At 34.9% G+C, this 144,179-nt stretch overlaps 1 non-coding gene across 1 annotated transcript; it reads left to right on the top strand.

The window, feature by feature from the left end:
* The first annotated feature begins 76,768 nt into the window (after window positions 1-76,768).
* Window positions 76,769-76,909, top strand: LOC116482844 (U4 spliceosomal RNA). Its single transcript, XR_004252095.1, has one exon. It is a non-coding gene; the product is annotated as a U4 spliceosomal RNA (small nuclear RNA).
* The last annotated feature ends 67,270 nt before the right edge of the window (window positions 76,910-144,179 follow it).

The following is a 144,179-nucleotide window of genomic DNA, read 5'->3' as shown; positions in this document are numbered from 1 at the left end:
TAAATGGTTGGATTGAAAATATGACTTTGAATATAGAACTCTCTGATAGGTTAAATACTGGGATTTATACCACAGTATTAGAAGAGAAAGGTGTCATGACAGAATCATAGGTTTTTGGTTTTAGCCACAGGGTCAACTGATGGTATCAGTTGCTGAAATAGAAAATACCAAAGAACAAGACAGATTGGGGAGAAAAGATTCTAAGCCAACAGTTATTGGCATGTTAACTTTGAGATGCTTCTTGACATCTAAACTGAAATTTTGAAGATTTTTAAAGATATTTAAGCTGAATTTATGGAAGAGGTATGCGCACCATTGGCTTTATATTTAAAGACAGGCAGAGATATGGGGTCATATTGAGAGTGAATGTATTTAGGGAAGAGCAAAGGACTGAGTCTTGTGTCGCATTATTTAACCACTCACCAATTGGTTAAAAAATGAGAAGTCACCAAAGGAGAGTGGGGAAGACCTTTAAAGGATACATCATTGACCTTCCCTGAAGGAACGTACATTTATAAAGACAGATATGTGCTTTCATTACTATAATAGGGGGAAGCTTTGATAAGTGTATCAGTTGCTGTATGTATAAATAAAGTCCTACTATATTTCATATAAGAAACATGGCCAGGCAAGATGGCATATGCCTTTAATCTCAGCTGTTTGGGAAGCCAAGTGGAAAGATTGCTTGAGGCCAGGAGTTCAAGACCAACCTGGATAACATAAGAAGACCCTGTCTCTATAAAAAATTAAAAATTGCTGGGCACGGTGGCACATGCCTGTAGTTCTAACCACTCTTGAGGCTCATGTGAGAGGATTATTGGAGCCCAGGAGTTTGAGACTGCAGTGAGCTAGGATTACACTATTACACTCCAGCCTGGTCAACAAAGGAAGACCTTGTCTCTGAAACAACAACCAAAAGAAAACAAAAAGAAAAAAGAAAAGAAAGATAACTTTTAGGCAGGGATAATTTAGAGTTTTCTTGAAATTTCTGCTCTGCTTTTTCTCTTCTTTCAAATAATCTGTTCCTTCAAGAGTTTCAAATGAATGAACAATGTGTCAATGAATGCATCACTGTCCCTCATAATCTCCTTTCTCCATTCAGTGCTGGCTGGTGCAGTGTAGTTACTTCTTACACATGGTCAAGCCAGTCATTGACTAGATAGTGTCCTGTGGCTTTGCATGGAAATAAATTGAGATTTATCTCAGTTAACTGAATCAATAAGTAAAACAGAATGATGAAGAAAAGTAGAGTACAGTCGATTTATGTTAATTTCAGATGCTGGTGTTATATTGTATTGTCTCTTCCTGTTGTTTTCAGGAGTACCCTGCTTCTTACCCTTTCTCTGTCTGGCTTTTCATTTATTTCTGTAATTCTGTGACATCTGTCTGCCTCTCTACGTCTTCTTTTTTTCGTTGGATAATTTGATGTTCTATGCCCCTTATATCAAAATGAATCCAGTCATGAACAGGGATCAAAGCAAGTCTTATTAAAGAGAAAACAATTGAGCTGGGACATAAAGATTGAATAAAATTTTAGCTTGCAAATATCATGCTGTGTAAATGAGTTCATCCTATCTCATGATGACAATTTGAATTTACACAATTTTTTAAACTCTGGCAGAAGATTAGATAATCATTTAAGTCAGATGGTCATATTCTAGTTTGGACACCTAGGTGAAAATAAACCCTCTCTTTTCAGTTGGGTAAGTTAGACTTAAAATGTCAGAATGTATTTTGTTCCTAATCAAGTGTTTCAATCATTACCACTCATCACGTCTACCACTATGTAAATCAACCCATCTCTTTACTTGCATAAGTTCTTTATATGCAAATTATTATTTCATTCATTAAAAAGTTACTTTCGCTCATTCTCTGCATAGAATAGTTTGCACGGTAACCCATATTGATCTACCCTGATTTCTGCAAATATTATATGCATGTATTTCTCTTTCAGACACTCGGCCCTGATGCTTTTTTTGTGAGGGCTTTTCCTTTTTCCTCTTGGATTTCCACTAAAAGTAGTTATAACATTGACTGTGTTCTTATTCCTCTGTGCCATTCCAGATTATCAATCCATGATTCTCTTTCCTTATTAATATTTAAGCTTCATATCTTGTGTCTCACACTCTTTTTTTTTTGAGACAGAGTTTTTCTCTGTCGCCCAGGCTGGAGTGCAGTGGCGCAATCTCGGCTCACTGCAAGCTCCACCTCCCGGGTTCATGCCATTCTCCTGCCTCAGCCTCCCGAGTAGCTGGGACTACAAGTGCCTGCCACCAAGCCCAGCTAATTTTTTGTATCTTTAGTAGAGACAGGGTTTCACCATGTTGGCCAGGATGGTCTCGATCTCTTTACCTCGTGATTGACCCACCTTGGCCCCTCAAAGTGCTGGGATTACAGGCGTGAGCCACCGTGCCCCGCCGTCTCTCACCCTTTTTAATTATCCTAGCCATCTATTGTCTTGTATGACCCTGTCAAGATGTATACATAAAGCTGTATAAGCTTTTTCTTTATACGACCCTGGAAATCATCTTCGGTGATGTTAACATCTATATCGAGGATTCTTCTGAGTCTGATTATAAGATTCTTCAAACTTTTTAAGAAAACAGAATTTTATCTTCCTTCTAGATCATCATTATCTTAACTTTTACATGGCAAATTGTGTCTCTTTCCTCTTTTTTCTACAACATTAATACTATCTGTCATCTCCCTTTTTTCAGCTCCCTCCTATACACTAAACTTGCATTTGTTTCAAAATGATTCACTAATCAATCATATTCTCTGACTTTGCCAATGATTTTAGGTCACTTATTCATTGTGTTTTTTCCTAAGTTGCATAGACATTAAAATATAAATGCTAAGTAAAAGAGTATGAAAAAAACTCTATGGAGAAAAATTGTCCTAATACAACCAAACCTATGCTTTTTCAGTGCAGACAGCCCAGTCCCAAAAAAGCACCTGAAGCTTGTTTTAGTTTTCATTCTTCTTATGGTAAGAATACCTCAAAGAAGATGAAAAAGATCCTCAAAGCAATGAATCCAAGGAAAGAATTTCATAAAGTTGCAAGATATTGTACCCTCTGTACATAATACATCAAAAGTACAAGGTTTTTCTACGGGTAAACTGGAGCTGTCTTCAGAGGCCTCTTTATCAGGGATGCCTGAATATCTCACATGTACAAAGTAGAATACCAAAGGGGCACTTGGTTTTGTGCCTGTAGCAGGTATTTTTTATCGAGCTATACTTTATTCCAAACTCCATATATTCACTCATCTCTCTATCTAGACTTCTGTTGACCAATGGAACTTCTTGTGAGGATAGATACATTTTACATCTTCATTGTGCTATGGTGTCCACCAGGTCAATATGGCTATTAAATGAGGCTAGTGGACTGAACAATTGGATTTTTAGTTTAATTTAGTTTAAACTCAAATAGCCACATGTAGCTAGCAGTTGCAGTAGACAGAAAAGCTCTAGATGTATTCACTTGAAATTTTTTGACATAAACTGAGAACTTTAAAAACACGGTCAGTGCTACCAAATATTATTTTCTCTGACAAGCATCTTACATATTCACCTATATACGCGGCCTTTTGTATTTTCTAACAAGTTCAGATCTTGTCTATCAGAAACAAGCCAACATAATCGGCAATAAAAAAATCAACTTTACCTTGACTCAGCTTTTAGTAGTATTCTTTTTTTTAACTTTTAAGTTCCAGGGTAAAAGTGCAGGTTTGTTACACAGGTAATCACGGGGATTTGTTGCACAGATTACTTCATCACTCGGGTATTAATCCTAGTATTCATTAGTTATTTTTCCTAATCCTCTCCCTCTTCCCATCCTTCACCTTCTTAAAGGCTCCAGCACGTGTTGCTCTCCTTTGTGTGTTCATGTGTTCTCATCATTTAGCCCTGACTTAGAAGTGGGAAAATGTGGTATTTGGTTTTCTGTTCCTGCATTAGTTTGCTAAGGGTAATGACTTCCAGCTCCATCCATGTCTCTGCAAAAGACATAATATCGGCCGGGTGTGGTGGCTCACGCCTGTAATCCCAGCACTTTGGGAGGCCGAGGTGGGCAGATCACCTGAGGTCAGGAATTAGACACTAGCCTGGCCAACGTGGAGAAACCCCATCTCTACTGAAAATACAAAAATTAGCCGGGTGTGGTAGCACACGCCTGTGGTCCCAGCTGCTCAGGAGGCTGAGGCAGGAGAGTCACTTGAACCCAGGGAGGCAGAGGTTGCAGTGAGCCAATATCACTCTGCTGTACTCCAGCCTGGGCGACACAGCGAGACTCCATCTCAAAAAAAAAAAAAAAAAAAGACATAATATCATTCTTTTTATGGCTGCGTAGTATTGCATGGTGTATATATTCTTATTTTCTGGTGCAACCAGAAAATTAAAAAATTTGATTTCTGACCAAATCTTTATCACATTGCAATCTGGATTTTACACTAGTGTATTTCTTATGTCTAAAATATCTTAGAATGTATTTGTATAATATATTGGCAATCTAGATGAATGAGATATTGTTTATGCCTCTGAAAAGGAAAGTGGTGATCTAAAGAGATAAGAGAAATTTCCTTGGGACTCCATACGTTTGATTTTGAGTAGCTGATATTATTACTATTCTGTGAAATCTAAGTCTGTCTCAAATTCTGTGTCAGCTTCTGAGCATTGAACTTTTATTCTTTTTGTTACATATCTTAAAATTACTTTGAAAGATGTTAGATATAAAATATTTACAGTTATGACTTAATTTTGTATTATTAATACTGATTATACATAATTAAAAGGGTGGTATGGAACTTAATATTTTACTTCAAATTCATAATATCATCAAATCTTGAATACAACATGTGAGATAAATGATTTGTTATTTAGTTCTTAATGTATTTTATATGATTACAATAGGCATCCCAACCCATCAATGATAGACTTAATAAAGAAAATGTGATATATATACACCATGGAATACTATGCAGCCATAAAAAGGAATGAGATCATGTTCTTTGCAGGGATATGGATGAAGCTGGAAGACATCATCCTCAGCAAGCTAACACAGAAACAGAAAACCAAACACCACGTGTTCTCACTCATAAGTGGGAGTTGAACATTGAGAACACATGGACACAGAGGGGAACAACACACACCAGGGCCTATGGGGGTTGGGTGGTGAGGGGAGGGGAACTTACAGGATGGGTCAATAGATGCAGCAAACCACCATGGCACACATATACCTGTGTAACACAGCTGCATGTTCTGCACATGTATCCTGGTTTTTAATTTTAGAAGAAATCAAGAAAAAAAATAATAAAAATGAGAATTTAAAAAAAAATCATCCCAAAATTTAAAATTAACCTTGAATAGATAAAGTAAAGCATTCCAAGCCAAGAAAACTACATAGGGACATGAGGATAGGAGAAGTGTGTGTGTATATATATATATATATATATATACGCTCACACGCACACAAACACACACATATATAGTGGAAGTTTATGCATATGAGCAGAATGAAAATTTAGACTTGAAAGATACCTTTGCAAATTTAAGACCCAATTAGTACTTTCTAAATTTCCTAAGCTTAATATGAAAATTAATAAATATGTTATTCTATATGGGATAAGAGGAAGATTTTAAATGAGAAGGACTGGGTCTGGGTCTTGGGTATGTTTTGATTAGTTGTATCACTTCCATTTCCTCATTAGCAAAATATAAACTATACTAATGTCTGGCAAACCCATGTGGCATTATTGCTGCCAGGATCATATTGCTGTGGGGTTGAGGTACAATGTATATCTCCTCCTCTTTGGTGATTTCGCTGATAATGTGGATTTAAACATCTTTAACAAACTGGGAAAGGTAGTAAAGCTTTATATAGATGGTACTTCTCCCCGTACCTCCTAAAATGTTTTCTTGATACTTTTTGGAGAGAGAAATTGGGCCTGATGCTGAAGGAGAACTCTTCTGTCCCCTGCAAGTCCACTTGCATGAACAGCTAAATAAATGAATGGGATTCTGAAGGACTGTATGTGGAGAGCAAGGTTAACCATTTGTGCTTGCTGCATGAGGTCAGAAAATGAGAAAAGAGAATGAGGAAATTTCAGCTGGGTCCTTCCCTTTAATTCAGGGTTTCTTCCCACTCTTCAGTGAATAAGCAATGATGAGTGTTAGGCTGTTTATTCAGATAACCTCATGCCACTGCAGAAGCGAGTAGAGGAAGAATACAAGGAAAAAGGTGTCTCCCAGCCTGTGGAAAGAGGATGGCTATTTCATCCACTAAAGGTATTAAGCAGAAATGTGAGCAAAAGATTCTGTCATTCCCAGAAATGACTAAAATAATATAAAATTCTAGAAATTTAAAATTACTGAGAACTTAATTTATTATTTGATAATACATAAGCAAAAATAATATAATCATAGAACTTATATCATAGCAAGAAGAAATATATATCATATCATAGCAAGAAGAAATATATATCATATCATAGCAAGAAGAAATATATATCATATCATAGAAAGAAATTGTACTTACCTTTTTTTTTTTTTTTTTTTTTTTTGAGACGGAGTTTCACTCTTATTGCCCAGGCTGGAGTGCAATGGTGCAATCTCGGCTCACTGTAACCTTCGCCTCATGGGTTGAAGCAATTCTCCTGTCTCAGCGTCCCGAGTAGCTGGGATTACAGGCATGCACCACCACACCCGGCTAATTTTTGTACTTTTAGTAGAGACGGGGTTTCTCCATGTTGGACAGGCTGGTCTCAAACTCCTGACCTCAGGTGATCCGCCTGCCTCGGCCTCCCAAAGTGCTGGGATTGCAGGCATAAGCCACCGAGCCCGGCCTGTACTTACCTCTTAAAAGAAGGGCTAGAAAATATCTTGAAAAATAGGCAAAGTTATATTGCAGGGACATACATGTGAAAACCCGAATGGAAAGCACTGTCTTGTCAGCATACCAGTTCAAGTACTCACTTTTCCCCAACATATATGGATGACATTTGCGAAGTCAACCAGTGCTCTGAGTTTTAATTTATTGTTAGTAAAATGAGAGTATTTTACATTACTATATCTGAGTATCAATCTCTCTCTCTGTTTCCATTGGAAATCCCTAAGCTTGCAGCTGTTTCGACAGCTGAAAATGTCTCCAAGTACCCTAAATAATGACAAATATTTGATTAAGCGGTAGAGATCACACTGCATATTTATCTTTCTTCTATTTCTGCAATAAGAACATGTTTGTTAATGACTATGGGCAGTCTTGAAGAGAAAAGAAGTTAATAGAAGGAAAACTGCAGAAACATGCAAGAGAGAAAAAAATATAGACAAAATTGATACCACTGGTGACAGTGGGAAAGGGAGTATGGCCTAAAACTTTCTTTATATCACCAATTGACAGCACTGCTTTATGCAACCCACTAAGACTTTAGAAATGACTAAATTAATATCTAGTTAGAGTTAATTTTGATAAATTCTAGGTATTACCTATTTTATGTAGCATAAGAAGAGTCTATACAGCAGGTTCTCAAATATCTCCAAGTAGTTGTGTTTTCTCCCACATCCCAAAGGTGTACCCTTTAAGTGAATTGGTATGTCTACATCATCCCAGTAGGAGTGAATGTCTGTGTGTGTGTACCTGAGATGAGATGATGTCTTGTCCAATGCTGGTTTCCTCCTTGTGCCCTGAGCTGTTGGGATAGGCTCCTGCGACCAGTGACCCTGAAGCAGAATAAGGAATAAGTGGATTGAATAAAGGAATGACAGATATAAATGATTGTAAAATAAAAAATTGTAAAGTAGATTATAATTACACAAGCACACTCTAATAAACAAGGTGGAATCAAAGCACACAGTGAACGCACCATGTTTGTGATTATTTTTGAATTGAGTGCTGACAGGAGATGCTCCTGATAATTTTCATTTTCCAAACATTTATTCTTGGTTTTAACCCACCACCACTAAAACCACAGTCACTGACTGATTCACTGAACACTGGGTAAATAATTATCATACTTGTTTGTATTAATCTTTCTTTTATATATATATATATAGCTCACATTTATTTTACACTTTATATTGGGAAGGCTGGAGGTATTTATTTAGAAGTTTGGCGATGTTTTTGTGACAACAGACATGCTGTAGGATCTTAACTCTTGTTTCTATCTGTTAACTTATGGTACAATTGGTTTTCTTACACATCGTTTTGCTTAAATTTGTGGTTTCCAAAAAACTATGGACGATGTTATGCGAGGACTTAATGCATTTCAACACTGCCTGGGTATAGATGTTGAAGTTGAGTGAGTGGGGATTATAGAAAACTAATACAAAAGCTATAAAATCAGTGTTCAACATAAATTTGGCTGGGTGAGGTGGCTCATGCCTGTAATCCCAGTACTTGGGAGGCCGAGGCAGGAGAATTGCTTTGAGCTCAGGAGTTCAAAAACAGCTTGGCCAAAGTGCCAAAACTCTGTTTATTAATTCATTTTCACACTGCTATAAAGCACTGCCTGAGACTGGATAATTTACAAAGGAAAGAGGTTTAATTGACTCACAGTTCAGCATGGGTCAGGAGGCTCAGGAAACTTAAAATCATGGCAGAAGGCTAAGGGGAAACAAGGCACCTTCTTCATAAGGCAGCAGGAAGGAGCAAAAGGAGAAGAGCCCCTTATAAAACCATCAGAGTTCATGAGAACTCACTTATTATCACAAGGCCAGCATAAGAACAACGTACAGGAAACTGTCCCCATGATTCAGTTACCTTCACCTGGTCTCTCCCTTGACATATGGGGATTATTGGGGATTACAATTCAAGATGAGATTTGTGTGGGGACATAAAGCCTTATCGTATCGCCCTGTCTCTACAAAAATTCAAAAATTAGCCAGGTGTGATGGCAAGAGCCTGTGGTCCCAACTACTAGGGAGGCTGAGGCTAGAGAATCACTTGAACCCAGGAAGTGGAGGTTACAGTAAGCTTAAGTCACACCACTGCACTCCAGCCTTGGTGACAGAGTGAGACCCTGTCTCAAAACAAACAAAACCCACACACATGAAATCACCGGAAAACCTGGATGTATGTAACTTTTCAACTCACTTGCTAATTTTTTCTATAATGTATTTGTTACAAGTGATACAAAATCATCAAAAATATGTTTGCCAGATTTGACTTCCTGGTCATTTTACTGTAAGTATTCCGAAACGATTTCCCTGTTTACTAAATCTCATGCAATCATTCAACTTATTAAAATAGCAAATCTTGAACACATGCAATATTGTAAACATTTGGTATGTTACTAAGGACATACCAAATCTTAAGGCATACAGAGAACAGATTTCATTAGTGGCAGATGTGTCTGGAATTGGTGGCAGATGTGTCTGGAATTGGTGGATTCTTGGTCTCATTGACTTCAAGAATGAAGCCGCGGACCCTCGCGGTGAGCGTTACAGCTATTAAGGTGGCGCGTCTGGAGTTGTTCGTTCTTTCTGATGTTCGGATGTGTTCGCAGTTTCTTCCTTCTGGTGGGTTCGTCGTCTCGCTGGCTCAAGAGTGAAGCTGCAGACCTTCGCAGTGAGTGTTACAGCTCTTAAGGCGGCGCGTCTGGAGTTTTTCTTTCCTCCCGGTGGGCTCATGGTCTCGCTGGCTTCAGGAGGGAAGTTGCAGACCTTCCCCGTGAGCGTTACAGCTCATATAAGCAGCATGGACCCAAAGAGTGAGCAGTAGCAAGATTTACTGCAAACAGCTAAAGAACAAAGAACAAAGCTTCCACCGGAGCAGGTTGCCACTGCTGGCTCGGGCAGCCTGCTTTTATTCTCTTATCTGGCCCCACCCACGTCCTGCTGATTGGTAGAGCCCAGTGGTCTGTTCTGACAGGGCGCGGATTGGTGCGTTTACCATCCCTGAGCTAGACATAAAAGTTCTCCACGTCCCCATCAGATCAGTTAGATAGAGTATGGACACAAAGGTTCTCCAAGGCCCCACCAGAGCAGCCAGATGCAGAGTGTCGATTGGTGCACTCACAAACCCTGAGCTAGACACAGGGTGCTGATTGGTGTATTTACGATCCCTGAGCTAGACATAAAGGTTCTCCACATCTCCACCAGAATCAGAAGCCCAGCTGGCTTCACCCAGTGGATCCTGCACCCGGGCTGCAGGTGGAGCTGCCTGGCAGTCCCGTGCGGTGAGCTCACACTCCTCAGCCCTTGGGTGGTCGATGGGACTGGGCGCCATGGAGCAGGGGGTGGCGCTCGTCGGGGAGGCTCGGGCAGCACAGGAGCCCATGGAGGGGGTGGGAGGCTCAGGCATGGCGGGCTGCAGGTCCCGAGCCCTGCCCTGTGGGAAGGCAGCTAAGGCCCGGTGAGAAATCGAGCGCAGCGCCGGTGGGCTGGCACTGCTGGGGGACCCAGTACACCTTCCGCAGCCGCTGGCCCGGTTGCCAAGCCCCTCATTGCGGGGCCGGCAGGGCCGGCCGGCTGCTCCGAGTGTGGGCCCGCCAAGCCCACGCCCACCCGGAACTCCAGCCGGCCCGCAAGCACCGCGCGCAGCCGCGGTTCCCGCTCGCGCCTCTCCCTCCACACCTCCCTGCAAGCTGAGGGAGCCGGCTCCAGCCTTGGCCAGCCAGGAAGGGGCTCCCACAGTGCAGCGGTGGGCTGAAGGGCTCCTCAAGTGCCACCAAAGTGGGAGCCCAGGCAGAGGAGGTGCCGAGAGCGAGCGAGGGCTGTGAGGACTGCCAGCATGCTGTCACCTCTCAGCAGAGAAAGAAATAGAAAAAAAGTAAGCAAAACTTGATAATGTAGGAAACCCAGATAATATCGTTTATCATTACTAGTCCAAAAATGTCTGAATCTAAAGATTCCATTGAAAATCTTTTATTAATTAGATGTGGAAAATCAGTTAAATGTGTAAAAAATAAAGAATTTTCAGTAAGACCAGTTTATGTTGCTAAACCTATTCTTCTAGGTGAGTTTAGTTCTCCTCGGAGAAATGAGCTGAGGGCCCAAAACTGTAACTCAGTGAATCACAAAATTGTTATTGTTTCCCAAAGTATTATAGTTTCACATTTTCACGTTAAAATTTCTTCTTTTTGAAGATATTTGTTCCCTGTTACCTCTTAAATGTTCTATTTACATCACTCTCTTTTTAAAATTAATCACAGTTCAAAATACTGCACCTGGTTAGATTTATTCGATTAACAAAATATTTTAAGGTGAGAAAATTAGCTCAGAGTCTCTTTTCCAATCTATTCACTGATTGATTGCTTAAATCTAATTACAGAGCTGTGCCTTTATTTGGCATGACCATATAAAAGCTTATCCTGAACCCCTTAACAAACATATTCAATATATAATGACCATAAAATATCACCCATTTCCTGTGACCTTACCTTTTGCATGGCAGATCAGGATGTAGAAATAAATAATATAATGAGACTAGAGTCCTCATTAAGTAAAGGTACAGTTCAGTTTATTCAATTTTCATATGGGTTTCTACAAAGCCATGTGAAAATGAGAACCGCCAAATCTTACTTTCATTGTTTTTGCATACGGCATTTTTGTTCATACATAGAAGGAGTTCCTGATTTTAAAAATACTCCATGTAATTAGCAGGCATTTAATCACACTCATACATAAAGTATGAGTAAGGAATTGAATAAACACCAAAGTTAGGTGTAGTGGGTTGAGATCCCACTTGTCAGCTATAACAGAGAAAGCCTATGATATTTCATGATAAGTTTGCATGTACTGTCTTGTGTTTTGGGGGCCAGGAATCCTTGATCATTACAGGGGTCTGCTGCTTGAAGAATTATCTGTTAGACTGGTGAGCAAAACATATAATATTATAAACCTTAGCTATGTTAGCAGCTTCTAAGATTTCCTTTAAAGGTAAATGGTTTCGCATCTCCGATATAAACTCCCAGAGAACTATCATATTTAAATTTTTATATTTTATAAAATGCTATGTCAAATTTCAATTTAACAAGATTTTTAATACACCTCACAGAATATTTTACACTAGTGATGCCAATAAATAGCAATACGACCATTTGAATGAAGAAGACTGTTTTTCCACTTAAGCTTTCTACTTGTATCTACTTTTTTCATTTTATATTATTTGATCATAAAATTATTTAATAACCCTCAATAGTCTTCAAGGGAAAGTTGAAACTTCTAAATTAGTGCTTATGGTGAATAGTGATGTGACATCTCCCCAATTCTAGTTTAAATTCTACTATTCACTCTCTTTCTTTGGAATAAGTGCACCACTTATTCCAAAGAAATCAATCAAGTTATGTTTACTTGAATGTAAATGGTCATTTACATTTCCCCGTAGCTTAACTTCTATCATAAGTAGCTACTCAGGACATGCCTGGCATATAAAATGTACCAAATTAAAATCAGTTTTTGGGGTGCCGTGGCCCATGCCTGAAATCCTAGCATTTTGGAAGGCCAAGGCAGGAGAATTACTTGAGTCCAGGGGTTTGAGACCAGCCTGGGCAACATAGTGAGATCTCATCTCTATGAAAAAATTTACAAAAACTTCACCTGGTGTGCTGATGAACTCCTGTAGTGCCAGCTACTGAAGAGGCTGAGGTAGGAGAATTGCTTGAGGCATGGAGGTCCAGGCTGCAGTGAGGTGTGATCACGACACTGCACTTAAGCCTGGATGACATAGCGAGACTCTGTCTCAAAAAATAAAAGAGTTTTTGATTCGAGACACTTTTAAATCATTTTGGAAGATGCATAGATATATGTATTATAATTATACATATGTAGAAAGAGATTGATACACCTATAGAGATATGCAGATTAAATAATGTTAATGTATTATTTCCCTATTGCTTTTATATTGTCTGTAACAAATTACTGTGAGAGCCGTGGTTTTTCTCCCGCCCCTCGCGACCACTGGACGTGGCTTTCGCATGCAGTGAACATGCCCAGGTTCCCGAGCTGGGAGGGGACAGGGCATGAATTTGTCAAGTGCCCTGAGTGCCTGTGGCTGTGGGGGTGGAAACAGAAACCACGTTGTTCTGATTTGCACCTTTGATGGCTGAGCCAAATGCTCATTCTATTTAATATTATAGCCGTAATCTGTAGCAAAACGCTTAGCATTATAAAGGAAAGATCAGAACCATTTCAAACCATGAGAGAAGAAAAGACACCAAAGGAAGTCTGGCGTTCTTGGCCAACGGAGCTCAGTCTTGGGGCCTTCCGGCAAAAGATGCCTTGATTTGCCCCGGGGCTTTACTCCCGACCCACGTGGTGGTTAGACCTCCCCGAAAGGAAACAGAGCAGGAAAGAGAGAGGTGGCAGGGTCTTGGAAAAGAGACAGATCCGACAGTTTTGCATTTCAACTCACCCTTCTGATGAATATCCCAGACGGAGCCCCCAGATGAAATGGCCACGGCAATGGCCACGACGGGCAGGGGAAAAACCACAGCTGCCACTGGGAGCCTGCACAGTTGGCTGGCTGGCGCTTGCTGCCCGGTGTGCCAGTGGAACTCTACCTCCTCTGGCCAAGGAATTCAGCTCTGTCTGAACCGGGGAGAAGCATACAATGATTAAAGAGACACATATGCGCTGAGCAAGGGGTTCTTCCCCCAGGACCTTCCCCTTTTGTTCCTTAAACTGTTTTCTCTTTTTTTCCTTTTCTAAGTGAGGTTTGTTCCCCAGCACGCTGCTTCTGTTAGGGAAGTTAATGGAGGAGCGACCCCTACTGGCTGATAACTGCAAATTTAGCCGGGCTCATTTGAGATAGTTTAAACAGATTTGCATGCAGCCACTTGAAATACTTTCTAGTCCCAAACTTGATTACAAGCTTCAGGCTGAGGCCCTAGAAAGGAAAACCAGATCTGAGGGATCCAAAGCCAGGCAATAGGCACAATGTAAATGGGCAGGGCCAATTCCTGCTGACCAAAGCCCCCACCCCACGGAAACAGGCCATGCTCTGTGGCGTAAATGAGACCTAGGAAACTCAAAGGTTGTCAACAGCAGGGAAAGATGGAGGCGTAGGTAAGGGCAGAAAATTCCTATTCTCTACGCTTTCCCTGTTTTATGGGTGCATGCTGCATTGGCACCCATGAGCAGTACCTGCCAAGGTCACCGGGACACAGGGATAAAAAGATGAAAGAGAAAGGCAGGACACTTGTTTTCTCTCTCCACACCCCGAAGTTCGCTGAAAGAAGGAAGGGAAGTGAGGGACGCCTCTATAGTCTATCTTTCGGAATGAGTAACCAGCTCTCTTCACCACCCCCAGCTTGTACTCTTCTGGAATGTATTCTAAACCATTGGGACTGCTTTGACCCTCAGAATCTGGGGGAAAAAATGTCTCATAGTCCTCTGTACAAAGATTTGGTCAAATTATGATTTATAACAAGGACTGGCTTGGCCTCAGGAAGGAACCATTTATTTCAATACCATCCTGCAACTGGACCTTTTCTGTAAACATGAGGACTAGTGGTCTGAGGCCCCGTATGTGCAGGCTTTCTATATCTTGCGGGGCAATCCTGATCTTTGCCGACAGTGTAGGATTGATCCAGTCCTCCTCCAATTTGGGAGAGGCTACCAGGGGCAATCTCAACGAACTAAAGAAAGAAACCCCAGAGGTCCCCCCAGCAGAGGAGCCAGCTCCCTCTAACCCTGCTCCTTCAGGTCCTCCCCAACTTCCCTATCCAGCTTCAGGCTCTCACATTTCCCCTCCAATAAATTATCACCCTAGACAAGCCCCAGTCTTACTCTTGCCTCTGCAACAAGTGCCTGGTGAATTTGGCCCCAGTAAGGTCTAGACCCCTTCTCTTTATAGGACTTAAAGCAAATTAAGGGGGCTATTGACAAGTTTTTAGATGACCCTCACAGATATATAGAGGCTTTCCAGAATTTCACCCAAAGACTTGAACTCTCCTGGAGAGATATGATGTTACTTGTGAATCAGACTCTGATGGATACTGAGAAGCAAGCCACTTTGCAAGTGACAGGGAGATTTGGGGAGGAGCTTTGTATAACATATAGCATCAGGGAAGAGGGTGAACATTATCTAACTGCAAGAGAAGCAGTACCAGTGAATGACCCCGGATGGGATCCCAGTGATGAGACGAGAGACTGGAATAGGAGACACTTCCAGGTGTGCATAATCGGGGTCTTACCTAAGACCAGGATCAAGCCTCCCGATTATACTAAATTGTCCATGATCAATCAGGGATTTGATGAAAATCCCACTGCCTTCTTGGAATGGCTAAAAGAAGGCTTGGTAATGCACACCTCTTTGTCTCCTGATTCCATCGAGGGACAACTAATCTTAAAGAATAAGTTTATTATTCAGGCAGCCCCTGATATCAGGAGGAAGTTGAGGAAACAGGCCCTGGGACCAGATAGTACTTTAGAGAACCTTCTGAAAGTGGTCACCTCGGTCTTTTATAATAGGTCACTGGAATGGATTCTTGAATTTATTATACCCAAGTAAAGGTCTGGGAAATGGATGGAGCCACTTCTGTCAACCCAGAAGAGCACCCAAAGTACCAATGTGAAGAGATCAGGGACCTTGAGCTAAAAATCACAAAAGATAAGTGTTAATAATTAACCTTCCATGGACATCCTCTATATAGTCTTGGCTATGCTTGCTGTTCTTACCTTTGTTCTGTTCTGTATCATGGGGCACAATAGTGTTTTCAGAATAATTAATATATTTCACTTCTTATTTCTGTAATTGTTGGCACTAAATTCTTTCCTTGTCCAATACACATGTTTAACCTATGCATACATAACTTTATAAGAATTTGTTTTGTTTCTTCTCTCACACTGAGAGGCTATCGAACTCCAAACGGTCAGGTAACTGGAGCCTCGGACAATGGCTCCCCTTTGCCAGGAACCCTTAGGTAGACCTCTGGAAGGAATCTGACTTCCATTTTCCCCAAAACAAAGTCCCCTGTCAACAGAAAGTAGCTAAGACCGGTCGTTGTCTATATTCTAACAGCAGTTAGATGTGCCTCTTCAGAGGGAGGAAATGATACGGGAGGAGGGCAGGGAAGTGCTGGGTAGAGAAGGTAAGAGTCTCTGGTGAGAGCGCCACCCTCGGACCTAAGTGAAAACAGGCACTCCTGTTTTCACATCTGAATGTTGCATTTTCCAAGACCACTCTGGCCTGCCAAGCACCCCATACTGTGCCGGTATAAACCTGAGACCTTAGCAGGCATACACACAAGTGACTGAACATCAAGAGGAGCAGAGAAACAGAGCATCAGGGAATGGCAAACAGTGGCAGAGGAAGGAGGGAAGAGGTGTTTGAAGGTTGAGAGAAGTTCAGCCATTCTTGAGGAAGATTATCTCCCCACAACTCCACCTTCCCACTCCAGATCCCTAAAGCCACCTCCACTACTTAATAAAGTCTCCACATTCATCACCTTTCAAACAGTTCATGTGAGCTGAGTCATCCAGGATGATGGACAAAAATCTGGGTGGGAGGTGGCTAATACTTAGCCACCCGCGGGCAGCAAGGCTTGTAACACACACCTATTGGGCTTTGGCATCTGTCCATCTGCATACTCCCCCTTCCCTCAGGGTTTGAGATTCAGGGCAACCCAACAGGTGAGCCACACCCCTGTCACACGTCCTGTGAGGGGAATCAGGGAACTCTACCAGTTCATTATGCATATTTTAAATCAAATAGCTCAGCTATTGAATTAAATTAAATGACACATGTTTGGGGTTGTATTTATTAGCCTTAAATTTTAATTGTATGATCTCAAGGACAATTTGTTATATTTTTTTAATATATTGATTATGGAAATGCTGAATTTGCTGATTTATTTTCAATGTTAATTAATATGATCAATGTCAAACTATCTACTGACGGTCTCCGCCATTTTTGGAGGACAAATCTAACCCTCTAAAACTTAATAGGTAGGTTATTTTAATTACAAAAAAAAATCCATATTACTGTCTAAACAATAGATAGACCACAACTGGATTCTTTTGCTGTACTAGAAGCAATTTCAGTTTATGATCTTACTAAAGAAAAATAACCTATTGCTAGGATTTAAGTTGTAAAAGTGCAACATATAGTTATCTCTATTTAATGATCATTAATTTTATAAATAATATTTAAATTAAAATGTAAGCCATGATGTTTAAATTTAAGTAAAGAAAGAAACTATATTACTGGTATACTAGTTAGGGTTCTCTAGAGGAACAGAACTAATAGGATATATGTATATATGAAAGGGAGTTTATTAAGGAGAATTGACTCACATAACGATAAAGTACAGTCCCATGATATGTCATCTGAAAGTTGAGGAGCAAAAAAGCCAGTGATGGATCAGTCCAAGTCCCAAAACCTTAAAAGCAGGGAAGCCAACAGTGCAGCCTTCAGTCTGCGGCCAAAGGTCCAAGAGTTTCTGGCAAACCACTAGTGTAAGGCAGAGTCCTAAAGCTGAAGAACTTGGAGTCTGATGTTCAAAGGCAAGAAACATCCAGCATGAGAGAAAGATGAAGGCCAGAAGATTCAATAAGCCTGTTCTTTCATCTTCTTCTGCCTGCTTTTTTCTAGCGATGCTGGCAGCTGATTAGATGACACCCACCCAGATTGGAGGTGGGTCTGCCTCTTCCAGTCCATTGACTTAAATGTTAATTTCCGTTGGCAACACTCTCACAGACCCAAGAACAATACTTTGCATCCATCAATCCAATCAAGTTGATGCTCAATATTAACCATCACAACTGGGTTAATGTAATATGTAGAATATTTGATCATTTAGGCTGCTGACAGAATTTGTGCTGTCAGAAACTGTTCCATCAATTAATTGGGAAAAGAAATAACAAATTTTGCAAAAATTTTAAAAATAATAATTCATAATCAAATAAATCATATCCCAATCTTGTTTTTCTTAGAATAATAAAATATATGGCATTCCTGGTATCAGTTTCCTATTTGTGAAATATGGAGGTAGGTTAATTTAGTACTTCGATTTCTTTTATTTTCAATATCCTTATTCCAAAGCGTATAAGGTTATATTTACATAGTAATCATTAAAAATTAAAACAATTTGAAATTGTTATATATAAATATTTAATATATACGACATCACACATTAAATGTAAACTTTAAAATGTATCAATCATTTTATAAATAAAATTATATGTTTCACTATGGCAGAGTACAGGAAGCCTTAGAAGATTTTTCACTAAATTAAAAATACTAGTTTTTTAGATATTTTATTATTCAGTACTAAATTCATATTTCGTGGGTTGCCTTATAGTGAGCAATCATTGTCTAAGTGCATAGCCAATCAGGTTTCCGCCAGCATGAATATCATGAGTGAATGTATACAAGTTAACAATGATTGATGGTTCCCTAAAGCAAGGGTTGACTAACCATGGCTAGTATAAGCCAGATCATGTCTGCGCCCTGGGTTTGTAAATCAAGTTTTATTGAAACTTGATTCAACATGCCCAGTTACATGCCTATTGTCTAAGATGCCTTTCACACTACAATGGCAAAATTGTAGTAGTTGCAACAGACCATATTGCCTGCAAAGCCCATTATATAAAATAGTTGTCAACTCCTTTGAGAATAATCAAGAACTAAAACACAGAAAACAGTAATATTGAACAATAAGCAAAATGCCAGAGTGAGCATGAGTAACAAATAGAAATTGAGAAATGAATGAGAATGTGCATTTTGTACAAAGGGTTTTTCTGAATTGAGTAAATTAAGTAGATTTCACCTGTAGAGTTACATAAACAAAAATTAAATATAAATATGTGTGTAATACCAATTTAATAAACAGTCTGGGTCTGTGATCTTTTTCCCATTGTCCATGAGCTGGAACAAGCTTAGAGTGAAATAGTTGCAGAACTATCCATGAGGCTTGATGGTTAAACAGTATGGCCAACACACAAGTGGTTGTCTACATCAAATGTAGACAAATGAGTTCTAAACCTAAATGACTGACATAGTATCACTGAAATCATTAAATTATTTAAAACAGTGTAATCCCCAAGAACTTTATAACTGTAAATGTCAAGAAAGGTCCCTGGCAATAGTTGTGGGTTCTTTAGGGCTTTTAATGACTTTTCATCAAGGGTAGCTCAAGCTGAACAAGTAAGATCTTCTGTTCCTGAACAGAAGCAAGTTTCTGTTGTTTTAATTAATCCCATTGGTTTTTATTATAGATCCCTTGACAACAGTTTGATTTAGGAGTTGCACAAGGCCTAACCTTGAGGATCCAGCGTCCACACTATTGGCATCCTTTCTTAAGAGGAAGAAATTTGAAGCTAATAGACTCCAATGAGACCTACTGTGAGTTCATTCTGTAATCTATTTGCATTATTTTATTTATATTTATATTATATTATTTATTATTTTTATTATATCTGCATAAATCATATATTATATATAAATTATATATATAATTTATTATTACATTTTAATTATATTATTTCCTTTCTTCTGTATTGGGAATCTAATAACAAATGATATCCTGTAAAGCTACTCTTATTGAAAGGCCACATTAGTTTGGGTTTCTACATTTTTTATTAACTGTCAATTCTATTTGTGAAGTCCAAACTATGAATAACAAAGCATAAATCAGTAGAGAAAAGAGAAAAGGGTTCATTCCTTTCCACAATCCAGTACATACTGTGACCCAGGGAAAGGCAGTGATTATTCTTTAAAAATTTAGTGGTCCTATTAGATGAGACAATAATACTTATTTCATGATTTTTGAATAGTCTTTTGCCTTGACCACCTATAATATATGAGAAAAAAGAAAATAATAAGGAAAAGAATAGGTTAAAACGTGGAAAAAGACTTGCTTTTTAGTGGAATTGACATATCATTTTTATGCAAATGTGTCTTCCCTCTTTCTATTCTGTGAGCTATTTCTCTCAGAAAAAGATTTTTAGACTAATTGTTGTATCTGCCACTTGCTAAATCTGTTTTCTAAATTACAAATTCAGCCTTCGCTGCGGGTGTACTGCCAGCCACTTCTTTCACAAAAGATCTTTGTACTAATTGTTTTATCTGCTGCTTGCTAAATCTGTTTGCTAAATATACCTTTCATTGAAATAACAACAAAACCTACTCAGGAAGCAATTAGCAGGTATGGACATTTTTTTTTTGAAAAAAAGCGGAGCTTATATATTTTAGATTGTGTAGGAGGGCTTGAAAGATAGATGTACAAATAATGTATCAGTCAAGGTATTACAGGACTTTTAGAAGCACATAATGTTACTTCACAAATGCATTTTCCAAGAGTTTATCAAAAGTAGGTCTTGATACTCATGGGCCTAAAACCATGTAAGTATGATATGAGACTTTTTACGTGCTATTATCAAAAATAAATTTTTAAAATATGTGTTCTGAATCTTAAATAATGTTTTGCCAAGGTTTTAAGTTTTCATGGATTTTCTTCTCTAAATCTTAATTAAAATTTGCTGAATATACTATAGTTTTGCCTCAGAAACAGACATATAAAGCACTATGCTTCTAATGGTTAAAAAAGACATAAAATAAACCAAAGGAAAAATTGGCTTTTATTATCATTATTTTATATTACCATGTTGAATTTTAAATTTATGAACTAATATCAATTTTCTCTCTTTAAAAATAACCTGTATAAAATTATTCATTTTTAATTGGCTTAAAATCTCAGGAAAACAATCAATAGCAACAAACTAAAAAAAATTTAGGGGATTGCTGAATATATGTGAAGCGAATTTTATATTGTTTGAAAATGAGTCTCTCATTTCTGCCACAGGCACAGTTGAGGTTGTGAATTAACCATGTGATTTACTCGACTATGTTGATACTTCTGTAGTGTTTCATGTAATGAAATTTACAAATAATGTGAATTTTCTCATTCCAACTGCATTTTACTAATAGCAGAAAATTTTCTAAATTTCAAGATAAAAACAGACTTCTAATGTTCTAGATTCTCTTTCCGAATGGAAATTTGTTCAAAGTGTTGTTTTAAACTTGTTTACAATGTTGTTTTAAACCTGTTTAAAATTTTAAAACCATATGGACAATGGTTTTACTCTTAGACTTTTAAACAATACAGTTTTATCATGGATTCCCAATGTATCGTGACAACTTCTATCACAAAATAGTCTATATCTAAATAGAAATTGATAAAAATGGAATAAAACTTTCTCTATTAGAGTGTGTTTGCTTCTGGCACGTTTGGCAACATAAATGGTAGAAATATAAGTTAATCAGTGAATATTAATTTTAAACTATTTATTGTATATCCGTGTTTTGAGTCATATAAAGAAGAAATATGTCTATTATTTTAGAAACAATATCAACAAATACTTATGGTGGACAGATTAACAATATCTGGCCTTGAATGGTACTAGAAATGTGAATATTTTCTTGATGCTCAAGAAAAGAAAGGCAGTATAAATAACAATGTTAATTTTACTTCTGATGAAATATCTGAAAACAGTAATTATTTAAGTTAGAGCATTCAAAATAAGAATATTGCTTACTCTGCAATATTCTTCATTGCAATTTTAGAAGAACACACAATTACATGTGTATGTGTATATACATAAATATAATTTTCCACCTAATTTGCAATTTATTTTACTAAAATATAAAAAAATTTAAACATGATATTCTATACACAAATGCTAATTTAAAAATAAATTAAATGACAAAATTGAAATGTAGTTTTTACTTGTGAATTAAAATACAAACGGTTTAATATTATTGGTAAAATATTATTGTTCCTCCTTTTTATTGAGCATACAATAACGCAGCTTTATTTAATATTCTATTTTTTTGCTGATTTTTATCCATATATGTTATTGAATTTTTTTTTTTTTGAAACAGAGTCTCACTCTATCCCCAGGCTGGATTACAGTGGCTCAATCTCAGCTCACTGCAACCTACACCTCCTGGGTTCAAGGGATTCTCTTGCCTCTGCCTCCTGAGTAGCTAGGATTACAGGCATGCATCACCACACTTGGCTAATTTTTGTATTTTTAGTAGAGACAGGTTTCACCATATTGTCCAGGCTGATCTCAATCTCCTGACCACAGGTAATCTGCCTACTTTGGCCTCCCAAAGTACTGGGATTGCAGGCATGAGCCACCATGCCTGACCAAGACATTGATTTTTTTATTAAATTACCCTTACAAGGACTTAAGGATGCCATTTTGTCATTTATTCTAAATGACAAGAATAATTGTATGCACAATTTGTTGCTCCTCGGTATTTATTTTTATTGATATAAAATTTTTACTTTTCTTATTAAATTAAAGTGAATTCAATAATTATAAAGAGTATATAGTTATGAACATATTGTCAGCATTTCTGTTATATGTATTTATAATGTATTAAGTTATTAAGTCATAAAATAATAGTCCATAAATATCTTTTTATTCCAAATTTTTATTGTAAAATATATTTTAATTTTGACCTGCTCTACCATCAGTTTAGTAAAACTACTATCTAGAAAAACACAGGGACTCAATGTTTGGCACATCTAATTGCCTTGTATGTTTTTTTATTTTTATTTTTTTAGTTTGGTTTTGTGTTGTCTTCTATTCACGTGCTCTGTTTGAAATTCTTTCCTCCTTTGTAATCTGTAATAGAATCTTTCACTTGATTTTTATTCTAAATTGATAACAAACTGGATTTCAGTTTCATTTGTGAAGTATGCACATCCTAAATATAAATGTTTTTTAAGTTGTCTCATTAAAAAAATCATTTTAAAGCTATCCCCTAGAAATCACATACTCTCTAAGAGTTTTCTATACAGATGCTTATATATTCTAAGTCTTCTGTATTTTTGCTTATGTCTCTGTAATCCAGTCCCATATTAGCAATAGCCTGTAGGTATATTCACATGCTTACTTTAAACTTAATATGCTCAAAATAGAAACTACAGTCATTTCTTCAACAACAGCTCCTATAGACATACTTATTTAAGTCATCACTAGCATTAATGTATAAATCCATCTTTCTATCTGATTGTTGCAGCATTTAGATAATTTCAAGGTCTGGATGTGTTGACTACTTTATCTTTTAACAATGGCTATTTTTTCTAACTTTTTTATATAACACATCTTCTTAGATTTTAGAATGAAAATTATGTGCAAATGAACAGTGGAGAATGAGGTAAACATTTATGTTTTGAAATGGGTCTGTCCTTTCTTTTGTCAAGTCATAATTGTAAAGTCATAATTTTAAAGTATTTAGTCACTGTTGTCAGGAGTTGAGTTCGGTTTGGGTTTTGTTGTGGCTACATTTATTACCTTTATACTGAGATGTGAATTTCCTTTCATCTTGGTCAGCTGGTACCATATACTGGATGTGGGGTCTGGGGTGTTGAATAGATTTTTGTGTTCCTAATCTCTTCCCCGCTTTCCGTAATTTCTGAACAAGCCTGTGCCACAGGGAGTGTTTATATATCATTTCGTCCCTTCCACAATAAACAGTAGACTGTCATTTCTGTTAATGGGTGCAGGTGTCAAAGTGGAGGTAGGGTTGGTTCTGTCTTCCACTTCTTCAGCCTCATTGACTTGGCCTTTAGAAATGGAGCTTTTTCACTGTGACTTATGACAGCCATGATCTGCCTTGTGTCTGAGAAAGTCTTGGGTAGGAAACAGTTTTCACAACTTACCATGACAATACTGGTCTCTCTTTGAATCATTGCTTTGAATCAATCAACCCCAGTAGGCTTCTTGCTCTCCACCAGAGACTGCCATGTTTTGGGTCTATTCCTCCCTCAGAAGCAGTGTACCATTGCCTGGGACTAGTCCAAGATGGCAGTTTCCTGCTTCTTTCCCAGTGATATTGCTTATTAGTTTGTGCAAAACTTGTTGTGACAGCAGAGGTAGTTTGTATCTCTTCCCCCAGAGGTAGATTGCTTCTGCTTCTACCTAGAGGCAGTGGATTTATTCTACAACGCTGGGAACAGAACTGTTTCCTGCCCATAATGGAGCTGTTTATGGTGTTTACTTTTCTATGAGAGAAAAGTTCCAGAACATGGTCAGGGCTTCATGTCACTGTCCACGTTAGTCAGAGTTTTGTGCCTTTGTCCAACCAAAGGTTCCTCTCTCAGCTCTTTGCCCTGCCTGTAGTTTACCTCATGAGTATCTAGAGGTGAAAAAGACCTCACAAGTTAGTGTAAACTCCATTATGTCTGAGGCTCCCACTACACTCTGTTACTTGACAACATTTGACCCTGAAGAATTTGTAAAGTTTTCATTGTTTTCTTCTTTCACATTTCTAGAGCATGAAACTCTAAAGAAAGAAGCACAAAGTCCTTGGTACAATGCTCCATCTTGTGTTTCTTGGAGAGGCTTGGCACCTTGGTTCACCTGGTTACCTTGGAACCACAGCTTCCTGATTGATGCACTTGAGAAATGTTAGGATTCTGTTAACTACCCTGTTGCTTTTTGTTTGTTTGTTTGTTTATTTGTTTGCTTTAGGGTGGAAGCAATGTCTACTTGCAGCTTTCCACCTTCTAAGTGGAAGCAGAACTTGGTTGCAAGTAATTCATTTAGGAGGTAATTCCTGCAAACAATGTTGAGTGAATGGGAAAGTGAGCAGCCGGTGGAAGGCAATACAAATTGCATCAGAGAATAGGTTGTAACTGTATAACTAGAAACCTCTGGGAGACTGTGTAGTGCTTGTCTCAGAGCTTTCTTACCTGAAAATCAAAAAGCTGGGGTACTCATCCACTCAGTATTTCCTCCATCACTTCTCCATCACTTCCATCTTCATCAACTTATTTCTAAGGTTATTATGATAGGCAAGTTATTTATTGGAAATTACGAATTTAGCTTCCTACCATTTATCTGGCTGAGTCTGATTACTTTGTCTTTCTGCTTTTCTTCAAAGCTGTTATGCTTTTCATAATTCTAACCGATTTATATATTTTAACATATTTTAGCATGACAGGAATTTTTGATAAATTAATTTTAATAAGCATATATCAAATTTATTTTGCATTTATATATTATATAATATGAAGTTAATGTTTATTTTGTTTTATAATGAATGATTTATAGAATTCTGGGAGTATGGATAGATTCTCGTGGTAATTTACATATCTCTTTTAATACATCACCTGTGCATATCAGCCCTCAGAATATAAGTAACCCTCTCTGAGCCCAATAGAGTTTATAGTTTCAATTTAATCTACTCTCCACCTACAGTAATTAATGGCCATAACTGGAAATACAGTAATTGGTAAATGTGTACTAGGAAGAAAGGGCTGTATCTGCTGATTGTTTTGTAATTAATCACCTTGGTGAGAAGCTACAATAATGTTATACTCAAATCTTCAGGTATGATCTTCAGCTAAATAATATATGACTCCAAGGATGTTAAATAATTTAATGTTCAAACTCTCTATTTCAATCAGGAGTTATCACAAAAGCCAATAATGAGGAGTGCTTTCAAATCAAGAGCTCAAATGCCAATTAGAAGATATGTAATAAGAGCCCAGAAAAAAGACCATTGCATTTGGTACAGAAATCATGCAAAAGCAGTTTTTATACAGTTATGGGGGGTGAAAGGGCTTCCAGAGAGAATCTGAGACAAGTGATTAAGTGGAAGTACTATTTCCCCTGCCACGAATGGAAAGACAGAAATGGAATGGCAGCCAGAGTGGGGTGTATTTGCGTCTTTGTTTGCTATTTCCTCTGAGAACAACTAGAGCATATTTATATGCTGATGGGAATTTTCCAGTGAAAATGGCCATTGGGAATTAATGACAGTGGGGGGTAGAAATGCTGAAGTCAAGTTTTTGCAAAAGGTATAGCGTGTGGAAAACAAAAAATAATTTAATGAATGTGTTGTCCTTACATAAGAACAATAAGACCATAGTAAACACATCATTTTGTAAAAATATAAAACATATATATTATCACTACAAAAGCCTAGGCTGATGATTTGAAGTGTGATAATGAACAAGATTCTGTTTGACAGCTCCTATTTTCTCATTAAGGTAAGAGGCCTTCGGAAAAATGTATGTGTAGGATTACTGGCATATTTAAAGCACATTTTAAATAAAAATTATATATGTTGCACTAGTTCTTCATATGATGAGAGCTTTAAAAATAGGAAAATATTTAACAAGATAATACTTATTTTTAGTCTGTGAAATCATTTCCTGTAAGCTCTGAAGCAGAGATAATTATGTTCCACTACAAAAGGAGTTGTTTGCTCTCCTATTAATGTGGATAAGAGATTTCCAGGGTTTTTGTAGGTTTCTTATTTTCCTTTAAAAGTGAAAACAAATATATAGCATTTTTTTTCTTAGTCCTCTTACTGATGACTTCTAGCATGCCCTTGGTTATAAAAATAAATAATTGAGACATATAGCAGACACTTCACTTAAACACAGATTGGTTGTAAGCATAAATAATCTGCAGTATTTTTATAAATCCTAAACCAGCAAGCATAGTCATATATTCATAAAAAGTGAAGCAGCTAAGAAAATACGGGCAACAATATTTTCAACTAAAATATCATGCAACACGATGGTTTTTGAGTAATTATCAGAGACTGATACAAGGGAAGTATTCTCTTAATCAGAGAGTTTTGATTAATTTAATCACACTTTCACTGTGCCTATGAAAATAATGTCTCCACTGGTGTTCTAATTTGAAACAACAGGTTCCTTTTATTATTGAATGAAAGGAAGGTAACAGTCATAATGATAGTATTATGGCTGAATATTCACTCCTGAAAAGTAATATGACAGAAATAATAAAGTTGATTACCAAAAAAGGAAAGTGAACATTCATTGACATATATTTACCTGGCAAAATAATAGCCATCACTAGCCAGGGATGGAGAAAGACATTGTCCAATTAAATATACTGTTTTTGGCTCTGAGTCTGTTGAATGCCAATTATTTTTATCCCGTTTGTAGATATATCACACATTCAGAGCATAAATACATTTCTTTAAAATAATTTTATATGTCAGTATTTATACATTGTTACTATTTACTAGATTATCAACTTTATTTCTCTCCCTATTCTCAACTATGGTTATGTTGTTTTCATGTTATGTCATTAACTGTTCACAAAGCTGATTAAAATAAACTGATTCAAAAACAGATTTACGGCTATAGGACTCACTTATTTTTAATCTAGAAAACATAAATATATGCACTCCAGAAGACACGGTATTTTATTGACACAAAGAAATGCCAATGGGATCTTGAAAGTGTATGCAAATCTAAATCCAAGCACATCAAAACCCAGGTGTTGAAATGCTATGATTCCTGGTGCTCCAACTCAAGGCCAGTGGCTGAGTTTTGATGTGGAGGAGGTATTAACTAAAGTCGAGTGGGCATGTAGAAAGCATTAATTTGAATTTGGGATGACGTATGGAGCCAGGAGGCAAAGAAAAGGAAGAATTTACCTTCCAGAATCTCTAGACTGGCACAACACTTACCAAGAAATCACATGATTGATTTTGTCCTGTTATATTTAGCACAGTGAAGGGTAGTGTCCCCAGCACCTGCAATAATGATGCAGCACCCAGAAGTGGCTTCCCACTCCTTATCCACGAATACTCTGGTTCCCTGTCAATGGCTTCTAATTCAAACATCCCTAAAGGTCTATTCTAAACAGTATGTTTTTTTCCCAAGTCAAAGGATCAGAATATTTCCTCATGCATTCTAAGCGCATCTAGCCAGCAATCATGCCAGACACCACGGGAGTTTTGTAGTTTAGGCATTCTCATCAAACTTGTAAGCAGTGACACAGCCAACGGTCTTCTCATCACTGTGATGGTTAATACTGAGTGTCAACTTGATTGCATTGAAGGATGCAAAGTATTGTTCCTGGATATAACTGTGAGGGTGTTGCCAAAGGAGATTAAATTTGAGTCAGTGGACTGGGAAAGGAAACCCATCCTCAATGTGGGTGGCCACAATCTAATCAGCTGCCAGCACAGCCAGAATAAAAGCAGGCAGAAGAACCTGAAAATACTAGACTGGCTTAGCCTCCCAGCCTACATCTTTCTCCCGTGTTGGATGTTTCCTGCCCTCGAACATCACACTCCAAGTTCTTCAGCTTTGGGACTCAGCATGGCTTCCTTGATTTTCAGCTTGCAGACAGCCTATTGTGGGATATCACCCTGTGATTATGTGAGTTAATACTCCTTCATAAATGCCCCTTTATGTATACATCTGTCCTATTAATTCTGTTCCTCTAGAGAATCCTGACTGATATAATCACCTTCAACATTTTCTCATTTCTGGACTTCAGCTTCTTTTTTTATCAAAACATGGAAGTTCCAATCTCTATGTCATTGAAGATATTAAGGAAGGTAAAACCATTCTGCCCCAATAGTTAGGCCATTGCCTTCACCAACAGATTGATAATCAGCTGGCTCCTGTCAGATTTAGCTACACTTACCAGGGCTGCGAAGAAGTGCTCTGGGCTCTTGGAAGACTTCACAAATTCAGCTTCTCCTTTATCAAGAAACAACTTGCTTTCTAGAGCGTGTTCATTCCTACTATGAAACTGTGACTAGGAGAGAAAGTCCATAAACATTTTTTTTTTTTTACATAAAAATCTCTCGTTTGGAAAGTGGGACTAGGTATGCTTCCATTTGGGCAGTCTCAAATTTATTTTTATTTCTGGAGGCATTTTTGACCTGGAAGCATCCTCTGCATGAAAACAGAAGTTCTCAGACAGGATGAAAAGACAGCAGATAAGTCAGCACTGGCTTCCTCCACTTATGCGCCCAACAAATCTTTCAGGAACAGAACATTCTTGCTTAGCAGGTATTTGAGAGCTAGAGTAATGCTTCCTTCAGGCATAGAAATACCATCAACCTGATCCAGTAGGTTCATAGGGACGATTAGCTTGCCTTTATTAACTAAATGAAAACATTTATCTACTAGTTGTTGATTATCACAGTACATTAGAGGAAAATTGAATTTTGCTTTTATGTTGTTCATTCTAAACTTGTTAGAAAATGACAACTAGGCATCGTAGGAAGCTCCATTATTCACCCAGGAAGACAATATAAATCTGCAGGTTCACAAAAGGGCATTTACCCTGATTTGATTATTCTACATTGTATACATGTATGAAAATATCACATGTACTCCAATGTAACCTAAAATTATGTGCAACTGTGGTATTTTAATAAAAATATAAAAATGTCAAAATATCCATAAATATATGCAAGTCTATTATCTACATTATTATTGCTTAAACTATTGGTGATAACGCATTCTGTTTGTGTTTGTAATTTAGTCTTTTATTTGCATTCTGTTATGGCCAAATACTTTTGTAAAATACTAGAAATAATGAATTACTAAAATTAAAACACAAATTCATATAAAAAGGCATTTATGCTGAGAATGTCCAATCATTATTAATGTGCACACATATACAGACACACATACATATGCATTTCAAATAAGCCTTTAATATGCCCATATCTATTATTTTCTTTTTTAACTCAAATGGCATATTTATTTGAAATTGTATTTCGATGCTATACGATTAATGAAGAGAAGAGATTGTGGACTGCCATCTATCCTATCATGTCCCAGAAGGTAGTCATTTGTGACTATTTTCCTGGCATCATCATTATAACGTCAATTTTTACTCTCAGGAGAGTCACAGTTTAGATGATAAATAGATATGGTTCACTGAAGTTAAGGTGATGCAACTTTCTGAAATGTAACACGGGAGAGGTGGGTGAGTTGGAATTGACCAAATTCTAGGATTTTCTTTTTAAAAGTGTTACATTGGCCACATTCATAGAGAAGTGGGATTTAATAAAACTAAAAAGCTTCTGCACAGGAAAAAAAATAGAGTAAAAATGCAGTGCATGAAATGGGAGAAAATATTTGCAAACCATATATCAAAACCATATATCATGTCAGGAGTTACTCTCCAAATATAAATATAATATATATAAATATAAATTGCTACATCACAATAGCAAAACAAAAACAAAACAATAAATAACTCAATTTGAAAATGGGCAAGGAATTTGAACAGACAATTCTCCAAAGAAGAAATACAAATGGGCAACAAGTAAAAAAAAAAAAAAGGTGCTTAACATCACTATTCATCAGGAAAATGCAAATCAAAACCACAAGAACATATCACCTCACAGCTATCAGGATGATTGTTATTACAAAAAAGGAAAAAAAAAAGACAAGTGTTGTTTAGGATGTGGAGAAATTGGAACCCTTATACACTATTGGTGGGAATGTAAAATGGTGCAGCCACTGTGAAAAACCCTGTAAGTTTCTTCAAAAAACTAAAAACAGAATAAACATATAATCCAGCTGTCCCACTTCTGGATATATAGCCGAAGTAATTGAAACCAGGATTTCACAGTTACCCACATTCTCATATTCCTTGCACATTATTCACAATAGTCAAGATACAGAAAAATACCCTGAATATCCATCAGTGGATGAATATAAATAAAATGTGGTAGACATGATATGGAATATCATTCAGCTTTAACAAAGAAGGAAATTCTGCCCTACATGACAGCATGGGTGAACCTGGAGGACACTATGCTAAGTGAAATAAGCCAGTTACAGAAAGACGAATACTGCACGAGTCCAGTTATATGAGGGATCTGAAATAAACTGATAAACACAGAATAAGATTATGGTTGTCAAGGGTTTGTAGGAGGAAAAAATGAGAAGTTGATGTTCAACAGGTATAAAGATTCAGTTATAGAAGATGTGTAAGTTTAAAAGATCTACTGTACAATATTGTGCCTGTCAACAATACTGTTAAAAAAAATTGTTGAGGGTACATCTCATGTTAAGTGTTCTTACCACAATAAAAAAAATTATCTATAAAGATGGTTGAGCCTGGAGTGAATAAATACACAACAATCATATCTGGAAGCATTTAATAAATTAGGGAGTGTCAGAGAGGTATGTTGAGGTAGAGAAGATGACATAGATTTTTTTTTTCTTAATTTGATAATGGAATAATGGTCATGAAATAAGACTAGTGAGAAAGTAAGACAACAAATCTACCTTGCAGTCCTCAGGTGTAAGAGAGAGAGAATAAGGAATACCATTTAGGAAGACTTCAAAAAAAAAGATTTCCTTGGAGAAGAGCTAAGCTTCAGTTAAGGTAAACTGGCAGAACACAGCAGTTTAAAATAACAGCTTAAGACCAGGTGCGGTGGCTCACGTCTGTAATCCCAGGACGTGGCACGAGGGGCAGGGGGTGGGGGGTGGTGGTATCACCTGAGGTCAGGAGTTTGAGACCAGCCTGGTCAACATGTTGAAACCCTCTCTACTAAAATAATACAAAAATTAGCTGGGCGTGGTGGCGGGCGCCTGTAATCCCAGCCACTCAGGAGGATGAGGCAGAAGAATCACTTGAACCTGGGAGGCAGAGGTTGCAGCGAGCGGAGATCATGCCACTGCACTCCAGCCTGGGAGACAGAGCGAGATTGTATCTCAAAAATACATAAATAAATTAAATGACAGTTTAAGATATTACCGTATTTCCTGGATAAGAAGCACCAGTTACAAAGGACACAGTAAAAGAATTCTCGCTGTAGGTAGATGGAGATAAAATGAAGGAACAACTAGAAATGGGAGAAGATAATAAGTGGAAATGCTAATACAGTGGGGCATAGATCTGTATCTCTGCATGTGTGCTTCGTTCTTTGTATTGTACCTTAAGAAGTCACAAATAGTACTCAAGTTGTAAGAATATTAATCATCTTAGCAAAAGAGTCTTGCAGTACTGGGATTTATAGACAACAAAGAAACACATAGAAGGGGTTAATCCAGTTGGTATGTATAAGAATTTTATAAAAATTGAATTCATAATTGTGTAGTTTTGAACACTGTGATAATATAATTTGTACACATATAAGAGAAAATCAGATGCGAATAGAGCCATGACAAGGCTGAATATGTAGCAAACAAGTTGTCTATGGTAACAAACTCTACGTGTATTAAAATAAAATGATTTCAAACAAAATGAACAGATACAGCCCTGGAAACTTCCCTGAGGGGAGTACTGGCGGGAATCTAGAGGAATCTCAAATGAGAACAAAACAGAGAATGATTTATTATTATTTTATCTATTTGAATGACTTTGTAGAACCACATATTTGTGTCTGATAACACCAGAGAAACTGAAAAGCTTCTTCCGAGTTTTCTGGCAATGACCATGAACTTAATAAACTATGTAGTGACATACATTTGTATTTTGAACTATTTCTTACTAGTTAATACCATTTCTTGCAGAATGTTGTGTAATGGTTTAGAGAGAAACAGCCTTTTTGTGGCTTCTGCTAGTTGAGCTTGGATTCAAGTGTTCAAGTCATCCAACCTCTTATTTTCTCTTTCCATGTTACTGCCTATGAAAGATATGTTATTATTTCTTCTGATGCCCGAATAGCAGATCTCTGCATATAGTGCAGTGTTAACTAATTCAGGTAGCTTTCCATCTCAGCATATTAGTATTACTTCAGGGAGTAGGAGAATATGGAGTTCTTTTTGATGGCACACGTGTGTTAAATTGATATTGTTCTGGTAATGGCACACTATAGCTGTGAACTCTGTCCATTTTACCCTCTTCCATCAAGAATGGATGACACTATTCACAGATAAAAGTGAAAGGATCAAAATCATGATATATTTGGACCCAGTAGTCTCTTGAAAAAGGCAGGGTAGAGGTCAGAACACTTACTTCAATTGAACAAAGTCTACATTTTTGGAATGCTGCTATAAACCAGATGTCACATCAGTAACTGTCTTGAAAGAAGTGTGGAAATGTATAACAGCTATGAAAAGAGATATTCGTATTAAAGGAAATATTTAGAAACATATGCCTGAGATACTGTTGTCTTTAGTCTTGAAAAATTGCTTAAGTAAAATTAAAGTAACTAACTACCTCTAAGTGAGCACAATTTTCAAAGAGAGGGGTCTCTATTGTTATGTAATAAATTAAGGGAAAGCACCAAATGGGAACTAGAAGGTAGAAAATGTTATCAATATATTTGAATATTGTAAGTAGAAATAAAAATCAATTAATCATATTTTAACAAACCAATTAAAGTAAGCCTTAAAGAAAAAAAAGCATGTGTTTAAATTTTTAAAGGCAAGTTTCTGACAAAACTCCCTATATAGAAGGTTATAATTTTTTTTAAAAAGCCACAATGTAAAACTACATTGACAACCAAAACACATATATTTTAACATGTAAATAAATCTATTACCCATTTCAACAGTGATATACCAAAGAAAGAACTCATTAGCCATTTTTCATAGAATAGTCGAACATGTTAAAATGCTATCACTCCGTATTTGCAAGTTGGCCTGTAGAAATATACTGAAGATATTTTTAAAAGAAGATTGAATTTAATTCAAATAACTCATTTTAATTTAAATGAAACTAATATAAATCAATCATCATAAAACAGATTGAAATTTCACTGTTAACCATGCTCATAATTCAACTTACATTTAATTTAAAAGAAATAATAGCCAAATTTGTGGTTATTAAAAAAATCTAGAGTTTAATATAGCATAGAATGCATATAATTTTTTTCTTTCACACTAATTGTATGACTAAACAAAATTTATACAGAATATTTCTTTAGTTCTTTATTTTCTTTTCGTGCAATTTTCATATTTGTTTCAGTGATTTGTACTGCATTTACCAAAGGATAAGGTTTTTTTGAAGTACAAACCATTTACCATTAGTTTTGGTATCAAGAAAATTAAATCTCACCCCCTTCACTATACTTGTATTCATTTATCCACAGTTGAAATTGAAGTAAATTTACAATGTTGCAAGCCAGGCATGGCTGTGCATGCCTGTAGATCCAGCTACTCTGGAATCTGAGGCAGGAGACTTAAGCTGAGGAGTTTAGAGCTGTAGCGTCCTATGATTGTGCCTGTAAAAAGCCACTCCACTCCAACCTGGACAATATCACAAGAATCTGTCAAAATAACACAGATAAAATTCCTTAAAAATAATTTACAATATCATGATTTCTCCAAATTTTACATAAGACTTAGAGCTACCTTAAGTTAAAGGTAGCAAACAGTTATAACTCATTTTCATGAAGCTTTACGACTTCATCCTTTTATCACTGCAATAATTTTAATTTATAAGTCATTTTTTGAATAATATAGTATATTTTCTTGTTGATTTTTAAAATGCACGCTACTTGTAGATTCTTCTTGCATTAGAAATGAACGATCTGGTGACCACTGGATGTGGTAAATGAGGAAAACTTCAAAAGTAACCAATAAGTAATAGATTAACATAATAATAATAAAGCCTTCCCCATTTCCAAATTCCAGTGGAAATACTTACAAACACAGACCAAACATAAATGTTTAATTATGTCTATGCATGTGTAAATTTGGAAAAATAATAGTAAAAAATATTGATAAAATATCATATATTCAGAAATTGGAGATGTTTCTACATCTTGATTAAACTAACAGGGGATACTGTTGACTCTTTCAAAAATAATAGTTTTAAAATAAGGAGCCTATATTTCCAGTTTAAGACAATGGACTGATCAAATGGTTCAAAACATCAGTAACAATGATTATATACAAAAAGGAATATTTTTAAAATGTATGGAATAGAGGTGACAGCAATTGTCCAGAGTTTCACAAATTTTTGGAAAACAGGAGAAATATGGCATCCCATGATCAATAAACTCATGCTGAGAGGGCCCCATTTTAGAACATGTAAAGGAGAAGGAACTGTGTTGGAACTGGAGAATAAGGGTTGTAGAAATCAAGGTAATTGACTTATGGACTGTTATAAAATTTGGGTTACCCTAGGTTTAGATTGGAAAATTATTTTGTAAGAACTATTAAGGTATCTAACTTGGATTGGCATATTTCTGCTGGAAAGTCAGTACCCATGCTGTATTCTCCTTATTATGACATGTGTTTATTTGTGACCCAATTTACATCTTTAAAATAATCATTATAACATGCTTTAGGCACATGTACCTGCTGAAAATGAACCATATTAAGGGGGAAGAATTAGCAGAGGAATGGAGTGATAGCCAGTACTGTCAGCCTTCAGTATCCATGGGGGATTGGTTCCAGGAACCTACAGATACCAAAATCCACGGATGCTCAAATCTCTTATATAAAATATTGTAGTAGTTACATTTAACCTATGCACATCATCCTGTATACTTTAAATCATCTCTAGATTACTTATAACAATACAATATAAGTGCCATGTAAATAGTTATTATACTGTATTTTGTATTTTTTATTGTTGTATTTTTATTTTTTTTTTCAAATATGATCTCTCCAGTGTTGGTGGAATCTGCAAATTCAGAAGCCGTGAGTACAGAGAGTCGATTTTACTTCCATGAATCAATAGATTCTTTCAAATATAAATAAAAATAGGCCTAAATGTTGCAAGACATGCTAAGAAAATAAGCAGCAAAATAGGGAAAAGAGAAGAAGAAACAAAAAAAGATTTAAAAATATTGATCTATAATTTACCATTAAGGAGATAAAACTTACTTTTCAAAGTAAATATATAAAATATCAACCAAACTGATTCAAATATATCAAGAGCAGACCTCTTTTCAGCAAGTGTGGATTCTAGAAATTACTACAAGATACTCTCAAAGTTCTAAGGAATATCCATTTACAAATATGAGAACAAAATAAATAAATAAAATAGATATAGCACATTTACTTCCTAAAAAAAAGTATGTAATCCAGCAAATCCCAGAATAAATCTAAGATAGAAGCCATGGGAAGAATTTAAAAAACAGATCTGAAGGAGAAGAAGAAGAAGGAGGAGAAGGAGGAGGAGGAGGAAGAGAAGAGGAGGAGGAAGAGAGGAGGAGGAGGAAGAGAGGAGGAGGAGGGGAAGAAGGAGAAGGAGGAGGAGAGGAGGAGGAGGAAGGAGGAAGAGGAGGAGAAGAAGAGGAAGAAGAAGAAGAGAGAAAGAAAGAAAGAAAGAAAGAGAAAGAAAAGAAAAAAGAAAGAAAAGAAAGAAAGAAAGAAAGAGAAAGAAAATTTCTAACTTGCAAAAGGTCAACATTGTAGTCAACCTGAATTACAGCTTTCAGCAAACACTATGATTCAGCAGCTCTTTAGTAAAGCTGTAAATATTTCTCCTGTAATAATTATAAGGAGATAAGAATTAAGAGTCTGATGTCTGAGGATAGCATAGCAAAACTATAAAATAAACTCAATATACTAACCTATATTGGACAAATAATGATGACTCACAACAAAGAGGCATTCACTTTCCATCTCCACTTTGGGTTCTCTTCACATCTATAAGACTACATGTTTTGGACAGGAATATTATTTAAACAATTACTTACTTGAATTATTATGATTATTATTGTATCTTTCAAAATCAGTGGATCATGCATAACTTAAATTTGCAAAAATATTAATGTAAAACAATGTATAATTAATTTATCTATGAGATAATTTGGTGGGACTGATAAGATGTGAAAAAAACGGTGTGGGACAAATTTCCTCAGTGTGTATGATGGGGTGCCAACATAAGAGACCTAATATTATTGAACTAAGATATAGACATTAAAGGTATTATTTACAAGCACTAAAATTACCACTAGAAGGTACAAATACCTTTGACATCAGGGCTAAAACAGCTGAAGCTTACATTTGAAAAATCAATAAATGCAATAAAATTTATTTGTCATTGTGATACTTAGAAGTATTCATCCAATGTGCTAAACATAAAAAGTCAAAAGTGTTCCTCCGTGTAAGGAAAAGGGTAAAGAATTAAACATTGAAAACAGAGTTTTTGGCCCTCGCTTAAAATAGTTTTTATATTTTACTTCTATTTATTATTTATTAAAATATAGGAAAAACCCAGATATTAAAAGGTACATAAAAATCTATCCAGGTCACTGTGTAGATAAAAGAAGTTAGAAATGTAAAGTTGATACTACTGAGAATGAGATAGAAACAGGAAAATTTTTAAAAACTCATTGTACATTTTGCTGAAGTATATGTGATGTTTTGATACATGTATACAATGTGTAATGATCAAATCAGAGTAATTGGGATATTCATTAACTCAAACTTTTATCTTTTTATTGTATTAGGAATATTCCAAATATCCTCTGGCAAAAAGAGTAGAAATATTAATTTTTGTTTATTACATATATTTTTATACCTTCAAAAATATTTATTAAATAAAATTCCAAATATGATATTAAATTAGATTTAAACATTCAAAATCACCAAAAAAATTTACAATTGTATAACTAAAGGTACTAATTAGTCCTATAATTACAAAAAGTATGGCAAACAATTTTGTAATATTTCCACCCTGATCTAGAATTCCATACCTCCCACATCTCTCATTATCTTTTTCTTAAGGTTGTTTTGGTTTTTCAGACAGCCCATTTAACTTTTTCAGGATTATTTTTTAATTGAATAAACATCTAAAGTGAGAGGAACTTCCAAAAGTATAATGCTGTAACTAGAAAGATAATTTCTATCTCTTTGAAAAATGTTCATGTGTTTAATTATGAAACTTGTAAAACATTCAGAAATATACTAAAAATAACGCAGCATCCAATCATGTAACAATTATGCAGATTTCAGAAAATGTTAATATTAGATTATATTTTCTCTTTCCTTTTAAGGTATATCTACTATCTTGTATTTCTTGAGTACTTATCCATATATAATTTTAAACTTTTATACAAATGTTTTTTCATATGTAACATATAATACTGTAATTTATAAAATCTATTTTGCTGTACATATCATTTTGAAACTTACTTTTTTGTTGTTCATCATGGTTTCCAAAGATTTACCTATTTTTACTTACTAAGAACTAGCTCTCCTCCTCTTGGTTAATTCTGTATGACACGTCATTCTATGAATATATCACAAGTTGTTTATCAATTATTTTCCCAACATAGCTTTAGATTGCTTCTTGTGTTTTGCTGTTTTCAAGCTTACATACTACTCTTACTCTGTGCATCTCTTTGGGCCCATAGTAGAAAATGAGAATTAAAATATTGTAACAAATACCAAGTTTTTTTTCTAAGTTGCTGCAATAATTTACACTTCCACCATCCATAAGACTGCATACTTCCAACATGTATGCTACATGAAGGTAATATCAAATCAGTATGAAATGGAATTCCTTTGTTGTATTTTGCCTTTTTCTAATTTGCATTGATGTACAAATTTTGATACATTATTAGCAACTTGGGTTTTGTCTTAAGAATTTCTAGTCCGAAATATACTTGTCCAACTATGTTTTTTTTTTTTTTTATGGAGTTCTTTGAATGTATATTTATAGGATACTTAATATATTGATGACATTAATAGCTATTGAAATGTTTATGTTGAAAACATTGCCATTTCCGGTGTATCCTTTAATTAGTTCATAATTTCATTATAATATTCTTTTAATATTTTGATATAGCAAGGATTTTTCTTATATGATCACACTGCATTAGAAATACATCAATATCCTGGTATTAAAATATATTTCATCTCAAAATTTTTGCTTTTCATATTTAAGTCTTTATACTATGTGGAATTGATGTCCAGTGTGAATTTTCACTACAATTTTATCATACATATTTGGTAGCTATCCTAGCATTATTCTTTCTATCTTTGTTTTCCTAGCTGTTGTGTAGTGCAAAGTGTATTATCTAAAAATTATGCACATGTGTGCTCATATGTCTAGGTTTTTTATTCTGACTGACCTTTTTGTCTATCAAAAAAATTTTCATCAGTTATAATTACATGGGTGTTGTGAGATTAGTGCACAGTACCTATAAACTTGTTTAACACTGGAGTTTTTTGTGGGTATGTGCATGTATGTGTGTGTGTATACATGTATGTGTAATGTGTATCTATATGTGTGTATATACATATACATACTGTATGTGTATATGTATATACTATATGTATATATGGTCTTTGTCCATTTTGTGTTGCTGTAATAGAATAACCTAAGACTGGGTTATTTATAAGGAAAGAAATTTATTTGGCCCACTATTTTGGTGGCTGAAAAGCTTAAGATTGGGCAGCAGCATCTGGTGAGGGCCTCATGCTGCCTCCACGCATGGAAGGAACCCGAAGGGAAGTGGGTTTGTGCAAAGAGGTAGCATAGTAATGGAGGAAGCAAGAGAGAGAAACCAAGAAAGACAGACTTTTGTTTTTTGAACAACCAGCTCTCTCAGGAGCTAATCCATTCCTATGTAGGTGAGAAATCAGTCCTCTTGAAGTGTTTCTCTAGTAATTCTGTTATCATGTATTATCATTTTATGTTAGTTTTGAGATTCCTACCATTAGTATTTCTTAATAACTGATATTTTTTACATTCGTGTTCAAAATTTGTCTTGAATACCTTGTGTCATTGAGTGCTTTGTCTACGTTTTAAAATTTAAATATTGAGTTACTTTATGATGAGTTACTTTATGACTCAACTCAGAGAACTAGCATTTAGTGTTGTAGATCTTTTCTTCATTTTTATTTTATTAATTTTTCATTACATTCATTGTTTTCATACTTTTGCATTCTTGATTTGGCTAAAACATTTTTTCCTGCTTCCTGAAGTAGTTACTTAACTTATTGATATTAAGTTGTTTAAAACATTTGCATTTACAGAAAAAATACTTACTACTTATGGCTATAGATTCATCCCTTAAGAATAGTATTTTTTTGATTTTTAAAATTTTCGTGGCTGGGCATGGTGACTCACGCCTGTAATCTTAGCACTTTCGGAGGCTGAGGAGGTCAGATCCAGATCACTTGAGGTCAGGAGTTTGAGACCAGCCTGGCCAACATGTTGAAACCCCGTCTCTAAAAATACAAAAATTAGCCAGGTGTATTGGTATGTGCCGGTAATCCCAGCTACTCTGGAGGCTGAGGCAGGAGACTCACTTGAATCATGGAGACAGAGGTTGCAGTGAGTTGAGATTGTGCCACTGCACTCCAGCCTGGGCAACAGAGTAAGACTCTGTCTCAAAATGAATTAAAAAAAAAAGCTTAAACTTTTAATGCTTTTAATTTTAAATAAAACATTAAACTTTTAAAGTTTAGAAGTTAATTTGAAATCGTAAGTTTTTATTGACAACAAAGTGTGCAGATAATTATACAGTTTATTTTGTTACTTTGAGCCTTCTTTTGAGACTTTGTATGTGAGCAAATTGAAGTAGACTCTGTATGCTTATATAAAATTGATATACTTCCATTAGTGAATGATTTGATTTATATTTATCATTTGTTAATATTTTACAAATTATCTATATCCTTATTGCTTTGTGCTTTGATGTGGTTTGGATATGTGTCCCTAACCAAATCTCATGTTGAATTTTAATCTCTAATGTTGGAGGCAGGGGCCTGGCAAAAGCTGATTGGATCATGCGGATGGATTTCCCCTTTTGGTGCTTTTCTGGAGACAGATTTCTCACAAGATCTGGTTGTTTAAAAGTATGTGGCACCTCCACCTTCTCTCTCTTCCTCCTGCTCCCAGGCATGTGAAGTGCCAGCTCCCCACTTCACCCTCCACCACGATTGTAAATTTTCTGAGACCTCCCCAGAAGCTGAGCAGATGCCAGCATCATGCTTCCTGTGCATCCTGTGGAATCATGAGCCAATTAAACCCTGTTTCTTTATAAATGGCCCAGTCTAAGGTATTTCTTTTTAGCAATGCAAAATTGAACTAATACAGAAAATTGGTACCGAGCAGTGGGGCATTGCTATAAAGATACCTGAAAATGTGGAAGTAGCTTTGGAACTGGGTAACAGGCGGAGGTTGGAACAATGTGGAGTGCTCAGAAAAAAAGACAAGAAGATGAGGGAAAGTTTGGAACTTCCTAGAGACTTGTTAATTGTTGTGACTGAAATGCTAATAGTGAGATGGACAGTGAAAGCCAGGCTGAGGAGGTCTCAGGTGAAAATGTGAAACTTATTGGGAACTGGAGTAAAGGTCACTTTTGCTATGCATTAGCAAAGGGGTTGGAGGCATTTTACCCCTGCCCTTGGAATTTGTGGAAGTTTGAACTTAAGAGTGATGATTTAAGGTCTCTTACAGAATAAATTTCTAAGCAGCAAAGAGTTCAAGGTGTGTCCTGGCTGCTTCTAACTGACTATGTTCCTATGAGTGAGCAAAGAAATGACTTGAAACTACAACGTATTTTTTAAAAGTGAAGCAGAGCCTAAAAGTTTGGAACATTTGCAACCTGGCCATATGTTAGAAAAGGAAACTCCATTTTCTGGGGAATAATTCAAACAGGCTTCAGAAATTTGCATAGGTAAAAAGAAGGCAAGTGCTGATAGCCAAGACAATGGGGAAAAAACCTTGAAGGCATCTCAGAGACCTTTGTCGCAGATCTTCCCATCACAGGCCTGGAGGACTATGAAGGAAAAATGGTTTCCTGTACCAGAGCCAGGCCCAGGGCTCTGCTGCCCTGTGCAGCACTGGGACACTTTCCCCTGCCTCCTGGCCACTCCAACTCCAAGACACCAACTGTCTCTAAAAGGAACCCAGATACAGTTTGGGCTGCTGCTTCAAAGGGTGAAAGCTGTCAGCCTTGGTGGCTTTGACATAATTTTAAGCCTGTGTGGTACATGCAGTGCAAGAGTTGAGGTTTGGAAACCTCTTGCTAGATTTCAAAGGATGTATGGAAAGCCTGAATGTCCAGGCAGAAGCCTGCTGCATGGGTGGAGTCCTCATGGAGAACCTTTATTAGGGCAGCACAGAGAAGGAATGTGAGGTTGAAGTCTCCCCACACACAGTATACCCATTGGCACACCGCCTACTGGAGCTGCAAGAAGAGGGTCACCATCGTCGAGACCCCCTGAATAGTTCATTAATAGCAAGTTCTCCCTCAAAAAAGCATTAGAACATGAACACAATTCGACCAAGTTTATTGACATTGTAACAAGGTTGAACTTTCCTTCAGTTTCTTATACCTTGTTCCTTGCTTCCATCTAAGACTTAATCAGAATGGCCTTTAGTTTTCATATTTCTACCAACATTCTGTTCATGATCACTTATTATTTTATTTTATTTTTCGAGACAGAGTCTTACTCTGTCGCCCAGGCTGGAGCGCAGTGGCACAATCTCGGCTCACTGCAAACTCCACCTCCCAGGTTCACGCCATTCTCTTGCCTCAGCCTCCTGAGTAGCTGGGACTACAGGCGCCCACCATCTTGCCTGGCTAATTTTTTGTATTTTTAGTAGAGACGGGGTTTCACCGTGTTAGCCAGGATGGTCTGGATCTCCTGACCTCGTGATCCACCCGCCTCAGCCTCCCAAAGTGCTGGGATTACAGGTGTGAACCACTGCGCCTGACCCCATGATCACATAGATGTCACTAAGAAGACTAAGCCATTTTTAAAAATTAGGACAGAAATCTTTATTGAAATGTGTCTTTCAGGGTATGTTAGCGTACTATATACACACATACATATATACTCTTTAACACAACTCATGGATTGCCACCATTCATTTAACCAATAAATTAAAACTAAAATGATGGGAGGGAAGGGAAGGGGAACTAATGACAAACTTTTCATCTTGTATCTGGTAAGAAATTGTGAATTTCTCAGAATTTCCCTGGAGAAAAGCTGTGACCAGAGAATCTTTGAAATAAAATCTATAAATCCCTGTCCCCTACCAAAAATACTTCCAAAAGATGCAGTTATTACAATAAGTGTGCTTCTCAGAACAGGAGCATTCATTCCACTCCCTGCTCTTGCTTCTGCACCTCTGGCTTCAAGACAGTCTGTCCCTCAGTAGGGCAGTAAGGTTCATATGGGCAAGTAGGCTCAGTGCACCTTGGGCTCTGGGGGTCAAGGAGCAGGCTACAGTATGGGAGCCGAGCGAGCAACACTCCTCTGAGGTTATGTCTGGTACATCATCTGACCGACCATGAGTTTTCCAGGTCCCTGTGGATGCTCTCAGGCTGGGCCAGGCTGATGTCCCAGAGTTTGCTGGCCAGGCAGTCTTTCTGTTCACAGCTTTCGTGTCTGTTGGGGGATCCTCTTCATAACTTCCATCACCACTACCTTCTTCTTTGTCCAGTTTTCTTCTGAGTCTTCACCAAAATCACTCTTAGATGTTCCATTCACAGCAATACATTACAGGCCAAACTCATATCAGGTCAGCATTCACATCAAAATACACCTTATTTCTTGATACCAGTTTCTATCTTAATTGATTTGTGCTGCCCTACCAAAATATAACAGACTGGGTAAGTTATCAATAACAGAAATTATTTCTCCCATTTCTGGAAAGTTCAAGATCAGTACCAGGCATTAGGTGTCTGATGAGGGCCATCTTGATGCATCTGTACATGCCAGAAGGCAGAAAGGCTAGAAGAAGGCCAAACTCTTCCTCAAGCCTTTTTGAGAATACTAAATCTCATTCATGAAGGGAGAGCTTTCATGACTTAACCCTCTCCCAAAAGGCCCCAGAGCTCAATACTGCCACCAGAATTAAGTTCAATATTAACTTCAGAAGCGACAACATCATTCCCATCAGAGCTCTCATTATTGTAGGGCAGAGTTGGAAGATAGGGCTATGACCACAGGCTCTGCCAGAGCAGGAGTATGGGGTAAAAACACCAAACCCAGAAACAACTTTCTCTGACAGGAAAAAGAAAAATAGCAAAGCAATACTTACTGCTACATTTTTCAAGCATGCAAAAATAAAACATCTAGGGACAACTTACAAGTTTGCAGGAAATTATCATTTTTAAGAAAAGTTTCATTTTGTCTTCTTAAAAAGAGAAAATTAAAGCTCCTATGTCAATTCAAACAATACAAACTAACAGGCAGAAAAAGAACACAGATGTGAGAAGGAATGCAAATCACCACACTAAAAAGCTGAGAAATTACTCAGCAGGATCCAAAAATAATTAGGATCTGAGTGAACATATTGGTAAAATATTAAAAGTACTTTGAAAACTTTTAAGTGACGTTGCGTTTAGAAGGAAATTTCTTCTTGGATAGTATGATGAGACTTTTTTGAAAATAGATCACCAGTAGGGGTTGACAGCTGTTGCAACATTTATTTTTCTTTTTTAAAAAAATAAAACAGAGGTAAAAAGTGAGGTTTCTGTAAAGATGAGTCCTAATAAATAGAAGTATTTCATTGTATTGGGGTACTGTCTACACTGGAATTCAAGGACAGAAAAACCAGAAATATATGACACAAACATGCTTCTTTATTCAAATTCTAGACTTATAAAAACCAAATAAACAAAAACAAAGTAAAGCAAACAAACAAAAAAAGACTTCAAAGTATGGGTTCTTCTGGGCAGAGTTCAAGAAATTTGCTGCTGCTTTCAATTTAACAGAAAGCTTTTTTAAAAAAAGACTCTTTTATTTGATGGAGCATTAAAATGAACAATAATTCTTATCTAGGTGTATGAACAACTACAAAGATTTCAGCTATACTAAAATCTTCCAATTTTAGTGCAAGAATGACCTTTCAATTTTGTTAGTGGATTAAAAATCAGAGTGATATTATAACTTGAACTAATATTTTTAAAACGTGTTAACACGTATTTCCTTATTAATGAAGATTTAAAACTATAAGGTTTTTTTTTTTAAATTTTTAGGAGAGGCAAAAATTCAAAAAAATATCAAGTAAGGAACCAGAGGAAAAAAATCAACTGGATAGAGCAGAACTATGTGTCCTAAGCTGGGGGAAAAAAATAATGTGAAGCATTGGCTGGTAAAAATAGTCTACAGATAGCTATTGAAGAACCTAAGAAAACCCATTATTGACCCCAACAGACAACAGACAATGAAATTGCAATGGTGTCAACTGGTATTGAAAAGCTTTGGTGCTCTTCTGAACATTGAAGTTAAAAAATTTAAATACAATATAACCCTTGCATGCTTAACTTTCCTTCCTCCCAGTTCCACTCTGCTTCCTCCACACTTCCAAATCTCCAAATTGTGCAGTCACCTAAAATATTTACCAGGTCAATTTTTCTTTATCTCTTCTCAGGATACCTTTGCTAATATTGCCAGGAAAGCTACATAGAGTGACCTCAACACTGCCTTTCTAAATAATGTTGCTTCTTGTGTCCTCCTGAAGCCTCTACAAACATGTTGCCAGAGGTACTTTACGCTAACACTTCACTACTAAGGTAAGGAGAATCTGGTGTCAACTTGTCTAGTTAAGTGAAAGGAGAGGTGGCCCTAAATTTCAAATATATCTGTGTGAACACTGTTTATATTTCTGTTTGTAAAAGATTGCAATCTGAGACATAGAAAGGGATTCATCTTGGGTATTTGGTGGATCATTGCACAAACTGTCATAACCCCAAATTCATCGCACCTGATATGTCAACATTTTGGCAGGTGCTTCGGCTTCTTCTTGCCAAGGAACCCTTTCTCATTTCCCATGCATCCATATATTCCTGTGTTCTGTAATCAGCTTGTTGACACAAGACTAGTGCGTCATTTCGAACTTTCATTACCTTAGCTTTATTGTCTTTGAAGCTGCCTAATAGCCATTTGTTTTTAAAACCTAAGCTAACACAGAATAAAAATAAAATATCTCATTCTTTTAGGTTATTGCACCCAAAAACTTTGATTATAATTTCTGGATTATGATTAATAGTCAGTATAATTCCACACTGCTTTTATGAGCTGTAACACTCACCACAAAGGTCTGCAGCTTCACTCCTGAAGCCAGTGAGACCATGAGCCCACCGAGAGGAACGAACAACTCCAGACGCGCCGCCTTAAGAGCTGTAACACTCATCACGAAGGTCTGCAGCTTCACTCCTAAGCCAGCGAGACCACGAACCGACCAGAAGGAAGAAACTCCGAACACATCCAAACATCAGAAGGAACAAACTCCAGATGCGCCACCTTAAGAGCTGTAACACTCACTGCAAGGGTCCACGGCTTCATTCTTGAAGTCAGTGAGACCAAGAACCCACCAATTCTGGGCACAAAAGATCAGATTGCCTAAAATGGGAAGCCCATCAGCCTCTTTGCAGAAACCCTACAAGCCAGTAGAGAGTAGGGTCCAATATTCAACATTCTTAAAGAAAATAATTTTCAACTCAGAATTTCATATCCAGCCAAACTAAGCCTCAAAAGTGAAGGAGAAATAAAATCCTTTACAGACAAGCAAATGCTGAGGGATTTTGTCACCACCAGGCCTGCCTTACAAGAGCTCCTGAAGGAAGCACCAGTACCAGCCACTAAAAAAAAAAAAAAAAAAAAAAATACCCAAATACAAAGACCATTGACACTATGAAGAAACAGCATCAACTAACTAATGAAGAAACTACAAAACAACCAACTCGTGTCATGATGACAGGATCAAAATCACACAATATTAACCTTAATGTAAATGGGCTAAATGCCCCAGTGAAAAGACACAGACTGGCAAATTAGATAAAAAGTCAAGACCCACCAGTGTGCTGTATTCAGGAGACCCATCTCATGTGAAAAGACACATATAGGCTCAAAATAAAAGGATGGAGGAATATTTACCAAGCAAATGGAAAGCAAAAACAAACAAACAAACAAAAAACCGGGTTGCAATCATAGTCTCTGATAAAATAGACTTTAAACCAACAAAGATGAAAAAAGAAAAAGAAGGGCATTACATAATGGTAAAGGAATCAATGAAACAAGAAGAGCTAACTATTCTAAATATATATGCACCCAACACAGGAGCACCATCATTCATAAAACAAGTTCTTAGAGACCTCCAAAAAAACTTAGGCCCCACACAATAATAGTAGGAGACTTTAACACCTCACTGTCAATATTAGACGGATCATTGCGACAGAAAATTAACAAGGATATTCAGGACTTGAACCCAGCTCTGGACTAAAAAGACCTAATAGACATCTACAGAATTCTCCACCCCAAATCAACAGAATATACATTCTTCTCAGCACCACATCACACTTATTCTAAAATTGACCACATAATTGGAAGTAAAGCACTCCTCAGCAAATGCAAAAGAACTGAAATCATAACAAAAAGTCTCTCAGACCACAATGCAATCAAATTAGAACACAGGATTAAGAAACTCACTCAAAACTGCACAACTACATGGAAACTGAACATCCTTCTCCTGAATGACTACTGGGTAAATAATGAAATTAAGGCAGAAATCAAAAAGTTATTTGAAACCAATGAGAACAAAGAGACAATGTACCTGAATCTCTGAGGCACAGCTAAAGCAGTGTTTAGAGGGAAATTTATAGTGCTAAATGCCCACATCAGAAAGTGGGAAGGATGTGAAATAGACACTTGACCGTCACAATTAAAAGAGCTAGGGAAGCAAGAGAAAACAAATTCAAAAGCCAGCAGAAGACAAGAAATAACCAGATCAGAGCAAATTGAAGGAGAGACACAAAAAACCCTTCAAAAATCAATGAATCCAGGAGGTAATTTTTTGAAAAAATTAATGAAATAGATAGACTGCTAGCTAGACTAATAAAGAAGAAAAGAGAGAAGAACCAAATAGGCAAAATAAAAAATGGTAACAGAGATATCACCACTGATCCCCCAGAAATACAAACTACTATCAGAGAATACTATGACACCTCTATGCAAATAAACTAGAAAATCTAGAAGAAATGAATAAATTCCTGGACACATACACCCTCCCAAGACTAACCAGGAAGAAGTCAAATCCCTGAAGAGACCAATAACAAGTTCTGAAGTTGAGGCAGTGATTAATAGCCTACCAACCAAAAGAAGCACAGGACCAGAAGGATTCACAGCCAAATTCTACCAGAGGTACAAAGAGGAGCTGGTACCATTTCTTCTGAAAACATTCCAAACAACAGAAAAAGAGATACTCCTCCCTAACTCATTTTATGAAGCAAGCATCATCCCGATATCAAAACCTGGCAGAGACACAACAAAAAAGGAAAATTTCAGGCCAATATTCCTGATGAACATCAATGCAAAAATACTCAATAAAATACTGGCAAACCTTATCTAGCAGCACATCAAAAAGCTTATTCACCACAATCAAGTCAGCTTCATCCCTGGGATGCAAGATTGGTTCAATATATGCAAATCAATAACCGAAATCTATCACATAAACAGAACCAATGACAAAAACCACATGATTATCTCAATAGTTGCAGAAAAAGCCTTCAATAATATTCAACACGACTTTGTGCTAAAAACTCTCAATAAAGTAGGTATTGATGGAACATATCTCAAAATAATAAAAACTATTTATGACAAACCCATAGCCAATCTCATACTGAATGGACAAAACCTGGAAGCATTCGTTTTGAAAACCAGCACAAGACAAGGACGCCGTCTCTCACTCCTCTCACCACTCCTACTCAACATAGTGTTGGAAGTTCTTACCAGGGAAATCAGGCAAGAGAAAGAAATAAAGTGTATTCAAACAGGAAGACAGGAAGTCAAATTGTCTCTGTCTGCAGATGATATGATTGTATATTTAGAAAACTCCATCATATCAGCCCACAAAAATTTCTTAAGCTTATAAGCAACTTCAGCAAAGTCTGAACTCCCATTCACAATTGCTACAAACAGAATAAAATACCTAGAAATACACTTACAAGGAACGTGAAAGACCTCTTCAAGGGAACTACAAACCACTGCTCAAGGAAATAAGAGAAGACACAAACAGATGGAAAAAACAATTGGGCTCATGGATAGGAAGAATCAATATTATGAAAATGGTCATATTGCCCAAAGTAATTTATGAATTCAATGCTATTCCCATCAAGCTACCATTGACATTCTTCACAGAATTAGGAAAAAAATACTTTACATTTCACATGGAACCAAAAAAGAGCCCATATAGCCAAGACAATCCTAAACAAAAAGAATAAAGATGGAGGCATCACACCACCTGACTTCAAACTATACTACAAGGCTACGGTAACCAAAACAGCATTATACTGGTACCAAAACAGATATACAGACTAATGGAACAGAACAGAGGCCTCAGAAATAACACCACACATCCACAACTATCTGATCTTCAACAAACCTGACAAAAACAAGCAATGGGAAAGGAGTCCCTATTTAATAAATAGTGCTGGGAAAACTGGCTAGCCATATGCAGAAAACAAAAACTGAACTCCTTCCTTACACCTAATACAAAAATTAACTCAAGATGTATTAAAGTCTTAAATGTTATACTTAAAACCACAAAAATCCTAGAGGAAAATCTGGGCAATACCATTCAGGACACAGGCATGGGCAAAGACTTCATAACTAAAACACCAAAAGCAATTGCAACAAATGCCAAAATTGACATATTGTATCTAATAAACTAAAGAACTTCTGCACAACAAAATAAGCTGTCATCAGAGTGAACAGGCAACCTACAGAATGGGAGAAAATTTTTGCAGTCTATTCATCTGGACAAAGGTCTAATATCCAGAATCTACAAGAAACTTATACAAATTTACAAGAAAAAAAAACATCAAAAAGTGGGCAAAGGATATGAACAGACACTTCTAAAAAGAAGACATTTATGGATTCAACAAACGTATGAAAAAAGCTCATCATCACTGGTCATTACAGAAATGCCAATCAAAGCCACAATGAGCTCCCATCTCACACCAGTTAGAAGGGCGATCATTAAAAAGTCAGGAAACAACAGGTGCTGGCAAAGATATGGAGAAATAGGAATGCGTTTTCACTGTTGGTGGGAGTGTAAATTAGTTGAAAAATTTCAGAAGACAATGTGGCAATTCCTTAAGAATGTAGAATCAGAAATATCATTTGACCCAGAAATCCTGTTACTGGGTATATACCCAATGATTTATAAATCATTCTACTATAAAGACACATGCACACGTATATTTATTGTAGCACTATTACAATAGCAAAGACTTGGAACCAACCCAAATGCCTATTAGTGATAGACTAGATAAAGAAAATATGGCACATATACACCATGGAATACTATGTAGCCATAAAAAAGAACGAGTTCATGTCCTTTGCAGGGACATGGATGAAGCTGGAAGCCATCGTTCTCAGCAAACAAACGCAGGAACAGAAAACCAAACACCACAAGTTCTCACTCATAAGTGGGAGTTAAACAATGAGAACACATGGACACAGAGAGGGGAACATCACACACTGGGGCCTGTCGCAGGGTGGGGGGCAAGGGGAGGGAGAGCATTAGAACAAATACCTAATGCATGTGGGGCTTAAAACCTAGATGAGGGGTTGATAAGTGCAGCAAACCACCATGGCACAGGTGTACCTATGTAACAAAGCTTCATGTTCTGTTCATGTATCCCAGAACTTAAAATTTAAAAAAATTTTAAAAAGGAAAAAAAAAGAGAGAGAGAGAGAAGTCAGTGTTTGCACTCAAACAATGCAATATGTAAAATACATGACCAACCATTGCTGACTTTGAAGATAGAAGGGCCCCACGAGCCAAGAGATATGTGCAGCCTCTAAAACTAGAAAAGGCAAAAAACAAACAAAAAACACTAATTCTTACATAGAACCTCTAGAAAGAAATGTGACCCTGCTGACACCTTAATTTTTTTTCCCAGCATGACCTGCATCTGATTTCTAATCTATAGAGCTGTGAAATATTTGTGTTATTTTAAGCCACTACATGTGTGGTAATTTGTTACAGAAGCAAAAGAACACTAACACATCTTGGAATCTAGGGATGGTGTATTGCTCCAGAGACATTTTAACAATTATTTTCTCTGTATGCATCATATAACTTTCTAGATTGGTGAAGATATGAATTTTCAATTTTCTTCATCGGGGAATATGTCTTTACTTTCCAGAGTAAAGTGTTCAATTTTCACTCTCTTTCCTAAAGGGAAGAAGGTCTGATGTGACAGTTTAACTATATAAACTTTCATTCTTATAATCTTGGCGCTTCTCTCTTATGCAACCCTGCCATATTCAGAGTGAAACGTCAAGCCTTCATTATATCACTCTTGTACCTTGAGACTCAAGGAACTCCCAGTAGGATACTCTGGAGTAGTAAGTGGTCTATTCTCTGATCCTGAAACCTTATATTTTCTGTCAGGATACAGAAATTTGGGAGGAAGCCAGAAGGTAGGAGAGGAGAGCACAACATCTTTATCTTGAAGATCCCAGGGGAAATAGTTTTTTTACATAACAAGAATGTCAGGTGCTGATGGCCCAAACTTGTGTAGGGACCTCCTGATGCTCTCAAGTTTCTAGGCATCTTCTATTTTCCACTCACAATCCTAAGCATGTGGCTCCTCTCAGTTAGTTGTTCTATACATAACACCTTTCTAAAATTTCAGAGAACACTCAAAGAGAAAGAGAAAGGGCAACATTTTTATGCCAATGAGTTTTGTTTTTTTCATTAGGAATAGATTCGCTTTTTTTTCTTTTTCCCACAAATCCCCACCCAAAATATATACACCTTCTTACATGTCATGGAAGAGAATTGTGTCACATGGTTACTGCTACCTGGAGGGAGGCAGAAAATGAGTTCTTATTCATCTGTTTTTTAAATCTAGAGATTAAAGATCATTTTGGTAATTTAGTAAGGAAATGAAAGAGGAAATGGGTAAGATGTAGAAAACAAGGAGTACTTGCCACACACTGATATGGTGTCTAGTCATCATTTTTAATTTTTTTCTTGCCCACTTTAATATAGATAATTTCTATTTTTTGAGTCATTTTAGACTACAATACATTATTGCCTCATTAGAATATCCTATCGTATAGATTTTAAATGATCTATTGGTAATTTATATAAAAATTTGAGGAGATCCTTCAAACTCAATTTGTTCAAAGTTGACAATAATTCCATTCTTCACCCCATTCTCTTGCCACTGCATATGGCAACCTCATTTTGAAATTCCACATGAATTTCATTGCACCACTGTCTAATCAACTCTGGAAACAAGAACCTTGAGAAGAAATCTGGACCCTATTTTTCTTTTTCTTTTTGTTTTGTTTTGTTTTTTGAGGCAGAGTCTTTGTTGCCCAGGCTGGAGTGCAGTGGCGCGATCTTAGCTCACTGTAACCTCTACCTCCCGGATTCAAGCGATTCTCCTGCCTCAGCCTCCCAAGTAGCTGAGACTATAGGCATCCGCCAGCACGACCAGCTAATTTTTTGTATTTTTAGTGGAGACGGGGTTTCACCTTGTTAGCCAGGATGGTCTCGATCTCCTGACCTCGTGATCCGCTAGCCTCAGCCTCCCAAAGTGCCCACTTTTCTTTTAATCCTTAGCAGGCAAACATAATGTGTATTATTTTTACAAAGAAAACATTTGCTGATTCAGTTGTTTTTGTTCATTTCCTTCTGGCAATGGTTTTAAAATCTTTTAGTGGGATGAAGGCAGCCAACATTTTTCTTGGTGGTTGCTCTGATTCTATATCCTTTTCTCTCTATTGTCCATGAATATTATTCCAGAGTTATTTTTCTACATGATTTCATGTCTTTCCACTATTCAAGTTATCACAGAGGCTCCCATTGTTGGACTTTATAATAATGTCTTACATCCTTAGCAGGAAGAATAAGGCTCATCTTATTTTTGCTCCAGCTTACATTTTTAGTCTTATCTTCTGTCATATGTCATGGACTGAATTTTGTACCCACCAAATCCATATGTTGAAGCCCTAATATCCATGTGACTGTGTTTGGAGATATGGCCTTTAAGGAGGTCGTTAAGTTAAAATTGGGTAATAGGGCAAGGCTTTAATCTATTAGGACTAATATCCTTATAAGAAGAGGAAGAGACATGTGGAGTGTGCAAATAGAGTAAAGGTCTTGTGAGAACGTCTTGAGAAGTCTACTGTCTGTGAGCCAGGAAGAAAAAACAAAAGCCAATCCTGCCTGCATCTTAACCTTGGACTTTCAGCTCCAGAACCATGAGAACATAATTTCTGTTATATAAGCCACCTAGCCTGTGGTATTCTGACAGCATGAGCAGATAAATTCATCATTCTTCTTCCAACCACCATCATATTGTACATACTATATTTTCCACTTTAGCTATGTGGTACTTGCTACTCTTTCCAACACATGTTCTGAGGTTTTGGAACTCTGTTTTTCCAGCACAGTGATCCTGTTTAGCTGGTATTTCATAAAGGTCACCTTTCCTTTAAGCTCTCTGTAGAACATGTTTAGTACTGTTGCAAGCATTTTGTGTTCAATTATATGAGTCATTTCTGCAGGTGTTTGTATTTCTTTTTTCTTTTCTTTTTTTTTTTTTTTTTGAGATGGAGTCTTGCTCTGTCACCCAGGCTGGAGTGCAGTGGCACGATTTCGGCTCACTGCAAGCTCCCCCTCCTGGGTTCTCGCCATTCTCCTTCCTCAGCCTCCCGAGTAGCTGGGACTACAGGCGCCCGCCACCACGCTCAGCTAATTTTTTTGTATTTTTAGTAGAGACGGGGTTTCACCGTGTTAGCCAGGATGGTCTCAATCTCCTGACCTCGTAATCTGCCCGCCTCGGCCTCCCAAAGTGCTGGGATTCTGGGATTACAGGCGTGAGCCACCACGCCCGGCAGGTGTTTGTATGTCTCATAAAACTAGGATCTACTTAGTCAAAGCGAGTCACAGTCAAATTGTCTTCACTTTACTTTCAAAAGTGCCTAAGTAGGTGACCTGGAAAAAATAGATGCTCCACAAAATATCAATTGACATAAAATGATCACAGAAGTACAGATAATGAGTTATCAGAGTTCAGAGGACAGATATTACCTGTTATCAGTGATTAAGAATGTGGCATCATTTTGGAGCTATGATATTAAACATATTTTAACAGATAGAATAGATTCAAATTAAACAAGGTAAAGGCAAAGGATTATGAACTATGCTATATGTCCATAGAGGAAAAAAATACCCATTTTTGCATGATTGAAAATGAATGAAAAATTATACTTTTCCTGTGTCTTTCTCTCTCACTTGCTGTCACACAAACTCATTAGGTTACTCAACTTAGCTATCGTATCCAATATGATAATATGATCAGGAATGTATTTAGGGTAAAAGAAGCCTAAATCTTGAATGAAAAAAATCAAAAATAAGCATATATGAAATTCTGAATTAACAAGAGATGTATATTATTTGACTTTTGTTTATTTCATTGGAAAATCATTTCTTTGGCTAGACTATATGAGCTCTATGTAAGGTTTAGGAGAAAGCATAATTATTTATTTGGGAAACCACATATTTCACTGTATAAGATGCTTTTCACAGAATATTCTTCTTACAGTATACTACTTATGTTATCAGAAATATTTTGAATATTCAATACCATTTCTGCAAAATATGTGGGTTAAGAAGAATGTTGGGTTGAAACAGCCAAGGTCATGTGTGTGACCTCAACCTTTTATTTTACTTTACTTTTCTCTGTCATGGTGGTTAATTGGTATAAAAATGAATAGTATTATTACTCTTAATAATGAAATCAAGGCAGTTTGATAAGAATATGGAAATGCATGACATTTTGTGACAGACATTTTGTCTATGAGCCTTTATTCTTTTTTTTTAGTGAGAGTATTACATTATTTGCATATTTAGTGTAAAGATAATAGGTCTTCTCTACGGTGAAACTCTTTTTGATAATTTATCCATAATTGAATTCGGCTCTTAGTTGGTATCTTGTGTGTATGTAAGTTTGTGTAGTTTAGCATCTTTGTATTATACTGCATGGGTTACTGCTTCAAAAAATTATGCACCAAGGAGATAAATGTCAAGCTCAAAAGTTCAAATTCTTAATTAAATCACCTGCCTTTTTTCTCAGACACAGTGCATAGCAAATGGTCCAAATTTTAAGCAACACTGAGTTACTCTCTTCAATTTGACTAGCTTTGTTTTTTAGCTGCAAAATCTTCTTAGACTTAAAAATATTTAACAAAAATGTATTGTGTGATACATTTACTTTTGGAGTGTGTGATCACTGTCAGTTGTAGATATTTTGCAGTGTTTTCAGAGAAGTGTTGTATATTAACAATGACTGTATCCTTAAGTTGAATGATTGAATAATTGTCTTTTAGAAATGATTTGGAAATAGTAAAATAATGTGAGTTGACAGATACCAGTGATTTTAACAAGCCATTCAGAAACTACTCCATGTGATTTATGTGAGCTTTAACCCCTGAGTTTTAATGTGAGCTCAACTGAATGGCCGGATATATTGCAATCATTTATATATTGCAATCCCCTGGGATTCTAGAGCCATAAAAAATGATGAGTTCGTGTCCTTTGTAGGGACATGGATGAAACTGGAAAACATCATTCTCAGTAAACTATCGCAAGGACAAAAAACCAAACACCGCATGTTCTCACTCATAGGTGGGAATTGAACAATGAGAACTCATGGACACAGGAAGGGGAACATCACATTCCGGGTACTGTTGTGGGGTGGGGGGTGGGGGGGGCGGGGACAGCATTAGGAGATATACCTAATGCTAAATGACGAGCTAATGGGTGCAGGACATTAACATGGCACATGGATACATATGTAACAAACCTGCACATTGTGCACATGTACCCTAAAACCTAAAGTATAATAAAAAAATAAATAAATAAATAAAAAATATAGGATTGTTCTCTTAGTGCTAGAAGGTTAAATACTTTAGAGAATGTACAATAACTTTTTAATAAGAGCAGTGGTGACTACATCAAACCTACTGTGGAGTAAGCTGTTCCTATAGTTGTTGAGTAAATTCAAATTTATGAATTTATGAGTTTTATCTAATACACGAAACAGATAATGAATACATTAAGTACATATTGTCTCTATACGGTTTTCCCTTGATATCCATGGAAGATTGTTTCCAGGATCCCCCATGGATACCAAAATTCACAGATGCTCAAGTCCTTTATACAAAATGATATCATATTTGCATATAACCTATGCAGATCCTCTCATATACTTTAAATAATCTCTGGACCACTTATAATACTTAATAAGATATAAATGCAATGTAAATAGTTGATACTTTGTATTATTTAGGGATTAAGGACAAGAACAAAATGTCATACATGTTCAGTACAGACGCAACCACCTATCTTTTTTTTTCCCTGAACATTTTCTATTCCTGTGGTTTAGTGGTTGAATCCATGGATTCATGGAACCTATGGAGGGCTAACTGCATTGGCTTCCCTGTATCCTTTGAGAAACTGCTACTCCTTTACTCCATATAATTAGGGTGAAGCTGCGAGTCCAATGATCCTGCCTTTTATGTCGTAAAGATGCATATAAGACCCATGTTGGCCTATCTGTGTCAATTCCATCTCCTTGGATACGTGATTGTGTGGTGATAGGGATTAGTAAGTGACTAAGCAAAGCCAGAAAGCTTTCACCGATTAAGAATGCTAAGGATGTTGTCTGAATGAAGTGACAAATATCAGTTTTAAAATTTAGAACAAATTGCCTAAGAGGTTAGTATAGAACAAATCAGACCTTACGGAGAGAGGTGTGAGGGTGTGAGAATATGTGTGCAGTTATGTGTGTGCATGTGCACATAGACTTGCGTGATTTTGGCTGAAGGGTAAATATTTGATGATACTTTCTTTGTTCACACTGCTTGAACAAAATACCACAAGTTGGTAGCTTATAAATGACAGCAATTTATTTCTCAAAGTTCTGAAATCTGGGAAGTTCAAGATCAAGGTGCTGGTGAGTATTCATTCTTCATTGACAGAGATTTTGTTGTGTTTTTACATAATGAAAAGGGCACACAAGCTTGCTTGGGCCTCTTTTATTAGATCACTAATATCATCCATAAGGGATCCACCCTCATGACCTAATCAACTCCCAAAGGTCCCACCTTTTAATACTATCACACTGGGAATTAGGTTTCAACATAGGAATTTTGGGGTGTTGCAAACATTCAGACCATAGTAAGACTATTTGATTTTAACTCTGTTTTGAATTAATCCATTTCTTTTATTTTATTGTAGATTACTACAAGCTTAAGATGAGCACTGTCCTCCTAATTACTTACTAAGTGTACAGAATAATATTGCTGACTGTAGGGACGATGTTTTTCAGCAGATCTCTAGAGCTTGTTCATCTTGCTTGACTAAAATTTTACAACTATTGATTGGTACTCCCCATGTTTTCTTCCCCCAGCCCCTAGCAAACACCAATCTACTCTCAATTGGATTAATTCAGATACCACGTATAAGTGAAATCACAACATATTTGTCTTTTTATAGTGAACTTATTTCACTTATAGGTTTTCACGTTCATCCATTTGTTGTCTATACAGAATATTTTCTTTTTTTGACTGAATAATATTCTTTTGCATATATATGCTGCATTTTCTTTATCTACTCATCTGTCAATGGACATTTGGGGTGTTTCTATATCTTGGCTATAGTGAATAATACTGCAATAAATATAGGAGTACAGATATCTCTTCGAGATCTTGATTTTAATTCTTTTAGATAAATATTCAAAAGTGGGATTGCTGAATTATATAATAGTTCTATTTTACGGTTATGTGAAATATCCATATTGTTTTATATCGCTTCTGTACCATGTTGCCTTCTCACCAACAGTGTGCATGGATTCTAGTTTCTCTACATCCTTAAAAATATTTGCTGTGCTTTTTTTTTTTTACACAGTAGCCTTCCTGACATGTCTAAGGTGCTATGTCATTGTGCTTTTTATTTGCATTTCCCTGATGAATAGTGAGGTTGAACATTTTTAAATATACTTACTGGTCATTTGTATGTCTTCTTTGGAGAAATGTCTGTTCAATCTTTTCCCTATTTTTAAAACAGATTACTGATTTTTTTACCATTGCATTGTAGGAGTTCCTTATATACTTTGGAAATTAATTCCTTATTAGTAATATGGTTGGCAAACATTTTACGCCATTTCGTACGTTGTCTTTTCACTCCATTGATTTCTTCCTTTCCTGTGCAGTGAATAAAGCCACTTTGATTTCCATTCATGAGTTAAGTTTTTGTTTTGTGCTTTACTTTGCATTTTTTAAAAGTTGATTTAAATTTAATATCTATTACTATGATGCTTTATTAATTTGAAATTATACTCCCAACTCAATAAAACATTTTAAAGATTATCTGACAATTAAAATGCAATAACAATAGTATTATTTTTTATGAACTACAATATGTGAGTACCATTTTTGTTTTTCTCCTAAATGTCACTGAAAAAAAGGAGAACATTTTTGCCTCAAAATGTATATTTATGTGTTCCTTCCCATAATAAAATAACACTTCAGAATAGCCAACTTTACCTTAAAGATTTTGTTCTAACTGTATGTGTGCAATAAATACATTATTAAGAATTTATTGTATACTAGATAGAGAGAGACTGAAAGCCAGCCAGACAGACAGAGGTTACAACCTTCCTTTGTACTTGTGCAGTAGGCGAGGAAATGGTACAAAGAAAGTAAGAAGGAATTCAATAAAAAGAATTCAATAGACTAAATTTTTCGACAAGAGTGAAGACATAATTTGTGCTTAAAGGGATTCCAAAAATATTGTGATGAACAACCATTGACCACTTCAAGGGAGAAGCATTTTCTATCACAGTGGTGACAGCCTCTAACAGTGCTTACATAAATAGCATATGATAGATGGTAATTAAATATAGAAAAGCTTATGCAAAACCCAGCTTCACTCAACGATAGACTGGATGAAGAAAATGTGGCACATATACACCATGGAATATTATGTAGCCATTAAAAGGATGAGTTCACATCCTTTGCAGGGATGTGGATGAAGCTGGAAGCCATCATTCTCAGCAAACTAACCCAGGAACAGAAAACCAAAAACTTCATGTTTTCACTCATAAGTGGGAGTTGAACAATGAGAACACATGGACACAGGGAGGGGAACATCACACACTGGGGCCTGTCGAGGGGTGGGGGCAAGGAGAGGGAGAGCATTACGACAAATACCTAATGCAAACGGGGCTTAAAACCTAGATGAGGGGTTGATAGGTGCAGCAACCACCATGGCACATGTATACCTATGTAACAAATTTGCACGTTCTGCACATGTATCCCAGAGCTTAAAGTAAAATTAAAAAAAAAAAAAAGAAAGAAAAATCTTCTTTGTCGGGGATTATCACTACATTTTTCACTGATTTGAGAGAAACATGAGGCTTTCTGTCTTTGAATGAATGCAATTGTGGGAAATCATATTTATTTCCATCTTAAAAGTATAGTCCTCTTGAACAGAGACATATCAAAGTCCTAAGAAGGCCTCAGTGACTAGTAGGTGTCATTTAAGTTTGCAGTAGGTGCACATGGAAGGCAAATCAATGATTTATTTTTTTCTGTAAGGTTTAGGCAGATAAAGAAGAACTTTTGCAAAATGTCACTTGAAACTCAAGATAAAATAGAAACTTATAGACAGTTCTCAAGACAGTGAGAGCAATGAAATAGTTTCTCCTTAAATCTCAAATAGTGTTTATTAACTATAAAAATAGAACAGTCAAAAGTCAGAACATCGTAAGATCTTTTCACAAACTTGTTTTTTCTCTCTACATACACAAGCCTTGCTTGCTAAGCAGGAAACTATGGAATTGTTTTCCCTTGTAACTAAAAAAGTTAAATAGTCTTTTACCTCAGAAATAACTTGTATTACCAGTGGTCTTCTACTATGTATTACATCATACACTCATTTCTTTCTTTATATGGAATTTAGGATTTTAGCATCTAATATATACAATGTTCTCTTTAAGGCACCACAAGGCTATAGTTTTTGATACGTTTGACAAATCTTATGCCCTCATTGAAGACATATTCTAGTAATAATATAATAATAGATATAATAAGCAGTGTTACAATATATACATAATAAAAGTAACTTTATGATTATATTCCTATTCATCTTTATTTTCATTTTAGTAACTACTTTGTATAGGTTATATAAACATACATTATGTATTGTTATGAATGAGTAGCTTTGTAGCCTTGGTTAATGTTGAGTGATTTTAATATGGTAAGTATGGGAGTATTTTGCAAAAAAGTAGTAATTGCTAGACAAATATTTTAACTGCTATTATATTTTAAAAACACAGTTGCACTGAAATATACTGTCATTATTCGATTTAATTGAGTGCATTTTAGGACCAGGTGCTTGCTTACCCTCCCATTTAATTGGGTACTTGTTTTTTCCACCTTAAAGATTTTTCCTCAAGTGCGTTGCCACGTACCCAATGTATTTTCAACTTATAGTCAGTTCTTGATTACCTCCTGGGATTACTCCATTATAGATTACCTGTAACAAACCTTGCTTTTCAGAACTTATTGACATTGCTATCTTCTACACTTCTAATTAAGTCATTTCCTGACATTCAGGCTGTTTCTCCAACTAGTAAAGTCTGTTTTAAAAGTCAAACTAGTTTCTGACTGCATTTATACATTGTAAATTTCAGCCAACCATCATAGTTGAATAAGATTTTCAATTTAAGTATTCAAAATTTTCAATATATTAGGGAATATTTTCTTCTATCCAGGAAAGTAAATCCAATAAATCAAAATGTTTAATGGCCTTATTCAAATCTAAGTCATTACAAACCAGAAATATGACAATTACTGAGAGACATAAGGTCATAAAAGTTGTATAGTTTTTCCTCACGTTGTTATGCTTGAAGAATGTGAGTGGGTTGCAAGGGTACAGGGATCCATTCTTTGATTCTTCTCTCAAAGCATCTTTTCCACCGATTAGCTGATTTTTAAATTTTTTTAAATTAAATTTTAAAGAAAAGAAACACTTTTCCTAATTATGCATAGCATTTTAATGCACATTACTAATCTCAGAAATGAGTATTTCTGAGATCAGTAAATATTTATTTAGGCAAAATTCTAAGCCTTTGTATGTGGCACTCTTGAGAGGGAAGTAAGACACACATTATCTCTCTCTGTTTTCATTAACCCATCTTCGAGGGTCAAGTTCTGTGGGTACAAATGAGTCCATGACATTTTTCATAGCCACTTGCTCACCTGAGGCTAACCTCACCCTCTTCACTGCTGAAATGCTATTTTTGTAATCCCACTCACAGCTCCGTGCCTTATTTCTAAGCATCTCTGGAATTGTCTATATTTGCTCATGTACAAATCCTACAACATTGTTTCACACAGGCCTTACAGCTGCATATTGATTATGCCTTTTCACGTTGTTTCTACATGTGCTGCCTTTTGTTAGAGGAATCTTTCTCTTCCTAAAGTGTTCTACACCCAATACTCTCAAAGTAGTAAGACCCGAAAACTAAACAGTGCTGTATTCCTATGAGTTTTCACTGAACTGGGGCTGCATGGAAATACATCCACATATAAGTCAAGTGGCCCTCTCCTATAGATTCAATTAGACTCTTAAAGTCCATAAGAACAACATCTATAGCTTAAATTTAGGTAAGTAGATGCCCTGCCAAAAATACTTAGGTAATTATATATTATATAAGTCACAGAAATGTAATATAAGATCAAATCTGTATTTATTATATTATTCTATATATGCATAACTACATAGAGACACAAGCATTCATACACATACACATGTATACACATAAATACATATATGAGTATAATTATATAAACACATGTATGTAATTATGTATGTATGATCACATATACACAAGTATGAATATGTAATTATGTATATTATGTGCATAATTCCATATGCCCATGTATGTGTATGCAATTATGTATATTATGTATGTATAATTACATATACACATATGTGTAATTATACACATATATGTATTTATATGTAATTATACACATATGTGTATTTATGTGTATACATGTGTATGTGTATGAATGCTTGTGTCTCTATGTAGTTATACACATATAACATAATATAATAAATACATATTTATATATATGCACTTCCAGTTCTAGCTCTCTTGCTTAAAATTTCTTCCTCCATTTACCTCTTTCCTCTATCACTTTACTGTAAGTACCAAGAAAAAAATGAGCTGCATCTTCAACACTTGCTTGAAAATTTCCTCCAGTAAATATCCAAATTTATTGCTTACAAATTCTGCTTTCAAGATATCTGTAGGTTGCACGTTTGATTCTATCACAAACAGGATATCAAGAGTTATAAATAGTAGGCATTTGACTTAAGAGCTAGAAAGAAAGCTAGGAAAAGTTCAAGTTTCTAAGTCTTCACTTATGGATCAAGTACATGAAGCAATTCCATTGAAATGAATTCCCTCAACATTAAAATAAATGTTGCAAAAAATTATCCTCACAAAATATATTTTTTGTGACACTCTCCATTCTTCTAAATAATTATCTAAACTTCTCTTGTCTTTGCTTACTATTGACTACATTTTTGACTTTTTGTTAGACTGTAAATATTTAAATATTTATTTACACTTTTTCTAGGAATGCTGTAAATATGCATCATGTCAATCAGTAGATAAACAAAATAGAAGAAAAGAATGTGATCTGTCTATATCACTGAAATATTATATACTTTGCATCATTATCTTAGGTTTTCACATATGTGTAACTTTTAAGTAGAATTAAATAATTTTGGCATGAATAAAATATGAGTAGTGAACTGTATACCCAGTCAAAATAGTTGAAAATTCAACACAAACTATTTTGAGTAATACTGAAAATTGCCTAAAAATGTCTTTGGTAGACTTTTAGTTTATCTATTAGTATCTATCTATCCACCTATCATTTATCATTTATTTGCCTATCGTTCTATGTATCTATATATTTTTGTATGCCTGTATTATAAGTACATATAAGCTTACTAAAAGGATCTGAGCAACACAACTGGGGATATTTCTAGCCAAATAGAAATAAAAAAATCACAGAAACTGGTTTTGTATTTCGTGTTTTTTTGAGATGGAGTTTCACTCTGTCGCCCCGGCTGGAGTTCAGTGGCAGGATCTCAGCTCTCTGCCACCTCCACCTCCCAGGTTCCAGCAATTGTCCTACCTCAGCCTCCTCAGTAGCTGGGATTACAGATGCCAGCCACCACACCCAGCTAATTTTTTGTGTTTTTAGTAGAGATGGGGTTCCACCATATTGGCCAGGCTGGTCTCGAACCCCTGACCTCAAGTGATCCACCCACCTTGGCCTCCCGAAGTGCTGGGATTACAGGCCTGAGCCACCACTGGTTTTGTATATCATCAAAAAAATTACATTTCGATAACTTAGTCATGTCATTCATTCAACCTTCTTTTTTGGGGCGGGGGGGTGGGGGATGGAATCTTGCTCTGATGCCCAGGCTGGAGTGCAGTGGCACAATCTCAGCTCACTGCAAGCTGTGCCGCCTGGGTTCACGCCATTCTCCTGCCTCAGCCTCCTGAGTAGCTGGGACTACAGGCACCTGCCACCACGCCCGGCTGATTTTTTTTTTTTTTTTTTTTTTTTTTTTTTTTTTTTTTTTTTTTTTTTTTTTGTATTTTTAGTAGAGACGGAGTTTCACCGTGTTAACCAGGATGGTCTCCATCTCCTGACCTTGTGATCCACCCGCCTTGGCCTCCCAAAGTGCTGGGATTACAGGCATGAGCCACCGTGCCCGGCCTGTCATTCAATCTTCTTATACTACAGTTTCCTCTTCCAAAAGCAGGGCAAATACCTACCTAATAGAATTATTTCAAATGTCACGTATTAAATACACAATGGTGTTCTTTTTTTTTCCTTGCTCTCTGCATATATGTCCTGATTAGTTCTGTTTCCCTAATCCTTCAAACTTACCATGAAAGCATAAATAAATTTGTAGCAAGATATTTTTACCTATAAAACAAAAGGTTCATTGCCCTTTGTGTTTGATTAATTTATTTATTCATCGAAGACATAATTTAGTAAACATATGTATATGCCACTGTTATAGGTACTAGAAAAATATAGTTTTAAATAAGAAAGATAAGCTATTTTTTTCTAACAGAGCTTACTGACTAGAGGAGAATATGGATAATAAATAGACTATGAAATGAATTTAATTACAGTGGTAAGTACTCTAAATAAATCAAAGCATGGTAATGAGATAGAGAATCATGAAAGTCTATTTTATATGGTACTTAGGAGAGGTATTTTCAATTAATTCCTATTAAGACAGAGACCTGAATAAGTGGAGAGACAATTATGTGAATATTTGGAAAATAATTACCTAGGAAGAAAAAAAATTGAGAAAGCCAAAATAGCATTGATATAGTTGTATTACATCAGTTCAGTATGATTATAGAAATAAAAGTTTAATAACAGAGGAACTTGATAGAAAACGAAGCTGAGGAAACACAGATAGATGGAATCCTGAAAGGCCTCATGTGAATTATGGTAAGAATTTTAAATTGTATTTAATATTTAAGGTGCTAGAGTATTGAGACCAAATGACAAAAAAAAATAAATTGTGTTTTAAAAAGAATTTTCACTGCTATGTGGAGAATGTAGAGAAAGAAGAGTAGAATCATGAAGACCACTTTGAATCTTTTGCCATGGAATGCATTACATTTGTTTATGGGTGGATGAGAAAATAGACACATTTTCCCCCAAAATAAGTCACTTCACTATCATCAAGCTGATAATTACATTTTCATTAAAAATAGAAAGAAAAATATGGTCTCTCTCCACACTTAACGACTTCCCTTTGTTTGAAAAAATACAGCATAAAAGTCATTGGGCATAGTGCTATAAAATGAATAATTATGGATAAAAGATCCAAGAATTATGGACATATTTCTATCCCAAAAGATAAAGGGTTTGCTAAGTTGATGGCACTACCAGCTATTACCCTTTGCTCTTTCCTCTATCTATACACTTTCACGTGTAACCTTACAGTGTGGTCTATAATGGGCAAGACTTTCTGCACTGCCCCTTGATTCTGAGCTCAGTCACTTGATTAACTTTTTTTTTGTATAAATCTAAGGGTATAAGTGCAGTTTAATTACATGGATATATTGCATAGTGGTGAAGTCTGAGCTTTTAGTGTAACTATCACCCAAATAATGTACATAGTATCCATTAAGTAATTTTTTTCTCCCTCACACCCCTTCAACACTGTCAACATTCTGAATCTCCAGTGTCTATTATTCCACATGCTATGACCATGTGTACATATTATTTAACTCCCACTTATAAATGAGAACATACAGTATTTGGCTTTGTGTTTCTCAGTTGTTTCCCTAAGACAGTGGTCACCAATTCCATCCATGTTACTACAAAAGACCTAATTTTATAACTTTTATGGGTAAATCGTACTCCATCTGTGTTGCTGCAAAAGACATGATTTTATGGGTAAAGAGTATTACATTGTGTATCTATATCACATTCACCTTGAAATGTTAGCAAGCATGACACAGAGACAAGGAAGAATAGTTTAGTATTTCAGGTACTGCACTTTTCCTCTGCTATCAACATGAGGAGGACGTGCCTAGGCTAGTCCAAGGTAAAGTATTAGAAATATATGGGCCAGAGAACTGAGGCATTAGATTTCTTCACCAGGACTATCATAGATCAACACAAATCTAACCAACACCCAACAAGCAGATCCTCATAGCCAACCTAGCTTATATCAGCTAAAGTACTCAAATTCCTGAGCTAATACTCATGTCAATCAGGTTGTGCGTTGTAATGCAACATAATGGTCACAATATGTAACTGATACAATAGTGCAGAGACGTAAATAAAATAACTATATAAGAAACTTCTGAAAGGACATTAATCCATTTTGAGGCTTGAGTCTTAACATTTGGAAGTCTTCGGTATTAAAAATATCTTAACCATCATAGGCTTATGGATTAAAATAGCAAAGAGGATTACCTTCCTATTCCCCATTTGAAACCCTAGAGAAAGTTTCACAAAATGGGAGAGATGTAAATGATGCAAAGGGGTTGGAAATTGCAGGACACAAAATCCTCCAAGTTTGTTAACATTCCTCATTCTATACACACCCTACTCTTCCCCCTCCATGACTGTCACTACCCTTCTGTTTTGTTTTTACAGGACCTGGGATGGAATTCTGAAATTATTGTGAGCCCCACTTCAAATCTACACCCCCTCCAAAACAATAGATGAGAGGGAGCTTATAGTATTGATGCAGTGAGTTACCTGAAGGTCTGTAGAAGTTTGCGTGGGGCTGAGAACAGAATGTAATCTCAAGAGGAGATTCTTTGGGAGGCCAAGGCGGGCGGATCACGATGTCAGGAGATCCAGACCATCATGGCTAACACGGTGAAACCCCGTCTCTACTAAAAATACAAAAAAATTAGCCGGCCGTGGTGGCGGGCGCCTGTAGTCTCAGCTACTCCCGAGGCTGAGGCAGGAAAATGGAGTGAACCCTGGAGGCGGAGCTTGCAGTGAGCCGAGATCGCGCCACTACACTCCAGCCTGGGCGACTGAGCGAGACTCAAAAAAAAAGGAGATTCTGTACCAGCAGGGGGAGATACTTTGGGTACTCCAGCAGTAGATGCACTAAGGATAGAGACAAAGCACAGAGAAAAAAGTTAATGAACTACAGTGTACCTTTGGATAAAGGGAGCATTCAAAAATTCTGGAAGACTAAGTATTTACCACTTAATAGACATAATCTAGTTATTGTTTACTCGACATGTATTTACTGATCACCTGGTATGTGCCAAATATTGATCTAGACTCTAGGGATGCAGCAAATAATTTTAAAAAGAGACAAAAGGAGAGACTGAGTAAATCTGAGTTACTGAAATAAATCAGAAGTGATTGTTAATTTACATGAATTTCATTAAGTACGATGCTTGTTTTCTGGATACTGAGTGTGAGTGATAAATTATGAGAAATTAAACAGTTATGGAGAAAAATAGTTAATTTCTACATATTTGAGTTAATGCTCCAGAACTGAAACCAATGCCAAGAATAAATGGTATATTTCATCTCTGATGAATATTTTTATATTAGCATGTTTATGAAGATATTTGGATTGGAAAGTAACTCAAGAAAAACAGCATGAATTTTCAGAATAAGAGAATATTGCCTAATAACAGAACATATCATATGATATAACTATCCTTATTTATTTATTTATTTATTTTCTTTGCTGTAATGGAAAAACAAAAATTGGCAACTTAATTCAAGAAAGTACTGAGTATTTGTTTCTTTCTTATTATCTGTGAATGATAGTCTGAAATGTCAAAAGTGGTAATTATATGCAAAATAATATGACATAACTTCATAAACATTTAAAATGCATTAAAGTCCATTAAAATTATGCTTTGGTTTCTGAAAGTACAAAATGTCTTTCCTAGAAATACTTGTATGTTGGACCTGGCAGAACTACAATTCTTTCACATTTTAAATAAGAACAATGTAAAACAAGGCTGCAGCTGTCTCAGAGGAACCCTCAATCAATTGTTTTTCTGCTTTTCCAGACTCTCATTTATGTAACTGAAACAGATATTGCCAACAGAGCAACTCCAAGAAAGCATTACAAACCATTAAACAATAAGGGCTTCTGACCTGTTATTTTCTTCCACTAAGGTGAATATAAAGATTGAGAATAAACTGAAGAAGTCAAATAGCCAGATTCATTCAAAACAGAGCATGAAAAAAAATCAGAGCAAATTGGGATGTAAAGCTATATCTCTAGCAGCTTCAGATCAACAAATACATAAACTTTTCATACAGTAACCTAAACAGTAGATTGACTAAGGCATAAATAGATAATCTAGGACTTGTTTATTCAACGTGTATTTACTGATCACTTGTATGTACAAAGTATTGATCTAGATTCTGGGGATGCAGCAAATAATTTTTTAAAAGGGACAAAATTTTACTCTTTTGGTTGTGACAAGATAGTATTTTCTTTCTTCATTTTTTCCTTTTATTCATTTATTCAACAAATATGTAATGAAGACCAATGATGAAGTGATAGTATGATGGTTCCTAAATCTACTTGGATGAATAGACAGGTTGGTTTTCTGCCCTCATAATGCTGGAAGCATAGTGCATTTGCATGCCTCTAGAGTGGTAAAAAATAAGTGACTTGACTTTCCTTTCTAAAAATATTTATCTAAACTTTGAATTCAGAATTGTAAAATATGGGAAGTAAATTTAATTAATGGATCTAAAGTCTTTAATTGTGAAAGTACCATGTGTGTTCCGAAGTTGAAATTCTATTAGTCGGCAGGGCACGGTGGCTCATGCCTGTAATCCCAGCACTTTGGGAGGCCAAGGCGGGTGGATCACGAGGTCAGGAGATCGAGACCATGGTGAAACCCTGTCTCTACTAAAAATACAAAAACTTAGCTGGGCATGGTGGCGGGTGCCTGTAGTCCCAGCTACTCGGGAGGCTGAGGCAGGAGAATGGCATGAACCTGGGAGGCGGAGCTTGCAGTGAGCCAAGATCACGCCACTGCACTCCAGCCTGGGCGACAGCGAGACTCCGTCTCAAAAAAAAAAAAAAAAAAAAGAAATTTCTATTAGTCTCCACTCTTTAGCAATCCTTTGAGATATCCAACATTTTAACAACTGTTTTAAACTAATGATCTCTATTGAACTGTTACTGACTCTTGGTGCAAAAATGATTGTGGTTTTGCCATTACTTTTAATGGCAAAGCCAATAAAACATTATTATTTGTATTTAAATAATACATTACGATTTTTGTTTCTAAAGTCGTAAGAGGCATATTCATAGTCATCATAGTACAAATTCCTGCTTTGTGGGCAGTGAAGGTATTTCATTATGATGCAATATAATGTTGTATTTAAAGTTTTAAGGGGCACATTCATAGTTAACATAGTTTAAATCCCTGCTTAGTGGACAGTGAAGGTATTTCTGTTGATGAGATCTCTCTGGCTCAACTATCCACTTAATTACATCCAGCTGGGCAGACTCAACTGCCAAGGCACAAAGAAACTCATTTAGTAAGTGAACCCTGGCTGAGTTAGAAAAAGAACTTCTTGGTTCTCATTTTCTCCACCCTATGCATGAATAGTTGACCAACGTCTATGTAGAGTCTTCAAAATTATTGCAGCTATCATTTCACAAATTGCTCTTTTCCTGACAGCAAAGACTCATTCAGTTTTCTGAAATTTTGAAGAGACTCTTTATGGGAATACAAATGGTGGTTGTCAGAGAAAAAAAAAAGCGTGCTTTTTCATCAATCTGACTCAATAGAAAATGAAGTCTACCATAAAATTGTGCTTCTGTCATTCAAGGTCAAGAAACAGTTAAGTAACGTTACTCAAAGGATTCTGAAGCTAGTCGTCCCTATCCTTGTTCCAGAATCTATGAGATTGCTTCTTCCTTTTTATGCCCTTTACCAAGGGGGAGTAAAGCCATTTTGTAAGAGGGAGATTTTATTGCATAATAGAAGAAAATATATTTTTATGCCAGAGTGTTTCTATCCCTAATGTGGTCCCCAGGTTTCATTTACCTTCTACTCCACTTGATTTTACTCTGTACTTTCTTCCACTGGGATCTGTGTTCTGGAACCCGGGCTTTCATATTCTATATGGGTTATTGTGTCCTCTGGCTTCTGGTTAGATGCAGCTGTGGGAGTGAAAATTAGGGCATTAGCAGAAGAAGCCATGGAGGGTGGGTATTCGGTGCTGGCTACATTTAAGACGAGCAAGAGGTAGAGTGTCTGGATTTCTCCATGGAAGCCACAGTGCCTTTGGGGAATTTACCTTTTACTATCATTTTCTCTTCTCAAGTTCAGGCTGAGAAGGACTTTCCCTATATGAGACTGCAGAGGTATCTGAACTGTTAATATTTCTAGGCTGGAAAGAGCCAAGGAAGCAAAAAATGTAGAAAGGTGTATTAGTCTGTTCTCACACTGCTATAAAGAACTACCTAAGGCTGGGTCATTTATAAAGAAAAGAAGTTTAATTGATTCATATTTCCACAGGTTGTACAGGAGGCATGGCTGGAGAGGCCTCAGGAAACTTACAATCATGGCAGAAGGGTAAAGGAGAAACAAGCATGTCTTCACATGGTGGCAGGAGAAAGAGTGAAGGGCGGAAGTGACATACACTTTTTATGATCAGAATTATAATTCAACATAAGATTTGGGTGGGGACAAGGAGCCAAACAATATCAAAGGGAGATGATTATCTCTCGCCAGTCTCTCTCAGCTCCGGCAAAGAAGCACTTTGACTCCTCAGTTAGAGAGTGCTTTGGAAAAATTATTGAATCTCTTGCACTGTGGGATGCCCTAAAACTCTGGTTCCAGCACCAAGGACACACGCAACAGAAAGAGAAAGACCAGAATTTCAATTGCCTTGTAGATCAAGGTACAATTTTTGAAAAATAAAATAGAAAAAAGTCTGAAAACTTTAGTTAAATTATTTTCACTTAACATTTTCACGATTTTTATGTTTCTAGAATATAAGCCCAATGAAAACTGTCTTTTGTTTTCATTTTATTTATTAGTTATTTTTTATTGTGGTAAGGCCACACACGATATCTATCTTCTGTTATTACTGTTATAGTAAACCATACTGTACTGTACAATTATAGCTGATATAAGCTAGGTTGGCTATGAGGATCTGCTTGTTGGGTGTTGGTTAGATTTGTGTTGATCTATGATAGTTCAGTTAAGGAAGATGAAAAAATTCTGGAGATCTTCTCTACAACATAGTGCTTATAGTAACAGTATAACTGTTATAAGTATACTTAAGTAGTTAATAAAAACTTTAATGGCATACAAAACCTTTATACTTTTACACTTCCTGCTCTACATTTTATTGAATTTATGTCACATGTTACATATTCTTATACGTTTTATCCCTTAGCATTTTTTATTTTTATTTTTGTACATTAATCATTTAATTTGTATACTAGTATTAAAAGTAGTTCACATACTACCTTTATAGTATAACATTTTGTACTGTCTATATATTTTCCTTTATCAGCTTGTTTATGCTTTCATGTGCTTTTATGTTGATGTTTAGCATCCTTTTTCCACCCTGAGTAACTCATTTGTTCCTATGTGTGGATCATGTTTCCTTATTACTTTATTTTTATTTACTCCTTGTTTTGGTATCTACAGATGATAAGAAAAACGGCCTCCTCTCCAAGTCCTCCCAGTGTGGCCTCCTATAGGAGAAGGCACTCATCATTAGCCTAGCCAGAGATTCATGGGGTCTTTAAGACCTCTCTGTGTATGCATCTGCAGGCGGCAAGCCATCCAGGTGCTGAGGCAAGAGACCGAGGGCACGAGCTGTTCCAGTATAATAAAATATATAAAACAACAAGAGTTATACTAGATCTAGATCATAGGCATGATTATATATGAATATCATTAATCATTAGTTTGTAGCAATTACTCTTTATTCCAATATTATAATAATCCTCGCTCTATAATCATAACCTAGGAAAAGCCAGGCCATACAGAGATAGGAGCTGAGGGGACACAGTGAGAAATGACCAGAAGACAAGAGTGCGAGCCTTTTGTTATGCCCGGATAGGGCCACCAGAGGGCTCCTTGGTCTAGTGGTAACGCCAGCGTCTGGGAAGACGCCCTTTGCCAGGTGGACCGTGGTCTAGCGGCAAGGAAAAACACCAGCTACTTAGTGGACCGGGAGAGGGAGTCTCCCTTTCCCCTGGGGAGTTTAGAGAAGACTCTACTCCTCCACGTCTTGTGGAGGGCCTGACATCAGTCAGGCTCGCCCGCAGTTATCCGGAGGCCTAACCGTCTCCCTGTGATGCTGTGCTTCGGTGGTCATGCTCCTAGTCTGCCTTCATGTTCCATCCTGTACACCTGGCTCTGCCTTCTAGATAACAGTAGCAAAATTAGTGAAAGTACTAAAAGTCTCTGATATGCAGAAATAATGGCATAAGCTGTCTCTCTCTCTCCCTCTCTCTCTCTGCCTCAGCTGCCAGGCAGGGAAGGGCCCCCTGTCCAGTGGACACATGACCTACGTGACCTTACCTATCACTGGAGATGACTCACACTCTTTACCCTGCCCCTTTTGCTTTGTATCCAATAAATAACAGTGCAGCCAGACATTCGGGGCCACTACTGGTCTCCGCGACTTGGTGGTAGTGGTCCCCCGGGCCCAGCTGCCTTTTCTTTTATCTCTTTGTCTTGTGTCTTTATTTCTACACTCTCTCATCTCCGCACATGGAGAGAGACCCACCGACCCTGTGGGGCTGGTCCCTACATGCATCCTCTCTGGACTTGTGCATGTACATTTTGAACATGATTTTCTGCTTTCTTTTTTTAGAAATGTATAATTTCTGGCTTCCTCTGGCATCTATTGGCTGTACCATGTGCCTTCTGGAGTAGCAGCATGCACAAACTCATTTTTCTGTTATCAGATCCCCCAGGCATCTACAGTGTGTCAGAATCCACCTATGCTCTGAGACAAGTGAGACTTAGTTCATTCTCTCAGGCAACTACCTAAAAAGTTTTAAATTTGACAAATGTGTTAGTCATATCTTTCTCTCCCCAGAGATAAGCCAGTCACTGGGAGTCTTCTTGACTATGTTATGCTGAGCTGGAAGTAGGCCTCTGTTGGGTGAGTTTGTACAAGCCTAAACTTTTGCCCTGTTCTTAGTGTTCAGGCATCTAGAGTATGCTAGGTCCTACCAGTGTTCCCAGAGAGTTGAGACAGAAGCCAGTCCTTGGTGCAGCCCGCTGAAAAACTGGAATGTTGCATGCCAGGTCCAGTGCTTTTCCTCCCCTAGGATAAGCTGGGAAGTGAGGTTTCTTCTCAATCATGTGGCACTGTGCTGAGGGACAGGCTGTAAGAGGTAAGTGCACACTTCAAGCTACACTTCAAGCTGTTGCTCTTTTCAGTGTTTCCCAGTCATGCAAAGTATACTTGATCTCATTAGCACTCTTGAGACTGGCAAAACAGAAGCCAATTTCTGGGTCAAGCCCACAAAATTTGGAATGTCGGTTACATCATCCAAACTCTTTCCCTCTCCAGGGAGAAACTGGAATATGGAGGTTTCTGCAAGCTCGATCTGTGCAGAGTGAGAGAAAGGGGCTCTGATAAATGAATATATGCTATTAAAAATCACCATCTTTGTTCTCAGCAGTCCCCAACCTGAGATCATCTTCTGTCAGTATCACTTGGTCAGTCTCCAGAAAGTCAGAACGTTGGACATATGCTCTACTCCTTTCCTTTTTTTTTTTTTTTTTTTTCTCCAGGGAGAAACTTTGATCTAGGGTTTATCTTCAAATGGTCATGTTGTGCAATGGGGAAAGATAACAGTGTGAGGGTGCTTAAAATTTTCCTACCAGCTTCTATGCGGCTGCTTTTGTGTGCTACAGTGCAAGAGCTTTTCAACCGGTTCTTGGATTTCTCATAGGGAATAGTTTTTCCTTGTGTTGTGAAATTGATGTGCCGTCTGGGAAAGTATGGCTTTGTATTTTACCTTCTTGCTGACAGCCTTCTGCAAACTTATTTTTAAGGCCTGTTTGCTCTTCACAAAAGATTGCTAATTTTTAACATATTTTAATTTACTAAATTTTAATTTAAAAATTTGCTAATTTTTGACATATTTAATTTACTAAACTTTACATGACTTTTATGACTTAATTTATCTCTTTTTAATAAAAAGGACAAAAGTAAGTAAATGAATGATGATGATAAAATAATTACTCTGTGATTATTATAGTAATGTGTTACCTTACCGAGATTTATCTTCAAATATTAGCTGAAGGGACAAAGAAGTGGATGATTAGTCCAGATGTAGTATAAAGCTGCAGGATAAAAAGAAAGTGAAGATGGTAGCAAGAGGTAGCAGTGAGGGTAGAAATGAGATGAGGTATCCTGAGTGCAATGCTTTCGGTAACACATATTTTCTTTATTTGTTATTATTCCCATACAGTCCAACTAGTTCAGTTGTATTTTTTTTTAAAGATAGCTATCTGTGCTTCAGTATCTGGACCCGATAGTATCTTTAAGTTTCAAATTATTTTAATGGTGATTTATGCATGAAAAGACAAAATGTTCTATACTCCATATATGATAAAATGTATACTTAATATAAATAAATTTCATAAAAATATGTAACTGAATATTCATATGACAAAATTTGCAAAAGAAAAATCTGTATTCATATTTTAACACATATTAAAGTGATTAGAATTTACTTAGGGGTTTGTGGATTAACAAAGGAGTACACATGTAAACTTTCTTTACATTATTATATTTTAGTGTAGGTACAAATAAGCATGGTTTATTTATTTTTATTTTTTAGAAAACGCTTATTCTTTTAGAAATGCTCATTATTTATCTGAGGCGCGTAGGTTTCAGAAAGCTCTGGCTTCTCATGCTTTATTTATCCAAGTTACTAAGGCGAAGTAATTTTTCTGTTGTTAAGTCTTTATACTTATCCATTTTAGTTCACCTTTTCATTAAAATCTCTTGGATTAAACAAAACAGAAAGAAATGTCTTATCTAACGCCATTCTCTGAGTTATATTGCAATAATATGCACACAATAAAGTAGTTTACTTACCAAGACATGAAAACTGCTTTTCAGCTAGAAATAGAAATGTTCTCCTTGATTGACTTTTAATGAAGATAGATATATACATCTGCAAATGTATATAGAGAAAGAGAGAACGCAGAGTGCAAGTAAATGCATTTATGAGCCAGCAAGATGTGCAGGCTTTCTTTGTCTGATATTATTGTAACCCATGAGTTTGGATGTAAGTGAAGCATTAGTCTTACAGAGCAGCTTTTCCTACCACTCTATTTCTCTTCTTTTCAGCCTAGTGTCAAGCTTTCAAACCAAGCCCTCTTTTTCAGATTATCTGATCTAACTATATCAGCCTTTTCTCAGCAATGAATATAAATGCTACATTATTTTCTAAAGTGTAATATTTACCACCCATATTCACTTTTTCTTTTTTATTTAGCCAAATATAGCTGTCTTTTGGTCTTTATAGACCTATACATCCATCCCCCTGACCATGAATGAATAGGCTTAGATTCAATTTCTTCAACCTAGCAACTTTGCCTGCTCTTCTGTAAATTTAAATTTGAATCCTTGCTTTGAGATTATTGCACAGCCTGACAATCAAATAAAACATAGTCCTTCTTCTATAAAGTGCTATTTTCTTACACATGTCCAAACACAAACACCCACAAACCCTTATACATGCATGTATTCCACCAAATTATATCATATTAGAGTTATCTTTCTTTAGCACAAAGTCTCTTCCAAAATATGACTACCAAAATTATTGTCTTTTATAAGATGAATAAAATGACAGTTTAATATTTAGAGCTGATGCCTTTAATCTTTAGCATTTTGTAATTTTTTTCCCTTGACTATCTAATTTCTTCCCCACAGTTCCCAAGGCTGTAAACTATAAGTGAAGTAGAAAGGTATGACAATCATATTACAAAATATTGAAAAGGTTAAAGTAGTAAAGCACCTTTCCCAGGGTATATGAGACATTAAGATTTTGGTATTTTATATTAGTGAAGAGATTACATTGAAAAAGGTAAATGGCACAACAAAAAGTCATTATTTTTAAACAGAAAGTTCATGAGGATTCTATATGATAATCTTTCTTTTGGTCTCGAATCTTAAATAATATTTTAATAATAATTTTAACTTAATTTAAGCACAGCTAGAATTTATGTATGCATATATGTTTATAAGTTAAAAATGTATATATTTATCTCACACTTTAATGTAGTGTCTAGACTCACTGTAATATAGTATATTGTCAATACAATATGCTTTATATTAAAATAAGATTTTTGATATCTTTGGGGGTTACGTTCTGTATGATGGAACCCTAACTGGTTTTATTGTTAAGAGTTCAAAGAGCTTTTTAGCTGTGACAGTCCTTCCTGGATATTTGTGTTGAAGTTTGATCTCACTTATGTTTCGCCGTAGCCACGTTCTCTTGCCCTAAGATCCAGATTATTACAGCAGAGGTTAGTCAATGCTCTCAAGACTTCTAACCCTGAGGACTTAATGAACGTGGCAGTCTAAACACAGGAACTTGTCTAATTGATTATTCCCCAAGATGACAGTGAATGCAATTTAAGGACAAACTTTTATGGCAAGTTGCCACTGAGATTTACATTCATTCATTCAAAAGCATTACTTTAACATCTACTGTCTGCTGGGGCATTGTTCCAGACAAGCAATTCTCAAAGTGTGAACCATGTTACAATACACGGGTCCTAGAGATTAAAAAAAAATCATAATAATATTATGATATCTGCTTTTTTCACTTTCCATATCTCAAGAGAATAAAGTCTTCCAGTGAAGTCTTCCAGGAGCTAAACGATATATCACAAAAGATTGTGTATAAAAACAGTTATGAGAATCTAGCTGCCTTGTAGTAAGTCAGACATTAAAGAGATGCACAAAAATATAATATAAAGCCACTATTTCTCAATAAACATTTTTGTTTGGGAAAGTGTAATCTTTTAAATAAGTTATTTTTGCTATCATGTGTAATTATCGTTAATTAATAACTGGAATAGAATAACTAAGTTTAACTATTGCTAAGTTTGAATTCCTAATACCATAAATTTTGACAGCTATACACAAAAATGACATGTGGATTCATTAATAATATTTAAGGGTATAAAGGGGTCCTGACACCAAAAGATTTGTGAGCTGCTGTTCTAGGTTCTAGAATCTTAATGTTAATCAGTTTTCTTCTCCTGTTCTCATGAATCCATTATGGAAGTAGTATAGACTATTTTAGAATGATCCTTAGCTATATTACTGTTATTTCCTATTTTAAGCTTTGAGAAAAACTTGTTTTCAACTCTCAAGCAGTTCATGCCAGTTCCTGGAATAAAAAGAACATCTGGGAAAAATCTCAATTAGTGTTGTTTTGTCCTAGTTCTCTTATTTCCAGTTTTGCCTTAGAGATACAAACGAAAGACCCCTAATTATAGATTTTAAAGTTTACCTTATCCTCTTCCATTTGGCTGCTAGGTGATTATACTGTGTAAAAACTTAGCTCCACCTTTGCACAGTGGAAGCATCGTAGCTGATGAGGTTTATCTGAGGCGCAAGTATTGCTAATTCAAAACTTTCCCCAATACTCGGCCATGACGACTTGAAATATGGTCGACATTGGCAATCTTCGACAGTCTCTACAGAGAATGAACCATCTTTGTTGAAAAAAACGAAAACAAACGAACAGAAAAAACTTAGCTCCATGTAAAGGACTTTACATCTAACTTTGTGTTGAATGTACGGTCACTTAATTTTACAAACCTCCTCCGTTTAACTTGCCCAGCTGTGTAATTAACGATGGTGCAATATGCAGTTCTAAGACCCTTGCAAGTCAAATTACAAGTTTTCAGACCCTTACAAGTCTAAGACCCTTACACTTCTAAGACCCTTACAAGTCTAATTATTTTGCGTTTTTTGTTTCATATTTACTGCCCCACAAAACAATATATATCCACATTGTAATATACAAATTATTTAATTCCAGGCCGCACACGGTTTTTTGTTTGTTTGTTTGTTTTGCCATTGCGTTTTCTGGCCCTACCACTGATGTGTACGCATGCCTTTTTCCTCACAAATAATTTCCCCTTCGGGCTTCAAGAGAAACCATTTTCCACAGGTTTGGAGCGAGACCTTGGTTGGAAGCCCAGCTCCGCCATGAATTATTTCGTCTCTGGCATGTTATCAGCATTTCTAGATCAGTAGTTTTTCATCAATGGAATGAAAATAATTACAGTACCTCTCTTATAAATTTGTCATTAGAACAATATGGATTAAAGCATGAAACGATTTTGTAAACATGCTAGCACAATGAAAATTTTCAAGAAATGCTTGTTGTTAGGATGTTTTTGTTTATTGTTAAGCCACCAAACCTGATGACTTTCATTTCTGCCCATGAATGTCTCTGTATTCTGAAATCTTTCAGTCTAAAATATGCATTAATGTTTTCTTTGCAAACTTGTATACAAGTTACTTGTGAAACAGAGCAGGCTGAGGCCGACTGGTGTTGGAATTTTTTAAATTAATACTATCATTTGTTATATGGATTTTTAAATTTCAGATATTAGTTGTGCTCTTTAAGCTGACATGAAAATAATATTTTGGTATTCTTTTAAGATGAAAGCTGAAATTTGGAATCAAGATGTTTTTAAGTAAAGAAAAAAAGGGCATGCTGCCAATCAAATCAAATCAAACATGAGATTATAATTATGAAATAATTTCTTGTGAAAATCCTAATTCCAATTTTGTCATGGACGAAGATATCTATTACTAATATGAAGTTCACTTAAAATATAAATTATTATTTGAGCTAACTAATCCAAACCTAGAAAAAGTACAAAAGCATCAAAATGAAAACAGATTTGAATGTTTGCTTTATTGATAATTATCCCATTAATCACTTCCAAACTTCAATATTTTAAAAATAAAAATCAGCCTCATGTATTTAGTTTTTTGTTTGCTTGTTTGTTTAAAAGTAAGCTCAGCTGGACAAGAAAGTAATTTTAGCAGGAAGAACCTTTGGCTAAGAACTAGTCTACCTGTCCTTGAACTTTAGACCTCATATGTTCCAAAGTTATTTCAATCAATTTTAAAATCTATGCAACAGGAAAGTAACAATATGCTCTATTGTATGGGTTAAGTCTCACAAATAATGCACTTGCATGTATATGAGTTCTTTCACGTATTCAATTCTTTTCTTAAAATATGATCTCCTCAGAGAAGACTTAATGACCACCTGTCATTAATAGCTGCTTTCACTCTCTTCATCTTACTCTGATTTATTTTTTCCACAACAATTTTAACTCCTGAAAAATTGTATTTCTTAATTTGTTTATTATCTATCTCCACTAGATTGTAAGCTCAGCGAAAGCAAGGTTTTGTTTCTGTACTCTGCTATACATATTTCCAGCTTCTAAAAGCAGTCCTAGTATATAATAGGTTCCTAATAAATATTTGTCCAATGAATAGATCAATGAGTGTGTTTAGAAGTAGAATTTCATTAAACATTTTTAGAAGCATTTAATATGTTTTAGATGATATCTTAAGATATAATTTTATTATTATATTAACTCAACTTTGCAAGAGTGCACAAATAAATGACTGTAATGAATACATGTACATTTTTTAAAAACTGGGTAGTCTGATTTAATGGATGTGAGCATAAACTTATTTCAGAGTTTATTCATATTTAAGTGTCTTCCTTATAAAATACAATGAAGTTATGAAAAGTACAGGTCTATCATATTTTAACATATTTAAGAAAAATTTAAAAAGTTGTCTAATTCATCCATTTTTTTGAAATATATGTTTTAAAATCTCAAAATAAGCACCCATTTAACTAAGTAAATATGAGTGCTAGTCATTACTGGTCAGTTACATTTTTTCCACCTTGAAAATTGTACTCGAAGTTTGAAAATAGACTGAATAACTCCAAAACTTTAAGTAAAATATATGTGTATTTGCTACAAATCTACCAAATGAAATTAACAATTACAACTGCTTTTAAATAATCATTTACCATTTAATATGTCATATTTTCATTTATTTAAATTCTAGGATTTATTTTTCTTGAGTTATAACAATACCCTCATTTATTATTTCACAGTTTCTATCGATCAGAAGTCAGGCAGAGTGTAGCTGCTTCTCTGTTCAGGGTATTACAAGGCTAAAACCAAGGATTAAGCCAGATTGCATTCTCATCTGGAGTATAGGAGCCTTTTTTAAAGTTGAAAACGTATTGATACCTAAATAATCTTTCTGTACTACTTGTTATTTGATACTTTTTTAGTATCAAATATTTGATACACCTTACACCTTTCAGGCGTAAGGAGATATTTTAGTGACTTATCTAACCCTCCTGAAATTTATTCAACTTTTTTCTCTGTTCTGTGTCCTATAACTTTCCGTCACTTGATTTTTCATCCTATTGCCAAATACTACACTCAACTTAAAAAGTCTTGACTGCAAATGTTTCTGTGTTTTTAATTTCTAGAATTATAATAGCTATCTCATTTCTCACAATATATTTAATATTTGAAAAAATGATTTTTGAGTTATAAAGTACTTTTAAAACTTTGAAGTATTTGACATTTTAAAATTGAAAGATGTTTATCATGAGAATCATTAACTATTTGGGTTTTAATAATCCTCTAAGCACTATTTACACAAAAAATTCTCTTTTAAAAAAATTCAACAGGATTTTTGGGAAGAGGTGGTGTATGGTTACATAAATAAGTTAACTAGTGGTGATTTCTGAGATTTTGGTGCACCCATCACCCGAGAAATGCACACTGTCTCCAATTAGTAGTCTTTTATCCCTTACCTCCCTCCCACCCTTTCCCCCGAATCCGCAAAGTCCACTGTATCATTCTTATGCCTTTGCATCCTCATAGCTCAGCTCCCACTTATGAATGAGAATATACAATCTTCGGTTTTCCATTCCTGAATTACTTCACTTAGAATAATGGTCTCCAATTCCAGCCAGATTGCTGTGAATGCCATTATTTTGTTCCTTTTTATAGCTGAGTAGTATTCCATTATATATATAATTTTATATATATAAATATAACATAAATTGTAAATTATATATATTATAATATATTAAATATATATTATAATATATAAAAAATTATATATAATTATATATATAATATACTCAGTATAAAATATAAAATATTTTATATAATATATAAAATATAAAATATTTTATTTTTATACTGAGTATTTTATATATAATTTTTATAGTAGTTTTATATATAATATTTTATTTTTATACTAATATATTCCTTATACATTTTATATATAATTATACATTTATATATATATAAAATGGAATACTAAGCAGTATAAAAATTTTATTTATATATATAAAATTCCATTTTATATAACACTTGTTGATTGATGGGCATTTGGCTTACTTCCATACTTTTGCAATTATGAATTGTGCTGCTATAAATGTGTGTGCAAGTATCTATTTTGTATAATGACTTCTTTTCCTGTGGGTAGGTACCCAGGAGGGGGATTGCTGAATCAAATGATAGTTCTACTTTTAGTTCTTTAAGAAATCTACCCACTGTTTTTCATAGTGTTTGTACTACTTTACATTCCCACCAGCAGTGTAAAAGTGCTTCCTTTTCACCACATCCCCACCAACATCTATTACTTTTTAACTTTTTTTTATTATGGCCATTCTTTCAGGCATACGGTGATATTGCATTGTTGGTTTCTTTTTTGTTGGTTTCTTTTTCTTTTTCTTTCTTTTTTTTTTTTTTTGTAAGACGGAGTCTCGCTCTCTCGCCCAGGTTGGAGTGCACTGGCGCGATCTCGGCTCACTGCAAGCTCCGCCTCCCGGGTTCCCGCCATTCTTCCGCCTCAGCCTCCCGAGTAGCTGAGACTGCAGGCGCCCGCCATCGCGCCCAGCTCATTTTTTTGTATTTTTAGTAGAAACGGGGTTTCACCGTTTTAGCCAGGATGGTCTCAATCTTCTGACCTTGTGATCCTCCCTCTTCGGCCTCTCAAAGTGCTGGGATTACAGGCGTGAGCCACCGCGCCCGACCTATTGGTTTCTTTTTTTGACACGGAGTCTCACTCTGTCACCCGGGGTGGAGTGCGGTGATGCAACGTCTCCCTCCTGGGTTCAAGCAGTTCTCCTGCCTCAGGCTCCCAAGTAGCTGGGATTACAGGTATGGGCCGCCACACCCAGATAATATTTGTATTTTTAGTAGAGACGAGGTTTCACCATGTTTGCCAGTCTGGTCTGGAACTCCTGACCTCAAAAGATCTACCCATCTCGGCCCTCCAGAGTGCTGGGGTTACAAGTGTGAGCCACTGCACCCGGCTTGCATTGTGGTTTTGATTTGCATTTCCTTGATCATTAATGATGTTGAAAGTATGTTTGTTTGCCATTTGTGTATCTTCTTTTGAGAATTGTCTATTCATGTCCTTTGCCCACTTCGTGATGAGATTGTTTGTTTTTATCTTGCTGATTTGAGTGACTTGTACATTCTGGATATTAGTTCTTTATCAGATGTATAGATTGCCAAGATTTTCTCCCAATATGTGGATTGTCTGTTTACTCTGCTGATTGTTTCTTTTGCTGTGCAGAAGCTTTTTAGTTTAATTAAGCCTCATCTATTTATTTTTAGTTTTGTTGCATTTGCTTTTAGGTTCTTGGTCATGAGGTCTTTGCCTAAGCCAGCGTCTAGAAGGATTTTTCCAATGTTATCTTCTAGAATTTTTATGGTTTCAGATCTTAGATTTAAGTCCTTGATCCATCTTGAGTAGATTTTTGTATAAGGTGAGAAATGAGGATCCAGTTTTGTCCTTCTACATGCGGCTTTCCAATTATCCCAGCACCATTTGTTGAATAGGGTGTCATTTCCCCACTTTATGTCTTTGTTTGCCTTGTCGAAGATCAGTTGGCTATAAGTATTTGGGTTTATTTCTGGGTTCTCTATTCTGTTCCGTTGATCTATGTCTATGTGCCTATTTTTATACCAGTACCATGCTGTTTTGGTGACTATGGCCTCCCTGGTGTGAAACCCACTTGATAATGGTGGATTATCTTTTTGATATGCTGTTGGATTCAGTTAGCTAGTATTTTCTTAAAGATTTTTCCATCTATATACATCAAGGATATTGGTATTCTTTTTCTTTGTTTTGTCCTTTCCTGGTTTTGGTATTAGGGTAATACTGACTTCATAGAATGATATCAGAAAGATTTCATCTTTCTCTGCCTTGTGAAATAGTGTCAACAAGATTACTACCAATTATTTTTCAAATGTCTAATAGAATTCAGCTGTGAATTCATCTTGTCTGTACTTTTTGTTGGCAATTTTACTCTTTTATATACTTAAGCAGATAGGCCCCATTACATACATTTTCTCAAGATAAGCAGTAACTAGTTCTCAAGTAAGAGGACTTAATGGCATCTTTTATTACACATCCTAAATTTATATGGAAATTGGGGTAACCATCTATGTTATCACAATTGAGCAACCAGTTAACAATAATTTATTGTATATTTTGTAATATCTAAGAGAGGATTTGAGATGTTAGGCATAATGAAAGGATTTGTGTATTTTGTAATATCTAAGAGAGGATTTGAGATGTTAGGCATAATGCAAGGATTCAAACTGGCAAGAGGCAGCCATTGTGGTCTCTTCAAAATTTCTTCACTCTATTTTCCTTTGTCCTAGAAAACTCCTGAGTTCTCCCTGGAAGGAGACTAAAGAACAATCCTCTCCAGATGTGTCTGAATCCTAAAATGAACTTAAGGTATGTCTAAGAAGGTTCCACAAGAATTCCTAGACTTCTAAGATATTTTTGTATTCCAATATTTAATGTATTTATACTAGATTGTGTATAAGTTGCTACTTGTTGGGAAATTTTGACTTATTGCCTTATTATCTTCATTTTTAGATTTTTAGTTCATAGGAAAATAAATTGCTTAATTCTCAATGCCAAATATTTGATGAGAATCTAAAGAATTAAAACTATATTTGCTACTGTCATTCTAAAACTTAGCTACATGCTATAGCTTTTCAGATACAATTGTGAAAGATATAGTACACATTGCTCTTTTGAAAAGTTTAAGTAAAATAAAATAATGAAAATGCAAATATTTTAAACTTATAAGCTAATTTTTCTGTTTGGTGAACTTGTAGCAGAACTCTGCTTCTGCACATAATATTCTTTTAGAAACCATGTATTATTTCTCAGTGTTGATTTATATTATCATATTCTTATAAACTGTACTGTGTTTCTGTGGTATGAATGCATTTGTACAACTCCTTGCATATGCCAAGCTTGGATAGAAAGTATTGAAAATACAGCAAAGAGGTTTTTTATTTAATCTGGAGGAAAGATTATATAAAATATATATTTACTTTTGATAAGTAAGATTATATGTTAAATCTCACCTGAGGTATTTTAAATAGCCCAGAGTTTGAGAAATGCCTGACTGATGATTGTCCTTTTTGGGGTCATCAGAATTGACTACATTTCTTTGGGTAAATGTGGGTTGTTTCCCTGAAGGTATGGATTCCCCAACAGACAGTCTTTTGTGGAATATGAAAATTTATTACCTAAAATCCTGCTGTGGGAAGGAGACCACAGGCTGGAGAGAGGCAAAAAAAAAAGACCTTCTTCCTTCTTCTGGTGTGCAGTTAGTTTGGCCCACATTCTAAGGGATGGACAGAAAGACCTGAGACTCTGAGTGATGGTGGCATGAAGGGTAGGTGAGTTCTCCTTTGCCAAGTGGAGAAATACTAAAAGCCTGCCAAGAGGTGGCCTGCAAAGGGACTTGTGATGTGTTTCAGACTGTGCAGTACTTGAATGTTATTTTTCACTGTAAGTTCTTTCAGCTAAGGGAAAGTCTTGAATACCGGCTTATTAAATGAAGTAATTTCAATATTTGTGAAAGCAATTAATAATTTTTTTGGTCTATTCTTGGAGTGAAGTATAAATGTATATAAAAGTGCATATTCAGTAGAGCACTCTTTGGGCATTGCAACCTATCAGTCTCACAAGGGCCAGAGACAGGAAGCAGTGAGAAGAAGAAGAAGAGCTCTGAATTAAAGGATGCCTAAGACTTGTTTTCAGTATGCATAAATTGGAATATTGGTACCTTCCAGAAATAGTTGGCAGGTAAAACTAAGGGAAACTAATTTCCTTAGGTAAAAATAGGGTGGGTGCAGTAGAGCCATGAATACAGAATTTGTAACATATACATCTAAATTTCAATTTAGCAAGGAATCCCAAGAAGAAAATTACTTGCAATCACTTTCTACAGTAATTTTCCTCTACCTTCCCTGTCCTTAAAAGAAGCTAATATGATGAAGTGGCTGAATAGACCTAGTAGGAAGAGATGCTAAAGAATGGGATTATAGTAATTTATTATTCAATCATCTATAAGATAGTTTTACCTATATGTAATGTAAATTAAGTAGCAAAATTACCTGGGGAAAAATAACATCAGTCTAGTGGCTGAGAATGAAGAAATATCTACAGGGAAAACTCATCTCTGGCAAGCAGAAAAGATGAGATTTCATAAAATGAGGTTTAAGGGGAATAGTTCACTTTCACTGGCTTTTTCCATGAAGCAGCTCAAGATATTAGAAAGTGAAAAAAACAAGATTACCAAAGGATAAAGAAGGGGAAATTAATAAGAGAACACTATCAAGTTTGAATTAAATTCAACACCTATTTAGGTAAGTTACCAGAGAGCTCAGTTTTAAGAATCAAGGAAATCTTGAATGTATACCTAGCAGATACATCGTGATGCTGTTGTTTTTTCTTTTAGAACTATTCTTTTATGTTTTTTTCTTTCCATTTCCACGTGATTTGTTTGAGACAGTCAGTGAGGACACCACACCCTTCACCCAACCCCAATACACACATAGTAACAGAAGACGCTATTTGCCAGTTTTCCATAATGTCCATGATGGGCCAATGGGATTTTTTTACTTGAGAATGAGAATTTTTAGAAAAGATACATGGAATTTTAGATGACTATTTTTAAGTGACCTGATCAATGAATGTGTTTCAAAAAAGGCTTTGATAAGCCCTCATACTTTATGTTATTAGTTATATATTTGCAGTATATATACAGTCATCTGCCACATAACATTTCAGTCAACAATGGACCTTGTATACAATAATGGTTTTATAAGATTATAATACTCTATTTTTACTGTGCATTCTCTATGTTTAGATACACAAATACGTATTACTGTGTTACAACTGCCTATAGTATTCAGTAGAATCACATGCCATACAGATTTGTAACCTAGGAGAAAAAGAATATAACACATAGCTTGGATTGTTGTAGGCCCTACCGTGTAAGTTTGTGTAAGTATACTCTGTGATATTAGGACAATGATAAAAATCACCTAATGACACACTTCTCAGTGTATTCTATTTTTTTTTTTTTTTGAGACGGAGTCTCGCTCTGTCGCCCAGGCTGGAGTGCAGTGGCGCAATCTCGGCTCACTGCAAGCTCCGCCTCCCGGGTTCACGCCATTCTCCTGGCTCAGCCTCTCCTAGTAGCTGGGACTACAGGCGCCCGCCACCACGCCCGGCTAATTTTTTTTGTATTTTTAGTAGAGACGGGGTTTCACCGTGGTCTCGATCTCCTGACCTCGTGATCCGCCTGCCTCAGCCTCCCAAAGTGCTGGGATTACAAGTGTGAGCCACCGCGCCCGGCTCAGTGTATTCTATTTTTAAGTGACACATCACTGTACATATGTTTTTTTTAATGATTATTAATTTCTCAATTTGGATCCATGAAAAACTATTATATTATTTTAATAACTGCTTACTCTTTTATTAGAACTTCCTAAAAGCTAGTTCTATTTTCCAAAGTCAGATAACATTATCTAATAGAGGATATGATATAAATGTTGCCAGAAATCCAGAAGGACAAATTTAACAATGTTAAATATTTCATGCAGTTCTTGTGAGTAAGGTACTATGGACAATATACTACCATATAGATACTCACAAAAATTATAGGTTAAGATCAAACATGAGATGACAGTCAATTGCATTCAAATGATTACACACACACACACACACACACACACACACACATATAAAGTATTGATTCATGAAAATAAATATCTCACTTTATTGTAAGAATGAGAATATAGCCGTATGGCAAAATAGGAATTGAAAAGGAATTTATCAGTGGAGAACTTTGCTGTAATATGAACATTTAGATAAATTGGCAAAGATTTACAAAATCTTCTACTACTGTCAACTTGCTCATGCTAGATGACTCTTTCCTAGGTAGCATATCTCATCTAAACACATTCAAAGATTCGTAGTTGAGTTTAACAAAATACATTTGAGCACATTTTCTGTTGAAATGTTAATTTATGCAGTAAAACATTAATTTACAACTTGGAAGAATTGCAAGTAGAAAATCATGTTATAAATGTATTGCATCATTATATTCTCCAATGCTTAGTCCATATATATTATTTTTCCAAATTTAAAGAGGGCAGATTTTTAAAAAATATAATGTTTTTTGAATCTTTCCATGTTTAGCTCCCCTCTAATTATTTTAAGAGCTAATGTCATTATAAAAGAAGACATTTTGAAGCTCCTCTTCCAAGACTCTTCCAGGCATTTACTAATTTTATGACACATTTTTGTTAGAAAGCACCTGGAAATTGGATCTCAGTGAGTTACCAAAAGAATTAAATATATACATACATATATGTGTGTATATATGTATATATGTATATATGCATGCATATACACATATATGTGTATATGCATGCATATATGTATATATACATATATGTATATATATATATGGTTTTACATTTAAGTACAAAGAATAACATTTAAATACCTGTGCACTGTTTTCTTTAATATAACATTGTATTTCAAAAAAGAAAGAAAATATTAGATCGGATTTTTATTATGCTACATAAGAAAACATGGAAAATTAAATAATGGCATCTATATTGTTTTCCTATTACTGCTGTTAACAAATGATTACAAACGTAATGGCTTAAAACAACAAAAAATTATTATCTTATGGTTCTAGAAGACAGAAATCTGAAATGTATCTTATGGGTTCAAATCAGGGTGTCCTCAGAACTGCATTTTCTCTGGAGACTCTAGAGAAGATTCCATTTTCTTACATTTTTCAAATTCTAAAAGCTACCTGCATTCTTTGTTCTGTGACACCTTGTTTTATCTTCAAAGCACATCACTCATAACTCCACTCTTTATCTTTTTATCACCTCTCCTCTTTGACACTCTGACAGTTTTGTCTACTTTTATCAAGAACACTTGTGCTTATATTGGGCCCATTGGGATAATCCAGGGTAAACTCCCCATTCAAGGTCCTTAATATAATGACAGGCACAGAGTTCCTTTTACTAAGTAAGGTAATGCAGTCTCACGCTGTATGGTTTAAGACCAACCTTGGGGAGGCATTTTTTAGCCTACTATTCTGTTTCTAGCCTTAGAAAAAGACACAATTTTTTAATGGCCAAGAAGTAAAACAGAATTAAAACCATAGTCTCAGTGTTAGGATGCTGTCCCTCAATTCCATTTAAATATTCTTGTTCTTAAAGCTATGTAACAGATCAAATTATTTAGAAAATAGTGCTATTAAGTGCAAAGTGAGTTGTTGGAGAGGTCAACAACATGACGGTTGTAGGTACCTTAATAAGAAACAAACAAGACAGAAAAATAGTTTGAACTAATAATCGAACTTATTGCAGAAATTTGAAGAGGGACTTAAAAATAATAAATTAAGCAAGTTTACCAATACTGCTAAAAGAATGAGCTAAAAATACACAAATGATTGAATTGATAACTGGTAAAACAGAGAAAAATGAATTTAAAATGTAAGAAATATTTTTAAATGTTGATTCAAAATATCCTTATTTTTAAGAACTAGAAAAAAATCAGTGGGGTTTTTTTGACCTTCAATTCTAAGACATATTAAGTTATAATTTACAAAAGACATGATTATACTTACATTTCAAATATGAAATGCAGTGTTGTTAACTATAGCCACATTGTTGTACATTAGATCTCATAATTATGTTTATGTGGAAATCTGGAAAATTATAGAGACAGAAAAGAAATCAGTGTTTGCCATGGGTTTGGAGAAGAAGAAAGGGGGCTTGAATAGTGAAGCGTAGAGGATTTCTTAGGGCAGTGAAACTATTCTGTATTAAACTGAAATGATAGGTACATGACATGTATGACTATTAATAGTCGCAGAACTTTGCAGCACAAACAATGCGTTAAAATACTCTAGGAGTTTGAAGGATCTCAGGATGGAATATAGACAGTGATATAAAAATTTAAAATATTAAAAATTATTACTAGTAGTGCAGGGAAAGAGGAAATGGGAAGATATTGGTCAATGGGCACAAAATTACAGTTACACAAAATGGATTTCAAGAAATGTACTTACATACACCACCCTTAAATATGGGGACCATAATTTTCAACCCCATAATTGTGTCCCGATCTCTTTCAAGGAGTACTGTAGGAAAGTGGAGCTTCAAGAAAATAACTACACAGTGAAGAAGCCTGACAAACACTATCTCAGCCAGGTGACCAAGGTTAACATCATCAGTGATGTCATCCTGATAGCATGCACCGTTATTATGGTGTAATCAGAATGGCATTTTACCTGTGTGGTCTTCCACCCAAGAACTCCTAATCCCAATCTAATATTGAGAAAAATATCAGAGGAACCTTAATTGATGAACAGTCTACAAAATATCTAACCAGTATTCGTCAAAACTCTCAAGTCATGTAAAACAAGGAAAGTATGAGAAATTGCCACGGTCTAGAAGTGTCTAAGGAAACTTGATGACTTAAATGTAATTTGATATCCTTGAAAGAATACTGGGCAGAAAAATACCATTAGGTAAAACTGAGGAAATCTAAGAAAAGCATGTACTTTGGTTCATCACAATGTATCAACAGCATAGTGAATGTATCATGCTAATATAAAATGTTAATAAGAGGGGAAACCGGAATGGGGTATATGAGACCTCATTGAACTAGCTTTGCAAGAATTTCTACAGATGTGAAACTGTTCTAGAATACAAATTAATTAAGGTAAATCAATTACCCTGGAAAACTCGGTAGTCTTCTCCATCATCACTTTTTCATTGAGAAATATCTTGTCCAGGATATCAATTATTTAATAATAAATGATTATTTTATTGTGATAAGATGTATGAAACTTAAAATTTACCATTTTAATCATGTTTAAGAGTACAGTTTTGTAGCATTACATACACTTACATTGTTGTGCAACTATTATCATTATCCATCTCCAGAACATTTTTATCTTTCCAATTGAAACTCTATTCTCATTAAACAGAAATGTCCCATTTCCCCGTCTCTGTAAGTTCCTTCTCTACAAATTTGAGTACTCTAGGTTGCTTATATAAATGGAATCATAATAATATTTGTCATTTTGTGTCTGACTTAGTTTACTAAACACAATTTCTTCAAGATTCATTCATGTTGTGACATAGCAGAATTTTCTTCATTTTAAAGGCAGAATAATATTTCATTTTATGTGTGTACCAGGTTTTGTTTCCATTTATCTTTCAACTAACATTATGGTTGTTTCTACCTTTTGGCTAGTGTGAATAATGCTGCTATGAATATTTCTGTACAAATATCTCTTTGATTTTCTGCTTTCAATCCTTTTGAGTATATACCCAGAAGAAGAATTGATGGATTATACATAATTCTGTGTTTACATTCTTGAGGAATCATCATAAAATAATAACTTATTATTAACAAGAATTAGACCACCTGAGAAACATATACTATAATACGAAAAGAGGTTAAAAGAAAGATAACTTATTTAAAAAAACCCCTTACAGGCCGGGCGTGGTGGCTCACGCTTGTAATCCCAGCACTTTGGGAGGCCGAGGCGGGTGGATCACGAGGTCAGGAGATCGAGATCACAGTGAAACCCCGTCTCTACTAAAAAATACAAAAAATTAGCCGGGCGTGGTGGCGGGCGCCTGTAGTCCCAGCTACTCGGAGAGGCTGAGGCAGGAGAATGGCGTGAACCCGGGAGGCGGAGCTTGCAGTGAGCCGAGATTGCGCCACTGCACTCCAGCCTGGGCAACACAGCGAGACTCTGTCTCAAAAAAAAAAACAACAAAAAACAAACAAACAAAAAAAACCCTTACATAATGCTCTTCTGGCAAAGGAGAATTGTAACTAAATATTATAGAAGAAATTTAAAAGGAAGAATAAAGCACTTTAATAAAGGAAGATTATAAAGTAGACGTACAAGAACACAGAGTAGATAAGGCACAAGAAAGACGAAAATAAAATATGAGTTTATACATTGAAAGATAGCATCTTATATCAAAAATAATTGATCCATAATTGTAAAAACAGAAACAAATCTTATTACTTTTTATGGAACTTTGAAAATAATGAAAAAATATTTGCACCTCTTCCTATGTAAAACAAATCTAAATAATTTATAAGTAGCATGACAACAATATATCAAAATTTCATGGAAATGTTTTAGTACATAAATGTCTAAAATTAATATAAATTATGTTTTTTAACTTCCATATGTCCTCATTTTGATAATAAACCCAATGTTCATCCAAGCAATTGAAAAAAAAAATCAGATTGGCCTTGGATTTCTCTAGAGTCATCTGCAGTACCAGTAGACTGTAAAGATCTTAGACAGTTTCACGTGAACTTCTGCAAAATATAAAATAAAAAAAAAATTAGCAGCTCTGCTACTCTGATGAATACACAGCCAAAATATAGCCTAGGGCATGTGCATTGACATAATTCCCTCCTGAATAAATATACAGCCAAAAGTCCCTCAAACAAAAAATGAATGCTAAATAATCCTACTTGTATTTCTGTTACTCTTTCAATGGAAATTTAATGGAAACAAAACATCTCCATACAAATTGAAAATTGAGAATATGTGTTTAATTTTTTTCCTGTACGTAATGTATATAATATGTTGCTAAGAAACATGGAAATGATCTCATTTCTCTTACTACCTATCCATATTTGATATAATTTATAAGTAGTTAAAAATAGTTAATGTGAATTAACAGTGAAAATATTATGTCTTGCCAAGATAAGATGAGAGAAAATACAAGGTACCACCTCTATCCACCCATTACACTTACTATTTGACAGTAAGTTTGTTTGCAAGAAGACAGCAAGTCTACTAAAACCTGGAATGTCTTGTGAAGCATGAAAAATGCCATTCGCTTTTCTAATATTTTGTCTCAAATTTGAAACAGCAAATATGATAAACATTTTAATCAGAGGTGAGAAATAAACATTTTAATCAGAGGTGAGAAATTTAATAGACTTTGAGCCCAGCCCTACAAATAATAACTGTGAGGTCACTGTTAGTACTGACATCACAGGGTTTTGACTCATATGGTATAAGCCTATATATAATATTATTAAATTATACATGGAAAATAATGAACACCATATTAATATTAGCTGTTATTATTATATGAGCCATATTCAATGAATGTTTGTCAGAGTTCTTCAGTGACAGGCAAAATTCTTAGTACTATATACCAGTGACCAAAGCAAAGAGTCTTCCCATTGTGAAATTTTTCTCCTAGGGATGTGCTGGGGAAAGAGAATACAGGCAATACAATTTTTTATAATCATACTATCGTATTTATTATGTGATAAGTGCTAAGAAAAATAAATTAAAATTGAACAAGATATACCTAGATCTCAATAAAATACTTTTAATTTCTTCTGATACAATAATTATTAAAATATAGAAAAAGATATAATAACATGGTACAATAATTTAAAATGTAGAGCAAGTTATAAGGGGTTCACAGGACATGGTTGAGAATGGTTCCACTTTTAATTAATCAGAGTAAACCTTACTGAGTAAATAAATACTATAAGCTGTGCACAAATACAGCAATAGAAAGTTGGTGGGTTAATGAACAAGAAAGACCACCTTTATTTTGGAATACTCAATTTTGTAGAAGTATGCAAACCAAACAAAACAACTGCAGGCTGTATTCTGTTTATGTGCTACTGTGTTTGACCTCTACTTTAAAATAGAAAATAACTCAGAACGACTGCATTCTAAATTTAGTCTACTAGCTTTCAAAACATTTGTTTTGTCAGTGCTACACACAAGATTTTTCAAGTTAATATAAATGTGGTTGAAATGTATACTAGCTCTTCCTTGAGGTATTGCATAGCTCTTAACTAGTTGCCTCTCATTGTCATGTTTTTCTTTCCATCTTTCTTACCCAGATAAACTTTTTTAGACGAAATAAATGAATGCTTTACTCACTTGATCACAAGTAGTCAACTCTGCGGTCTACTAAATCAAATCTAAACAGGCTAATCTCTACCATCCTGTGTCTTTTTCCCCAACTACACTTTCAAATGGCATATCATTTCTTGCACATCACTTATACTGTTGCATTATTCAGCCTTTCCTCACTTTTGTTATTGTGCCAGGAACATTAATCAACTGCATACCTTCCCACTGAAATAATATCCCATCTTTCAGTCTTATACAGCTAATTCTTTTGATTTTTACCAACCAAAATAAACTCTTCTGAAGTCCTACGTTTCTTTGTTGGTGCTCTTTTTATAATATACTTTGGTTGTAATAGAATTCCTCTTATTGGTTTATATTCCTTGTAAGTTTGAACATCTTTTTGCAAATGAAACCTACATAGTTTTGTTTTCTACTCAGAACCAATCTCAAGTAGAGGATACTAAAGAAAAAGATATGAGAGTATGAGAGTTGCCATTCTTGTATCCATCACCTTGTGCTCTGAATTAAACAGATAAATTAAATAGATGAAATTACTTTTTATGGAGATACTTTATTTTTACATGGACAAATATGCATGAGAAAACTAGCTCTGCTTTATGCTGTTAACAAAGGAAAGGGTGAAAATAGAGTAGCTATTACTACATAAGTAATTACTGCCTTTTATACCTGAAAAAATTCATGTAGCCTATTAGAAAAAAAGAGAGAGAAAAGAACAAGAAAGAGAGAGAGGGAACAAGCAAAAGGGCAAGTACAAGAGCATATCCAATATCAAATTCAACATAAATAAAACTGATAGACTCAATACCATTATAAGAATAATTTACATACTATATATTATATCAAAATATCAATTATTTAATAAAAATCAACTCATGATTGTTCAAGTTTGAATTACCATTTTTACATTTTAATTTTAATAAAGTCCAGTTTATCAATTTTTTTTAATGTAATCCGTCTTTCGTATTGTTTCTAGAAAGTCATCATTATACCCAAGATCTTTTAGGTTTTTTCCTGGGTTATCTTCTAGAAGTTTTGTAGTTTTGCATTTTCGTTAGGTCTGTAATCCAGTTTTATGTAACTTTTCTGAGGGGTGTAAGATCTGTCTAGATTTATATTTTTGTATGTAGATGTCCAGTTGTTCCAGCACCACTTGTTGAAAAAATTATCGTTGCTTCCTTGTATTGCCTTTGCTCTTTTTTCAAAGACAAGTGGACTATATTTATGTGGACCTATTTCTGAGCTCTCTATTCTGATCTATTGATCTATTTTTTTATTCTTTGCCAATGGCACACTGTATTACTGTAACTTTATAGCAAGACTTGAGATTGAGTAGTGTCAGTCCTCTGACTGTGTTATTCTCTTTCAACATTTTGCTATTTTGGATCTTTTGCCTCTCCGTATAAACTTTAGAATCTTTAGAAACTTTAATGATATCCATAAAATAACTTGCTAGAATTTTAAATGGGATTTCATTGAGTCCATAGATCAATTGCAAAGAACTGATACGTTGACAATATTATCTTTTTATCCATAAACATGGATAATTTAGTTATTTGATTTTTTAAATCTGAATCTTGTGGTTTTCTTCATATAGATTCTGTACAAATTTTGTTAGATTTATATCTAATATTTCATTTTTGGGGTGCTAATTTTAAATATTATTATGTTTTTATCTTCTACATGTTTGTTGCTGGTAATTATTATATTTTAAAGTTATATTGAGGAGATAATTGATATTAAACCTTTATAAATTAGACATACTCTCAATTTCATATAAATTTTCGTCCTTTACCTGTTGTCCAGAGTATTTAGTACAAATAACTAAAAATAGAAACAGTAGCAGTAATATTAACAATTAAAGTGAATAAAGTTAAAGTAGAATAAGGAGAAATAAAAAACTTGACCTATAACCAATAACAAGGTTATAGAATTCGTTCTCAAAATTCTTCCCAGAAAGAAAAGCCTAGTCCCAGATGGCTTCATCAAGAAAGGAAAATGTTAAGAACTGAAATGTAATCTTTAATTCTCCCTCAGTGTGGAATACATAAGATTGTACTAGATATAGACTAATGTTCTTGATGAGATTATTTAGTGAACGCTGTTCAAAGGATGTATCTGTCAAACATCTTGTCTGTGCTGTTGAAATGTTTTTTTTACTTATCTGTAATTGTTAAAATGCAGCAAAGGAATGAAACTAGTCTGACACTTCAAAGAGTGTTACATGCCTAGCAAAGTGTGAAAGTGGAAAGAATGCAGAAATAAAAGTTTCTTTCTGAGTTGAGGTGGTTCCCAATCAGCACTGATTACTGTAAAAAAGCACATTCTTGTGAAGTGTGATTAAAGATATCACTATTTATGCCTGGGAGTCACAAAAGCCTCACTATATTCTTTCTTAAAGCTAATGTACCATGCTTCTCAGCATGATTTATAGTTTCTCATGGCTTAGGCTATCAAGCAGAGCTAACTAATTAATTTGGTGATGACACATATGCCAAAGATTTATATTAAACCAAAAAAATTGTTTGAACTAAATTTTTACAGGTAACTTAAATAAAGAAGAAATACCCTACAAATTAAAATGAGGCCAGTATAACTGTTATAATAAAACCTAACACAGGCACAATAGTAATTGAAAACTTGAGAACAATTACCCTGAAGACCATAAATAAAAATATTTTATATAAAACATTAGCAAATATAAGTATGTGTGTGTGTGAAAATACAAACAAAAAAGTTAGATTTATTACAAGAATGTGAGGTTGATTTAATATTAGAAATATTGATTAATTTACCACATTATTTCTGCAAAGAGAAAAATTTGATCATCTCAATTGACATGGAAATAATAATAATATATTAAAGTTTTAAGCTATGTTAATAGTAGTCTAATATGTTTGGATTGATTGTTCTGCTGGAGGAAAAACAGAAGGATCAAAACAATATTTTAAAAAATCAAGGTGAGGAATAATCTAGAAAAACAGAGAAAACAACAGAAGGCAGGTGACTCTGAATTGTTTCCACCATGATGTATTTTGGTGATCTGGTGTAGGTATCTGAGAGACTGAACTAACATGTAATGGACTAATTTGGAGATAGTAAAACAGGAACTGAAATTCAGTGTCAGCCATACTTGGAAACCCTGGCTAATCATCTCTCCTCTGGGCTAGACCCACATGAGCTAAATCTCTTTAAATAATTTTGTTCTTATAAATGTAAATAAAGAGCTCCACATGCAGCGAACTTGAAGAGCTGAATGAATTGAGGTTGAATTCCAGTGATTGCCAGCTATTCAGTCCCTTGATGAAACCCACCCAGCTCCAGATGCAGAACACAACAGCACTAGAAATAATAGTGTTGACTTTTTCTCAGCACATCCTCTAGAGCACCTAGAAACAATGACCCTTGATTCTGGACTGCTAACATCCACAGCGTCTAGTAGGAGGAAAGGAAAATCTGTGGAGTAAGAAAATGACATCTTAGCTATCAAATTACTTACATAAGTAATTATTTTAGTACAACATGGTGAGCATAATCTAAGACAAACAGCAAATAAGAAGATAAAACTACGTAAGTCATAATGAGCAGAACAAGTTAAAGACAGAAATATACCCTCAAAATTTTAGTTAAAAAATTATCAGATACTGTCCGTATGATACATTATTATAGTTTATCAGCTATTGCTTGGAAAACCTAAACTTTTCTCGTTTTTTATCTCTACATTTGTTTTGGAGAGAATTTTATTTTCTCCTACTAAGTCTTGGGATAATCAGCCAATTTAAGAAGAGCTCAAATTTTATGAATAAAAGTAAATGGTACCCAAATCGTTTATAATAACACTGCAGAAAATCAAAGACAGATACATCGTTTTAAAAGCCTGGGTTAGGGTAGGAGGAAAGCTAGATCAGCTCCAATGAGGTAATATTCTGATAACTGTTTTCAGTAGAAGCAGAAAAAAAAAAGCTGTATGTCAGTTAGTTCCATGTATGGAAAGACAAGACAGTAACTTGTATTCCAAGACAAGTTTAGCCTAAAGCTGCCTCTTTACATATTTAAGTTCAGCCTAAAGGTTTTTCTGTACATTGTGAAATATAACAAGTGGAAGTGTAAACTGACCCTAGCCCACACCTGTGCCAATCACTGAGTTTTGGCCAATGAAATGTAGCCAACTGTTTGAACTGTGTTCAAATAAGGTGCACACTGAGCTGTAACCAATCCAGTTGTTTCTATATCTCACTTTCAATTTCTGTACTCACTTCTCTCTCTCTTTTTTTTCTTTGTCTAGAAGTCTTCCACCACATGGCTTTGCTGGAGTCTCTCTGAATCTGCTGTGATTCTGGGGGCTGCACGATTCGTAAATCGTTCATTGCTTAATTAAACTCCTTTAAATTTAATTAGGCTGAAGTTTTCCTTTAAACATCTCCATCTAGTAATACAAAACTTCTTTCAAGAATTAGAACTTATAAAGATATTTTTAAATGAACCACCAAATTATAATCACTACCAAAAGATAAATAGTGCAAGAAATGTCAAGCCTATTACATTAATAAAAGTAAAGTAATTCTAGATAGGAGCTTGAATTGCAACAAGTTATGAAGATTGAATAAATACATGAGCAGGTTTGAAAATCAAGTAAATATGTAGGTTAATATAAATGAATATTCATGGTGTCCAACAGAAACGTTTTAGGGTATTTAAAATACAAATATATTGAATTAAAACATCTGACATAACTGTAAATTGGAAGGGTAGAAATGGAGTTAAAGTCTTTTAAATTACTTGCTCTTTTGAAAAGGAAGGTCAAGATAAGACAAAAACACTTTATTAAGTCAGAGGTTCATGTTTTAATTTCTTGAGTAAAGAAGGTTCACAAAATGTAGAGTAAACATCTTAGTTGATGGAACAAGGAAAGCTTCACTTGAGATTTTTTAAAAAGAAAATGGTGTCTTCCTTCCTTACTTCTATTCAACCTGACACCAGATGACCTAATCAGAGCAGGACGGTGAGAATATGAAATAAACTACAATAATGAACTGGGAAAACAAAAAAGAAATACTCTGCTACTAGTGCTGATACCAAGTTTGCTGCTTAAATTTTCCAATCTTAGTAATCAGACTGTGTTCAATAGTGTACATGTTCTTAGCAGTTTTTTTTTTTTTTAATATCTGGATGTTGTAGGCTAGTAGTTATGGGGATAGCTAGGGTGAGGGCTGATGTCTGTGTCCATTGGAGGGTTAAATTTTAGAATTTGGTTCATTTCCATTGGTTTCTGTCTTAAATGGGATGGATATTCTTTTGTGAAGTTTTTTCCCAGGAGATTTTTTTGCTACCTCACTGTCAAAGATTGTTAAACTATGACCAGCTGCTTGAAATACCCTTACAGGAATTTTACAAGGGTTGAAATAAAGAAAACTGAAGCCAAATTTTCAATAAGTCTTTTACACTTAATTATTGAGACAACTGACATAGTTAAAGAGGACAAAAAGAAATATTAAGCACTCAGAAACCTTAATGTTGAAATAATTTATTTTTATAAGACCTACATGTCTGTAGAATGGATAAACTGCGGACAAAACCTTCTCAAGCAAAGTATATTGAAACAGAGAGCATTATTGTTTTGATGAAATACTCCTTATCAGAAAAAAGTCACAGTTCCTTGAATAAGGCTGTATTGTTAAAGTGAAAGGAAGTGCTTTCTATTGAAAACACCCACACTGTCTGGTTTAATGGCTACTTGACCACTACACATAATGCAAAAACATCAGTATGGCTCTATTAAGAATAGGGGACTTTATACTTCAGTCATATTAAATAGAGAAATTAGAACTGAAATAATACTGGAATGAAGTAAGAAGACATAGGTTGAGTCCTAATTCTCCTGTTTAGGATTTACATACTTTCAATTTCTTCCTCTAAGTTTAGGGATAACAATTCTTCAGTTGCCTTCGTTTGTGATAATTATACCAATAAAAACTAACACAGGACAATTTTTAAAGTTTATCGAATCCCTGCATAAAAAACTGTTGTCACCTGGAATTACAGAGTTTTTTGTTTTGTTTTTGTTTTTATTCAGTCCAAAGCATATATTTGGGGAACTTTATCTAGATAGAGAGGGTGCTTTAGCCTCCTTGTGATGAAGAGTGAGAAAAGAGATGTTCCATCCAGGTATGTCTCCAATGGGGCATACCTGAGGGTTTAAGGAATTTGGCTCAGGGGTCATGGATAATTTCTTTGTGTTTAGCAACGTGGTCAATTTCTCAGTGCTTCAAACAACAATCTCAAAAACTTTTATCAGTGCCTGGGAATGTTCAAGACCTCATCTTGGGTTCAAGCCTGCAGGGGGAAATATGCAGCCATCCAGGTTGCAGAGTGGTCAGGGCACTCTGTTTCTTGGTCAGGTTTTACAATAAAACTTAAATGTTGCAAAATAATATAATAGATCAAATTGAGAATTTTATTTCAAATTCATTTTCTTTCCTGCAATGACATAGCAATAGTCATCATGGTTGTAACAACAAATTAATATATTTTAATAATGTTAGGCAGCATTATTTTGGCAGCAAAATTGTGATTATCAATGAATAACTCTAATATCTGATGTCATAATATAAATACATATATGCCATATATAACTACACATATAATATACATTAAACATAGTATATATAATGTTATATTTAACATAATGGACATACGATTAACATTATATACAATTAAATTATTTTATTCAGAGAAAGTTATCTGATGAGCAATATATGATCCATCCATCGAGCCATCCATCCATCCTTCCATTATTCCAAACTGATTATTATTTTTTAAAAATCCTTTATTGGGAATTTAGACAGGGGAAAGTAATTAAAGGAAAAAGAAGTTCTGCTTTGGCATTACAGTAATTTATAAATTCTAAAAGAACATTTTTCTTAAAAACATTTAGCGTGCTGAACAAAATGCAACACGTAATGTATTAAATATATTGCTAGTCTAAGCTTACAAAAATAAATTTCGAAGACAAAAACAAGGAGAGAACAAAATGAAGGTCATATGCATGAGCTAAAACTGGTCATTACCAGAAGGGGATTGACAATACTACAGTTTACAGCAGCCTAAAGTATAAGAAACAAAATTGTGTTCCCATAAGTTAGGAGAAACTAAAGACATATTATGAAGGGCAGTGCAGGGGGCTTAAAGAGATACACTCGCAGTAAAATGATAGGAAATATACCTGTCAGAGTCTTAGCTCAAAGTTGAAAACTGTCTTTGGTAAGAATTTGTAATGTTAACCTTAGACTTATGGACACTTGGTTTAGATTCACACTGCCTATTGACTGGGGACAGTCTCAAACCAATTACTTAAGTTAAATTGATTTCCAGTAGGAAGCATCCTGGAAGTACGTGGAAGAAGCAAATTACACATTAAGGCCAAACAAATGTAATTCAACATTTAAAACTCGTTAAATATAAGAAATAAACAAAGATAAATGAGTAATTTCATAAATAAATTAGGCCTCTCAGAAATTCAGATATGTAATTTATTCAACATAATACAATGTAACTATTATCAAATGGCTATTAAAGTTAAAATACAGAATTGAAAATAAGAGCCATAAGCATTATACTGTAAAACATTGTTAGGAAAAAGGAAATGAGACTGGCTGCCTATTATGATACTTCAAAAAACATAAGAGATAGATAGATAGATAGATAGATAGATGATAGATAGATAGATAGATAATAGTGATAAATAGGTAGAATTATATATATAAAATGATATAGATAGATTCCATAGTGATATGAGAGAAATTAAAATCTCAAATGATAGTTTAAACCACAAAGTAGCCAAGAAAAAATTAATACAGAGGGAAAATAAGTAATAACTACAAAATTAAAATATAATAGTTTATATTAGTAGTAGATTTCAACATACTACCCAAAATATAGCACGAAAAATAACAGAAAAGAGATTGAAGAAAAATAGGCCAGATTAAGAGGCATTGAGGACACAATAAAATTGTCTTCATAGCATACACCAAATTGGCAGTCAGAAAATAGAAAACAGGAAAAACAGTGAAGATTTAATACTGAAAGAAGAAGAGACTGGAGAAAAAGGGAAACCTTGTCTTTTCAAAGATTCTCAATGAAGTTTAAAAATAATTAATTAAATAAAATTTGCTCTGAGACACATTGTAATTAAATTGGGGGGGCTGGTGTAAAAAGAGAGAAAAGAAAGATGACTTACCATTTTAAAAATTAAGAAGTATAAAAATGATTCTACATATATTTATGGATATCAACAGATAGGTATAGTGCTTTGGCTTCACACTAACCCAGTAAAGGACTAAATGTTATTTTCCCAGTTACCAATGAGTAAATTTATACCAAAAGAGTTTCTAAAATGTATCCTTAGTTATGTTAATTACTGTCCCAGCTGAGCTTTGAACTCATGCATTGAAATCTGAGAGCAAAAAGCTAGCATTAAAAGGCTTTTCTGTTGGCACTACTCTAGCTCATCCCTCATTAACTTTTCTGTAGGAGGACAGGCAATTTGACAGTCCTAGTGCATAAGATGGTACAATCTAATATGATTCTGAATGAAGTAAGCATCACAAGGATGCTAAAGTCCTTTCTCTATTTAACTTCCCCTAATAAATGCTTTGAACTAATACCAACAAACAAACAAAACAAAACACACCTCTGTAATTCCAGATGACAACAGTTCATACTTTTTACATATTTTTATGCACGGATTCAATGAATCCCTTTTAAGGTGTGCCAAAGGTAAATGCTTACTAAGATTTACTTATTCTTGTGTAAGTAGAGATTGGGGAAAGGAACATAATAAAATACAATATTTGATAATAGAACATCACAAAGTATTTAATTGCATCACATACATTAATGATATTGCATTGTTTATTACTGAATTTATTTTAATTGTAAATGTTTTAAAAATTTGAAACAAAAAATTTCCTCTTGCTCTACAGTAGAGAGATTGTATCTCATTTTCTTTTGTACCCCATCTAAAAATTTAAATTGTTATAATCTTTACACATAAAAAATTTTATATCACAGAGTATTACTTAACGTAGCAAGTCTAGTCGTAAACTTTTACACCAAACAAGGCAAAACACCAAATCATTAATGAAAAGGAGGAAATATTTAAAGTTTATTTTGTATATTATTTTAAAATAAATGTATTGTATGCAGCAACCCAACATCAGAAAATTTGAAGAAAATGTGCATAGATTTGGCTAAAATATATGTGAGTAATTTAATAAACTATGTATAAAAAAAGGACATTGATTGAAAGGCAATATAGTGCCAGAAAAAAAAAATCTGAAAATTTATATGCCACAGCAGCATTAATAACCATAATATAAATAAGGAAAATATTTAAAAATATCTAATAAAATTAGACAAAACAAAGTGTGATTAAAAATGCCAAATTTTTAATATCTTAAAATGTCTAATAACAGATTAGTTGTTAAATTTATATTTAATAATTCCAAAAATATTATTTTTCAATGATAGTCTTTTACATAGAAAACAGATTACAAAATTACAAAATGGCAACCCTATTATGATACTTAAAAAAATTATCTTATGTGTGTATTTGTGGTTCTGTGTGGCGGCAGAACCAAATAGCGTGTACATTACCTGTGTGTCCTTAAGAAAACATTCAGAAGGATAAGCCTCAAATAATAGTTATGTCATCTGTGTGTGGTTTCATGTCTATTTAGGAATTCTGCTAGTTAAGAAATGCTTCAGAGAGGGAACAAAAGGCAAACAGATGTATAACTTGCCCAGAGATACAGCATAAGTTATTAGCATGGAGCTAGAATTAAAAGCCAGCTTTTCTTGATGTAGTTCCAAAGCCTATTTACCATTATATTTAGCAATAACAGGAAGTAAAATGACTGTAAAACTGGTCTGTAACATAAGCATATGAAATAATTAATATCACAAAAACTAAAATAAGACAGAAACATTTTGCTATTTCAGAATAGTGGCATCAACTTGAAGCATTTTAATACTTCAGAATAGTGGCATCAGCTTACAAAAGATATAGAAAAATAAAACTTACAGAAAGCAAACCAAAACCAAAATTGTCTTGAGATTTATAGTTACCAACTTTTACAATTAGTCTTCATCAGCTATTCACTATATTTGTGATGCAAATTTTCCTATATGCCATATGTGTATTGGCCAGATGAATAGTGATTAAGATTTAGAAAAGAATTTAACAATATTTATGCTAATCTCTCAACAATGTAATTGGAAAAGACTTGTTTAATTATAAAACTTATAGAAGTAAAACATCCATCTGTGCAATCATATTTGTAGTTTTTGAAGTAAGCCGGATACTTTTCAACAATAACCACAAAGGGTCAGGTAAGTAAGAAGAAATAATACAAGGCAATTTTTAAAATGAAATGCATAGAAATATTTATATAAAAAAATTATCGCTTATATCAGATGCTCTATTAACATTTTAAAGATCTAAATTCATTATTATACCAATAAAATAGAAGACGTAAAATCAATTTATGTCTACTGTGAAAATTCTATAGTCATTAGCATTATAATAGCTTACTTTATCAACACTCTTATTACCAAAATAAGTGCATTGAATATCCTCTGATTTTTAAAATAAAAAAAAGTTAAGTTATTTAGTGGTTATTTACATTAAAAAGTGACTTAGAGAAAAAACAATTTTGTCAAGTCCTCACAGGGAAATGTGTAATAGTAGAAATGTGTTTCACTTTATGAAACAGTCATGTTCATAATAGATTATGTGGATATAAACCTCCTGAAAACATTCCATCACATTAGGGAATTTACACTATAAATGAGTCTGAATTATTTTCCAAAGTGAAGAATTATTTCATCATGAATATCAAAATAGGCACCTCACTGATTAATTCATATTTTATTATTTCAGATTTCTCAATGTTCTGGGCCTATTTCTTTGAATGATTGTTGCTTTATTAAGATAATTCCCTGATCTTAAACACATAACATAACTTTGTGTGTATTGCCAATTGCACCAGCAGATGTTTATGTTCTAACAATTTATTGTAATGCTATCTTGAAATCTAAAATTTTTTGTGGGATTTTTAAACAATGACAAAATATCATGACCAACTAATTTAAATGGTGATGCTTACTACATAGTTACTACGTCAACATGAGCCTGCTGGCATTAGATCTATGCTTACTCTCTCCATTGAGGTAGAAATCTCAATAATAGTCCATAATTAAAGAAAAATGTTATTAGTCCTGTAAAGGTTTGAGCATTTACCACAGAGAGAACTGCAGGAAGGAGAAAAGGAAGGGAGGAAGGGAGGAAGGGAGGAAAGGAGGAAGGAAGGGAGGAAAGGAGGAAGGAAGGAAGGGAGAAGGAAGGAAGCAAGGAAAGAAGGAAGGAAGGAAAGAAGGAAGGAAAGAAGGAAGGAAAGAAGGAAGGAATGAAGGAAAAAAAGGAAGGAAGGAGGGAGGGAGGGAGGGAAGGAAAGAAAGAAAAGCTTGAACTCTAATTCTTCAACTTACACTGACTTCAGTTAATCCTAGTGATATGATTTGAATTTGTCCCCATACGTTTATGTATTGGAAACTTAATCCCCAAAGGAACAGTGTTAGAGGATGGGGGCTAATGGGATGAGCTTAGGTTATGAGGGTTCTGACCTCCTGCATGGATTCATGCTGCTATGAACAGGGTTGGTGAGAGTGCATTCTCTCTCTTCTGCTTTTCTGTTATGTGGGGACTCAGTAGTTGTCCTCTTTTGTCCTTCGCCTTCTGCCACGTGAGGACACAGTAAGAAGGCCCACAACAGATGCTGGAGTCTTGATCTTGCCAGCCTCCAGAACTGTGAGAGAATAAATCTTAATAAATTACCCAGTATTTAATATTCTGTTATGGCAGCACAAACAGACTAAGGAAGCTGGCAGGTGAAGAGAGTTGACAAATAATCTGGTTCAAGCCTCTAATTTTGCAATTGAGGACATTGATATGAAGTATGGAAAGTATCTAAGATCATTCAGCCACCTAGTAGAAAATGTTTTAGAATTGACTTCAATACTGTACTCTCCACTGTAACCTATCGATATAAACTACATTGTCTTCCTCCAAAATGTATATGTTGAAGTCATAACCCCTAATATGACTATACTTGGAGATGGAGTGTTTAAGAGATAAAGTTAAATGAGATTTGAAGCATGGGGCCTAATTAAATGTGACTGATTTATAAGAAGGGAAAGAGACATCAGGGATTTTGAGCACAGAAAAAAAAAATATGTTATGTGAGGACACAGTGAGAAAACAGCCATCAGCAAGCTAGGGAGAGAGGCCTCAGGAGAAACCAAATCTGCTGACATCTGAATCTTGGACTTTTGAGTTTCCAAAACTTTGAGAAGTAATTTTTGTTTGTTTGTTTGTTTGCTTTAAAATGGCCAGTCTGTGATATTTTGTTACCATATACCTAGTGATATATTTGCTCTATTTACTGGATATAACTTATTTCTTGATTTTGTCTATTTCATCACTCTGGTATTCATCTGACCTGACACCATGCTTCTATCAGGACACCATCTTTGTGTAAATTCTGTTCTGTGCCTTTCAATCCTGAATCTATACTCTGATGCTTTTAGTATATAATTGTAATACAGGTGTTTTGGATTGTGAAACAGGGCTCTACCATCATCCACAGGTAACTACTTTCTTTTTGGGAACAGCTCTTGGTTTCTTACTAGGTTTCAGTAGAACCTGAATGCTTCACAATAGGCCGCCAAGTTACCTTGTGACCTGAACTGTCCATTGTGAACTGGGTGTTATCTCACCCACCAAATGATGAAGTTGGGCATACACAGCAATACTCTACTGGAAAATTGAATGACATATACATGATTGGGCCTATGGAAAATTATCCAGATGGTCTTGGACTAATCTAGTTCTTCCTACATTCTTGCTCTTAGTTCTTAAGAATAAATATAGAACGTATTGAGAATGCAGTATCCTGAGATAGGAAGGAACTGCCTAAAACATCCTGGGCCTTGTTTTTGTCCCTTCTGGGAATGAGACATCTTGAGTTATGGAGGAACTATCCAAGACAGCACAGTCTTTGTTCCTGTCTCACCTGGAAAGAAGGATGTCCTTCTAAGCTTTTCCCAGTGATCCGCACAGCCCCTGGAGTTTATAACCTAGGGTGGCTGCCTTTCAGGGCCCTTCAGCTGTGGTACAAGTGGCTCAATGCAGTAGAGACTCCATCTGTCCCAGGCAGCTTTCTTACTCAAAATGGATCCTAGATTTCTTTCATCCCTTCCTGCCAATCTGTACACAATGAATCTTCCTGTCTCACTTGGACTCTGACAGTTTGGTAGCCAGTGCACAGAGAACCTACTCCACAGGGCCCACACAGACCCGGAAGACACAAGTCAGATGAAAAAGGTGCCCAATTGCCCACAGTCTCCATTCCTGCTAAACTACCTTCTCTTCCTAGCCTACACCTGTGCCCTCATGGGGAACTCTCTAAAATCAGTTAACAGAGGAAGAGAAGACTCAGGCCTGGTTTATGGATGGTGCTGCATGATATGTGAGCAGTATCTGAAAGTGGACAGTTGAAGCAGCCACAGCCCCTCTCTGGGACATCTTCACAGAACATTGTTGAAGAGAAATCCTCTTGGTGTACTAGTACATCAGGTTGTGCACCTGATTGTGCAGGTTGCTTTAAAGAAGAAATGGCCAGATATACAATTACATACCAATTCATGGGCTATACAAATTTCCTGTATAGTCAAGGACTTGGAAGGAAAAGGATCAGAAAGCTTGGGACAAAGAAATTTGGGGAAGGGGTATATGGACAGATTATTTTTGAATGGGGAAGATATTTGTGTCCCACGTGAATTCTCACCAGTTACCTCAAGAGGAAAAATTTAATAATCAAGTGGTAAGAATGATATGTTCTGGAGATCCCACTCAACCTCTTTCCGCACCACCCTATTGTCACGCTATGGGCCCATGAACAAAGTAGCCATGATGGCAAGGGTATCAGTTATGCATGGGCTCACTCAGGATCATGCACTTCCCCTCAGGGAAGGCATGGTAATTCTAAGAGACACCATAAGACTTCCACTCACCAATGGCAACCCTGTATTGACTCCTCTCCATTCCCAATCTACCAGCAGCCAAAACCAACACTGAACCCCCAATATGGCATTATTCCCTGGGATTGGCAGCCAGCTGCTTGATGGCAGGTCAAATATACAGAACAACTTTCAACATGGAAGGGACAGTGTTTTGTTTTTAATGGAATAGATGCTCTGGATATGGATTTGCCCTCTCTACATACAGCGCTTCTGCCAAAATTACCTTTCATGGACTTACAAAATACCTTATCCACCATCATGGTATTCTATACCTCATTGCATCCTATCAAGGAACTCACTTCATGGCCAAAGAAGTGTAGAAATGGGCTCATGATCATGAAGTTCACTGGCTTTACCATGCTACCTACCATCCTTAAGCAGTTGGGCTTGATTGGATCGTGATATGGCTTTTTGAAGACTAAGTTATAGTATTCATTAGGTGATAACTGGGGCACTTGCAAGGATGGGATAAAATTCTGCAGAGGATCGTATATGCTCTGAATCAGCATCTGATGAAACAGGAAACATGGTGCTGTTTCACTGATAGCCAGGATTCAACAGTCTAGGTGGAAATGAGAGTGGCCCTACTCCCTATTACTCCTGTTAACCCACTAACAAAATGTTTGCATTCTGTTTCTGTGACTTTATGCTCTGCTAGCCTAGAGGTCTTTATTCCAGAGGAAAAACGCCTCCACCAAGAGACACGACAATGATTCCATTGAAGTGAAGGTTAAATGGCAACAAGGATGCTTTGGGCTCTTCCTGCCTCTGAGTCAACAGGACATGGAGGGCATTTCGGTGTTGGGTGAAATAATTGATTTAAACTACCAAAGGAAAATTGGACTTCCACTCCGCAGTGAAGAAAAGGAAGAGGAAACAGAAGGAAAACACGAGATATCTTAGGATATCTCTTAGTATTACCATGCTCCGTTTTAAGGTCAGTGAAAAACTGTAACAACCCAATCCATACAGGACTAAAAATGGCCCAGACTCTTCAGGAATTAAGATTTGTGTCATCCAGCCAGGTAATGAATCATGACCAGCTGACCTGCTTCCTGAAGAAAAAAGGGAGTACAGAAGGAGTAGTAGAAGAAGGTAGTTATAAATAACAGCTATGACACATGACCAGTTATAGAAAAATTGAAATTGTTATATTTCCTCCTTATTTTGTTATGAATATGTTCTCGTGTATATGTATACATATTGAGCAAATATCTTTGTTTTCTTACTTATTCTCTTATCATGTAACATAAGATATATTGATTTTATATTAGTATTTAAATATTGTCAATTTTACATCAAAGCATTTAAGCTATGAGATATAAGGAGAGAAATTAATGTTATTCATGGACCTTAGCTACTCTTCTGTGGAAAGGTTTACTGCATTTTGTGTTATAAACAGGGTGGTTGACTCATGTTAGGTAGAATTCAAACCTTGTTATTGTCTGTATTTGGAGATTAAGTATGGTTTAAGGAAATGTGTATGGGTGCCAAGTTGATAAGGGATGAATTTGTGATGGTTAATTTTAAAAAATGTTCAGAAGGCTGGTAAAATTTTATTTCTGGTGATGTCTGTTAGGGTGTACCCCAAAGAGAATAACATTTAAATCAGTAGGCTGAGATAAAAATATTTCCCTCCCCAATGTGAGTGAGCGTCAACCAATGCTTTGAGGGCCTCACTAGAACAGAAAGAAGAAGGGCAAATTCACTCTCTGTTTTAGCTGGGCTGTCCATCTTCTCCTGCCCTCAGATATACGTTCTGCTAATTCTCAGGCCTTTGGACTCAGACTGAATTTGTCATCGGCTTGCCTGGTTCTCCAGCTTTCAGACAGCAAATCAAGGAACTCCTTAGTGTCCATAATCATATAAGCCCTAATTCTCATGGTAAATCAATTATTATGATTTGATTTCTCAAATGTTTCTCTCTCTCTCTCTCTCTATATATATATACACACACACACACAGTCAATCTCTCTCTATTATATATATATACATGTATAAATATCTCTCATATATGAGTTATGTATTTAATTTCTCATAATAAATCAATCTCTATATAGATGTATATATACATATTATGTGTTATTAATAATTATTAGAAAATATATCTACATATATAGATATATAGAGATAATATCTACATCTATATCATAAACACACACACACATACATACACACACACACACACACACACACACACACACATATCCTGTTGGTTCTGTTTTTCTGGAGAATCCTGTGATATGGTTTGGCTGTGTCCTCACCAAAATCTAATCTTGAATGGTAGTTCCCATTATCCCCATTTGTCATCGGAAGGCCAAGGTGGACATCATTGAATCATGGGGGTAGTTTCCCTCATCCTGTTCTCATAATAGTGAGTTAGTTCTCCCAAGATCTGATGGTTTTATAACGGACATCCCCCTTCACTGGGTACTCATTCTTTTCCTTCCTGACTCCATGTGAAGAAAGATGTGTTTGCTTCTCCTTCCATCATAATTGTAAGTTTTCTGAGTCCTCTCATATCATGCTGAACTGTGAGTCAATTAAGCCTCTTTCCTTTACGAGTTACCCAGTCTTGGGTATGTCTTTATTAGCAGCATGAGAATGGACTAATACAGTAAATTGGCATTTGGTAGTGGGGTGCTGCTGTAAAGATACCTGAAAATGTGTAAGCAACTTTGGAACTGGGTAAGAGGCAGAGGTTGGAATATTTTGGAGGGCTCAGAAGAAGACAGGAAGATGGGGGAAAGTTTGAAACTTCCTAGAGACTTGTTGAATGGCTTTAACCAAAATGCTGAAAGTGATATGACAATGAAGTCTAGGCTGAAGTGGTCTCAGATAGAGATGAGGAGCTTGTTGGGAACTGAAATAAAGGTGACTCTTGCTATGATTTAGCAAAGAGACTGGTGGCATTTTGCCCCTGCCTTAGAGATCTGTGAAATGTTGAACTTGAGATGATTTAGAGTACCTGGTGGAAGAAATTTCTAAGCAGCCAAGTGTTAAAGATGTGACTTGGGTGCTGTTAAAAGCAGTTTTTTTTTTTTTTTTTTTTTTATGGAGTCTCACTCTGTCACCCAGGCTGGAGTGCAGGGGTGGGATCTCAGCTCACTGCAAGCTCCGCCTCCCAGGGAGTTCATGCCATTCTCCTGTCTCAGCCTCCCGAGTAGCTGGGACTACAGGTGCCCGCCACCACGCTGGGCTAATGTTTTTTTTTTTTTTTTGTATTTTTAGTAGAGATAGGGTTTCACCGTGTTAGCCAGATGGTCTCGATCTCCTGACCTCATGATCCGCCCACCTCAGCCTCCCAAAGTGCTGGGAAAACACAGTCAGTTTTATGTGTGTAGAAGGATATGGTTTGGAATTGGCACCTATATGTAAAAGAGAAGAAGAGCATAAAACTTTGGAAGATTTGCAGCCTGACAATGAGATAGCAAAGAAAACCCTATTTTCTGAGGAGCAATTCAAGCCACCTGCAGAAATTTGCATAAGTAACAAGGAGCCAAATGTTAATTGACAAGACAATGGGGAAAATGTCTCCAGGGTATGTAGGAGGTCTTTAAGGCAGCCCCTCTTATCACAGGCCCTGAGGACTAGGAGGGAAAACTGGTTTTCTTGGCTGGACCAAGGGCCTTGCTGCTTTGTGCAATCTTGGGACTTAACTCCCTGTGTCCCAGCTGTGGGTAAAATGGGCCAATGTACTGCTCAAGCTGTTGCTTCCGAGGGTGAAAGCCCCAAACCTTAGTGGCTTGTACATAGTGTTGGGCCTGAAGGTGCAGAAAAGTCAAGGATTGAGGTTTGGGAACCTCCACCTAGATTTCAGAAGATGTATGGAAATGTCTGGCTATCTAGGAAGAAGTTTTCAGCAGGAGTGGAGCCCTCATGGATAACCTCTGCTAGGTCAGCATGGAAGGGAAATGTGGGGTGATAGCCCCCACTCGGAGCCCCCACTGGGTCACTGCCTAGTGGAGCTGTGAGAAGAGGGCCACCATCCTGCAGACCCCAAAATGGTAGATCCACCGACAGCTTGTACCATGTGCCAGTAAAAGCTGCAGACACTCAATGCAAGCCTGTGAAAACAGCTGGCACACAGGCTATACCCTGCAAAGCCACGAGGCAGACCTTTCCAAGGCCATGGGAGCCCATCTCTTGCATCAGCGTGACCTGAATGTGAGACATGGAGTCAAAGGAGATCATTTAAAGCTTTAAGATTTGGCTGCCCCACTGGATTTCAGACTTGCCTGGGGCCTTTAGCCCCTTTGTTTTGGCCATTTTCTCCAATTTGGAATGGGTGTATTTACCAAATACCTGTAACCTCCATTGTATCCAGGAAGTAACTGACTTGCTTTTGATTTTACAGGCTCACGGGCAGAAGGCACTTGCCTTGTCTCAGATGAGACTTTTGACTTGGACTTTTGAGTTCATGCTGCAATGAATTAAGAGTTTGGGGGACTGTTGGAATGACATGATTCTGTTTTGAAATGTGAGGACATGAGATTTGAGAGAGGCCAGGGGCAGAATGATATGGTTTGGTTGTCTCCTCACCCAAATCTCATCTTGAATTATAGTTCCCATATTCCCCATGTGTCTTGGGATAGACCAGGTGGAGACAAATGCATCATGAGGGTGGATTCCCCATCTTGTTCTTTTGATAGCAATCTAGTTGTCACTAGATCTGATGGTTTTATAAGGGGCTTCCTCCTATGCTGGGCACTCATTTGTCTTCTTCCTGCTGCCATGTGTTGTAGGATTTGTTTGCTTCCCCTTTCTCCATGATTGCAAGTTTCCCAAAGCCTCCCAAGCCATGCAGAGCAGTGAGCCAATGAAACATCTCTCCTTTACAAATTATCCTATCTTGGGTATGTCTTTATTAGCAGCATAAGAACAAACTTATACACATTACTAATACATTATCAATTCAAATTCATGGCTCTTGCAACATCAACTATGAAGTTGATTAGAACTTCATAGTTCTAGTGAAAAAACTGTGAAAGTCTAAGCAACTCTTTGTTACAGAAAAGTAAAACATACATGAGACATTAGTTTGTAATCAGGTAAAAATACTAAACACATTAATTTCAAAATTTAATTCTGGATAAATATTTTGATAAGAAAAGTAATTTTATTAAATTTTTTTTGCATTTCTCTATGTAAATATACAAGAGAAGTCACAATTTCTTCTAGCAAATAAGAGTCATAACCAAAAACTACTGATGTTGCTACATAACTGAGAATCTGAGAATCTTGCAGAAGATAAAGGAACACAAATTAGGTTCACGTTAATAAGCCGTTGATAATAGACAAAGGATTTGGGGGTTTTAGCCTGGATATAGTAAGGTGCTAGTTGCAGATGATATAAATAAAGTGAAATAATTAGGCAAGTATTTAGAAACTTTTGGCAGCAATATGAAGGATTTAATAGATGGCAACAGACTAATGTCCAGAAAAGAGAAGTATTTCCTGTAGTTGTCCAGGGTCAAAGTGATTGGGCTAGTACTGATGCAACAGAGGTAGGAATTTTTTTTTAAAAAGGCATTGGATTTTTTAGTTACTAAAGAAATGGTATCAAAGAAATTTTGTGACCAATTTGATGCTGGGCATAAGTGAGAAGAAAGAGCAAACAATAATCCTCAGGTTCCTGCCATGAACCATTGGGCAAAGTTACTTACAAAGAAAAGGAGAGCAGGAGAAAAAGTGCAAAAATCTTTCATCACAGAAGATAAGAATCTACCTTTTCCAACACGCTTTAAATTCCATTGTGTGCTGTTGAATTTGTTAGTTGAGGAAAAAAAAAAAGAAAGGAATGTGTACTAAAATTCAAAACATGGTAAAAGTAAATGACATAAATGTTTATAGAATTAAATTTCAACATATTTTCTGATACAAACAATATTCTTAATTAGTGAGTTTTATAGTGTTACAGAATAAAAATTATAAAGTATATCTATAATTACCAAGCATGGTATTTAATGCATGCCCAATAAAACAGATTTTACTGTTGTTTCCAAAGTGCCTCGTGAGTTTCATTTAACTGTGAAAATACCTTCCAGTTGTCAATATTCATAAAAATAGTGGCTTATCCAGAGTTGCCCTTTCAATATCGAAATAAAATTAAAACAAATGGTAAAAATGCAGATTATTGGCAAAAAGCGAATGATAATTAAAGCCTCCAGGGGTTTAACTATAATGAATCAGAATGACAAAATGGATTTTGACTTTCTGCTCAGAACTGGCTTAGAAATCTATCTATTAAAATATTGTCAGGAGATTACTCTGTCAGAACTGGAGAAGAATAAAAGATGTGCGCACACGAAATTACAGTTTTGCAATTTCAGAGTAATTTAAATCTGATATATTTCTTTTAAATTTTATTCCACAAAGGTTTTTTTTCCAAGCTGAAAATTATTCTAAATGATATGGTTTCTTTTAATAGTCACCTTGAAATTATATTACCCGAATCAGTTACATCTATTATTTTTAAAATTTATTGCATGATCGATGTAAATCAGACATTCCCATGTGGATATATCTGGTTTTTCTATAGTTAAAAAAATTAGATTACTATTAGTTTAATACGTTATTTCTATCTTCAGCATGCACTTTATCCTTTTCTGCATCTGGTATGCACAATTAGATAATGCATACTGAACAGCATCAACTGTAAAATATTCAAGAAGATGAATTGCTTCATATAAATTAGAGATGGTAAAGCTTGATTAGTTCATTTTAGGTTAATGCATCTTGAGAGTCCCTCTGTAATTCTATAAAATATAATACCTGCAATTATACATTAGAAGTAAATCATCCTAAAAAATGAATAGCATAGAAAGTAGTATGTCACTTCTTCATTGCCATTAAATAATGTGTTTTTATAACTTGCCAATATGGATTTTGTAGAGTCATTTAAGCCCAAATGAAGACCTATTCAGACTATATTTAGATTCTTAAGTTAGTATTAATTTTTTTATGAAAAAACATTTTATTAAATAAAACAATCTCTAAATGTTACTTAAAGCTATAAAATGTTTTATACATATGTTGTTATTATTATCAGCTAGTGCTAGGGAAAAACAGAGACCAAATTTTTTTTAAATTATCCGTTATTCTTTAGCATTGAAATCAAGATTTTTTTATCTTGTGGTTTATCACAGAATACACTATTCTATTTCGATTACTGAAAATTTTTATTTTAAATATGTTTATTCATATAGTTTGGTACCATACCTAAATGACTAAATTTCAAGCAATATGATACCATTAACTGTTAGATTATGTTTTCCTTTTGGAATTTTTCATCTAGTCACTTAAAATAAGATTTTTATGGGGGAAAGGAGAAACGTTATGTACATAAAGCTGAAATATTTATAGTACACATTTCAAAAGTCAATTCTGAATTTTGAATGTTTCACTGGTTATAAATACTATCCATGTTGTCGTTTTTGTTGTTATATATATAAAATTATGAGCAGTAATCTAGAATATAATATAATGTAGAGTTAGGAAAATATAATCAAACAACTTGATATGCAGACATCTGGAAATCAGACTCTTCTACTAAATAAATCTTATAATCTTGTGGTAGAGAAGAACTAATTTCACCTCCTTAGAATGCTAGTTCTTAGTTTCTGCTCTTCAGATACTGGAGCACAGAATAAAGATGTCTCTGCATGAATCAAGAATTATTTTGTTGTTGTTGTTGCTTGTTGTTTGTCTTTTAATCTTTTTAAAGCAATCGTTGTATTTAGCTGACCACTAAATCTAAAGCCTACATTTGTCACTTGTGTTTAGAAAGACATTTGAATAATGATTTTCTAGAAAATAACAAGGTGAGAAAAATGTTAAGGCTATAGAAACTATTAGAAACATCTTTTCTTTCTTTCTATTCTAAGACTAAATATTTATCATCAAGAAAAAATAACAGATGGAAGAAGAAATCTTTGGTATGGTATAAACCAAAGTATGAATCCATATGAGGAAATCAAGACCAATGCAAATGACTTCCTCTTTCCAATGTTCATGAATAAAATTTCATCTACCTTCTATACAGGATGGTTCTATCTGGCTAGTGTCCAAGGACAAAGACCATCATTTTTACTACTTATGTTTGTATAGTGTCAGGAAGATAAATGAGTAAAGTTATCTGTTTCTTGTGAAATGATGAAGTATTATGAACAATATGCATGCCCAAATTAACAAAAACATATTACATAAAAATAAATGAAATGAATAGAAATCCAGACAAGAGCATGGAATCAAAAAAAGGGTAGGGTTATATTTGAAGCAGGAGATTTAAAAATATGGAACTAGACATGATTCTCAAAATTAGTTATAGAGCATTCTTTTGAAATCAAATGTACTGTGATAAAGGTAATAGAAAATTAAGAGACTTAGATCTAGAAAGAATGTAAATGGGTTTACGTAGGCTATAAATCAATGCATTTTATTTATTTTATTTAGCCTATGAGTATATGGAGAGTTTTCAAGTGTTAACTGGAGTCAATGTCAGTGGTAGTGAAATATAGTAAAATAGAGTTAAGTGGTTGCCTGAACCCTCCTGCAGATAATTATTATGAAGTATGAATAAAATAATATTTGAAAGTAGTATTGAATGTCTTCAAAATAGACAAAAGAGAGAGGAGAATATCTTTTGAAAAATTGCAATCAAATAGTCTGTTTGTGGCTTTCTTACCTCATGGTATTTTCTGACCATTATGATCAGAGTAGCCAAAAATCAGTCTTACCAGTAACAGTTGACAGAGAATATTGTTCATGAATAAAAAAACAACAGAAAATTTAAGGGCAAAGTTCTGAAAATAGGGGATCTTCAGTAGACACGATATATAAAATCTGAATATAAACTCTGCCGAGATGCGTTATGTACCAGTAGAGTACATACACGGTGGAGGTTACAGGGGCCCATGGCAAAAACATATCAGGCAAGGACCAAACACAAAATTGCCACTCACAGACAGAGGGATGCCAGGTAATGTTTGCAATTCTTTGTTGTTGTTTAAATTGAATGCATTCTTCAGTGAGTGCTCAGCTCACAGGATTGAAAGAGGGGGTCTTGCTCAATTGATATGCCAGAGGACAAAACCTGATACAAGAAGAGCAGGTGGAAATTTAAAATGCAGTCTCCAGAAGCAAGGAAATTACAGAGAAAGTGCTCTGTAATAGCTGAGCATGAACTTTATCCAAATCCTTAACAAACACTCAAATTACACATGAAAGGGGGGACTGCCAGGGATTTAGGCTTAAAAAAATATATTTGCCTCTATAAGCTGTAAGAACGACAACAACAAAAAGTGTTCAGAAGAACAGAATGGAAGACAGACTTGCAGTGAAGTATTATTTACGATGGCTAGTTTTCAGCCAAAAAGTATTAGACAAGCATAGAACAGGATTATATGACCCGTATTCAGGAAAACAACGCAGTCAGTGGAAATTATGTCTGAACAGGACTGGATGTTGCATTTCACAGAAAAAAAAAGACTCCAAAGTAATTATTATAAACATGCTGAAAAAATGAAAGAAAAATGTGTTCAAGGAAATAAAGGCAGTCTTCAGCAATTACAGATACATTATATGGTTATATGAATAGAGAAAAAATAAACTATAAAAATTAGAAACACTCTAGTTTAGATGTACACTCTTAAAAGTAAAAAAATTATTGAGTCATCTCAGTGCTAGTTTAGAGATGGCAGATAAAAGAATCTTTAAACTTTAGGATAGATTAATGAATATTCCTCTATCCAAAAGATAAAGAAAAAAGGACTGATAAAAATGAACACAGTCTTAATAGACCTTTGTGTTAATATAGGGAAATCAAACAGAAAAAAATTAAGATCTTAAAAGAAAAGGTATGTAAAGTGCAGATAAAAACCAAACAAATATTTGAAGAAATATTGTCTTAAATTTGTTGAAAAATATTATCTTTTTGTGTAAAACATTTTCTTTTATATTTTAAAAGCTAAACATTTCCAAGTGGGATAAACACAAAAGAGACTACTTCTAGTCCCACATAAAAATGATATATTTAGTGTATACAGAGGAAAAAGTCATATGACCCTTAAGAAGAAAACTAAAAAACAAATATTATTAGATGACTTTTCAACAGGAACAATAGAGGTCACATGCCATTAGAAGAAAACAGCCAAAATACTGTGAGGAAAAACAAGCTGTAACCAGGAATTGTGTATCCAATGAAACTGTCCATCAAAAAGGAAATATAGAAATGTTCACATAAGCTAAAATATATTGTATTGGGCTCATTTGGCCTGCAAGAAGTGATAGTTCTTCAGGCTGAAGCAAAATGACAGTGACCTCTTGAATCTAAAGGAATGAAAAAATGAAGACAAATGAGTAGCAAATATGTGGGTAGATATGAAACTATGCATACACATAGATTGTCTCTGCTTCTGTTAAATTCTTAAAAGCCATTAACTGTTAAAAGAAAAAATTATAACCATTAGTTGCATGGTTTACAACTTTCGTAGAATTAATTTACATGATACAAAAGCATAGAGTATAGGTGGTTTATAAAGGATGATTTATAAATTGCACCCCATCATAAACATGAATTACTAATTTGTTAAATGTAAGATTACCTGAAAATAAAGTGAAATCTGTAATTTTTAGAGTAATGACTAAACAGTAATGCAAAAAAGGCAAAGAAGAAATCAAAATAGAGTACAAATAAAATATTCAAATAACACAAAATAAGAAAGAGGATAGATGAAATAAACATAAAAATGAAGAAACAAAAACATAAATTGAAAGCACTTCACCAAATGACAGACATAAATATTACATCACTAATTTTACTGTAAACAGAATAAATATTCTATTAAATATAGAGATTATCAGAAAACCAAAGGAACAAGACTCAACTATATGCTTTCTGCAAGATGCACATACACTAAATAATTGTCACAAATGGGATAAAAGTCGAAGAAAGGGAAAATATGTTATTAACAATAAATCATATGAAAGCTGGAATAGTTTTATTAATGTCAGAAAAAATGGACATTAAATTAACAGAGAAGAGAACTTAATCACAATAAAAGGGTCAATGTATTTGGAATACATAAAAATTACAAATGTGCATATGCCTAATAAGAACATTTAAAAATATGTGAAGAAAACAATGAGAAAGTTAAAGGAAAAAATAAACAAATCTGGAAACTTAGATGGAAATTTTAACACCATATCCCAATTGTTGATAAAAGAACTGAACAAAAATCTAGTAAGGTGATCGAACATTTTAATAACCCTATATGTCTAACAGTGCACTCAATTACAGAAGATTACATTATTTTTTAAATGCACATAAAACATTCACCTCAAAAAATTCAACTTCTGAACCATAAGACAGCTCAATAGATTTAACAGTAAATTTCAGACTTTATTTCTTTATCATAAATTAAATTACACGAGAAGTAAAAAACATCTAACAAAGTCCTGAGTATCTCAAACTTAAACAATTCAATTCGAATCAATCAAAGTGTAAATGAAGGAATTACAAGACAAAGTAGAAAATAGTATACTAAATGATAAGAAAAACTCAATGTATACAAATTTGTAGAAAGGTGCAAAAACATTCATAAATGTAAATATATGAATTCAAATGCTTACATTACAGTTTTATGAAAAGAACAATAAAAAGTTATAAAACGCTATCTAAATTGATCACAAAAAAGGAAAAAAATAGGATATTCATTTTTGGTAAAAATCCCAAAATACAAGGTATAAAACGGAACTCCCTCAACTACATAAAGAATATAAAGTATATTATTGGAGAATAAATATTTAGAAAGTGATATGATCTGGCTGTGTCCCCACCCAAATCTCATCTTGAATTGTAGTTCCCATAATCCCCATGTGTCATGGGAGGCACCCGGTAAGAGGTAATTGAATCATGGGGCAGTTACTCTCATGCTGGTCTCATGTTTGCTTCCCCTTCTGTCATGATTGCAAGTTTCCTGAGGCCTCCCCAGGCCTGCGGGATGGAGACAATTAAATTGTTTTCCTTTATAAATTATCTAGTCCCGGGTATGTCATTATTAGCAGTGTGAAAATGGATTAATACGGAAAGGTATCCCATGCTAGAAGACTGGAAGACTCAAATTTGTTAAGATGTTCTATTTTCCCAAATACGTACAAAGATTTAATGCAATCTCATTAAAAATTCCAGCAAAAGTTTTGAGACTTGGCAAGATGATTCTGAAATTTTTAGCTAAATTGCAAATGACTTAGAATAGTAAGAACACTTTTAAAATAAAGTCTTATAATACTACAAACAAGTAGAACTTAATTAGTAATTTCCAACTAGTTAACTTAAAACCTTAAAGTAATATAATATTGAGTTATTGATCATTTAAATTTTGGTAACATGACAAGAATTTTAATATATTTCTAGTCTCATTTAATACATTTTACTACAGAAAATGGATGTATAAGTAACTTTAGGTCATATTAATATATGTGTTCTTATTTAAAGAAATAATGAATATTTCTTTTGGTATCAAATAATGAATATTTCTTATTTTTTGTTCGTTTACATGGGTACAATGTACACCATTTGGGCCATCGTTACCCGAAAAGCCCAGAATTCATCACTACACAGTATATCCACGTAACAAACTGCATACATACTCCTTAAATTTATACAAATAAAAAAGGAAAATAATGAAAAAATTATGTTCCTGAAAGTATGAAATGTCTTCATTGCTCAAGAATATGAAAGAAGACATTAAAATATATTTTGCTAGTTAATGGGTACAATAATGGAGCTGGATAGAATAAGTTCTAGTATTCCATGGTACAATAGGAAAGTCTGTTCTAAATCAAACCACAGATAATCTAACAGTACAGCAATTTTCCTAAAGATTGCAACTCCCATCCATCAATAGCACTTAAGGATTGCCTAGCGTTTCTCCATTAGCATTCTCGTTTACTGCAGAAAGTTCAGTTATCCAGTTGCAAGTAACCCAAATATAATTTAATAGTATAGGAATGTTTCTAGTGGTCTTTGGCTTTTTATGTTAATCAACTAAATTTGAAGGCTTAACTCAGCAATCAACAAGAATAACATTGATATAGAAACCAATATTTAACAGTTACATTTTTATTGAAAAGGAAGCCATGCTGGTTAAATTTGACTTTCACTTTATGCTTAGATTTCACACAATGAAGTGCTTTGAGGAAACAAGGGTGTATTTGAGATTAGTCCTAAGGCTTTTCAGAAAGATCATCCTTTCTTTGTTCTTTCCCCTAAGGTAAACCATTTCCATTGTCATAGCACTAACAAATAATTATTTTATTGCTGAAAAACTCTGACTCAGAGAAAATGTCATAGGTATTTTTTTTTAATAGCTGTTGCAGTTTAAGCTTTCAGAAATTGCTAATATAAAACCTGTCATTTAGGGGGAAAATAAAATTTTCTTTAAAAGCAATTTGAAAAATGTAATTATTCCTGTGTTCGTGAAACTTCACAGTAGTGATGAACAATAAAAAATATTCATTCTTTCTTAAGGTACCAAGTAGTCACAAATTTTATTTTTTCATTTAAGAATTGATTAACTTCATTTTTCCCTAATGAATTGGGATATATAGTGTATATGTGTGCCTTGAAGCTGCAAGTTGGCTTTTTTATTCGCTTTTGGCTAAAATTTAAATCTGACCAATTTTAAATTTTAAATTTGACCAATTCTCACAAACTGATCAGTTGTGTTGTTTTGGTAAATATCTACATTGGATTATTTCAATATGAAAATATTTAAAGTAGACTGAGGAGTTTCTATATTATAGATCTTTAGGGTTCTGGAAACCCATCTTGCAATTGAAATTACAGAAACTCTCCATTGTATTAACTTATGTAAATCTGTTATAAACATCTTTTGTTGATGACAATATTATGACTGTCTCTCACATTTACCAAATGGGTGTAATATGAATCTGCACTCATTTGAAGGCATGCAAGTGATGCTAAAATCAATGAGAATGTATGTAATTACAAACTTAATTCAGTGGAAATTTATCTAATGATCCGTTATGACAACCAGAGCTACATGTAACAAGTTAATAATACCTTGTAATACATAATTTGAAGGAAAATACATCCTTTTATTATTTAATATTACTTAAATGGACAGAATAGAAACAATAGAAACCACATAGAAAAATAAATGGACTTTTAAAAATTTTATAATACTTTTACATTTTTAGAGTTTTTTCTCTAGGAATATTTAACATGAATTCTGATATTTAAAATTATAAGTCATCTCTCAACTTATTTTATAAAAAACTTTGTGTTTTGTTATACTAAAAATGTGTTTCTTGCAAATTACATTTATATGTTTAATTTTTGCATATCAAATGGAACACTATATTTACACACATAATTGGCTTCTTATCTAAGACCTTGACTTGATGAAATGATTAAAACAATTGTCTTGCCCAGAACTTGACTATTATTAAAACTGTTTTTATTCAAACAACATACATGAGTTGTTCGTTTTTGTAACTTAGGCATTCATTTTGAAATTGATAAATAACAATATATGCTTTGATAGCTAATTAAAAATTTAAAACTTTACATGTACATAAGTCAGACATTACCTGCACAATTACCGTATATTTTATTTTCCACATGGCAGGAAAGATTCATTTTTAAGTATTTTTTGGAGCATTATAGAGAAGTACTATATCTTCTTTCAAAAGGATTCCTTGGAGAGATAAATTTGACAAACATAATAATCTGTTGCACATGTGGAAAACATCTTCACCATTGTTTTACCTTTTTAATTGGACTTAAACCATTAATTAACATTTCTTTGGCTTATTCCTTTTTTAACGTGCATATTACTGGTAATAAAATATCTAAACCATGATGTTATTTTGAAGATAAATACGCTGAAGTATGCATACCTCTATTAACTAGTTACAAGAAGCCCTACAAACATAGGCTTATAAAATTGGGCTCAAATTCTGTTTTGTTCTCTTACTACGTTAACTTTCATACTCATGAGAGTTACCTCATAGTTTCAAAATGACTATAGCTCTACATCTTTTGCAAAGGAGGAAAGGAAGAATATAAGAAAAAGAGAGCCTGAATCAGGAAGGGAAATGCTTTCTCCGGAAATCATTTATACTGTTCCTTAACCAGAACCGTGCACATAGCCAGCCCACCATTATCTGTGATGGATTCAACCAGATAAATAGTTTTAAATTAGTCCATTGTTCTTGCAAAACAAAATTAGAAAAGGGAGAAAAAGAGAATGAATATATGGCAGGCATTTAGTAAGGTCTTATCACAGTGGTAGTACTTAGTGCTATTAGTGCTTAGGGAACATAGTAAGGCCTAAATGAATACTGGTTGTTACAATCTGGAAAGAGCTCTAGTGCCTGAGTCACTTTTCTAGAGGGGACTTACTTGATACCGAAAATCAGTGCTTCAAGATTTTCACAGAAGACAATGGAAAATTTACATCTGTTCTCCTTGTGATTGTTTACAAGGATTTTCACTGGGAATCAGTAAAATGTAATATTCACATACAGGTTGAATAAATAGAACTATGATACAATTTAAAGGGCTTCATAAGACCCCTGGTTAGAAAAATCGATCACTTGGCTAACTGTAATTGGGACCCTCAGTTAATCATCCTTTAAGTTGTAATTTCCTTTACAACTTAAAACTTCTGCAAATAAAGCGCTCATATTTTGGTGTGAAATAAAAGTGAGTTTCTAGATAAACTCATAAGCAAAGAAAATCAAGAAATATTGCAACTTCATGCACTGTAGCATGTGCATCTTTCTAGCTTGACAATTCTGCTTGTTTAGTAAGCAAATGCCATGCATATTTTTTCTGTTATATGTTCCCTTCAAATAAAATTGGACTGAGAATCCGTGATCACAAAATAAAGCTGCTAATTATGAGCTGGGTCACCTTGGATCTTATCTAGGGAAGGATCACTTTCTGTAGAATCTTATCTATAAAATGTAAACAAATTAAAGGAGAGTATAGATGTATTATATGTGGACATGCATACTAAAAATGTATACTGTTTGTGAACATATTCAGATACTTTTTTTTAAGAACTGAACTATTGTATTTAGAATTTACTTCAGTTGAGCCTTTCTCTTTTTAAGTAGACTGGAACATTAAAAAAATGTTTATTCAGGTAAACTAAACACATATACTATAAAAGCATGTGTATGTGTGGAGTATGCGGATATGCCTGTTATGCAACCCAATTAAGATACAGGGTAGAATGAAAGATCGGTAGAGCTTCATGAGGATGCTAGTTTTGTCTTTCTAAAGAAAACACCAAGTAACAAGCCACACTGTGGATGCATCTATTGATTAACTTGCAGAGGTGGTGCTGAGACACTGGCACATTGATCAAACTTAGCCTAGGACTATGTTAATTATTTTTATTGCTCAATTCAGCGTTGTTTGTGTGTATCTGTCTCGGCATGTGTGTGTGTGTGGGTGGATGGGAACTACAATAAAAAGAATGAATAGCTCTATTATCATTATTTGGTTAATTAAAAACTGAGACAAGTCGAAATGATTAGCTCTTCCTCCATCCAATTTTTCTGTTAACTTGTTTTACAAAGTTATTTACCAACCATGAATAAAATACTTGGTGATTGTTTGAATGTTCTTGTCTTCCAGAAGCTAATGCTGAATATTGACTTACACTTTTTTAATGTTCCTATATGCCTGAGATACACATGATTTGAATTTTTATTTAAAAAATACAGGAAATACAATGCTAAGAAAAAAGGGATTGATTTCAATGCAGAAGAATAAACATTTTCTGTTATATGAGAATGCAGTAATTATAAAAGAAGCAATCAATTATAACAATAAATCATTCTTTTATATTTGAGGGGAAAAAACCTGATAAGAATGTTAAAGAATAATTATGTTCTTTTTGTTGGTTTTGTTGTGAAACTCCTTATGTCTCCTAGTTTTTGATGGCACATTTTATTGTGTCACTGAAAGCAAGGACCTTAAAAGATATTTAAAATCCTAAAATAATAGATTCTATAATAGACATTGAAAATGTATTTCAACCTTCTCATTTTACATACGAACAAATAAATACAGAGCATTTTGAGACACAGCTGTGAATAAAGTAAATGTCTTCTGTGGTCTTTCTTAATTTATTCTAATTAAGTTTTTCAAACATAATATATAACCTTCTAAATCTCCTGAAAACATTATGTCATTATTTTAAAGTATATATTGTATAAATAAATGTTTTTAAGAAAATGATATTCTAGAAGAATATACTTATATTTTATTGCAGTGTTTATTAAAATTTAATATTTAATAATATTCAGAATATATAATGAAGGTAAATTTTTACTTTCCCCAATTTTTTTTCAGATTAAAACTTATTCTCTCATATAGGTTATTACTTTCCCCAATTAAAAATAATATATTGTATTAAAGTTATTTAATAAAAAGAAGCTTCAAATTATCTGTTATCTAAACTCCATCACTTCCTCTTTCACATTCATGTTTTACTGCACCAAAATTTAGTGCCTTGAAACAACATTGGTCAAATTCACAATTGTATGGTTTGACAATTTTGGCTGCTGGTCTTAGCTAGACCCATGTGTACTAGTGGGAAGCTGCTAGTCAGCCAAAAGACTCACCTTCTGGCTCTTGGATGAAATGACAAGGATTACTGAAACAATGGTCCCTTCTCACCTAGCAAATTATCCTGGATTTCTTCATATGATGATGATCAGGCATGTTTTAAGAAGACCAAGAAGTAGAACAGGACTCAGTGCAAAAGCATTTCCAAGTATCTGGTTATGCCATGCTTGCTATTGTCTCATTGCTCACATACTATGAGAAGGACAACCTCATATTCAACATGTAAGAGCACAACCCACATAGCAGAGACAGGAGGGCGTGAATAAATGGAAGGTCATTACTAAAACAATCTAGTAAGCAAGGCTCTAGCGCTAATAATTTACCTGCTTCCCACAAGTAAAGTACATTTACTCTCTCACAAAATACCAAAATTCTCATAATCTAAGCATCAAGCTTAAAGTCCTGATCTTTGTGATTCATTGTGATACTGGATATCAATGAGGTACCATATTGAAAAACATGTTATTTTCACTACACAAACACAACTTCTGATGGTGACACAGAATAGAAGAACAACAAAAAATGCTGCCATTTCAAAAGGAGAAAAATGATAACCACATGCATTTCGTGATCCATAGCAATTCTGAAACAAAATTGGGCAAATAGGTCATATTTTCCAATTTCAGGGAAAAGCATGCTCCCTGATGAAGACATATTCCTTTTCCAGTGAGTGACTTCCCATATTTCCTTCATGTTCCCTGGTTCTACCCCCTGAGATATCCTTTATTTTTTTTTCGTCCTCCTTAGATATTTCTGGAGAGTTCAAAGGATAATATTTTCTTACAGAAATTTTCTTAACCTATTTTCTTTTCATAAAGATGTGGAATCGGAGAATTTCTGGAGTTTGAACAGTCTCAGTGCCTTTCGATAAAGACTGCCAACTTGTTTCTGGGCATAACTCCATTAAGCACTTGGCAAATTATCTATGAGTCTGATTTCTAACAGTTGTAACTCTAAAGACACATCAGAAATTCTTTTTGAGTAATTGCCTCTCAGTGTATTAACTGATACATTGGGCATTTAGTTTGCAGAGGGGCAAATCTTCAAAATGGTGAATTTTGTCTAATTGAGAGTAACTAAGAAGTACTGATTTTATTCTTTCAGAAGTCTTAACAAAGGATCTCACATTTAAGCCATTGATCTAATATATTCCATTAAGTTGCAATTTGCCTTCAAATCTTTTAAGTACCAATTGCAGTACTGTACATAAGGGGCTTGAGCAGCTGCAGATTTTGGTATTTGTGGGAGAGTCTTAGAACCAATCGACTACAGGTAATAAGAGAAGATTGTAAGTCATCTAAGAATGTATAATAAATGTAGTAGCTTGAAACAACCACCTTTTGTTTGGATCATAGTTCTTTCTGTGTGGCAATTTGGGATGGATATGACTGATTGGGTCTTCTCTTGGGTATTTCATTTATGTGTCTTCATTCTGTGGCCAGATGCAGTTAGCTAGTTGGGTATGTTTCTGGTGATTGTTAGCAGCCAACTAGTAGCAGGTGCACTACATTTCTGTAACAATTTTACAGGATTCTTCTCATGGAAGCAGTGTCAGGGATCCTAAAAACAGCAAGAGGAAAATTAAACCTTAAAGACCTAGCCCTTTTCTCCAGCCTCAGGTTTTGTTATGACTGCTATCGTACTACTGGACCAAGTCAGTATATTGTCAGCCTCACCAGTGTGGGTATGACCAGCTGAGAATGTGGATCCATGGAGGTATTAACAATCTATGGTACATTACTGCAACCCTATATCAAACTGACTCCCATTTGATAATCCTCTTTATCTCACTGAACAAAATAAAAACTTGTAGTAAAGATGATAATTTGCATAAATAACCATTATCTTGTCTGTTCAACCTCAAATATTATATTTTATCATTTGAAAAATAATTAATGATAGGAAAGTTGAAAACAAAATGGCAGTAGTCAAATTAGTTTCTGTGGCCCCAGCATACAATCCACTCTATTCAGTCGACGAATGGCACCACCGACAGTTACTTTGCCTCAAGTATGGGACAATGCAGCTAATACCAAAGTCCTATTCAAAAGCCACACTTATAAAGTTAAAGCAAATTGAGCCTTCTATATTCAGTTCTTGTTTCCTTACACTCTTGCTCATGTATCTTAATGAATGTTCTATTAATTTTGCAGTGACTTTCTTCCTTAATGTTCATAGCTTAATAAACTCTGCCTACTAATTTAAAACCTAATCAATATTCACCAAGTGTTTGCTAATTATTTAAGTAAGAGCATGCATAATTTTGGGGAGAACTAAATCTGATGACAATTTGATGGAAATGTAGTTTATTACTGCTTTAGGACTGAGGATTTCATTCTGTGTGTGGCTCATTTGTGGGAAGAATTAATATGTGTTTTATTTTAAAATGGCTAGGATTAGTAAAGAAACATCCCTGAAAAGGGGGATAATGACATAACTTTGTGGATGTGATTTTTTGTTTGCTTATGATTTTTATAGTGAATATAGGCTCTGAAATTAAACAGAGACACTACAACTATGGAAAGAGTTTTTTTAACTGTTGCAATCTATGAAATGGTATCTCTCTATACTTTCTCAAATAGCCCAATACTTGAGTATTATTCATAGGAATAAGTCTTTCCTAAAATTCTCATAACAATTTAAAGGAAAACTTGAAAATTCTTTAAATATCTGCTTAAAAATCTTCTACTCCATGGATGGGAGCAATAAATCAGAAGACAAAACTCTATAAGGTTAAGTGTTTTACAATAACTCTCTTACTCAAATTTATTCCAGAAGTATACATTTCTTCACCAGCAAAGCTCTTTTCTAAAGGATTAGATAAAATTATAGTGTTAATTAAAAATAAATTTCTTCTCAATTAAGAGGGTGATGAACTTAAATGAATAAAATAATAGCCTATCTGGAACATTGAGATAGTTACATTCCTTTTTTATTCTTTCTCACAACCAGGGCAACTTTCCAAAAGGGGCATGCTTTGGACTTGGGGGCAACTGAGAAGTATACATACAGATAATAAATGAAAAAGAAACAAAGCACAAAAGTTAGCTATTTCATGGAGGACATGATATAACTCTGCTATCAGTCATTTTAAAAATTGTAACAACTGGAAGAGATGGCAACTGATCAAATTTCCAAAAGCTTATACATTACATAGGGAACATAGTCATATTCACAGTTAATTTTAATAGTTTGAGCATCTTTGACAGCAGTGGAATGCTATCCACTTAGTTCGCGGATATAACACCATAATCCATTAAAATAAATTGCCTGTAAAAGGAGCTAGTGTTCTTAAAGTTATGTAAGTGTTGAGAAGGAAGAAAGAAAAGGAGAAAGAAATTGTTGCAAAAAAATGTACCTTATTCATTTCTTTATTGAGATCCTCTTTTGCAAAACATAAATAGATAAAAGAAAAAATAAAAATTTTCCTGTTCACAGAATAAAATAATGCACAGAATTATCTTACATCTGTACTATGAAGTGGGCCATTAGAGACCTTCTAAAGTCTAATACAAATAATGCAAAAGCACAAAAGGAGATTAACTTTGCAACTTGACAAATAGACGCAAGAATAAGAAAAAAATACTTAGGACAATTAACACAAAATATACATCATTACAGACATTTAGTCAATCATCATCATCATCATGACCTTCCTGCACCTTCCGTCTATATTTTTATGTCTACTTGGTTCCCTCATTTTGTTTTTGTAACTGATACAGTCATTTTAAAAAACAAGTTAATTTATTCGAGTCAGTTGACTGAACTCACTGATTGTTTCAGAAAATATTCTGTAAATACACACTGCCTAAATGCTGCTGCTTTGGCTTATTGTCTCAGAGACTCCCATATATATTTAAGTGGTCAAAAGAAGCATGTAGTAAATTTTTTATTTCTGACAGTGGCAGCTGCTACTGTTGCTGTTGCTGCTTCTTGAGTCTACTTAGTTTGTCAGCCATTTTCTTCTGTTATATTTATTTTCCAGTTCTGTGGTATTCCTTCCTTATGTGTGTTTATCTCATATGTCAGGATTTTGCTTTTATTGTCATTGCTACGTCAATACAGCATTTTGAAAAAATATTTTTATTCAGTATAATTGACATATTTTGACTTTGAAGTTTAGAATGACTAAAATATTAATGAATTTCATTTAATGATTTATTAAATTAATATATTTAATGTGACATGTTTATATATAGTACATCTTTTTTTTTTTTTTTTTTTGAGATGGAGTCTCGCTCCGTCCCCCAGGCTGGAGTGCAATGGTGTGATCTTGGCTCACTGCAACCTCCGCTTTCCAGGTTCAAGTGATTCTCCTGCCTCAGCCTCCTGAGTAGCTGGGACTAAAGGTGCATGCCACCACGCCTGGCTAAGTTTTGTATTTTTAGTAGAGACGGGGCTTCACCATGTTGGCCAGGATGGTCTTGATCTCTTGACCTTGTGATCTGCCTGCCTTGGCCCCTCAATGTGCTGGGATTGCAGGCGTGAGCCACCGCATCCAGCCATTATAGTACACCTTATAAAAATTTCTGTTCTAGGATAAACTTTATGCATTTAAACTTTATCACAAAAATAACATGGAACTCATCTGACCCTAAAAGGAGTGACATAGGCAACATTACATTACATAGGCAACATAGTCATATTCACAGTTAATTTTAATAGTTTGAGCACCCTTGAGTGAAAAGATAAGTCATCCTTACTTGTGAGAGCAATGTTGCAAACATCACACTAGGCTCACACTATTTTTTATGAAAGGAGATTCCATATGGGAATCAATGAAAGAGTTGAAAATAAAATTTAATTGAATGAAAAGGAACAGAAACAATACATTCTCATACAGTCCAAAGGAGGTAAAAATAAGCATCTGTAGTTCATGTTGATAATTGAGAAACTTTAAAAGTATATTCTTGAGTCTTACTAGTTTTAGGTTCAATCTGGTCCCAGTTAATATTAAAGTTTTACTTAAAGATATATCAACCATATAATGCTGTTATTCTTATACTTATTGTTGCCATAAATGGCCTCTCTTTTATTCAGAGACCACACTACAATTTTGGAACTTGAGTTCAGACCCAGGGTGCTCCATGTCTCATCTAATATTCAAAAGAATTTTGTATTGGATTAAATCATTGAATTCACGGTAGATGACAGATAGGTGATAGATAGATGAAAGATGATGATAGATAGATAGATAGATAGATAGATAGATAGATAGATAGATAGATAGATATTATTTTGTAGTGGAATAAATCTTTGAATTCATGGTAGATGATAGATAGATGATAGATAGATAGATAGATAGATAGATAGATAGATAGATAGATAATAGGTAGATATTATTTTGTAGTGGAATAAATCTCTGAATTCATGGTAGATGATAGATAGATGATAGATAGATAGATAGATAGATAGATAGATAGATAGATAGATATTATTTTGTAGTGGATAAAATCATTGAATTCACAGTAGACAATAGATGATTGATAGGCAGAGAGAGAGATAGATAGATGCTGATAGATATTTAAAGCATATTTATATATGCTTTAAAAACTCTAACAAGAATTATATACAAAAAGATAAAATGCAAAGGGCATATAGATATTTAAAGCATAGATAGATAGATAGATAGATAGATAGATAGATAGATAGATATTATTTTGTAGTGGAATAAATCTTTGAATTCATGGTAGATGATAGATAGATGATAGATAGATAGATAGATAGATAGATAGATAGATAGATAATAGGTAGATATTATTTTGTAGTGGAATAAATCTCTGAATTCATGGTAGATGATAGATAGATGATAGATAGATAGATAGATAGATAGATAGATAGATAGATATTATTTTGTAGTGGATAAAATCATTGAATTCACAGTAGACAATAGATGATTGATAGGCAGAGAGAGAGATAGATAGATGCTGATAGATATTTAAAGCATATTTATATATGCTTTAAAAACTCTAACAAGAATTATATACAAAAAGATAAAATGCAAAGGGCATATAGATATTTAAAGCATAAATATGAAGTGAAAAAAGATTCAAAGCACAAAAGTTAGCTATTTCATGGCAGAAATGATATCTCTCCTATCAGTCATTTTAAAAATTGTATATGCTTTAAATATCTATATGCCCTTTGCATTTTATCTTTTTTTTTTTTTTTTTTTTGAGACGGAGTCTCGCTCTGTCACCCAGGCTGGAGTGCAGTGGCACGATCTCGGCTCACTGCAAGCTCCGCCTCCCGGGTTCATGCCATTCTCCTGCCTCAGCCTCTCTGAGTAGCTGGGACTACAGGCGCCCGCCACCACGCCCGGCTAATATTTTTGTATTTTTAGTAGAGACGGGGTTTCACCGTGGTCTCGATCTCCTGACCTTGTGATCCGCCCGCCTCGGCCTCCCAAAGTGCTGGGATTACAAGCGTGAGCCACCGCACCCGGCCTGCATTTTATCTTTTTGTATATAATTCTTGTTAGAGTTTTCAGCAAATAAAAATTGCTCAATAAATACTATTGAACATTTGTTCTTCATTACCTCATACCACCTGCAATGATAGGATTATTCTCATGAATATAATTAAATTATTATTGGCACATTGTAAGTAGGCTTTCTTTAATGTAATTTAATTAGTGCAATCAAAATGCAGAGGAAAATTGACAAGCTAGTGTAGAATTTAAAATAACAGACTATACAATAAAGTATAGAGGTGTATCTGAAGCTTCTTTTGAAAGAGCTTCTTCATCTCTCTCACCAGTGAATTGCTTTAACAGCCCCTTCCTTGGCATATTTTAATCTAATCAACTCAGCAGTGCAGTTCTTGGGAACCAGTATGTCAGTGATGTGTGCCATGTTTACATTTCAGAAACATAGATAAAGATAATAAACATTGTGATTTATGTAAGTAGGCAGCAGGTACTATGACTTGTTATTCTCTCCTAATTAAATAAAATAAATAATGAAATAGAAAATAAAATTATTTAATTGCAGAAGCAACCAAATCATGGAGGTAGATTCATTCTCTATTTCTGTGTAGAAATTTTTTAAAGGTTATATTGCATAGGTTATTTTTTGAGAAAACTTTTAACCTTACACGCTAGAATATTAATTTCTTATTTGAAGAAGAGAGAATGTATTTGGGATTATTTATTTATCTAACAAATTTTTTAATGCTTGCCATTTTCAGGTCCTTTATAAGTCCCCATGTATTCAGAAATTAGTAAAATATAAAAGATCTTTGCCATCTTGGTTCTTAAGGGTGGATGGTGATATGGTTTGGCTGTGTTCCCACTCAAATCTCATCTTGAATTTTAGCTCCCATAATTCCCATGTGTTGCAGGAGGGACCTGGTGGGAGATAATTGAATCATGGTGTGGGTTCCCCCATGCTGTTCCAGTTGTAATGAATAAGTCTCATGAAATCTGATGGTTTTATAAGGGTAAACCACTTTTGCTTGCCTCTTACTTTCTCTCGTCTGCCGGATATAAGACATGCCTTTTGCCATGATTGTGAGGCCTCCTCAGCCACGTGGAACTGTGAGTCCATTAAACCTCTTTTTCTTTATAAATTACCCAGTCTCAAGTATGTCTTTATCAGCAGCATGAAGATGAGAATGAAAGCAGTGGAGGTCCACTTATTGCACCAGAAATGGTTTTTATTCTATGTATTATCAAATTCTAGCAAGATTTTGTAACTTACTACGCTTATATAATTTATATGTAAATATAAGATGTACTGTCTTTTATAAAAGAAATATATAACTAGAAAATAAATTATTTTCAAAATAAACTTTTAGGTTTAATTAATTTTAATAAAGAATGAAAGTGTGATTATTTGTATAATATATAATTTTATCTTAAAAATAATTTACGTGTACATTTTGATCATTTAAAATTCGAGCCAACAGGTATTTATAAAGCATATCCAAACATCAATGTTAAAGACATTATATGAAAAATATCACCTAACAAACATATAAAAGATACAATTGGTTAAATTAATAATTTAAATGAAGTTCTTTTGTATTATTCAGTCTGTAGACCGTTTGATTGTATGTAGCAAGCTACAGTAAAATACTTTAAGAAACGAATTAACATTCTTCAGACAAAGCCTATACTAAACCTGAACATAGTGAATGACTTCTAGATCTGGGAAAATAAAATAATTAGTAAATAAACAAAATTGCATTTAACACTAGGGAGCTGCTTTTTGACAAAACTTGTGATATGAAAGTAGCTATTGTTCTTTTAGTCATCAGATGTTTCAGTTGTTAATATACTTTGATTATGAAACTTAGAGAACATGGACTTTCCATATGACTGTATTCTTCAATGTATTTTAATAACTTCAATAGATTGCAAAATTTGAAATCTGTATTCTTTATATTTTGTCTAGTGAAGAAGAAAGACATAAGTTTTATTTACTGGTATATATTCAATCCAATAATATGTCATGTCAGTTAATATCTGGTATGTAAATAATTTACTTTCTTAATAATAATTCTATTCTTTGGGCTGGCTGCATTCCTAGAGAGTCAACTTATTAGGTATGAATCCCTATTTATATTCAACAGGATTTTATAAATGTGTTAAATAAAATTTAAAATCACCGATGGATATAACCATAAGCATGCCATTTGAACTTTTTTGCCTTGTAATGAGTGCCCAATACTAAATTATTCGCCAGATATTCTTAAGTTTAGATTTGTAAGCTTAATAAGAAATTATTTACCTTCGGAAGCTGTGATTCATAGAAAGATATTTAAGTAACACAATCTTTAGTACTAATACCATTAATTTCTTAATTGTCAGTTAACACCTGCATGATGTACCTTTTTTAAAGAAGACAGCGACTGTTGTGAATAATTTTCATGCATCAATCAAATTACATTTCCTTAGTTGCATGTGTCTTATTTGAATAAATAATATGGAGCCCTGGTCCAAACCAATAGCACAATTATAGTTTACATATAAACCCAAATCTGTGTCCTGTTATGTAGCACACACCTTTTTCTGTGGTAGTAATTGCTAAAATCTGAAAACTAATCCTTCAGTTTTCTGCCATTCTCTGTGGGTAGTCAGATGGAAATAGCACAATATGGTTCGATCATAGGGCAGTGACTATTATATATTTGATCTTAAAAATAAAATAGGAAATAAAATTAGAATAATGAGTATTAACAAAAGAAAGCTAAAACTGAAGCTTTGCAAAAACTGATAAATGAAAGTACCTCTGGCAATACCATTCCATAAAATATTAAGATTTCCTGCATTGAAAAATTTCTAAATATCTTGGGTTTAAAAAATACTGAAAAGTTTGGATTTAATATATACTTATATACTAAATGTCTAAGCATCCAGCCCTCTCCCCATACTTAGTTTTCATAGTTGCTAATAGCCAGTTCTATATATTATGTTGTTAGGACTCTATCAAGTTCAATGGGAAATTATTAAAGAAAATAAGAATCCTCCAGGGAAATGCCACTGCCCAATGAATTATAATAAAGAGTACTGTTAGCAAGCCAAAATAATGAGTCCAGAGCATTCTGTTAACAACTTAGAAACTCAAATTTAAATACAAACCGAATACAAGCATCGACACACATCTTTGAAAACCTATTACCATGAAAGATAGAGACTAAAACAAACAAATGGAAAAAAACAACTTGAAGGGAAGGAGATTCTATCAAGACGAAGACACTTTCACAAGTGAATTATTCATATCAAAGAAGCAGGTGAAAAATTATAGTCAATGGAAAATGAAACAAAAACAATAACAGGGCACTAAATCATGGATAGATTGAAAGAACAGAAAGAGATTCTGGATACTCTAATTATGGGAGCCTGCCACTTCTTAGGCATTAATCACAGACAAATTTACATTTCCATTCATGCAAAAATATTTATACAAATATTCATAGCAGTTCCATTTGAAACAGCCAAACACTGAAACAACCCAAATGTCCTTCATGGGTAAGTGGTGACACACACTGTGGCACATCCTTGCCTTGGAATAAAACTCATCAACAAAAAAGGAGCAATCTATGAATGCATATAACAACTTGGATATTCTCAAGAGAATTATGCTGACCAAAAAAAGCATCACAAAATGTTACATATCTTATGACTCAATTTGTATCGTGTTCTTGAAATAACATAGAGATGGAGTCAGATTAGTGGCTGGCAGAGATTAAGGATTGAAGAGGAGGAGCTGGACATGATGGATATGACTATAAAGTGGTAGTACAAAGGAACTCTGTGGTGATGAACAATTTGGTATCTTGACGGCGATGGTGGTTACACAATCCTACACACGTGATAAAGTTGCATGAACGTACACATACACATTGCTTATAAAACTAATAAATTAGAATAAACTGTGGATCATGCATATGTCAGTTTATTGGTTTTGCTGGTGCACTATAGTTATGCAAGATGTTACTACTAGGAGAATCCAAGTGAAGGGTACATGAAACCTCTTTATATATATATGTATATATATTTTGAAATTTTCAATGAATTGATTATTTCAAAATAAAATTTTAGAAATATGGTAGGCTAAATTTTTAAAAATACTATTTTTGGAAATAGTAATAAAGTGTGTTTTCCAGGAAAAGCATAACAGTCATGGACGATGGGAATAATTCAGAACCAGTCCAAGATGTTCAATAACTGAATAACAACTAACTCTAATGGCAGAACAAAGAACAAATAGAGAATATTATTCTGAGTTACAACTGGCACAATAGTTTACATTTTCTAATCAAAAATTACTTTTCATTGCTCTCCAAAATGAATTTTGAATATAGTACATAGTGCATACTTATAAATGGCTTACTCTCAGTGGGAGTCAGCAAATGATGGCCTGATAGCCAAATCTTGACAATCACCTGTTTTGGGAAGTCTGAAAAATTAAAAAATGCTTTTAAAAAATAATTTTACTGAATAAAGACAATGTGGTGTATATACACACCATGGAATACTATGCAGCCATTAAAAAGAATGAGATCATGTCCTTTGCAGCAACACAGGTGGAACTGGAGGTTATTATCCTTAGCAAATTAATGCAGGAACAGATAACCATATACTGAATGTTCTTGCTTACAAATGGGAGCTAAGCAATGAGAACACATGGTCACAAAGAGGGGAACAATGGACACTGAGGCCTACATGAAGGTGAAGTGTGGGAGGAGGGGAAGGATTAAAAAAATGTCTATCAGTTACTATGCTTATTACCTGGGTGATGATATAATCTGTACCACAAACCCCCATGACACACAGTATACCTATATAACAGGCCTGAACATATAACCCTGAACCTAAAGTGAAAGTTAAATAATAATAATTTGAAATAGTTACATTTTAAATGGTTATATAAATACCTACATAATATCTTCAATTTTTTTTTCTGGTTAGCAAGCCTAAAATTTTTACCATCTGGCCCTTTAAGAAATCTGCTAACCTCTCATCTAGAGGAATCTGAGAAACAGATCTTCTACAGAGATAAGGTTTAGATGATGCCAGAGAGTAACCTAATTATAAAAATTTAAAATCGTGTCAGGTAGGAAACATCTTCTCCATTCCGGAGAGGGACAGCTTTTTTGACATTGGTAAACAAATTAAATTGAGAAACATTCAGAAAATTCATTGTAATTTGAAAATTAAATGCATACCAGCAGTAGAATTTAACAAGCCCAGAATATACCCCTGACAAAACAACAACAACAACAACAACAACAAAAACAAAAAAACCAGGAGCCAAAAACAAACAAACCTAAAACATGAAGTTTGGTAATTACTTTCATGGAATGAAAAGCACAGTGTAGGCCAGGCACAGTGGCTCAGTGATATGCCTGTAATCCCAACGCTCTGGGAGGCCCAGCTGAGTGGATTACTTGAGCCCAGGAGTTGAGACCAGCCTGGGCCACATGGCGAGACCCCATTTCTAATTAAAAAGAAAACAAAAAGAAGAAAAGTGTAGTGTGTAATAGTTCTGAATAACTTCATTCCACATCCACCCCCACCAAATTGGTTAATATCTATAGTTAGTTTGTTTCACGGTGTCAAAGAAATTTTGTGTTAACCAAGAAATTCAAGAAGGTCCTCAAACACCTCTTTTTGAGCATGTTTTAACACACCCAAAATCTTCAAAAGAGAATAATGTGTAATAGTTTATTTTATATAAGCAAAAATATTTTAAACATGTACTAATTTATTAAAGATAATGTAAAGTACAGAGAGCTAGCACATTCTTTTTGGTCAAATATGTTTTTTCTTAGCATTAATGATATGTAAAACCAGAATCACAAACCGTAACTAAACGCGTTGATATTTTACCAGATGACAGTTTTACTTGTGTTAAAAACAGAATCACAAACAGTAACTAAACACATTGATATTTTACCAGATGACAGTTTTACTTGTGTTAAACATTAAAAATGGAAATAGGCTGGGTGCAGTCCTCATGCCTATAATCCCAGCACTTTAGGAGGATTGAGCCTAGGAGTTTGAGACCATCCTGGGCTGGTTTGATGAGTTTGACTCCATCTGTTCCAAAAATAAAAGTAAAAAAATTAGCCAGATGTGGTGGTACATGCCTGTGATTTCAGCAGCTTGGGAGGCTGAGAAGAGAGGACTGCTTGAGTCCAGGAGATTGAGGCTGCAATGAGCAAAGACTATGCTACTGCACTCCAGCCTGGGTGACAGAGCGAGAATGTCTCAAAGAAGAAAAATAATAAATAAATACAAATAAAATGAAAAATAAAAAATGGAAATAAATATTTGTAATAATAGCACGTGCCAGAAGATTCTATTTTTCATAGGATTGTTTCACAAATCAGATTTTCCAAAATCAGATGTTAAAACAGATTTTGAGATACAAACTGTTTATTAGGGATCAACAGTTATTAAAGGAAGTGGGTGGAAGCCAGATTAGCAAAAGAAGTGCAAATGCAACAAAATCCAAATTATTATTGGCTGATCCGGCATCATGGTTTCAAAGAAAATTTGGTATGAAATACAAAATTCATAGTCATTCCAGTTTCTATAAATATTTTTCTGAGTACATTTTTTAAATCTCAAGGAGAAATACAACTTATGCCCAAAAAATAACATGTAGCATGAGAAAAATATTTTAAATATTTACTAAATCATTGACAGAATTTAAGGTTCTATGAGCTTGCTAATAGAATTCTTTTAGAATAATCTTTTCTCCTAGATTAGAGTAAGTAATATGCACAAAAAAATTGGACAGCTAAACAAAGCACACTGTAATTGCAACAAACTCTTCTGATTATAAACCTTCCAATATTTTACTTTTCCAAAATCAAAGGAAAATGAGCCTGCATATTTTACTTAAATGTGTAATAATTACTACTAAAAATTGCACTATATTTACACTTTCGTAGTTTTCATTGAATCATAGTTTAATAAGCCTGAGGAGACCATTCAGTTCAGCATAAAGATCATGTATTCATCAATATTTTGCCACAATAATCTAAATTTCTTTTTTTTACTTTAGGTTTTAGGGTACATGTGCACAATGTGCAGGTGTGTTACATATGTATCCATGTGCCATGTTGGTTTGCTGCACCCATTAACTGGTCATTTAGCATTAGGTATATCTCCTAATGCTGTCTCTCCCCCCTCCCCCGACCCCACAACAGCCCCCGGAGTGTGATGTTCCCCTTCCTGTGTCCATGAATTCTCATTGTTCAATTCCCACCTATGAGTGAGAACATGTGGTGTTTGGTTTTTTGTCCTTGCGATAGTTTACTGAGAATGATGGTTTATGGCTGCATAGTATTCCATGGTGTATATGTGCCACATTTTCTTAATCCAGTCTATCGTTGTTGGACATTTGGGTTGGTTCCAAGTCTAAATTTCATACATGCAATTATTAAGGAGTTTCCACTCAATACCAAGAATTGAGAGTAAAACCAGGCTTTCTATAATTTTGTATTTAATTTGTAGATGAAATATCATACCAACATTTCAGTTAACCTTACGGTTTGTTTAAATACTTCAATATTTTGCTTTGAAACATGAATACACTTTCTCTGCAATTATAAATTATTCAATTTACAAAGGATCACACTGTTGCTTTCTTTTTTTGACGTTTTATGCTATTTTCTTCTGTTCTTTTGTTTTTTTTTCCCCCAAATACACATATTCACATTTCTAAAAGTCAAATGGCTCAATGAGATTTGTTACCAAAAAGTAGCTTCCTTTTTTTCACTTTACTCATTTCTCCCTTCCCAGAGACATGGGCTTTCAACTTGTTCAGTATTAACTTTCTTCTAAGCTATTTTGCACTGTAAGGGAGAAAATATAATTTCTTTTTTCCTCTCATATTTTCTTAGTTGAGATATTCTCCTGAAAACTAAAGTAAGACTAACAAGAGAAAAACCAGCAGAAGTTTATTAACAGGTGCTGTGCTCATCACACAGAAGAGGCCTCAGTTCAAAAATATTTCTCTGTCAAGGCAGTGGCTTGGGGGGCCTGGTTTAAGTAGTATTTTTTTTTAAGCCAAAAATCCTGTGTAGTGACAAGACAAAGTAAAGTGCATCTTCAGGCTTCCAAAAGGTGAGAAAATGTTGGAAGGAAAATTTCTGGGAAAAGTGATCTTTTCCTAGACCTGTGGGCGCTACTGTCTCTGAGCTGAAAAGCAAGCATTGTAAAGAGGGAAAAGGCAGGGATGAGTGCAAAAAGACCTTTTTCTTTGTGAGTTGCTGTCCTGCCATCAGGAATTTGGAGCAAGGAGTAGAAGCTTCTTTAGCTCAGCACTCCCTGGTATTTCAGACAGAAATATTTTGGTTTCTTTCAGCATCAAATAATGTGTCAATTTCAAATACATGTCAAAATATTTTTTAGCTCTAATCTGGGGTGGTAGTTAGCTGGGTCTCAGGCATTATGCCCACCTTGGCAATGCTATTCATCTCTTTCCTGGATAGAATGATTTTTTTTCTTTTCCTTTGTCTCATATAATCCTCATTTTGGGTAAAACACTTCTAGTTACTTACTAAGGAAGGTTGCATGAGTGGGGTAATTTTTTGAGATTGTATTCATTTAATTAAACTCTCATATTTGATAGACAATTGCTTGGATATTGAATTTTTGCCAAAACCTTATTTTGTTTATTTTGGAGGCATTGCTCCATTAAACTATAAAAAATCACATGTCTGTAGGCTTCACTGTTCTTATCTTTAAAAAGTGTCATCTTTAAAAAGAAAATGCATAAAGAAATTATTACAAATCTATGCTAATTGGAATACAGTGTGTAATGAAGTCATCTGTGATAAAAATAATGTAAAGGAGTGATGAAACAGGGCAATAGAGGAACAAATGTTTGAATATTATTGAAATTACATTACTATTAATCTGACTTGGATTGTTGTAAATCATGATGTTAATGAAAATGACATACCCCTATAGGTTTAGAAAATGCGGAAAGGGTACAGCATTCATTGAAAGGATATCAAGTAATCTTTTTTGTTTATTTCCAAGTGAAGTAACCAGACTGATACACCCCCAGAACCTGTGAGCATGTTATCTTGTATGAAAAATAAACCTTGCAGATGTGATTAAGATTAAGGACCTTGAGGTGAGGAGATTATTCTGGTGATATGATTTGGCTGTGTCCCCACCCAAATCTCAACTTGAATTGTATCTCCCAGAATTCCCACGTGTTGTGAGAGGGACCCAGGGGAAGGTAATTGATTCATGGGGGCTGGTCTTTCCTGTGCTATTCTCATGATGATGAATAAGTCATAAGGTTTAATAAGGTTTACTTCTACTTTACTGAGGGTGGATTAATATATTTTACCAAAGTGAGTAGAAGATTGGGATGAAAAGTGGTCTGGCAAAGCTTGCAATAAGCCATCAATGTCATTCATTAGTCCCAGTTCAGAAAAAAAAAAAAAAATGTTTGAACTATATTTTTTATGATTTTAGTGTTTTCATTCTTAGTCTGTAGCTGTTCCATTTGCTCCTTCTATTCCAAATGTAACTATATTTCCCCCTTTTGTGAGAAGGAAATTAGTGTATTATGAAATTCCAAAAAAATCTCTGCCCAAGAGATGTATGGGAGCCAAGGCAACAGGCCGAAGGGAATGAAGGCCACTAAATGAGCTTACTTAAAATTCTCAGGGTTTGGACTTATATACAGTCATAGGTTCATTAGATACCGCTACCATTTTTTACAGTTTTATTACTCTAAGAAAGGAGACAATTTAAAGTGGTAGGGCTGAGAACAGAAAGAGTAGCCTCAGTGTCTATGAGGGTACATGTCTGTTTTCCATTTGTGGAAATTTCCATTTCTCCTAATACATCTTTGAGACCTTAGTTTTTTCTTCTTTCTGAATAGTTTTAGAAAGTTGATCTCCCACACTTTCTAAGTTATGGGTTTGTATATCTGCAAAGTTAAGATGGTATTATTTAAGTAAAGTAACCAAGTCTTCATGTAAGCCATTGAAGAAAGCAGAATTTATAAGAAAATCATTCTGATGACCTTGGAGGCTAGCATCAGGCATTTCAGAATATTGTTTAAATGTTTTTTTTCAAGCTGTTCAAAATAATCCAGCACAGATTCATCTGGCTTTTTACAGCATTGATTAATTCTCCTCAAAGCTACATTATTTGGAAAGGTCTGGAGAATGGCATCACAAAGAGCCTGGGCTAAGGTGTAGACCCCTTCATGGTTGGCTTCAGTCTGTTTTTAAAACATTCTCTGAGGTATTGTTCTAAGCTTGCCATTTTCAACCATTCAGTGGCCCTGTCTTTTGATACCAGCATGTGAACTAATTGATAAAAGTCAGACTATCTGTGTTCGTAGGTCCTGACAATTAAATGAAATTTTTTTTTTTGCAAACACTATGGGATCTTGGAGAAGCTCTGGGAAGTCTTTTATACTATTCTTAAGTTCAGTCTTTGTCCAATGGGTGTGCATAATAGGAGGCTCACATCTTTCTGCAGGTTTTACCTTGAAAGGGGCTGCAAAAATAGGAGTTTCAGAAAGGATGTCAGAGATGTAGAAAATTTCCTCAGGTGGTCAGGGAGGTAGAATTGAAGGCAAGTAAGGACACGGAAGTTTAGATAAAAGAAGATATAAAGGTTCAGGCGTGGGTGGAGAAGGAGCAGTGGAGGTGGAAGGGAGAAGGTCTCCTAAGTGAAGTCCTTTTTAATTCAGAAATAGTTTCAGATATCTTTTTCTTTACTTCCTGAATGGAGGCAATTTTTTCAACCTTTTTAGAAGCTTCTACCTGCCATTAGAAGTGAGTCTCTTCATTCAATATTTCCGGCTCTAAAACCGGTTTTTCCAGTTGTACATGCAAATAATTTTGTAAGCATTTCAAAAGACCCACATTTCAGCCATTGCAGCTTATCACCAACCTGGGCCATAGGGTTCCCTTTTTCTAGGTATTTACAAAAGGACACTCTTTAAGTATTGTACATAAAACCAAATGGTGTTTTTAAAGGAGATCATCCCTTTAAAAAGTGCTCATATTTTGAAGCTTGATTTTCCGCAGTTTGAGAACTTTTGGAAAGCGTCCAAGGCTGAAAACATGCTTTGGGTCAAAGTATGCTGCTTATGAGCATCACTCCCCAAAGCGTCACCTAAACATCGTGAATTGCTATATTGGGTGTCTCAGAATTTCTGGCTAATTGCAGTGGCAGTGGCAGAGTGCTCAGAGTGCCAGGTGACCGACTCTTATGTGCACTTTATGGCTGAGCTGAAAGTCCCTCCAGGTTTTCTTTTTTGGGGGAAGCCCTATGAGGCTGCTATACATCACAGACAAATGTTGAGGCCCCTCTGCAAAGTCTGTCATCTCCTAGAGCACCCGAATGGGTCGGGGGAGCAATTGCCTCTTCTCTTTTGAATAGAAAATAAGCCTCATAAAATACAAGGGCAGAATTGGTTACAATAAGAAATAAAGCAGGTCCAGATAAGCATTACTTTAAAACAATTGTTCAGATAGAGAAAATCCATCAGTATTCACTGTTTAGTTTAGCCAATAAGCCAAACTTCTGGCCAAAGGCAAAGGTAGAAAAGGCAGCTTTTTTGTTTTTGTTTTGTTCCCGAGACCCAAATATATCAAATGCAAACCTCCATTCTAGAAAGGGAGGGTTGGAATAGACAGATAAAGAAAAGTCTAGACATCATCAAAGAGTAGGGAGGTCAGAATCCAGAAGGACTCATTCCTTACACTGGATAATGCTGTCAGAGGCAGAAGAACACAAGGGGTTCTAGCTGACCAGCATCAAGTCCAGAAAGAGTGTCGCATGGTAGGATGGATTGCTATGAACCCTGCTTGCAGTGTCAGCAATGTTGATCTAAATAATGAAATTGAGTGACAAAATAAAATTTTGGAATTTACTTGAGCCAAAGTGAGGACAGCTGCCTATGAAACACTTCCAGGTTACCTCGTGTATTAGTCCGGTTTCACACTGCTAATAAAGACCTACCCGAGACTGGGTAATTTATAAAGGAAAGTAGTTTAATGGACTCACAGTTCCAGATAGCTAGGGAGGCCTCACAATCGTGGTGGAAGGCAAAGGAGAAGCAAAGGCACATCTTACATGGCAGCAGGCAAGAGAGCATATGTAGGAGAACCCTCATTTATAAAACCATCAGATCTCATGAGACTTATTCACTACCACGAGAACAGGTATGGGGGAAATCGCCCCCATGATTCAATTATCTCCACCTGGCCCTGCCCTTGAGCTTTGGGTGGGGACACAGCCAAACCATAACATCTTGTGAAGTGCATTGTTCAGCTTTTGTTACAAGCAGGTTTCTAAAGAAAGAAAGCAGGGAAAGAAGTGGACTGAAATAAGGTTGTTTGTCAGAAATTATCATTGGTTTACAGAAATAACATTAATTAGTGATTGGCTATACATTGTTGAACATAGGGTATGAATTATGGTGTCCAGTATGCAGCATTGTTAGATTAATTTCTAGCAACTTGTGGCATCAGTCTAGAGCCCACAATAGCAAGCAGCTTCTGGAGATGATTACTTAACTCAAGGCAAGGGGGCGAAACATGGCTGTTGTCTCATTCCAGTGCCTGTCTGGATCTGATGATTTAAAGGCTCCCATTTCTCAGATAAGTTTCCTTTCTTCCTCATATTGGGGCATGTTGCCTTTTAATAACTTAAGTCCCAGTAGCATTACAGAATGGAACAGCTGAGCACAATGTGAGAAATAATCTTCATGTAGATGAGAAAGAAACCTCAAAGAATACAAAAATTTACTTGCTAAAGATCATGCTGTTAGCTAATATTAGACTTGCAAGAAACTATCCTTTTCCGATATCAATTTTGATGATTTCTTAAACAGTCTGACTGCCTGCTGCATAAAACCTCTTCTTCTACTTTTTTTTTATTACATATTTATCTTTTCTGCCACTTACCTAGTTTACCGTCTTTTTTTACTTTTAACAACTAAGCAAAACAATATGTTTAACTTGTCAAAGAAGACTTTGACAACTAAAGATACAGTACTGTTTCTTTGACTTCTGATGACTCCTCTAATAAATGTACACATCAGTCTACCTCACCTAATAAGTAAATCATTTTGGGGTATAATTACAGAACAGAAAATGCTGCTTTAAATGTTGACTAGAATGGAAATAACTAATCTTTATAATTAAACTGAAAGCTTTTCAAAGAGTTCAGTTCCTTAGACTAAGGCTTCCCACTGCTAAAAAGTAAATTACTTTGGAGACATTTCGGGGATCTGAAGTCTTTTCTCAGATTCATAGGGACACACAGAGTTCTCCAGTA

This window comes from Hylobates moloch, unplaced genomic scaffold (assembly GCF_009828535.3).
Source record: "Hylobates moloch isolate HMO894 unplaced genomic scaffold, HMol_V3 SCAFFOLD_14, whole genome shotgun sequence".
Classification (NCBI taxonomy): Eukaryota; Metazoa; Chordata; class Mammalia; order Primates; family Hylobatidae; genus Hylobates; species Hylobates moloch.
This window is presented reverse-complemented; position numbering and strand designations above follow the sequence as displayed.